At 44.1% G+C, this 144,085-nt stretch overlaps 5 protein-coding genes and 1 long non-coding RNA gene across 6 annotated transcripts in view; 5 read left to right on the forward strand and 1 right to left on the reverse strand.

Moving 5' to 3' along the window:
• Nucleotides 1-7,742, forward strand: part of LOC135366394 (eukaryotic translation initiation factor 4E type 2-like) — a 9,716-nt gene extending 1,974 nt beyond the window's left edge. The window contains exons 3-4 of the mRNA XM_064599078.1: nt 3,986-4,122; nt 7,468-7,742. Of these exons, the coding sequence (XP_064455148.1) occupies nt 3,986-4,122; nt 7,468-7,510 (180 nt within the window). The 3' untranslated portion in view covers nt 7,511-7,742. The remainder of the gene's footprint in view (nt 1-3,985; nt 4,123-7,467) is intronic.
• A 6,194-nt stretch (nt 7,743-13,936) lies between these two features.
• On the forward strand, nt 13,937-44,562 carry LOC135366395 (cullin-4A-like). Its single transcript, XM_064599079.1, has 10 exons — nt 13,937-14,328; nt 15,660-15,879; nt 19,442-19,511; nt 19,635-19,708; nt 27,486-27,648; nt 28,932-29,478; nt 35,407-35,511; nt 36,067-36,518; nt 41,736-42,149; nt 44,258-44,562. The coding sequence occupies exons 1-10, from the start codon at nt 14,052-14,054 to the stop codon at nt 44,351-44,353; spliced, it is 2,418 nt and encodes an 805-aa protein (XP_064455149.1). The 5' UTR covers nt 13,937-14,051; the 3' UTR covers nt 44,354-44,562.
• A 3,164-nt stretch (nt 44,563-47,726) lies between these two features.
• Nucleotides 47,727-99,053, forward strand: LOC135366398 (integrator complex subunit 6-like). The gene is made up of 12 exons (XM_064599081.1): nt 47,727-47,986; nt 48,063-48,140; nt 52,429-52,637; nt 55,965-56,185; nt 63,785-63,910; nt 65,307-65,479; nt 66,472-67,321; nt 69,679-69,812; nt 72,439-72,685; nt 74,007-74,204; nt 78,741-78,928; nt 97,752-99,053. The coding sequence occupies exons 1-11, from the start codon at nt 47,870-47,872 to the stop codon at nt 78,923-78,925; spliced, it is 2,538 nt and encodes an 845-aa protein (XP_064455151.1). The 5' UTR covers nt 47,727-47,869; the 3' UTR covers nt 78,926-78,928; nt 97,752-99,053.
• LOC135366401 (transmembrane protein 256 homolog) lies at nt 97,816-99,154 on the reverse strand. Its single transcript, XM_064599085.1, has 3 exons — nt 98,848-99,154; nt 98,651-98,772; nt 97,816-98,146 (listed from the first exon to the last, which is right to left on the reverse strand). The coding sequence occupies exons 1-3, from the start codon at nt 99,077-99,079 to the stop codon at nt 98,003-98,005; spliced, it is 498 nt and encodes a 165-aa protein (XP_064455155.1). The 5' UTR covers nt 99,080-99,154; the 3' UTR covers nt 97,816-98,002.
• Nucleotides 99,155-99,360: 206 nt separating this feature from the next.
• Nucleotides 99,361-119,557, forward strand: LOC135366399 (leucine carboxyl methyltransferase 1-like). The gene is made up of 7 exons (XM_064599082.1): nt 99,361-99,700; nt 99,754-99,937; nt 101,461-101,523; nt 103,038-103,285; nt 106,479-106,588; nt 110,335-110,418; nt 119,298-119,557. The coding sequence occupies exons 1-7, from the start codon at nt 99,497-99,499 to the stop codon at nt 119,422-119,424; spliced, it is 1,020 nt and encodes a 339-aa protein (XP_064455152.1). The 5' UTR covers nt 99,361-99,496; the 3' UTR covers nt 119,425-119,557.
• Nucleotides 119,558-141,951: 22,394 nt separating this feature from the next.
• Nucleotides 141,952-143,208, forward strand: LOC135365848 (uncharacterized). Its single transcript, XR_010413958.1, has 3 exons — nt 141,952-142,046; nt 142,640-142,700; nt 143,085-143,208. It is a non-coding gene; the product is annotated as an uncharacterized LOC135365848 (long non-coding RNA).
• Nucleotides 143,209-144,085: the final 877 nt, after the last annotated feature.

A 144,085-nucleotide genomic window follows, 5' to 3' on the forward strand; every position in this document is an offset into this window, starting at 1 on the left:
AGCATGTAAGCCTCCGTGGCAGTTGGAAAAAATCAACTTCTGATTTTCCCGGACTGTCCCTTTAAGCGGTTACCGGTTCGCAAAATGGTTCAGACATAATGTGCGTTGTGGGATATCGGAAGTACGGTTTACACAGCGGATTGAGCCGCGTTTCCAAACAAGTACGGCACCGAAACCGAAGAATGCAAAACTGCAAGACAGCTGCAGAAGATATTTCCTCCTCGCAGCAATTGCGTTCATTCAGTTGTGTTAGGTCTTCCTATTTGGCAGTTGTGGGATTCCATCCGTCATCATTATCATCACCACCTTCTACGTGAAGCTTGTCGTCCAGCAACCCCAAGTTTTAATTTTGGGCTGTGAAAATAACAGCCAGTTTCTGAGCAAGTTGTAACAGGGTGTATACGATGAGTGAACATACAGAGTACAGTATGCTCCCGTAACGTTGCACCTGAAATGCAGGTCTCTAACACAGTATTGAGGTGAACCACTGCTGTGTTGTCAACAACATCAACTAAAGTATGTTTGTGTTATTTGAGAATCGTAAGGATGTGCTTGCTTTTAACCCATGGCAATCTGCTAAAAATTCACCATCCTGAACCAGTTACCGGTTTAAATTGATTCGAACCGATATTTTGTGTTGCTGCGGAGCTGATCCCGAACCAAAAAAAAAAAAAAAACGGTTCCGAGCACTTGTTTAAACTGCAGTGTTAGCACTGGTCAAAATACTAGTGGTCAAACTGGTCAAACTGCACTAGTCAAAATACTAGTCAAAGTATATAAAAATGTAAGAAGCAGAAAAGAAGCTTAAAAGAAGCAATTAGAGGCAAGACAAACATCTAATGCTAACGCATTGTCATCGCATTAATTACATCGCCCTAAAATTTCTTTTTTTGTTTCATCGTCAGTACAGGAAGAAAAAGATGCACACACAATGCCATTCCAGAAAATATGTGATCGAAATATAATGAAAAAACTATGCCACCTAGAACCACGCAGTCAATGGCACTTGTTCTTACTCTGTTTTTGCCACCTCCTGATGCGAATATCATCCAACGTAAGTTTTATTTTGCCAATTTTTACAAACTGAACACGAAAATTTCCTGGGTAAAGGTCACTTTCTTATCCCACCAATATGAAGCACGTGCCAAATTTACTTAAGTTCATGATAACTGACACGGATATTGAAGGGCTATCCCATTGTAAAAAATAGCCAAACGTCGTGCTTTTCGGAGCTCTGAGAGCCTAGCGCTCGACGACCTTTTGAGCGCCCTTGTTGTTAGTCCAACGAAAGGAGGTTGCTTAACCCAGCCCATATTGGGATAGTAGAAAAAGTGACAGTTCCTGAAATTGGGAGAGGGGAGGCGTGACCCCAGCGGAAGCCAGATGTGTGCCTTTCTTAAGCCATGCCTGTCTTATCTCCTTCTACTATCTCTGTGTGTGCTGAGTTTAGCAACCTCCTTTCATCAGACTGACAACGAGGGCATGCAAAAAGTCGTCAAGCGCTAGGCTGCTTGCACTCCAAAACGCATGATGTTTGGCTATTTTTTCCGATGGGGTAGCTCCTGAATAATCCTGTCAATTATCATGAACTTGAATAAATTCAGCACACGCTTCACATTGGTCGGGTAAAAAAGTGTCCTTCACAGATTTTCCAGTTCACTAAAAAAAAAAGCATAATAAAACTTAGATGACATTCACATCAGGAGGTGGCAAAAACAAGAACAAACGCCGTTGACCCTCATGTTTCTAGGTGGCATACTTTTTTTAATTATAATTTAATGGCACGTTTTCTGGCACCTTGTAGGCACTTTCGTGCTGCAAGCGTGAAGAGTATGACTGCTTCAGACGGGGATTTGAGCAGGGATTTCACCTTAAGCAGCGCTAGTATTCAGGGGCATTGGAAGGTTGGCCGAAATGAGTGGTTGCCCCCATCAACACTTCATGTTGACGAATGTGGCACAAACATACTCACTTGTACTGCCACAGCACCTCTGACACAGTGCACGTTCTTATCATGAGTGATGTCTGTTCCCGTTATTCACATGGAGGAAGAGTAGCACACTTGGGGGTCATTTAGCACTCCCTCCCCTCGCCATTAAAAAGAAGTCTTGCAAGTCATCCCAGACCCCCCTGTCAACACAACCTAGTTACGGAAAGCCTGCGCGCTCGTCGACGTCACGTAACAATTGAGGGTCAGCCAATCGGGATTGTGTTTTCAACGGCTGTAGCGAATCACGAACGTGCTTTCTGCAGTCGTGGCCATGGAGAAGAATCACTGACGTCTGCGAGTTGCGAATGTCCCCACGTACTAAATGGGAAAACTTGGAAATAAAGTGCATTTTGGTCTCAATCTTTCTCAAAACTGATTTTCTGGAAAGTGTCTCGGTTTAGGTTTAGGTCCAGGTGAGCTGTAATCATTTGCGGGTTCTTGAACTCGCAGAACGGTGAATCGTAGCAGCAGATGAATTCTGACTCTTAATTGAAAGAGGGTGAGAGGCAATGCACCGGCTTTGTCCATCTAGGTGGTGTTGCCCCTGTGCACACGGGTCTTTCAGGGTGTGTACCATCCTGGAAAACCGGCAATCGTCGAGGAATTTTATTGCGACTGGAAAAGTCAGAGGATTGCCAGGAAACTTGCCAAAAAGCAGCTTAAGTCAAGGAAAATTGCAAACAAATGCCGTGATGATGCACAGCGAATCGGGAGTGTAGATCGGTGGTTGAGCGGTCATGCCGTAGCAATGTTGCCGCGAGTAGCAATACGACAAGCTCGGAGGCAGCAAAGTAGGGCAGCCTCACTAATACTCAATAAATAGTCCGTTTTGTGAGGGATCTGTATCAAAACATAGCAGCGGGCAGCAAGTTCCCTTTTGTTTTGGTCAGGGAATTCGCTTGAAATAGTCAGGGAAAACCTGGAAAAGTCAGGGAATTTGAAGGCTACAATTTGGTAGACACTCTGGTCTTACTTTGTTGTATACCCTCTCCTGTGGCGTTTACAGGCTTAGGCATGCAGGTTACGGGCTGTTCGCATATGTTCAGGCTGAAAGAGATATTTTTGATTCTAAGATAGATTTTCATATTTGATATGGGATTAGAATTTCAATTATTTGCTTCTGTATTTAAAAAATCTGACTATTCACACGGCCCTAGGTTCTAGCTTTTATCACGTTTCTTTCTTTATGCCCTCGGCACCTCATCTTCCTAAACTCTACGCAGTAGACATTGTAACATCACAGACCTTTGCTTTCTCAAGAACGTCATGTTGTGTTGAGGAGGAAGGCACGTACAGTTCTGTTACAGGTTTGAACGCTCGCAAAAGCGGAACACTTTTGTTGCCCTCCAAGTGCAGAGTTTTATTATTAAAAATTTCCACGCTATTTTTGTGTTTAAAGGGGCATAGAAAGCCATCCAAAAGATTTTCTGTTTCTGGCTAATTACAAAAGGACGTAATTTGACGTGAAAACTAACCCAAAAAAATTTTCTGTACGCCGTATTTTTCTTAGAATATAACGCCCCCAAACATCGACGCGCGCGTTCCCGCTCGACTCGCTCTACAGGCCGAAACCAGGAGGAGGATTGTGATGTCATCGCGGTTACAAGAGAGGCCGCGCTCCAATCGGGGCCGGCGCTTTTCGCATTTTTTTTTCTTTTTCGTTTCTACTCCCAGTTCTCTCTCTATGTAGCAGACGACGCTTCTCCAAACAAGCAAACCAGTTAGCGGGTTGTACCGCAGTGATGTCAAAGCAGCTCCGGCGGCTAGTTGCGGGCATTGCCACTAGTATTGCGCGCGGTTCCGATTTTCAAAATTGCATTCCGCGATATGTATGCATCTGTCGAGTGAGTCACTTTGCATGGTGCATTTTAGCATTCAAGTTAACGGCTGGGTTTGAAAAAACGGTCGTGACTGAAGTGCTTTCTGTGCTCCTTTAAGAACATTACGAGCAGCATTGTGTGTAAAATTTACAATGTAACGTGAATTTGTTCGCAGGAGGACATAATATCAGTGTGGAACCGCACAGCGAGTGACCACCAGACAACAATTCGCATACGTGATACTTTGAAGAGAGTTCTCAACCTACCTGTCAATACAATAATGGAATATAAGACGCACACAGATAGCCTCAGGTGAGTGCAAGTACAAAGCTAGTGATTCGAGCCAGAGAATGTGTTTGTTTGTTTGTTCACCGGCGTAACGAGATGTAGGGATATTATCAAACTTTATACTTGGCATGTGCATGGTGGATAGAAGCCGCCAAAATAATGCGGGGACGAAGAGAAGGACGACACAGCATCTACTCACAAGTAAAGGGATTTAGGGCCTGTTCTCGCAAACAGTACTTTGCTTCAGAGCGCTGGAAATGAAGCGCTGTTTTCTGCCTTAGTGTTTCTCACTAGCCAAGCAGAGTGCACAGCACTCAAGCGAGAAGCGCTCTTTCTTTTATTTTCCACCCGAAAATTTACCTTTCCACTCGATATCACCTGATCTTACCCTGTTTTACAGCTTCGGAAATAAAACCCGATTTTTACCACTAATTTTCAAAAAGCAAAAAGCATGGCCTTAGCTATGTGAATTAGAGCACTGCACGGGCCCGGGCCCCCGACCCGGCCCGCGGGCCGGGCTGGGCTTGTTATTGGCTGTGTGCTCCGGGCCGGGCCGAGCCCGGGCCGACAAAATACGCCAGCACCACGGGTCGGGCCGGGCCCGGGCCGTTAAAATACGCCACCACCGCGGGCCGGGCCGACAAATATGTTCCCAAGAGTCAGGCCCGGCCGGGCCACACAGCTAATTCCACACATTGGAGATGCATTAGTTCATATCATCATGCGCTTGCGTCATTCCTGTGCATATTTTGCAAAGACAAGCAAAGGGTACTGCATTATGCATATGATTCGACCGTCTAGAACATTCTCCAAGCCACTTTACATTGCTCCTCACTCCTCACATATTTCACAATCACTCTGGCAAAGCTTGGTGAGAGGGATAGAGACTGGGAGAAGCAGTTTGTTGACAGCATGCTCTATCTCCGCAAAATCTTGACAGTGTAACGATAATGCCCCGTGCGTTCTGGATTTAATTTGGTCTCGTGCGGTTACGGTGTTAAACCGCCATCACTTGTATGTTTGTCTTCTCTCCTTATAAATTTACTTATAAATGTGTTTGATAATCGCCAGAAACGCGTACGTCGCGGCTGGAAATACTAGGCCGGGATCTACTCGCCGGGCCGGGCCGGGCCGGGCTCTATTTGCTTAGACGCCGGGCCGGGCTCTAGTCACTGGGTCACCGGGCCGGGCCGCATAAAAATATGAAGGTCCGGGCCCCGGTCGGGCCGGGCCATTTTTCGATGCGCCCGGGCCGGGTCGGGCCCGGAAAAGTCGGCCCATGCAGTGCTCTAATGTGAATGCACAAGCTCAACTAGCTGGACTGGAAATCCGAAGCCATGTTCCGTTCACCACAACACCAACACGGCATCACAAAACCAGGAAGCAAAACAATTTCGCTTCCGCGACATCGTGGGTAAAGCAGCCTCTTGATTGGCCATCACAAACTAGCGCTGCAAGAGAGCATTGAAAAAGTTGAGAGGAACTCAACTCTGTCCAGCGCTTCATAGCAGTGAGAGGGGGAAGAAACAGCGCTGCTTTCTAGTGCTGTGGAGCAAAGTGCTGTATGTGAGAACAGGCCCTTACTTACTAGCACGTACAAGGAGTACTACAAAGAGTCCTGAATGTGTTAGGGGCCCCCTACACAGGCATGTGATAAGTCACACGCTTGACAGATAGTTTAAAAAAAGGGGAGTAGGGGATAAAAGAATGGGGATATCACTGAGGCAGGGGTGCTGACCTACCGGTATAGCATTCGTTACCTTCAATGTGTGCTACTTTTATGACTTTTATCCATCATGAACTATTACCAACTGCCCTCCTTGCATTCGTCGTGCATATCCACAGTACGAACCCAACCTTACGTAGTATTTTGAATTGGTTGCATTCAGGTTAAGGCCAGACAGCAAAAAAAAAAAATTCTGTCTGGTTGCAGGCTTCTGTCATGTTCCTGAGACGAGCTTAATCAATATAGAATTTCTTGTCAGTCTAGTGGTGCTACAGTATATCACGACCGCATTCTTGCACTCGGTATCATGAAATGATTGTTGATCATCAAGTATTTGACACTGGTAAAGGTTCTAATGTTGCCTCAGAAATAAATAAATGAAAAATGTACCCAAAGAAAAGACGAAGAACGTTGTCTGCATCCAAGAGGCCGCATTATATTACTACTTCTTGGAGTTCCTTCGAGTTTTATTTTTGTTTTATTCTTGTTTGTTTTGAAAGATTAACTAGGTAACTGGCTTTAGTGGAACTTGCACAAATTTGTTTTGATGCTGTCAACATGTAGCTCTCCACTTTGTAACGTAAAAGTAACAATTTAATCCACCTTCCGTGCGAGCCAAATTTTTATTGCCCCAACTGTCAGCATGTCTGACACTGTGACTTCTACCAAAGGACAAGAGTCAAGGGACACGGAACATGAGAACAGCATGACAAATTTAGCAAAGACTCATTTGCACAAACCAACACCAAATACCCAGAAAACCCTCCAGGCAAGGGAGAGTTACAAGAGAGGCCTAGAAGCACAGTTCCCTCAGTTGGTTATATGTATCGATTCTTTATTTGGCCTTTTCTACCCTTCTCACTCCCCGGAGAAAAGGAACAGGCTACTTAAAGAACCTGTAAAGATAGCCAACCGAGAGAACTCTGTTAGTAAACCGTCACCCGTGCTGACATTAGAGGCAGAACCGGTTTGAACTGGTATTTTTTGCTTTTGGAGCTCAACCATTTTCTTCAAACTCTCACCAAAAATGGAACGAGAAACCTTTGGTTCGACACCGTGCTTAAAGTAGCACAGTAGTCATTTTTAACACCGTTTTCTTCCTATAAAACTGTTAAGTAGTTTGTACGATATCCTGCGTTGTCTTTTCGTGTTTGAGGTGAAGCTTCTTTGCTTGCTCCCTTTAAGTGCCCGGTTTTTGCAAAATAAACTTCGTCGAGAGTTTGCAGATGCCCCTTTCCTGTGCTTTTAACCCTCTGTCTGTGTTTCCTTGCTGCAACTTATTCGACATGACCGTCTTTCTTGTCTATCTCAACAGATACTACGCTCTGATGGATGAGAGTTTGCATGTGGCATGTTGAATAGTTGAACGTGTGTTCACCTTGATTTATGACGGACACAGTAAGGGACAGTAGCGATGAAGAAGGCAACGAAAGGACACGTGAAGCACGTTGGGATTTGGTTGTTGCTGAAGAGCGTGTTCAGGGTTTTTATGCTGATAAATCAATAAAGTTTGCTTATTTCAACGTGGCATCATGGTCGAATAGGACTCTAGTATGTCTCCAGACTGTCCGTTCAACGTGTTCAATGTTTTCTTCAGTTTTTGCGCCGAGGATTTAATCTTTACCCCCGTCTTCTATCTGCAGGGATAACTCCAGTTTCCGAAACACGGACATCTTCCTGAGGTAACAGCGAGATGTGCGGTGGTGGAGAGGAAAAGATCCTGTGGCAACGAAACAATGTTGCGTACACATATTGTAACATATTCACTCATGGAATGCTCAGTCATAAAAATACATTTTACAACAAAATAGATTAAAGTGTGATAACAGGAAACATGATCATGGAGATATCGTCATTTGCCGTTGATTGGTTGAGGTAAGATGACACAAGCAAAATAAAGACTGCCCGTGCGATCTCATTGTGTTGCTTATTTGTGGTCACTCCGCAGACAAACGAGACACGAATAGAGCCCATAGCTTTCTGCGATTCAGCAAAATTGGCCATGTTTCGTGGAACCTGCCGTTTCCCTCATAACCGTGTTTTTTGTTTTTTTTCGCGGAATATTCAATATATTACAGAATTATGTAAGGATTTCAATCGGCCTGCGACATTTTTCATGGGTTAGACTGAATCAGTCGCGACTGCAATGCCTGAAAAGACCGATACTGCTGGCACATTCCACGGCTGCACATGCCGTGACGCAAAAAAATTTTAACGATGGGAACACCCAGAGGAAAAATCGTCAGGGTTGAGTCTAATTTTCCCTGAAAAGTTACGAAAGGCCACAGAAGCACGCGGAACAAGTCGGTAAGCGATGTTGGGAGGATGCTGCAACATTTTACAGTTATTTTTTTTTCTCTCGTTTTCTCTTGCCGGAGGAATTTGTAAATTTCACACCGTGGAAATGTTGATTTTCCATCACAGGAAGCTAGGGGCTTTAAACATGAAGCCAATAGAAATGCACTGGTGTGCTGAGGTATGCAGTAGTGTAGAAAAAGAGAGAGAGCATGTTTTTACTAACACACACAAACTTTGTACAATTTACAATGAGGTCTGCAAGGTGATCCTGTGATGCAGAGCCAGTTAATACCTTTTAAAATGGATAAAATACCCCAGTGCGAAGGTAAAACAATGGGACAAACACAGACAAAGGGACGACGCACAGCACTGACTGCAACCAAAAGAATTTATTTCCGTCACCATCTCCTTTTTATACCAATACCTTCTCTCCACACTAACTACAGCATCACGTGAGAATACATTCTACGCAAGAAAACATTCTATCTTATCAGACAAGGTTACTGATGGTACACTTATGCACGAATTCCCCCATTTTCTTTATCGTTAAAGCTTCCAAGTATAGTAACGCCCCTTGTTTCTTGTTTTTATACAAAACTTTTGTGCTATTTAAGTCGGGTTCACATCCATTACACTGTGCGAGGTGCCCACCTAATGTCGTTTCCATTCTTTTACTATTTTTGTTATGTTCTCTTAGTCTTGTGTTTAAGCACCGTGTTGTCTGTCCAACATATTTCTTCCCACATTTTAATGGAATACTATACACTACCCCTATAGCACATTTAACGTACGTTGTTTGATGTTCAACTTTACACCCGGTGTTCCGCTCCTTATTTACACTATTTAGTAGGGAATTAAGACCCCATCCCTTTCTAAACACGACATCTATCCCAAACTTCTTCGATAATTTCTTTAACCTATGCGATGCCTTATGCACATACTCAATGACAGCGAACTTATTCTTCTCCCTAGCCCTTTCTTGTTTTGATCCATTTATTAAACGTGTTAGTACACGACTCAATATGTCAGTGATAATTGCTTCCGGATAACCAGCCCTCTCAAGTCTATGTATTTGCGCAACACAACTCGCAAACATTCTGTGCTCACAGGATCTCTCTAGCGCGTTTTTTACAACATTTTGAGCTGTAGCATTTTTTACAGTTTTTGAACAACATGAATCAAAGGGCATCAAAGGTTTCTCTGTTCTTTGCTTATATTCCCAACAAAATTTTTCCTGACAACATGTGATTTCATTTCATAAAAGATGTCATACCAACCCGCCCAAATTTTAACCTTATTTCAGTTAATACCATTATACAAATTGCGTAGGATTAACTAACTGAAGGTCACATCTGACTGTTGACCATCTGAGGTTCAGGGTGTGTAGGGCGAGATTTAGGATTTTCTGGACACCCACACGGACACACGGCTGGCAGCAGTGTTGCTTCCTTGCTTACAAAGTGCTCCAGTGCCTTACTGTAGCATCGATTACGACATTGAATGGGCAGGTTTTGTAACAAACCTGACATAATCACTCCATGCATCGCTAGGGTGCCCCCACAGTCATTCTACTCTCTCCATCCATGTTCTATTCAGGTTTTCTTTCACTTCAGCATTGGCTTTAACCATTTTATTTATTTATTTATTATACGTTAAAGGCCCATACGAGCATTACATAAGGGGGGGGGGGGACAAAATGATAGTATCACAGCATAGCAACAGTAGTGAAACAACAATAGCGAATAACACACACACACAAAGTATCAAAGGCACACAATGCAAACGAAATACACGGGAATGCGACAAACACATGACAGAAGTGTGCCATATGAGTCCTTTTTGAAACTTGTCCTTTTTGAGGTTGAGAAACTTTCCTTTTTGAAACTCAACAAGGTTAGTGATTATAACGAGAGATGAAGGTAAGGTATTCCATTCGGAAATCGCTAATGTGAATGCTAATGAATGACTTCGAAAAATTCAACGGACGAGCTCTGGGGCAGATGATATAACAAAGATGTCGAATTCGACTTAGTCGAAGATGAGGAGTAGACAAATCAATGTCAACGAAAGGAACCTGTGAGCAATATAATCTGTGGAATAAAGACAGCCGCGCTGTCTTTCTGCGAACAACAAGAGGGGGGATGCCAACTTAGGAGAATTCTCAATATTCTGCAGCATGTTTTGCTGTGGTAAGTAGATGGCACATATGCAGTTGACTTCCCGCTTCAATGCTGGCAACGCAGCAACAGCTGGCGAACCAAACAAGGAGCACAATGCACAACAACATGAGCGCAGATTAGCACATTTAATGTGAATGTAATGACATGTAATGTGTGACATAATGATGGTGTCAGTCATTGCACGGTGATGGCATAGGAAAGACACGGAACGCATTCTTTGAGAGAGAGAATTGTGTAAATTTTGTCTGCCCTTGCACATACGTGTGCAAAAAAATGTGTCAAAACTTCCTCAATATGTGAACTGTTTGTCATAATTAATATGTAACAATAATGTTTGTTTCACTGTACCATATGTGCCACTCGTTGAGGTATGCATACTGTTTAAACATGAGGCGAGAAAAAAAAAAGTCTAGTTTGCTCAAGCCAAATTGCTTTCTTTTGCAAATGTCATTACACCCGTTTGCCTACAAACCACTCACATTTCTGTGAAAAAAAGAGAACAACTCCCCAAGGTTACCTTCTTTTTTGCTGTTTGACCTAGTTGTGAGACAGAAATAGCACATTCTCCACTTCCATTCTAGTATGTTGGGAGGATTTTGTGACTTGTCTGAAGAAGAAGTAAAATAAGGAAAACAAGTAGGTACAGTAAGACCTCCTAAGTTGAACACCTCCCCCATGTCCGACAAGATTTCATTGCACCGGCAGGCTCCCACTGAAACTACACGGGGATCGGACACCTCCCTATCCTGGAAGTAGGACAGGGCTTTCCCTACTAAGTTGGACAGAAGCCTGGCAAAATTATCTCAATCTCATCCCACCTTTGCACCGAAAAGACCCAAAATGAGCCAGTGCCCTTGACTTTCACCTTTTTTTTTCCTATACTGGACTCATCATTTTGTTGTAAGGGGTACTGTCAGTCTACATTGTAAATATTCTTTGGTGTGAGCACTTGTCTTCTGTTTGTCTAAAGCCTTTGTACGTGCACTGCACCAAGGCAATCAAAAGTGGGCTGACGGTTCAGAGACAGGTCCTTGAGCTAAATTCAGAGTGGAACTCTCAAGCAAGCAGCACGCTGCTTGAAAGGCTCCAAAGGTAATGCCACTGAGTGGCGTCCGCACGGAGCTGAATCTACCAAAATCAGCAATAATTATCAGTGAAGAGTGGGTAGAGAGGTACCAGGTACCTAATTGAAGAAGGGGGACATTTCTGTCATAACGTAAAAGCGCTAAAAACAGGACGAACATGAGACACACACACAATGTTCTGTGTGTCTTGTGTTCGTCCTGTTTTTATCGCTTTTACGTTATGAAAGTCTATCACCAACAAGCCCAAAGGGATGTTTTAGGGGACATTTCTGGCAACACAGCTATGTTCTTTTCCATTTTTTGATTCCCTCGTATTCTATAACCCTGACACCTCCCTAAGTAGGACACGTTTCGACTGCACCGCGGGTGTCCAAGATAGGGAGGTTTCACTGTATGTACATGGTCAGGCAACATTAAAATGTTTTCGCGCATCTTCTCCCAACAATTTTGTTCCTCCATGGACGAAGCCTTCCCAACCACCTCTCAATGCATTGGTATGGGCGACCCGGTTGGTTACGTGTTCGCCCACTAATCCCAAGGTTGCAGCTCGAACCCAACCGATGGCGCCACCAACTTGGTGCCAGGGCACTAAGTAGTTGCTTAGACACACTATCTTCCGTGAAGGACGTTAAATACAGTCTGTCATATGTCAAGATTTCGGCGCCCATCAAAGAACGCTTGGGTGCAAAATTAACACCACACCCAGTTGTGCAACTTTACGAATTGCAAGGGAGGGGGGAACCCGGTGAATCTTAGTTCTCACAGACCAATCCATAGAAACACAAAAGGGGCTCATGGAGGCCTTATGACACATGCTCGACCAAATATGATAGAAGGTAGTGAATGAAATGCATTGCTTTAGTTGCACGTGTTCGGAGAATATTATCTTGTAAGGTCTGCTACGATTTCCACCAGAAATTGTAGTGAAGTGGTCTGTTCTTTATGGTGAATGTGTAGCACTATTTTCTTTTGCAAGGAGAAACCAAACTAAAAGGTATTTCAGCACCCTAAAAGCACACCCTACCATTCTTTTTTTTTTTCGTGATAGCCCCCAAATTCTACATTTATCATGTTTTTCTGCGTCAAGCAGAATCTTAGTATTTCTGCTCACAAGGTAGAGCCAAGGCATAACAGGAATGCACCATGCAAAGAGCAAAAAAGGGCCAGCTAGAGCACCGAAATCCAGAGCCCGTCCCGCTGCCGAAATCGGGCCTCAAAGTCGTTTTGACAGCGGACTCGGGCCGGGCTCAGGTTCAGTCCGAGAGTTGTCAGGCCCAGTCTGGTCGAGCTTTTGTAAGCTATTCTTTCGCAGTATTTAATCCTTAACACTTAATTACGTTTTGAAAACAAAGCAACCCTGTACCTGGGGCCTCCCTCCATCTCTCTGCTAAAACGCTACTTCTCGACTTCACCATGTTGTGGATCTCGCTCTTGCTGCGGTGTTTACTCTGTACAGGCACGCAAGACTCGATGCCCACGTGTTGCCACAAGTACAAACTGCATCAAAAGCTATGCTTTGCACATTCCAAGTATGTGTGGTTTACTGTGTCCGCCACATTGCAACTGCGGGCCAAGCTTTCGGCAGCCAGGTCGGGCCCTAGTCGGGAAAGCCTCCGTTGATGTCGGGTACGGTCCAGGCTGGGCAGAGTTTCCAGCTGGGTCGGGCCGGGCCTGTGCAGTGCTCTAGTGCAGGGCATCTGGGGCGGTGTCCTCATCCCCCCCATCCTTCTGTCGTCACCCAGTGCTTCATTCGATCTTTGGCATTGTATGCAGCAGTGGCATAGCCAGGAGGGGGGGGGGGGGGTTCAAACCTCCCAACATCGTACCTTTGGTAGTGCATTTGGAAGAGGGAAATCCTCCCGTCAATACGTCTTCCAAATATCTTTCTGGCTACGCCAGCGCTACACAGCGTCCTAGCTCGTTTCTTAGGAACCCTGCATCTGCACCAGCCTCGCGGGCACCACAGGGTCAGACATAATTGTCCTCGGTGGCCACAATCAATGCGATATGAGCAGGGATTCCCCCTCCATATGTTAGTTTCTGGGAAAACTATAGGCATAATGGAAACGTGGTATCCCATGCGTTTAGGGTCGGCGTAGGCCGTCCAACAGGAGTAAAGGGCAGTCCACACGACCATCGCCGAAAAAACTAACATAAACGATAGCAGTGTCATGCAGACTTGCTTGAGATCTCCATCAAAGGCGCACAGTCTATGTTATTATTAGGACACATGGTTTACCAGGGCGGGGGGATTGCTTTCTTATCCGTTGGACAGTTGTCCGTAAATTTCCCACCAGAATAAAGTGGAACCAGTGGAACCGCTACAACTTCCACTGATCTCACTCTCCTTTGAGAAATGATTGGTTTCGCTTTCGATGTTGTAGGTTACGTTTTGAAGTTGAAGGTGTCGTTTGCTTTGTAGCAGTAAATCACATGAAGCTTGCAGGGAATGGTGAAGAATACTGCAAATACTGCACCTCTATTATTTTTTTCTTATAAGAACACTTTGTAGATGGCGCGAGTTTTGGTTTGTTTACGCGCGGTGCCATCGAGAGTGCGACGGCCATACTTTGATTTCTATTTTGATTTGTGAAGTGGAATTTCGCGAAGTGTCCGTAAAATATACCAATTTTTTCGCTTCCATTTGCAAAGAAATGTATTCCTATGTCAGCCATAAGTAGACATCCGAGTAGTGACGAAGCCAGAGCAGACGAAAATCTAGTTTGTCGCAGACGAAAGCTATCAGAAAATCACGCCGTCATAGAGCGTCCGGAGAAGAGGCTCAGAGACGAACACGGCAATCCCGCAATGACGGACACTGGGAATCAGAAAAGGCCCAACTATTCGTCTTTAACGGGTTCCAATGGAGTCACAAGGACAGTGTCGCCGTTGGCGACCAGTAAGCCCAGTTCAGCGAAGAAATTGATCATCAAAAACTTCGGTAAGCCACGGTCACCACAATGCCCGGAGAGGATTGATCCCAGTGCTAGCACTCGCTAATTTACTTATTACATCTGCCCATCACGTCACTTATGGCATCATTAAAAGCTTATAAATGCGTATGTCATCTTTGCGGCTCAATAAATCTTTCATTGTGTCGTAAAACCAACGTGCGCGCATAACGTTGCTACGGCCTTCGTGCTCCGTGAGTTATACACTGCATCAGAGTATGCGTCATTAGAAACGCACTGCCGAATGCATTCACGTTCTCGTTCCCTCGACTGTATCTTGATTGTCATGTTTGCGTCTCGTGGTGTAAGCTGGTAGACACACATATAAGCATACTGTTTACCCGTGGTTATCTCGGGTCCCCCGCTCTCGGTTAATCATCCAAACTTAAACCTCAACGAGACGTAGTTCGTTCATTTTTATGCATTAGCAGTCTTCATCTGTGTTATGGAATGTTGTAATACCGAACCTGTTGTAGCGCACACAGCTGCGACTATTAGGCTTTACTTTGGCACAGCATCGGTCTAAATACGTTTTGTAGTTAGCTAATGACAGCGAACATCTGAAAATAACATCTACATGAGAGTATACCAGGTTGCACTATTTGTACTTGGGCTCGCTCGCAGTAACATGAATCACAGTATGAATGCGGTTGTTGAAGCCCTGACACTTGAATCTCACGCCATGAATTCAGTCTCGTCGTTCTGATGCTATGTATGGAATTGATGGGAACAGCATGCCCTTAATGGAAAGAGGCAGCCATCGTTCAGTCGCTACGTCCGAAAAAGGAACAGATGAATCTTGCAACCGCAATCTTTGTTGCGTACCAGTTTAGTTGCGGCTGAAACTCCACGATGCACCAGTTGCGCACATGTGTGGTATTTGCTTACCCTTGTCACATTACTTGCACGCCTTCGCAACATTTCATGAGAAAATCATCCACCTACGTCTACATATCCAGTAGCCGCAAATACATATTGAAGAAGCGCTACAGTATAGCATTTTAGTTGTTGTCTTGGTGATGTTTCTTACAATCAATGTACCTGATAGGTGCGTTTTATGCGTAAGACTTTATTATATTGCTCTTTGATTTACAATTTCCTGGATTGTGCTCGTGGGGTTGCAACATACTTTTCTAAAAATAAAAAAAAAGGGGAATTTTTCCCACAGCTTCATATTGGCACATTATCGAATCAGCTGTTGGGACATATAGACCAGACTTCCTATGTGCCTGCAGCGTTGTTGAATCGGGGGAAAAATGAAATCTCGTGCTAGATTGGTCACACTTAATGGGCACGCTTACCGAGCTCCGTGTTTTTCCAGAAAAACCCCGTCTGCCAGAAAATTACCAGGAGGAGGCATGGAGCCAACTGAAGGAGGCGGTGGTTGCCATCCAGTGTTCTCGGCCAATCAGCACGTCTCAGGAGGAACTGTACCAGGCGGTGGAAAATTTGTGTTCGCACAAGATGGCCGCGCAGCTGTACGACAACCTCAAGAGTTTGTGCGAACAACACGTGCGTGCTTGTGTCGACCAGTTCTTCCGGTATCCTTTGCACGGTTATCTCGCGAGACACCCAGATGTCTTGTGCCCGCAGATTTCATGCTTGTGCTCTGTGCTTTTTCTTTCAGTTCAATTCACTGTTCAGTTCAATTGATGTAATTGATGCTAACCATGAAGCAGCCGAGGCAGCGCCACCTAGTTGCAGAAGGCCTGCTCATTACCTCCTCTCCCTGCTTCGCTGCGTGGACACGTAAAGTCAGAATTCGTCTGCTACTGCTGCGATTCCCCGTTCCGCGAGTTCGAGAACTCGCAAATGATCGCACCTAACTTTGAACCTGCGGACGTAAATCTGTAGCACGAGTTACTAGATTATAACGACCATGTCATAATCGGCAACCCCTGTGAAGAGCCCGTCCGCACGATCCTCTAGGGGCACTACTCATCCGCCCGCGACATCTACATCATGATTGGACAACGGATGAATTTTGAACGTGCAGAAGCAGACGAACGACTGCCGTGGCAGACGACAGCAACAGCTCGTATAAAAATGTGTAGAATGATGATGATAATCAACTTTAGAAAGAAGCATCTCCCGTGGGACACCCACCGCGTGTACAAAAATACTAAGGAAAGCTGAAGAACAAAGTATTGCAGAAATGGAGGAAGCAGTAACCGGGCGGATGAGTAGTGCCACCGCTAGCTTCTAAATGCGGCGGCATGACATGGTCGTTACAATCTAGTAGGTCGTGATCTGTAGACAAAATGGGCAACATGCTTTTGTGAAAGATATGAGACTGTTTTGCGCTTTATTTTAAAGTTTTCCCCGTTTAGTACGGGGTGACGTTCAATCACCACTCGCAGACGACGGCGGTTCGTCTCCGTGGCTACGACTGCTGAAAGCACGTTCGTGATTGGTTACGGCCATTAAAGACACGATCCTGATTGGCTGACTCTTAGTTGTTACGTCACGTCGAAGAGCGAGCAGGCTTTCCGTATCCAGGTGGTGGTGGCTGAGGGGAAGCGTTCTTAGTGTAGAAGTGGTGTGTCATCAGTTATGCCTTCTTGAAATGCAGCCTGAATACCTCGCGTTAATATTTCTATCTTTCTGCCATTTGGCATGCATGCACACAATATTTTTACCACACAGGTGTATCGACAGTGTGTTGATTACTACTAAATGCAACATGTGACACAGAATTTCGCATAATTTTTTTGCGTTTAAAATACTGGACTACTGTGTATGGTCCTACACAGCCTATATTACCTACACTACATTCTTCTTTACTGCAAGGCCACCCTCACACCACTGACATCTGTTGTGATGTCCCGACCCTGGAGTGTGGGTACCACACCTCACACTTTAGTTTCGAAGCACATATGCAGTCATAAGTTGATCAAAATTTCTTGGGCACTTGTCTGTCATTGTCCTTTCCCAACAGAATCCTGGCAACACTTCTTCAGCATTGTCTTCCCGGTCTGCCCAGAAGCCTTTTGTTTCCCTCGCACTCTGCCAGGGAAGCCACGCATGTTCACCGCAATAAGCATGCTTGATACGGTGGCGATATAACTTATCGGCGCACATTTTAATTAGAGCCTGAAGTTTTCGGGAAATATTTTTTTCTAAATTCGGGGGGCAAAAATCGGGTAAATAAATGTGTGCACTAAATTCATGCGAATTCGGGTGAAAAAACTTCCATTACACTAAAATCGGGGAGAAATCGGGCTCAGTTATTCAAACTAACTGAAGCGGTTTGGTACAAACGGTGATGTAACTGAATTTTTCCGCCAAACAGGCAAGTTGGTGCATTCCTACAGACATCCCAGAGAGGGCAATTTGCCTGGTAAAAATCGGGTTTCACCCTAAAGAGGCAACCTTCAATTCGGGGTGCAAATTCGGGGAAGAATCGGGTAAAACCCTAAAACTTCAGGCTCTAATTTTAATGCATGATGCGACAATTGCCATTTCGAAAAGACTGTCCAGATTTTCTTAGTGCTATCGCGGCGTTGTTGCCAGACTAAAAGACCTCGCACATGCTCTGCTTCTTAACGCCACAGTTAGGGCCGTGCGAATATTTGCAACTTTCAAATACATGAGCAAATATTGTGTATTTTATGCGAATTTTTAATCGCATATGGAATTACATGTTTAACTTTCAGATCAAAGGGATATTTCAGTAATTCCAAAGCTGTATGTGTAATTCCCAAAAATGCCACAAAAAAAGGGTGTGAAACAAAAATGAATGCTGCTTCTCAGAAAGTTCCATGTGCACCTGCCCATATGTAGTATGTGCTATATATCTGTACATATACAGTATATTTATTAGGTTTGGTTATAATATGATTATTCGCTTCATATTTACTTCAGTTTTTGGGGCCTGTTCTCGCATACGGGGCTTTGACCCACAGCGCTGGAAATCGAGCTCTCTTTTCTGCCCTTGTGTTCTCACTTACAAAACAGATCACTCGGCATCTCAAGTCTCGTGAAACTTCATTGACGACGTGACGCAGTGTCATTTCGTCTTGCGTTGATTCGCGATTTCCGTAAGCTACGCCGACGCAAAGCTGAGCTAGCTGAGCAAACGGGAAATTTGATGGCTAGTTCAGTTCACCACGGCTCTAACGCAACAACGCAAAACCAGGAAGCAAAACAGTCACAAAAGCATCATGTCGTCTGTCCACGGCTGCTTTCGCGGACTGTTTTTCTAAATTGTATTTCACAGCTATAATACACTGCAGAGCAGAAAGGTTTTGCATGGTGACCCCTGGTGGACAGCATGACAGATGAGACATGGTTTTTCCGGCCACGTTAAGTGTCACCTCGTTGCTCCTTCAAAGGGGCATTAAACAGCTTCCCGGTCATTCTCCAGTTATCAGCTGGGTTGAAGAACATGACTCCCAACATCTAAATATGTAGTTTTGTTTGGTTCTAGCGAGCGTATTTACCGTGAGACAATGTTATTGGAAATGAGTAACCTGTGCAACTCCCTTTCCCGTTTTTGGAGAGCAGTTTATGTCACAAATCTCGCACGTGTAGCAACTCTGCATTTCAGGCTCTGAAGATCGGCGCGATTAGCCAATGACGGGCCACGTCGAGACAAGCTGCGGAGTGTTCTAGTTGTGGAAGTACCGTGGCGACCTCGCGGAGCAATACAGCGCAGAAAATGCAGCTGAATGGCAAAATTGCCATCTGAATTGGAGGCGTACTCCACTCCCTTCATAATGATAGCGCATGTCTTTAAACGTGAAATTAAATTAGCTTTCTCATAATTTGGTATTGAGAGTTGAAAGATGGGCATGTTTGTACGGGTCCATATTCCAAAAGGGATGAGCACACAAAACAGCAGACGACACGGGCGAGCTCTGGTTGGTAGTTTGAGCTTGTCCGTGTCGTCTGCTGTTTTCTGTGCTCTCCCTTTTTGGCAAGTAGTAATCTTGTAATCTGAAAACTCTTATCATATACATGTATAACGTCATCACTACCTTAGTAACTTACATTTCAGTGATTTCTTTCTTCCTATATGTTGTCCAACACTTTTATGTTAGTTTTCGAACTATTTATCTTTGTCCCCCTCTCGAATTTTTCTTGACCGTTATCATTTACCAGGGAGTCGATGGACAGTGGACTTTTTCTTAAGTTGATGAACGACTGTTGGAAATCACATTGCCAACAAATGGTGAGTATTGTGCTTCTGGCAAGCTCATCGTTAAGTTGTTTCTTTGATGTTTGCTTGATGTGCATCGTTCCAATCGTACTCAGGTACTCACTCACTACTCACATACTCACTTTTTGTGTGCAGATAATGATCCGGAGCATATTCCTCTTTCTCGATCGGACGTACGTCTTGCAAAATGCTGCAGTTGCTTCTATATGGTAAGCTCTAGTATTCAGGTTGTCAGTTATCGTAGGTGGCTTACCCCCAGAAGGATTCTTTTTACAGTATTCATTTATGTGGCGTGACACGAGGTTGGAACTTTCGGCAATGTTTTGCTACTTTTATCATGAGCATTATGACCTCTGTTGTTGATGCACACAAAAAAAACAATGATCATCATCATCATCATGAGCCAGATGCTTCTGGGCTCAACCAAGTTTCTTTCAAAATATATACAATTGGGCAGTGCTCAATAGCATACAGCTTATTTTCCCACGTGTGGGGATATTCCCATAGCAGCAATACATGGGCTGTTCAGCACAAACTACAGTGAGACAAAAGCTATAGACAAGGGCAGTTTATTTATCCATACTACAGCCTGCTTTGGCTGTCCAAATAGGGAGGACATCGTAACAAGCAATCAAGAACGATACATTGCCTCTGCACCAGTACCAACAAGAACAGTTGCAGGTCGTGCGAACATCCATAAGGAATCTTCTGTGGTTTTGCCTTGTAGCACATGTTTGCCCAAAGGTTACATGTTGTTAACGAGAAGGTAGAGAAGTTTAAGATGGTGGATTTTTCTGCGTGTAGACAAGGGTTCTGTGTTACTTGAAGAATACAGTGACGCGACTGACTTTCGAGGATTGTATTAGTTGTAAATAAAACGGAGAGCACACATCTGGACAGATTCAATCTCATTGACATTTGACTGTATGTGGGGATCTCGAACTATGTCCGTTAAAAGCTGAGTGGAAAGGGGATTTGAAAAGGGGAAAGGGGATGTTACCATAGGTCACAAGCCTTTGCATCAAATGGATGTCAGTTGACAAAGGGTCAGTGTGTGCTCATGGTGGGAATCGAACATGCTCCTCCTCCTCCACTACCACTATGCTACACCGATGTCGCGCTCTCGTCAACATACCAAGTCCTCAACAAAGAAGGCACTGACAACCATTCACCCTGCTGACAATTCCTCCTACATTTTTCCTCTATACAATCTCGCATTCACACACAGACAAACGAACAAACCAAGACAGACGGAACTTTTATCAAACGTTCTATGAAGCATGCTCTCATTTGCTCTCATTGGAGTTGCCTCATGTGCTGGGAGATGGAAAGAGTGTTGGTTTGGTAACATGATGAATAAGTGCAACAATGACACGGACTGACAGAGGACAGCCTTGTGTAATATGGCCTCATGCTCCCAACAGTGGTTGCTGTCACAAAAATGCGATGGAAGGCCCTTTTATCTTTTTTTTTTGCGAAATATTGATGCTCATGCAGAACAATGCTGTAATATGACTAGGGTTCCGGGTTTTTGGAGTTTATTTCTGCGCGTTATCGGAGGATGTTTCTCTGAGTTTATTATTTATTTATTTTTTTCACAAAACAGAGTTTTTTGAACTGTATGATTTACAGTTCAGTTAATATCCAAAATTCAGAGAAAACTTGTCGACGCATGCACGGTTGTGCAGCAAAAACGCAGTTGTCCCATTTATTGCTTCAACACTCCTGAGACACAAGCTTAACAGTACATTTCGTACGACGCACACTGAGGTGTTCCACAATTCCAAATGCACCCTTTCTGTGTGTAGTGTTCAGTGTTGTGCGGCATTATTTATGTATGGCAACCTCTGCATCGCGATCGCAGGACGATGTGAACTCCTCGAAATCAGGGTACTCCTTGACGTAGTTGCAGGGCAGCTTTCACTTGTGTCTCACTTTGTCGTCAGCACTGCAACTACAGGTTTTCCCGCTCATTTTAATCCATTGGTCACTCAATTTAATCCAAGCGCTACCCAATTTAATCCAGTGGTGAACCAAATTAATCCAGACACCAACCAATTTAATCCAAGCGCTACCCAATTTAATCCAAGCAACACTTGTAAATGTATTCCGTATGCATTCACTCATGTCATGACTGAGACTTTCATGATTTCGCCAATGTGTCATGAGTTTATGAGTACTGATTCAACAACCCAGGAGATTTTGCAGTGTCATGGGGTGTTTTATGACTTCTTTTTGTCATTATGATATTTCATGACTATTTTCATGTTGTGTGCCATAAATATTTTTATGGGACTGCCACTGCTTCAAACAGTGTCATACAGTGTTTTATGACTACGGAACGGTCATTACGGCATTCAATGACTATTTTCATGACTTGTGCCATGAATAAGTTTTATGGGACTACTGCTGCTTGAAGCAGTGTCATGCAGTGTTTTATGACTACCGACGGTCAGTACGACATTTCATGACTATTTTCATGATCTCTGCCATGAACAGATTTTATGGGACTACTGCTGCTTCAAACAGTATCATACAACGTTTTATAACTACTGATGGTCATTATGACATGCCATGACTATTTTCATATGTGACATGAATGAATTTTCTGGGACTACCGCTGCTTCAAACAGTGTCATGCAGTGTTTTATGACCACCTACGGTCATTATGACATTCCATGACTATTTTCAAGGCATGTGCCATGAATCGATTTCATGGGACTACTGCTGCTTCAAACAGTATCATACAACGTTTTATAACTACCAATGGTCATTATGACATGCCATGACTATTTTCATGATATGTGCCATGAACCGATTTCACGGAACTACTGCTGCTTCAAACAGCATCATACAACGTTTTATAACTACCGATGGTCATTATGACATTCCATGACTATTTTCATGATATGTGACATGAATGAATTTTCTGGGACTACCGCTGCTTCAAACAGTGTCATTCATTGTTTTATGACCACCTACGGTCATGACATACCATGACTATTTTCATGACATGTGCCATGAATCGATTTTATGGGACTACTGCTGCTTCAAACAGTGTCATGCAGTGTTTCATGACTACCGATGGTCATTATGACATGCCATGACTATTTTCATGATATGTGCCATGAATCGATTTTATGGGACTACTGCTGCTTCAAACAGCATCATACGTTTTATAACTACCGATGGTCATTATGACATGCCATGACTATTTCATATGTGCCATGAACCGATTTCACGGGACTACTGCTGCTTCAAACAGCATCATACAACGTTTTATAACTACCGATGGTCATTATGACATTCCATGACTATTTTCGTGATATGTGACATGAATGAATTTTCTGGGACTACCGCTGCTTCAAACAGTGTCATTCATTGTTTTATGACCACCTACGGTCATTATGACATACCATGACTATTTTCATGACATGTGCCATGAATCGATTTTATGGGACTACTGCTGCTTCAAACAGTGCCATGCAGTGTTTCATGACTACCGATGGTCATTATGACATGCCATGACTATTTTCATGATATGTGCCATGAATCGATTTTATGGGACTGCTGCTGCTTCAAACAGCATCATACGTTTTATAACTACCGATGGTCATTATGACATGCCATGACTATTTCATGATATGTGCCATGAACCGATTTCACGGGACTACTGCTGCTTCAAACAGCATCATACAACGTTTTATACGTTTTGACTCGTATATGCAAAGTAGTCATGAAATGTCACAATTACAAGCAGTAGCCACGAATACTGTGTAGAAAATTGCACTAGCAATAGCAGATGGAATGCCATAATGTCATAAAATACCAATGATGAAAATACCATATGATGAATACCACACGTTGCCTGCCTGCGTACTGTTGATGAGGCCCAACAAGGCCGAAACTTCTGTCCAGTACTGGCATGGCGACGTTCAAGTTACAAACATATGCTATACGTGCAGCCGAAGGGCTCCGGCTATTTTTTTTTTTTTCATTTTATACTTCACTGGCTTTGCACTGGGCTTTCAGTGAGTGAGTTATCTCACCCTGACGGGAGGAATCACGTGTTACGTGACCTTCTGACGCCATCCACTCAAACGTTGCCTGCCTGCGTACTGTTGATGAGGCCCAACAAGGCCGAAACAGCTGTCCAGTACTGGCATGGCGACGCTTGAGTTACAAACATATGATGCTGTTTGAAGCAACCTTAGTCAGATAACATCGATTCATAGCACATATCATGAAAATAGTCATGGAATATCGTAACGGCCCTTGGTAGTTATGAGGCATTATATGGCACCCTTTCTAGCAGCATTAATAATGATCATAATAATAATAATAACTGGGGGTTTACGTCGCGTGACAGCTGAGATCATGAGCGACGCCACAGCGGTCGGTCTGTGGATTAGTCGTCTAAAATCGGTTCATGGCACGTAATATAAAAACAGTCGTGGAATGTCATAATGACCGGCGGTCGTCGTAATACATTGTAGGGCACTGTTTCAAGCAGCAGTAGCCCCATAAAATCGGTTCATGTCACATATCATGAGAATACTCATGAAAGGTCATAATGACCATTGGTGGTTATAAAAAATTGCATGACAATGTTTGAAGCAGCAGTAGTTCCATAAAATAGACTAATTGCACATATCATAAAAATAGTCATGGAATGTCATAATGACCGCCGGTAGTCATAAAAGACTGTGTGACACTGTTTGAAGCAGCGGTAGTTCCTTGAAGCTGATTCATGGCACATATCATGAAAATAGTCATGGAATGTCGTTCTGACCGTCTGTGGTCATGAAACACTGCATGACACTGTTTGAAGCAGCAGTAGTCCCATAAAACCGATTTATGGCACATGTCATGAAAATAGTCATGGAATGTCATAATGACCGTAGGTGGTCATAAAACACTGCATGACACTGTTTGAAGCAGCGGTAGTCCCAGAAAATTCACTCATGTCACATATCATGAAAATAGTCATGGCATGTCATAATGACCATCGGTAGTTATAAAACGTTGTATGATACTGTTTGAAGCAGCAGTAGAACCATAAAATCGATTCATGGCACATGTCATGAAACTAGTCATGGAATGTTATAATGACCGTAGGTGGTCATAAAACACTGCATGACACTGTTTCAAGCAGCGGTGGTCCCAGAAAATTCATTCATGTCACATATTATGAAAATAGTCATGGCATGTCATAATGACCATCGGTAGTCATAAAACGTTGTATGATGCTGTTTGAAGCAGCAGTAGTCCCATAAAATCGATTCATGGCACATGTCATGAAAATAGTCATGGAATGTCATAATGACCGTAGGTGGTCATAAAACACTGCATGACACTGTTTGAAGCAGCGGTAGTCCCAGAAAATTCATTCATGTCACATATCATGAAAATAGTCATGGCATGTCATAATGACCATCGGTAGTCATAAAACGTTGTATGATGCTGTTTGAAGCAGCAGTAGTCCCATAAAATCGATTCATGGCACATATCATGAAAATGGTCATGGCATGTCATAATGACCATCAGTAGTTATAAAACGTTGTATGATACTGTTTGTAGCAGCAGTAGTCCCACAAAATCGGTTCATGGCAGAGATCATGAAAACAGTCATGAAATGTCGTACTGACCATCGGTAGTCATAAAACACTGCATGACACTGCTTCAAGCAGCAGTAGTCCCATAAAACTTATTCATGGCACACAACATGAAAATAGTCATGCAATATCATAATGACAAAAAGAAGTCATAAAACACCCCATGACACTGCAAAATCCCCTGGGTTGTTGAATCAGTACTCTAAACTCATGACACATTGGCGAAATCATGAAAGTCTCAGTCATGACATGACTGAATACATACGGAATACATTTACAAGTGTTGCTTGGATTAAATTGGGTAGCGCTTGGATTAAATTTGTTGGTGTCTGGATTAATTTGGTTCACCACTGGATTAAATTGGGTAGCGCTTGGATTAAATTGAGTGACCAATGGATTAAAATGAGCGGGAAAACCTGTAGTTGCCTTTTCAAAAAGACCACTCTGTATGACCTCGGTTCTATGCTTATTTTAGTACTTAGGTCACGTGTAGGACAAGGAAAATCGGGAAACAGACTGGGGGAAAAACCCGGGCGGTGAACCCTCGAGTGGACAAGATGACCGTGAAAGAAAACGCTGGGTCGCAGAAACCATTATTATGTTGCTTTGGAGCCAGTATCCGAGGTCCGAAGAAACCCAGGACACAGAAGGAGGCCAAGAACATTAACCTGGTTATCAGGGAAAGCATCTGCCCAGCGGAGTTTTTCAGATTAATAATCCTAGTTGCTTAAAAATTTACTGTTTTTTCGGATTTTTTGGATAAATCCGAAAACCCGGAACCCCAAAATATCACACAAGAAATGGAATCACGGGTGAGAAAAGGACTGTATGCTATTGACTGTCCACCTGGGGCATCCCCAGTGTGCCATGTGCAGGTTGGAGCATCAAAGGAGCATTGCGATGCCACTCAAAACAAAGTGTGTCTTAGCTTGCGGTAGAACATCTGATCACTGCGAAGTATCCTGCGACATGAGCTTGGCACTGTGCACAGTGGACATTCATCTTGACACGCGTGAAGCGCACTTCCTTAGTTTTGTTCAGCTGATTCCACACCTCATGGGGTTCAAGCACCGATGTGACTAAACCTATGAGCCCCAACCAGAAGAATCGTACTGTGAAGGTCGGCTGCCATTGGTCACCGACCCAGCACGTATCAGTGTGGCGAGGGGGAACATTTCCCGTGCCCTGTCACAGTGGCCCGTCCCTTTCACAGATTTGAGAGCCCATCGCCACACTGCTTATTTAAAATTAGGGTCTGACTTTTTCGAGTTAAATCCGAGCCCACTCGATTGTTCCCTCCTGTATCAGTTTCGGACCAATGCGCGTTAAACCCGATTTCTCCCCAAATTCCAATCATGCATTGCATTGTACCATTCGTATCATGTACTCGATTTAGTAGCAATATGTGCACGCGTCTGATGAAAATGTCATCGCAATGCAATAATTAGCTACGTGCGAAGCACATTTAATGTCACATCATGTGGTGCTCTTGACGATAAATCTCGAAGAATGCATGTTTGTCCAATGATGTCCTACTATGGGCCTCTTGCTGGACAGAAAGAAGAAAGTACCCCAATAACACCCGACCGTAACAATAGCATCCGATTCCCCTGAAGCTGTAACGTATGACAAGCAGCAGGGAGGGCACGAACAAGAGTGGGTAAAACACAGATAAAACACAGACAGGATGGAACAGCTGCTAACTTTCAACAAGGTTTATTGCATCGCATGAAAGTCATTTTATACAAAATGAATCATAGCCCACACATCGAATGCATTGCACGTGCTTTACCTTAATAAAATTTAGGAAACTGTTTAGCAATCAAAACCCACATACTCATAGCCAAGAGCCACACGCCCAGCTACTGTTGTCCTCGAGATAAGCAATCTCATGCTCCGTCAGAGTGATCGATGGGGTGCTGACGCGGGTACTCCTCTATTTATCAATAAAAAATGCCTCCACTATCTCTTTTTTATTTTTTATTTTTATTTATAAATATAGGAATGACGCAAAATGAATTTATAGTAGGCTACAGTACAGGGTATGCAAAAGAGCCATCACCACCAGAAAGATAGCCAGTAAAGAGAAAGCTCCCAATTGACTTTGCTTTGCAAAGCAAGTAAGAGGTTGATGGTATAATTTCTTTGAGATCGAGGTAGTAGTATGGACGCAGGAACACAAAACATTTGTGTTCACTCGTGTTTTGTGTTCCTGTCCCAACCACAAGCTCATGCTCAAGGAAATGATACCAGCTTACTTGCGTTTTAATGCCTTGTTCAGAGTAAGATGTGCCGCTTCAGTTTTTGCATAACGTCTATTCGTCGAACGTGTGTACACATAAGATTCTAATATGCGTAATGTGTCTAACAGGGATGCAGGCTTGGACCTGTTTCGGACACACATAGCCAGTCAAGCCGTGGTGCAGGAACGGACAGTGGAAGGCCTGCTTCTCCTCATTGAAAAGGAACGTGCGGGGGACGCTGTAGATCGCTCTTTATTGAAGTCTCTTCTCCGGATGCTGTCTGACCTACAGGTAAATCAGTACCATAAAAGTGATTCAGTGTTTTGTACTTCCTTGGTGTAATTTCTTGCACAGTTCACTTGCATGTACAATGTCAAATGAATGTCGGTGTCACTGAATTCAGCGTAGAAAATTGGGGTAGTTTATTTGCGTAAATTGGAAACAAAGAGCATAAACAACAGGGCGTGCAACAGGAGCATGTCCTGTTTCTTGTTGTGTGTTCAACACCCACAATATAAAGCGTAACAACAGACATAAAACGAGCAAATTTGGGCACGGTGCTCCGAAGGGTATACACCACACATGCATAGAGGCTTGTGTTCTCAGGCTAAAACCCGGTGGAAACCCATTTCCCCTCCCGATTTGCCTTACCCTCACTTTGGGTAAAACCCGGAGGAGCCCGAGAACCGAACTCACGAAATCGTAGTCTCAGCAAGTTATGCAGGCACGATTCATCTTTGACGCTCGGTTCTTCCTTACACCATCTCGTGTGTTCTTCTTCTCACATCTTTCTTTTGCACCCGCATGTCTGCTCTTTCACACGATATCACCGGATTTAACGCGCTTTACAACTTCTAACATAAAACCCAATCTTTTACCCTCAATGTGGGAAAAGTCACGAAATGCGAAAACGTGGGTGTGTATGCATACACTGTAGGGGCACTTGTGGGATGTTCTAATTCAAAGACTAAAAATACTGTAAAAGTTGACCTCGAGCCCAGTCTAGGCCTGGCAATATACGGGCGCGGGCCCATAACATCAAACCCGAACCTGGCCCAAGCCAACAAAAAAAAGCCATTATGTGGCCCGGCCCGCCCCACCCCTGCGTCAAACTGGGCTCGGGCTACCAGGTAAACCCGAGCCCGTGCAGCGCTCTAGTTGGTGTCCTGTAGTGGGGATGACATTCATATCTGCTGCTTCTGTGCTGTTTTTGGCCTTTCTGGACGGTATTTTGGGAGCGGGGGGGTGTTACAAGATTTGGGGAAGGGTATTAGGGAGTGCTGGGAAAATCTCTGATGTGGAGTACAGCTCTTGCATGGAGGCTACGTGAAACATGACTCGTAAAATACAGCTTCCGGCTGTAGCTGTACAGTGTACATTGAGGTAAACTAGCACTGCAAACGAGGACAGACAAGGGAAATGACAAACACTGTGCTAGTGTCCTCTCCCCTGTCTGTCCTCGTTTGCGGTGCAAGTTTACCTCGATGCATTCGTACCAACTTGCCTGGTTCACCACCGTTGTACAGTGTACAGTGTTCATATTTGTCACACGCTCCGTGTTCTTCCTCTTGTAGATGTACCAAGAGGCATTTGAAGCCCGATTCTTAACAGAAACGGAGCGCCTGTACGATGCAGAAGGTGAGCGCTTGCTCGCCGAGCTCGAAGTCCCCGCCTACCTCGCCCACGTGGAGAGAAGGTTATCGGAGGAGTGGGAACGGCTCCTCCATTACCTCGACCCTTCTACCAAGAAACCCCTGGTGGCGACCGTGGAGAGGCAACTCCTGGGGCAGCACCTGACCGCCATCCTTCAAAAGGGCCTCGACCAGCTGCTGGACGACCACCGTGACCTTGGGCTCATGTATGGCTTGTTTGCACGTGTGCGCGACGGACTACCTCTCCTGTGCGCCCATTTTAACCAGTACGTCAAGAAACGCGGCCGGCTGATAGTGACGAATCCCGAGAGAGATCGGACGATGGTGCAGGATCTGTTGGACTTCAAGGACCAGATGGACTCGGTTGTGGGGCAGTGCTTTCAGCGGAACGAGAAGTTTATCAACTCTCTAAAGGAAGCGTTTGAGTATTTCATCAACCAGAGGCCTAACAAACCTGCAGAGCTCATAGGTGGGTTGTTTCTTTCTTTCCTCGCTATTTGTTGTCTTTTCTGAAAATTTGTGCAAATTGAGAGATGTCATAGATAGAGCCTGCAGCTTTCTTGAAATACGTATTTTTCTTCTAAATTCGGGGAGTAAAAATTGGGTAAATAACCGTGTGCTCTAAATCCAGGCAGATTCAGGTGGAAAAACTTCCAGTACTCTAAATTTTGGAAGAAATCTGGCCCAGTTGCTCAAACCAACCGTACTGGTTTGGTACAAATGGTGACGTAACTTGTTTGCTGCCAGGTATATTAGTGTGCATTCCTACAGACATTTCAGTGAGGGCAATTTACAGGGTAAAAATTGGGTTTCACCCTAAGGAGGCAACCTTCAATTCGGGGTGCAAATTCGGGGAAGAATCGGGTTAATCCCCTAAAACTTCAGGCTCTAATCATAGAAGGTATTGGTTCTGTAGTACGGGTTCTGCTGTGTTCTGTAGCGGCACAACATGCATTACCATGGTGTGGCTGAGAATGTTCAACCTTGTTAATATGTTGTTAACATGTTAGACAGCCGGAAGACCTTGTGCACTGCTTCCCCAATGAGCTTATGTGACCCTTATTTCACGTTCTACTTGTCCATAGATGAATCTGAGTTGATCATCATTCACGCTGTTCCCGTTGAATTAAGTTTTGGGTAAAGAATCAGATGATGTTGAATGAAATCACCTACTCGTTCTGCATGATACCAATGATATCTAGTCTGTAGTAATTTGGGGTCCCGACCCCAAGTTGCGTTGCCGATACGTTTTACATCCCTCAATGTTTTCATTCAGCGGATGTTTTATGACACGTTCAACCAGTGGCATTCATTTTGTGTGAAATAGGCGTAAAATAGGGCTTCATTGTCAATCGGCATATAAAAGTTGGCATATTGGACTTTATTGACACAGCAATTCTATATAGTACTACAATCGGTAACTCTCTCTGCTACAGTGTTCCTCTAAAGAAGCACCATATTTAATTTAAACTCTCATAAATGATAGCTTGAAGTATGAATTTTCACAGTTAACAAATGAATACATGATCTATATGCTTCGAAACCATGACAGCCAATAACTAGGTGGATTTGCATGATGTGACATAGCATTCAAAATAACGGGGGATTTCTTTATTGTGGTGCTCCAAGGTTCTTTTCGGCATTACATGGAGAAAGCATAACTGCAGTGAAAATGATAACAAAACAGTAACAAAAAAAGAAAGAAACAGGAAATGGATTAACAAATGATTGCATAACTGCATTGACATGAACTGACTAACATGCCTGACTGACATAACTGACAAACATTAAAGGGGCACTAAACAGCTCCAGGAATATTCTCCAGTTATTATGCTCTATGAAAGAACGTGGCTCACGATATCCAATTATTACATTCATTTACTTCTAGCGAGCGCCTTTACCACGAAACTATGCCATTCAAAGAGCATAATCCGCGCGAGTCTCTTCTTCCTACTCGGAGAGCACCTACGTCACACGTCTCGCACGTGTAGCAAAGCTGCATTCCAGTCACTGGAGATGGGGGAGATTTCGGACTCCTAGCCAATGACGGGCCTCGTTGACACAAACAGCAGCGTGCGGGGAGAAGCGGTTGTGAGAACACCGCTGTGACCTCGCGGAGCAATACAGCGGTGAAAACATAGTGCGCGCATGAAATGGAATATTGTGGGCTTTTGGTATCTTTTGATCTGGCTACCTTGGGTTTGACAAGTGTAAATATATTTAGAATTGACCTCACTACCCGATATTAAAACAAAATCAGTGTATAGGCTTTCCGCATTTTGAATGGTTGATGGTGCGTGACGTCAAAATGACATGTGGCTATTGTCGTCAGAGCATCGCAGGGCGGGGCATGAGCGCGAAAGAGTGTAGCGAATATTCGGTTGGTTTGGAGCCATTATTTACTTTTTTGCGACAAAAAGTTTTGCTAAGCGTCACTGTAGGAAACGAATTACACTGCAATACAAAAAAGTGCACCTTGCATACCTGTCATTGCCCCTTTAACACTGTATAGCTGCAATGAAAATGATAGCGGAACAGTAACAAAAAAAAAAGAACAGGAAATGGATTAACACAGGAAAAAGTAATACGATGTTAGTTACAACTAGTTGCATAACAAGAGATTGCATAGCATGGATAGGTAGCAGTACCAAGGCGTAAGAAAGAGCAGAGCGGTTTTAAATTATGTATGATTTATACAACTCAGGTGACGGATGAGTGCAAACAGTTCCTAATTCTAATGGCTCATGGTCGAGAGCTGTCTTGAGAGTGATGACGCTAGTGGTGCGGGATAATCAGATAAGATGAAATGAGCAGCGTGATTTTGTATTGATTTGATGGCATTTGAAAGGAAAGATTGATGAGGGTGCCATATACAGCTTGCAAATTCCAACTTGGGCCGGTTGAAAGTGAGGTATACCAATCGTTTAACTTCAGCGGGGGCAAGACGGAGGTGGCGTCGAACTTCAGTGGTGTTTCACGTGTGAGATCACTTCCATTCAGTGAGCAAAGTTTTATGGGGGCTACACGAAGCAACGGGGCAGGATGTCACTGAGTCTTTTTTGTTTTGTTTTTTTAGACTACCATAATTTTACGCGTATAAGCCTCACCGCAGATAAGCTGCAAGACCTATTTCTAGGAATGTTTTGTAAAGTTTCGGGCAGATAAGCCACACTCTGAGATAAGACACGGGAAATAAGATGCAACTGATTTGTGCGACAAAGGAGACAACAAAAGATCGGTTGTAGTGTTCTACCAAGATGAAATTGTGCCCTTGTTGCGTGTTTTTCATGGATCGACGGGTCAGTGGCCTTTCAGAAGACACGAATCACTGTCACCACTTTAGTTAAAGCTGCTTGGGGGAAGGAACCAGGAAGGTTAGTTTACTCGAATGTGGACGCACCCCTGTTACGTATTGTTCGCACAACGGCAGGGCGGTGCTGTTCCAGAGGTACTCTCGGCCCTTTCAGTAAAACCAGTGTATGGGGAAAATGCCAGGAAGAAATAGTGATCAGATAAGTCCAGTGTGGCACTTTAAAGATGCAGGGAGGGACACCACAAAAAGGATTTCCATAGAATGTACAGTAAACTTCCATTGATTTCGATCCTGATGGGAATGCACACGTCAATCGAATTATCCGAAGGTCGAATTAAAGAACAGGCGGAAAAATGAACGAGGTCAGTGTCAACTTTGTGTGATCGTCTGCCGTTGCTCGCGCTTGAAACGCGCATCTGAAAACATGCCACATAGAGCGTTGGTGTGATGGAAAGCCGTTTCGGTGTTGCCAGACAAGGAGAGTTCCAGGGTGTCGAGTCCGGCTTCAACGTCAGCCGCACTTGGTCGCTGACACTGCCCAGCCTTTGCAGAAAGCGGCTTGCGGTTGAGTTCTAGGGCAAACTTATCTGTTTCTCTGTTGCTATGTGCGGTGCAACGTGGGGGACGTGGTGCCTGGTTCACGGACACATCCATCGGTCGAATTATACAATGTGGGCTGCTTTCACGTCTGCAAAGTTAAACTTTTTTATCAATAGAAACATATGGGGATTTGACGGGACCTACGAATTTGGTCGACTTAAGCGAAAGAAAAAAAAAATTATTGGAAGTCATATTAACGGAAGTCCACCGTAACTACATTTTTGCACCAACCCCAACCTGCCATTGTCCCGGTTTCTGTGGCTGGCCTTTGAGTTATGATGCAGAAAAATGCTGTTTTCTTGAAATGAGAAATAAGTTTCTGGCTGCAGCAATGACGTACCTGTGCATGCCTTCTCCCCTGACAGGATCCGTTTCTTGAGCATGCATCTTAGCACATCTCTTCTGAAATATTGGTACATGACAGTTCTCAGCACAAATGAGGGGTCATGACAGTCATTACCTTAGCTCTACGTACGTCTCATTCCGTGCACCCAATCCCTCTGACCTTCCAGTGTCATTCCATAATTCTGTATCATGCTCATAATTTGGGTCTCGGGTACACAATGCACACCTGCCAACTCTCCCGATTCATCCGGGAGACTCCCGGATTCGGGCCGGTTTGTACGACTGTACGGCCGAGAAGCAAATCTCCCGGAAAATGCAGTTTCCCTCTCTATGTCTCAAACGCCTGCTTTTTCTCTGGGCACACAGACGAAAATGTCAATCCAATACCAGCCCAATTGCCGTCGGCATCGCTGCCGCTTCCCGGAGCCTCTGTGTTACAGAGTTTAGGTGTTCTGGTCATGGTTCTAGTTCTAGCACTTCTAGTTTCCGTGCGTTTCCTCCATGTTTTCGGGCGACAAAAGTGCCTTTGCACTAGCTGCTTCGACCTTGCGTACCTCGCAAAGAGAACCTCGACCTCACAAAGAGAACAGAGACATAGTTTTGTGACCTCACGTTCTTTTGAGAAAGTGTCATAACCTTGTCACAGCTTGACACCCAGATACTTTCTTGGAGAGGGCAAAGTCTGTTGCTGCAAAACTTGTGCCCAACGAGCCTACTGGAATGAAGTCTGCTCTTGTTACGTATGCAAATAAAACCCACCCAACATCAGCTTTCTCCTACCCCCCCCCCCCCCCCCCGCAAACTTTTTAAATCTCCCTAATTTAGATGTTCTCAAGTTGGCAGGTATGACAATGTTTAGCATTTTATCACAGTTACACATTGGTGGTTCCGCACAGGCAGTGTATGATGTGTCCTTGCTTTCTTCGTGTAGTGAAGACCAGCTGTATTTCAGTTTAGTGTGTATAGTGCATTCACTATACGAGGTGTTTAACCTAACATGATAAAAAAATCCACTACCCATTAGAGGCCGGCTGTACTACACAAAGTACACCCACTTTAAATTTTCTTTCTGCTAATGGGAAGAAATGTTTTTTTGACTGTCGAAGCATTATATTTGGTTGCATGGGGGTCCACTTTGCAAATTTTGGAGATCAATTAGGAAAATTCAATTTATTGCAAATTAGATTTGGTAAAAGTGCTCAGAAGTGATGGTAAAATCTCCCTCAAGATAAATAGCCCCATAATGTTCAGGCAAATAAGTTCTTTTATATGATTTTTATCATGTTAGATGAAACAGCCTTAGTAGTGACTCTATTATGTAGCACACGTACCCTTGACAGAAAATGCACGTTGGCATAAGAAGAGGAGGACAAACTGTAAACAGCTGCTTTTACAATATCTTTACTTTCTGTACTTTTCTTTTGCTATGTTTTATTATTATTATTATTACTTTTTTTGTGTGTTAGGGGAAATAATGTGGTTTTGGAGTAAAATCATCATCGTCAAGCACACAGGTCAAAGGATAGAGAACAAATTTCCAACGGTATGATGGCATACGACAGAGGCAGCACCAACATGAGCGATACAACCACAGATGCAAACTTGCATAGAAACATGAATATGGCATTGCGCTCCTAACCAGTGTTGATTCCCTTGCCGCAAAGAATTCTATACTAAATTGTTACTGCAAATAACTGTCTAACAAGTATGCTGATGTGCTCTTTATTTAAAAGGAATAATGCCCTGTTTCAGCAGTGACTATGTCAGCTGTTATGCCCTGTTTCAGCAGTGACTATGTCAGCTGTTTCGTATGTGGAATCTTTCCTAGTCCACTCTTCTGCAATTTGACGGAAACATTTTATGGCAGCCATGATAATAATTGTGCTTGTTAATATTGTTGTTGTAACGGAAAGTGATGTTGAGATAAACCGTGAGTGATGGCACCTTGTTGTTTAGGCTTGGCTCACCTATGTGGCATTATACTATTGTGTTTACTTCTTGTATTGTGTTATAAACATAAACTAGTGCCCCAACTTGAAACAAAGAGTATATTTCAGCACATTTAGAATACTAGAAACGAGGAAGTATTAGCTGGTATATACTGCAGAGGTGACTTGTGGCACCCTTTATCTTTTGCAGCCAAATTTGTTGACTCGAAACTTCGAGCGGGAAATAAGGAAGCAACGGAGGAAGAACTAGAAAGGTTACTAGACAAGATTATGGTCCTCTTCAGGTTTATTCACGGTGAGTTACTTCAGATCTGACAGGGATGTTGCGTTTTTGCTTTGCACAGTGCACCTGTGCACTGTGACAGACCATTTTGGGGGCTAAAGGTGATATTGCACACAATGGGATGGGTATATGTAAAAGCTCCCTCCTGTAATTGTCACTATACATACAATGCTCAAAGTGATCTGTATGCATGGGACATCAGAAATGAGAATTTAAAAATATATGTGTGAACTGAAAAGGGTTTTAATGCAAAGTTATATTTATGCCTTGACTATAAGGCATCATCCACCAAGAATGGACAATGAGAATGAAATAAGTGAAAAGTTTTCAAGGAGGAGTACTTTTCTTCTTTTCTTTTTTTTCTCTTTTACTGTTAGACCCAGACTCAACTTTTCCACCCGATCTAACCTGATTTTGCCGTTTTACGGCTCCTGACATAAAGCCTGATTTTACCCCCAATTTTCAAAAGAAACATAACACCACAGGGCTCTACACATTCTTCCTGCGTGTGACTCCCAACTAGGTGTTAACTAGGTGTAAAACCTTGTGGACTTTTCTGCCTCCCAGGGAAGGACGTCTTTGAAGCGTTCTACAAGAAGGACTTGGCCAAGCGTCTGCTGGTTGGCAAGAGTGCCTCTGTCGACGCGGAAAAATCTATGCTCTCCAAATTGAAACAAGAATGTGGTGCTGCTTTCACATCAAAACTGGAAGGCATGTTCAAAGACATGGAGCTCTCCAAAGAACTCATGCTGGGCTTCAGGCAACACCTCGCCGGCCGTCAACGGCAGCTACAGGAGTCCCAATCGTCGGTGGACCTGACGGTCAGCATCCTGACCATGGGTTACTGGCCGACGTACCCCACGGTTGACGTGGCCCTCCCTTCGGCCATGGTGGAGCTGCAAGAAGTGTTTAAGAGATATTACCTCGGAAAACATAGTGGAAGGAAATTGCAGTGGCAGCCAACGCTAGGGCATTGTGTGCTTCGGGCCAGGTTTCCAGGAGGTTCTAAAGAGTTGCAGGTAAGTGTATTGTTCCTTGCACACCTACGCATGTAGTAAATAGATCACTAATAGACCTCTACCCGTGAAACGTCATATTGACGTTGGTAGACAGACTGAAACCGAAACAAATCGGGAGGGGAGGGATGGGTACCACGAATAGGCACATGTTCGCTGCCTCCTATTGAAAGAAAGTGGCATGAAGGTGGCGTCCCTTTCGGGGACCATCGTAACCACCTCAAGTCGGTGCCTTTTGGGTGCGACCTTGTTCGCATCTAGCTTCGAGCGTAGTTCAACTCTACCAAATTGCTGGCGCTGTCGAACACTATGACGTCAGTTGTTTACAAACAAGGAGAGGTCTGTTGTGTCTCCAACATATGTAATAATTTTCCTCTCAATAAGCCTCTCGTTAATGCATTTCCTTCAATGCAAGCACCCTTTCTTCTCGAAAGGTTATCACTGAACACATGTACAGAAAAATGTGATTAAAGTAATATTTATGCGTTGGGCCTTGTGTTCTGGGGTGAACCCTGGTAAAACACGTTTTTACCCCTGATTTTCATCATCGTCACTTGAAGGAAAAATCTTGAAAACTAACTTCGCAAAGTGCCAGTTCAGCCAATTATGGGCATTGGAGACCACTCAGCACTGCACACTCAGCATGGCTGTTCCAAATCTATCCCGATACCACCACCTTTTACGGCTCCCGAAATAAAACCTGATTTTTAGTAGTAGTAGCACGATTTTCAAAAAACATACAGTAAACCCCTGATAACTCAAAGTCGTAAAAACCGGAAAAAATTTCGAGATAAGCGGGGTTTCGAGTTAAACGAACAGCAAAAATTACGTTGCCACAATGTTACCACAATGCACTATGTTATGAAACGTTAAAAAAAGCGTTCCTATAGTAAAAGGGCTCATAAACAATTCCGTATTTATTTTTTAACATCATCTGAGACGGAATAACTCCGTAATAGCAATCTACTTGGCATTCGCGTCTGGGACGCGCATGAGACGCTCCCTCCTGGCACGTCACTACCATGGGCACTCTTGACGATTTCAGTTTCACTCAGTTCACCGCTACTGGAACGTCGCCGTCGTAAAGCGCGTAGTCCTCGATGTTCAAGTCCTCTAAGTCACTCTCCCCACAACATGCGAGGCGCATCACGTCGTTGCACAATTCATCACAGTCACTGAACTAGTCTGCTGGCTCCGGTACGGCGGTGGAAGACCAGAAACCCGTATGAACGAAACAGTTCACGCTAATGGCTTGACGAACTTTGCTGCCAGGCCTTTGATAAGTGCCACCTTCCGCTCCAAAATCAGGGATTTCCATGTGCGTTGTTCAGCCATCACGCCGCGAAGAATGAAACGAAACTGAGACGTTCGGACAAATGCAGAGGAGGAGGAGTGACGTTGGGTGGAAAGGGGAGTGCGGTCTGCCTGCCACAGCTAGCGGCACGTGAGTCAGACTTAAAGGCTTTGACCTTGACCTAGCCCGCGGGACCGAAGAATGCACGTTATCAGCCGTAGGTACGCTGACCTACCGGTGATGGAATTTCGAGATATCCGTACTCGGGCAAAAAAAAGCTTCGACTTAAAAGGGCACAAATACATAGGAAGCATTGGGACAAGGATCGGGACGCAAAAAATATTCGAGATAACCGATATTTCGAGATGAGCGAGTTCGAGTTAACGAGGGTTTACTGTAAAACCCGGAAACACAAGGTCCTATTTATGCACACTGAGTCGGTGCAGTGTTAATTCGTTGCTCATGCACGTAACACGAAGCACAGTTTTTGTTCCACACATGTTGAGCACACACTTTTATACTGCAGCATTCTTTTATTCTGTTAAGTCAAATGAGATGAGTAAAATACACATTTGAATTCAATTGGATTCTCTTCCGAAACACAACAGATAGTGTTGTGTAACAGCTGCATGCATCTTCACAGAATTATGCTGCTCTTTTTATGTACAGCTTGGGACAAAAGTTTACGGAGCACCCGGTGTCACAATTCTGCATTGAAACGACACCCTAGCAACAAACGGGAACAGACACACATACTTGGAGATGAATGGAATAGCTGGTCATCCATTTCTTATACGATCGCTTCCTAATAGCTAGCAGGGGATGAAGACATATACATTAGTGCTGTAATTCCATAAACTTTTGTCCTAAGGTGTACCAAGTCATGCAGTTGTGATATGCACTTACCTTATGTGTTACAGTGCTATGTATATCATTGACGACAGAGAAAATACAGTAAAACCCGCATAACGCTACCTTGTATAACAACATCCCTTGTGAAACGATGGTTTATGCGTTTACCGCGAAAATTTGCATTGTTTCTATGGAGAAATGACCCATGAATATCGATGGCGATCTCAGTTTCAGACGACGTCTGACGCTAACTTTCGCTCGCGTAACTTCTGCCCCACGTGAACTACCGGGCGTTCAACTCTTCCGCGAATACTGGATGACACAAAAAGAATGGGGACATCAGGAGGCTGACCACTTAGTCATCGTATCTTGGAACCCGTTTCACGGAGTGGTTTACTACTGCTTAGCTACTGGTTTAGCACTACTACTAGTACTAGTAGTTACTAACTACTAGTTGGTATGTTGGTGTAAGTAGGGCGTAATTCACCTAAACCATGGTGACCGTCAGTTTTGCTTCGGCAACGTGCAGAGCACCTCTTGCCCAGTTAGGATTAGCACATGATCACACACACATCAACAGCGGCACATTAGCCGAAGAAACGCAAAGCAATTGACCTGGACGCCAAATTGGCGATTATCGACGAGCATCATCGTGGAGTGAAAGTGACGTGCATCGTGCAGTGGTTTCGACTTTCGCAGTCTACAGTTTCTACGATCTCGAAGACCGAAGAAAAGCTGCACAAGCAGGCTACCAGTGACAATGCAACTGTGAAATGCAAGATAATTCGTGAGTGTGCATGCGACAAAGTTGAGGGAGCCTTGTACAAATGGCTTGTTGATGCACGTTCCCGCAAAGTGCCTATCAGCGGCCCGGTGCTTACCGGGAAAGCCAGACAGTTTGCCTTCCTGCTTGATAAAGAAGAGTTCAAGCCCAGCGGAGGAGGGCTGCAGAGATTTGAGGAGCGGTACGGAATCGCGTATCAAAAGATCGCGGATGAAAGTGCTTCAGTGGACAGCGCCGGTACGGAGACATGGCTACAAGAGGACCTGCAGGATATTTTTCAAAGGTACGAAGAGAAAGACACGGTGATGAGACTGAGACGGTGATTACAACGGTGATGAGACTCTTCTATCAGCTCCTACCTATGGGCACTGATCCACTTAAAGAGGAGAATTGTGCAGGGGACAAGCGCAGCGAAGTATGGATGACCGTTTCTTTCTTTCAGTTTTTTTTTTTTTTTTTTTCTGTGTGTGTGTGTGTGCTCTAATATGGATGGCAGCGACCGGAAAAAACCTTTGGTGATTGGCAAGTTGAAAAAGCCGTGTGGATTTATGAATCCTGCCTCAATCCTCGTTCGCAACCACAACAGTTGATAGGCCTGGATGACCTTCGCACTGTCTTGGCGCGAAGGATTGGCTTGAAGAGTTTAATGCTGACATGCACAGGGAGGTCCTGCTGCTTCTTGACAATTGCACTGCCCATCATGTAGACATTCACTTGATGGCAGTGGAACTTCTTTTTCTGCTGCCGACACCACCTCAGGACTCCAGCCGATGAACATGGGCATCATTGCGAACGTGAAAGTTCTGTACGGATGCTGTGCTATTGACTTCGTAATCTTCCACGTACTGTATTTACTCGCATAATTTGCGCACTTTTTCTCATTAAAAAAAAAAAGTCTGAAAAGTTGGGGTGTGCAAATTGTGTGGGAACGTTTGTGACAATATTCAAACGATGCGAGATTTCAAAATTTTAGTATGTCGGTCGTGTAGGCTCTCAGTAAAGATGATATTGACGTTATCACTCTCACCCCCCCCCCCCCCCCCCCCCCCGCCCCCTCACAAAATTGCTTGGTCCCTGGCCAGATCCAGCCCACCAATGCTCTGCTCTCAGAGCTCTCTTCACCTTTCTGGACACCATAGGACTTCGATCCATATTGTGAAGGGGATCATTATTTCATTCCCCACATCACCACCAGCAATGGGGTAGAGTATCGTCCCTGGCGATGGAACTCCCCCCTTCACCATCTCGCAATAAGGTTGTTGTTGTTGTTACCACTGCATTGCGCAACCGTGAAAAAAGTGGTCAAATACCACGCAGTCGTCGATGGTCGGGAGGCAAAGTGCTGGCCCACTTCTGCTCGTATACCGGTGAAATGCATCGAGACGCTCATGAAAGACGCTGCTATTCGCACTTGACAAGCGAAAGTACGCTATGTTCGCCAATTTTGTCATGTTGTGCTGTAAGGTTTGTCGTGGCGTGTTTGTCTAGAGTTTGTTTCCACGTTTTATAGTTCAAGTGACGGTATCGTCTATCGCGTCAGTGGACCATTACTCAAAAGTGCGCGCAAATTAAACAAAAGCACCTCCATAACTTTAGTAGCACTGACAGCATTGTGAAAAGCAATCGCCACAGTCGCTGAGACGTACAGGCCAGATATCTGCGTGAGAAAATGTGGGTGTACGATTGTTTGTTTCCTTGTCATTTTTAGCGCTAAACTAGGGATGCGCAAAACAGTGGCTTATCCAAGATCCCAAGCGTGGGGGGGTGTCGGGAAAAATCGGGGGGGGGGGGGGGGTCATTCTTATAGTTACATCATTACAGCTGCCAACATATCATATATATATTGCAAACATATGTCTAAAGCAGAAATCGCAAGGGCACCCCCTGTAGGGGGTACACAGGTGAAACAGCTAAAGGGGTGTCACTGAACATTTGGGGGGGTTAGAGGTGGGGGGGGGGGGCTGGATAAATCACTGGCGCAAATAGTGCCATGGCGCAAAATATGCGAGCAAATGTTCGCAGCACAGGGTGTTTAATAAGGACTGGCTCCAAATCTGCCATCTCGCATTTCCCAGAAAACATCTAATTAATAAGTTAATTATTGAAATTTAGGTATTTGCAAACGCTGTCATACAGGATGTTCGCCAGGCCAGAGAACCCACCTACTATAACAGCATCTTTTTTTGCTCTGCTAGTTTCTTAAATACAAATTCTGTAACAAATAAAAAAAAACTGCATATTTTTTCCTAAAAGCTCGAGACCTTACTTAATAAGCACTGACTCTCAAAAGGTGTCCCTGTTCCAAGCCCTGGTCCTCCTCCTCTTCAACGACGCTGACACCCTCGGCCTAAGTGAGATTGCCCAAGCATCACGTATCGAAGACTCTGAGCTGCGGCGCATCCTGCAGTCGTTGGCCTGCGGGAAGGCGCGGGTGCTGATGAAAGAGCCACGGGGTCGGGACGTTGAGGATGCGGATCGCTTTCTTTTCAATGGCGAGTTCAAGAACAAATTGTTCCGCATCAAGATCAACCAGATCCAGATGCGGGAGACACAGGAAGAGCAGAGCAGCACCCAGGAGAGGGTCTTCCAGGACAGACAGTACCAAATAGATGCGGCTATAGTGAGAATCATGAAGATGCGCAAGGCCCTGTCACACAACCTCCTGCTCACTGAACTCTATGACCAGCTCAAGTTCCCTGTCAAGGTGAGTCTTTTGTAAAACCGTACTTCTTGTACCGTAAAACTTGTGTTACTTCAAAACCGTAAAACAGGGTAAAATCTTGCAATACCTGGTGGAAAACAAACACGCAAAGAGAAAAAAAAAGAAAGAAAGAAAAGAGTGCTCCGCGCATTTTAGATCAACGGGAGATAGAGCACTGCTCGGGCTTACCCGAAATCCCGAACCCACGGGCTGGGTTAAGCTTTCATTTGTGGGCCTGTGCTGGGCTTGGGTTTGACCGTTATGGGCCCGGGCCGGGCTTGACCCGTACATTGCAGGGCCTAGGTCGCACTCAAGGCTGTGTTATCCCTTTCTTAGTTAGACACAGTCAAATTTTATAGCCTCATACAGGTAGCCTATAAATTTCTCTGCCTTGGGCCGAGAAACTTCGAACCCTTCGGGCTTGGGACGGGCCCGGGCCAGGTATACAGCCGTCGGGCCGGGCTCAGGTGGGTAAATCAAAGGAAGGCTGTGCTCGGGCCAGGTATGGGCCTGAAAATACGACCCATGCAGTGCTCTAACGGGAGATGCGGAATGGCCGTGCTTAAACCCCCACTTTTCCGCAAAGTGAGATTTACAGATCTGCGGGATTCCATGGGCAATGGAAAACAAGCGAGAAAAAAGTGCAGCGTTCCCCAAGGTTGCTTATCGGCCGTGTAAGCGCCAGCAGTATCAGAGCTGCCAGGCATTGGAGTCGCAAATGATTGGCCTTAACCCGCGAAAATATCGCAGATTGGCTGAAATCCTCACGTGATTCTGTAAGATATTGAACATTTAGCAAAAAAAAAAGAATGATTCTGAGGGAAACATCAGGTTCTGCGGGGCATGGCCATTTCTGCAAAAGTTTTGCTTAGAGCTAGGGGCTCTAGTCATGCTGAATGCGCAGTGGTTAGCTTTCCACACTACCCGTACGAGTGACCGAAACAGACGATGTCAAAGAGAAGAGTGTAGAAATGGTGCAGAGAGAAGAAAGATGCCCCTCATCAGAGATGAAGCCCTACAGAAAAATGCCTCGCTCTGACAATGACAGCAGTCCACCTCCCTCTATGCCCAAGGCACCAAGGAATTGCTGCAGCAATGGCAGCAGTGTCTACATGTGCACAGGGAATACTTTGAAACGCTGGCATAGTTTTGGTGTTTCCCAGACTTTCCATTGTGTTTGAAGAAAGAAAAGTCTGTGTCAGCCTTGAACGACCCTCGTATAACGCATTTCAGAAAATCTGTCGTCAACAGTCTGCACAAATGCTTAAACCCGAATTTACCAGTCCTTGTTACAAAATATATGTGCGGAAGGGAATATTTCCCAATCTCTACACTAAGTGTGAGGTAGTCTAATATCTGTAAAGTCGGAGCATAAAAAGCAGACAGACGTGAACCAACTAGCCCATACAGCCATTGTCGTTAAGGTGGTCTAATTTGCAATCATTTGCGGTGCATTGAGCCTGTTTGTGCGGCCCAAAACCTGTTTGACTGTGCGGGTGTATTGTCCTCTTTTTTGAGGAGCTATTTAAAGGGAGACTTCGCGAGGATTCGAAAAAAATTGGGTGAGCATCATACCGAACACGGACTGCTCCCTCGATACCGAATAAAACATTCGCATTCATTTTGTGCGAGTAATTAATTCGTAAATGGTGACAATACCAGACTGAAACCAAAATGCAAAGCGCACAGCAGTTCACCCAGAGGAAGATACAGTGACATCACCCAGCATTGCTGTCTGCTACGAACACTACGAAACTCACATTCTTCCATGCCGGATGACGTCAGCAGTGTTGCTTTCAGCGCCCTCTTGCTTCGCAGAGGCGAAGCGCTCACTTCATAATAATTTGTTCGAATAAAATCTGCGCACTTTGGGAACGCGATATTTAGTACGTACGTTCCTGACACCCCCAGATTACTGCTGTGTCACAATCTTTGTGGTGATTTTGTTGCGGAGTCCCACTTTAAGCTACAACAGTGCTGAAAAGTAAAATGACTGTTAAGTAGGAGCCTCGTGTGTTGTCGTTTATGTTTTTCGCTCCTTTGCCAAACGAAGATGCACCAGCCAGCCCACGTTGCTGTTGTCGTAATTTGTAACCCGTCTTCTTTGACAGCCTACGGATCTGAAGAAGCGCATCGAGAGCCTCATTGACAGAGACTACCTGGAAAGGGACAAGGACAACCCCAATCAGTATCACTACGTGGCCTAGTAATATGCTGTGCCCATTGGATGAAAGAAAGGCTAACTTAAAGAAAAACAAATGAGAAGACAGCTCCCGGCAAATGCGGGGCCAGGCCGTCACAACTGCTCGTGCTTCAGGCCAGCAGTTCCAACCTTGTGGGCCAGCCAGTCAGTCTACAGGCAGGCTAGGCTGGCTTACAACCTGTAATAAAGAATTTTCAGTGCTTCAAAGGAAAATCTCGCAGGAACATTTCTTGACTTAAGTTGTCCTAGCAGCTTTCGTGAAGCTTCGAAAAAGGAGACAGCATTTGAAATGTCACATCTTCAGTTACGTTTGGATGCACTAGGTAACAGTCCACCTTGACAGAGGAGCTATAATTAGAGCCTGAATTTTGGGGGTTTAACGCAATTCTTCCCCGAATTGAAGGCTGCCTCTTTAGGGTGAAACCAGATTTTTACCCGGCAAATTGCCCTCACTGGGACCGTCTCTAGGAATGCACACTAACTTGTTTGGCAGCAAATTCAGTTACATCACCATTTGTACCAAACCAGTCCAGTTTGTTTGAGTAAGTGAGCACGATTTCTCCCCAAATTTAGCATACTGGAAGTTTTTTTTCACCCAGATTCGCATTAATTTAGAGCGCACGTTTATTTACCCGATTTTCAGCCCCCGAATTTAGACAAAAATATTTCCCGAAAACTTCAGGCTCTAGCTATAATGTAGATAATTAAACAATCTTCTACCACGAGAGATGCACGCATGCAGTAAGCATGTATTCACACGGACAACATCCCCACGCAGTATTCTAGTGGAAGAAGAAACGGCAAACCACTCACGGCGCAGAAGTTCTGTCACGTCTTAAGCTGAGCATTCGCACGGCGGTGGAATATCAGGAAGGGCATACCGCGATTGTAGCAGACGACACCATTGGCCCTGTCGTCTGCTATGGAATATGGGTTGTATTTTTCACCAACGCAACGGGAGGGGGGAGAATATCGGATTATATTTTGCTTCAATAATTTGGGTGCAATGGGGACGAACTGAACCTGATTCAACCCAATTCCGGTTGAATCAGATTCAATCTGGTGCAAAGCTTCGGTTTACTCAGCATAATACAGGGTGTTCAAAATTAAGCTCTCACTCACTTTATAAAGAGGCGAACAAAAGAAAACTGGTGCTATTTTTTCTGTTCCTTGAGTAAGAAACAGGTGCTACATAATTAGCAGTACCTGTTTCTTACACAAGTAGCGTAAAGTTATCATCCGGTTTCCTCTCATCGCTGTGTTTGCGTAGCGCTCGTGAAAGCTTAATTTTGAACACCCTGTATACATGGCGGCACCAGTAGAGACAAAGTGTCAAGATTTACACAGTCCATGCATCTCAGAGAAAACGGGGTCTCTATTTTGACAGTGTGTTTGAGCATGCATTTACACGGCAGCTTCCAAAGGTCCGCGTTAGTTGTGACGACTTTGGACCTCCCTGGTCCAGCAGTTTTGGGGGGAATATTGGGTTTCACCCCTTACATGCAGATTTGAACGATGCCAACATTAAATTGCTGTCATTCAATTGAAGTACGGGAGTGAGCTTCTGTGAGGCGCGTGTTTGTTCGTCTTCCCGCGTTTAATTGCCCCATCTACTATTACGTCGCCGATCTTAATCGCTGCTGTCCATCTAAGGGGTTGTGGCACTTTGATGTTGATGGCATGCCAGAGTACTGAGGAATAAACGCTTCTACGTGTCATGGTCCGTGAGGTTCACAGCCATGACCACACTGCAGCGTCGAGGGCTTAGGGTAGTAGAATGAGTGAACTTATAATACAGGTTTTAATTACTGTGTCACAACCCCTTCAGTACCGGTCGAGCTCCTTTGTAACGAATATGACGGGAACGCGAAATGGAATGGTGATATCAGTGCGTCGTTCATTATGAACCTTCGCAAAATTGCCAGCCGGGATCACGCGAGTGAAGTTACAATAGCGGTTCATTTAGAGTGCACCTCAATGTGCATATTTGTTGAGCTGACGGGAGCCAGCAATTTGATCGCAAAATATTTGACTTAGCGTTATGCTGAAAATTGTAATCAACAAGCTCAGCTGTAGTATATTTTAATATGTGCTTGCTCGTGGAACACTTCTGCGAGGGCACAAGGGAACTACTGCTCGACATGGCATTACAGACCTAGTCTGTACTTGACACTTCATGCCCTTCGTTGTTACTGGGCTCTAACCTTTGCCACTCCAGGACAATGTGCACATGAGACTGAGGCTGTCCTTCCAGGTAGCAAAAAAACGAGAGGCCCCCTCATGACGAGTTTTCGGAACGTGCTGACATGTAATGTAATTATAAACGAGTCCAACAACATGCCGGTTTCGCAGAAGGCTGTCGCAGATCATTTTGTCCCGCTAGGAATGCGAGGGACTCGTAATTCTGGACCGTGCCTGTAAATCTCTACGTGTTGAATTGCTACAGCGCTTTGAAGTAACAAAGTGTCACATGTTATGTGCTGAGGAAAGTCATTTTTATATCACCCTGTAAAAGTGGGGAGGGGGTACATCAAAATGAGGAACATGAATGAAATGAAATTGAAAAGTTACACCCAATTGTCAGGTATTAACTTTTGCTTAAGGATTATACTTTGTGGGTGATAATGCCTTCGTAAGACTTCTCGGAACTTTTGCAAAGGTGCATACATCTTTTATAATCGTGACAGAAATCCCGGATGAAAACTGCGCATTGTTGAAATGCATGTTTGTGCGAATTGCATTCGTAATTTGAAAAGGAAAGTCTCGCTTGTCAGTTCGTGTGTGCACATGCCATCGGCGCTGACAATACTCAAAACTCCGTAAGCCAAGACTTGGTGCACACAGCAGGAAAAGCGGCTCGTAAACCGCGATTTTGTGCACATTCGAAGTGTCAAACCCGCAAGCTTAGGACTCGTTTTCCCATAGTTTCCGGCGACCCGAAGGCGTTCCCGTACGTGGCTATTCTTGCAATATGTACTCAATTTTATTTTATTCCGATAACATAAAAGTAATCCTGGGGCAGGCCTTTGAACAGATCAACGCAAAAGCAGCAAAACCAAAACGCGGGCACACGCCACGAGCAAACGTGACAAGTCCCACCAGGAATAATGGCGACTGAAAAGGAAAAAAAAACAAAACACAACAGCAAATAAAAAGAAGCCGAGATATATTGCCCGTCATCTACACGCTACTTGTCATAAATAAGCTACGTTTTGGCAAAATATGAATTAACTACGAGTATCTTTTTGCAGGAAATAACGACGTAACTATTTATAACTTAATAAAAAGATCGCATATTTAGTGCATTGTTCACCAATCACCGACCCAACCAATGAGCAGATTTCGAGGTCACGTGGTACAGTTTTCCTCGCGAGCGCATAGGCGCATCGGTCAGAGTCGGATCGGCTAGGATGGCGGGAGGGTTGTTGCCGGCGTGCGTCCAAACTGAACTTTAGTTTGATGCCAGAAATACTTCACCTACATTTGAACCCCTGTCTTACCACAAGTACATGTCACAAAAATGACTATAATAGTGTTTTTAGTGGATACAAGTGCTTCTATGAACCAACGAACTTACCTGGGCGCCAAGCTAACCGTTTTGGATGTCGCAAAAGACGCCGTGGAGAGGTTCATCAAGGTAAAATGTCTTTTGGACACGATAGCCGGAGTCGGAAGTACCTGTTTCCGCTGACGATTCTTGCACAATGTTTCAGATCAGGCAACGAGACTCAGCCAGCCGGGGAGACAGATACATGTTGCTTACGTTCGAAGACCCCCCAGCAAATATTAAGGTATCAAATGCAGCGGGCACCACTCGAGGCGGTCTGCCTCATATGCTTTCAGTAGATCCTATTTCCCATGGGTTCCCCGCAAGTTGTGGTCGCAGCTACGCTGCCAATTTCCCCAATGTAGAGCAAACGGACTGTTCCGACGCGTTTTGTGATACCAAAAAGAATACCTGTCCGTACTTCGCGTCGATTTGGCGTACTTATTAATCGCCGTAAAAGTTGTGTGTGGAAGCGCGCCCAACGCACCTGTCGCGAAATCATTTAAGGGCAGCGATTAATCCGCTCGCATACGTCGGATGCTTGCTTCCACCCAGAAACGGTACGCGAATTGCAACTTTTAATTGCTAATTGCTTTCAAGCAGCTAATCATATAGCATCGTCTGTCTATTAACACTCCCTGACCTGACTCTTTACGATCGAATAAGTACACTCTTTTACAAAGAGTGTTGTTATTCTGTTCTACATTGACATGTATGTATAACGAAACGAATATTATCTACTTCCTAAAAAATTTGCATTGCCTCTCAAACGGTCTTCACTACAGCACTTCAACAAAGTTCACAAACTGCATCGTGCAAGTAAGTGCAGGGAAGCAATCTCGCTGTGGAGGAGGACCAGTGTACTCCCAAAAAAGTAATTTAATCGTGTTGGTCAGAGCCCACCCAACTTCAAAGTGATGAGCAAACGCTAGCAGACGACCTGCTTTGGAACTTGCGTGCAGAGCTCATTTGAAATTTAAATTTGAGATGATTGGAGCTATTAAGTGATGCATTCCTATTGATTTCGGGTATTAGGCTGTACTTAATTTTTCTTCCATTGCGGCGGATATTGACCAGACCTGAAGCTAGCCGGGAATCGAGAATTTCAATAGATATTTGGGGCCGAACAGGAACATGACACGCAGTTTAGGTTGAATTGCCAAAACGGTATCGTTTTGTTCGAAAACAGAGGTTTGCAAACAGTTCATGCTACACTAAAGCATGTAACTGTTACTTCACGTAGTCACTTCATGAAGAAAAAAAAAATAGAGGCGCAGAAATGTTCATGGTTTTCAAATGTGAAATGTTTCTGTATCCCATGTTTTCAGAAAGGCAGGACTATTTAATATTCCACAAACACCTTTACCACATTGACCTGTGGCACTGTTATCACATTTTTGCATGTTTTTCCACGCTACGAAACACTGCACCATAGTGTGTCCACATCATAATAAAGTCTGCGTAACAATCTCCGTCCTCTCAAAAACAAAACAAAAATTCAAATAAGATTGTGTAAACTGGGGTGAGTATATTGTTCTCGATATGTTAGTGTTTTCTTACAGCTTTGTACAAATGAACAAATATTATTTATCTTGCCGTTTAAACCAAATTTTGTTTTGTGCCCTGTTATTCCATCTCCGCCTGACACTTAAAACGGCATCGCCTTGGCACAGCCCTAGTAAAATGAAAGGACAGTCCTGTATTTAGTTCAGTATTTTAAAACTTGTTTTGTGTGTCTAAAATTGGAACCTATGTGAATAACATGTTAAATACTACCCAAAGAAAAGTATTTGAAAACAAAAAAATTTAAATTATGAGACAAGTAAATAATATAGGGTGAGCTGTGTAATTTCTACCAAGCAAGTAAACAACTTAGGAGTTTCGCATATTTTTCATTCAAGCTTAGTGGTAGAACAGTGTGAAAATGTGATATGAGCACTTACATGACAAGCACATCCTCTCTGTTGTCTCATTCAGTAAAGTTTTGATACGTAAGCTAAGAAAAAAAAATTGCGCATGGCTCCATGTATGGATGCTTTGCTTGTAGCACGGACGTTTTTTGCTAGGTGTGTCGAATCATGTATTAGAAATAAAAGTGTAATAAGTTCACACCTTAATAAATAGTAAGGTGTTAGAGTATAATAGGGCTTGCAGATATCTTTGGATAATATATTCAACGTAAGGTTAATCATAATAGAAATATACTAAGATATGATAATAAATAATGCACAAATAATAAGTCTTACAACAAGATCAGTACGCAACACCGCCTTTTAATGAAAGGTGGAAGCCATTTGGAAGAATAATGCACCAATTAACATTTTCAGTAATTTTTGAATTTGGCTGGCAGATATCTTCAAATAATATATTCATTCATGCACGATTAAGGGTAATCATAATAGAAATATACTAAGATATGCAAATAAGTAAATAATACGCAAATAATAATAAATCGTGCAAAAGGATCAGTACACAACATCGCCTTTTAATGAAAGCAGGAAGGAAGGATTTGGAAAAATAATGAACCAATTAAAGTTTCCAGGAATTTTTTAATTTGTCATTTTCACCTGGCTCACGTGGCACAACTGCTTTTTATTGCATCATGTTGCAACAGATGATGTAATGTAATTTGCAACGATGGAAGGCAACAAAATGTTGCACATCTCGTGCTCAGACCAGTACTCAGAATTGGAGACTCTTTTGAACGTGGAATGTTTCTGTTGTGTCTTTGGTTTAAACGGAAGTAACTCGATGTCTTTTTAGAGGACATATTGATAGAGTAATGTGACGGGTATTCATTTCGTGCAGAAACCAACCCACAGATGGGCTCCTGGTAGAAAAAAATAGCGTTCATTTGCTGCCAAACATGTTTACGAGAGCCACTTACACGAGGGCTTCGACAGCATAATCGAACGTCTGATTTGGCGACCTGTCAGCAGACTTTAATTCTAGGCAGCATTATACTAAAAGGCTTTAATTTTACGACACAAATTTTTCCTCAGTGCCCAGGGCACATATTCGCAGCCACTCAGTTTCGTGAAATCTAGATGCTAAAGTTCGTGGTTTGGTTGCCTCACTTTGGTTGTGATACGCCTTAATTTGGCATTACCATATTTAATTATGTCAATATTGCACACGCTTGCACTATAGAGCAGTTCAAATGCTTACTAGCACCCAAGGCTGAAGGTAAAGTTTCGGATTATATCACTCTTCTGGAAGTGTCAATTTTTGCTGAAAATTTCAGAATTTTGTTAATTTTTCAATTTGGGGTGTATGAACAATAAGGGTTTTACAGTATCTATCCATTATCAGAATGCTAACTGAGAAATTGGTAAAGTGCTAACAGAGTGCTACATTTATAAAGTGTTATTCCACTTCATTGTCCAGCTACGCTTGTTTGTTTATTGTTAAAAAGCAAGCACCTGTGTTCCTGCAAAAGCTGGACTAAACCCCCCAAGCGCAGGTCCGCAGCAAAAAAGAAAAAAGAAGCCATAAACCGCAGATCATGGCAACAAGGAATACAAGCAAATAATAACAATAATAACAAAAACGGCAACGCGGAAGTTAATAACGCAATCATTGCACACAAGCTACCACAGGCTAACCAAATATATCAAAGACAACGGATAAAACGACATAAGAAATCATTTTACAAAAAAAAAATTACGAAACATTACAAAAAGAAATCGTTGCATAAAAAATTGTTGCACAAAATTTGTGCAACGTGGTGATTTAACAGTCTTGACCTAGAACCGTAACAACACACAGTTACGCGCCAGTGCCCTCGGTAATGACTTAATAATAGGAATAATTTATGGAAGGTACGTTTTCTGCCTTAGGCTGGTTGGAAAGAGAACCATGCCACCTTCATGACAGAGCTGAAGAACAATAATAATTTTAAGAAAAACGGCAACGAGGAAGTTAATAATGCAATCATTGCACACAAGCTACCACAGGCTAACCAAATAGATCAAAGACAAGAGATAAAACGACACAAGAAATCGTTTTACAAAAAAAATACGAAAAAATTACAAAAATAAATTGTACAAAAAATTGTTGCACAAAATTTGTGCAACGTGGTGATTTAACAGTCTTGACCTAGAATTGTAACATCACAGAGTTACCCGCCAGTGCCCTCAGTAATGATTTAATAAGAGGAATAATTTACGTAAGGTACGTTTTCTGCCTTAGGCTGTTTGGAAGGAGAACCATGCCACCTTCATGACAGAGCTGAAGGATAATAATAATTTTAAGAAAAACGGCAACGAGGAAGTTAATAACGCAATCATTGCACATAAGCTACCACAGGCTAACCAAATAGACAAAGACAACAGATAAAACGACACAAGAAATCGTTTTACAAAAAAAATTACAAAAAAAAATTGTACAAAAAATTGTTGCACAAAATTTGTGCAACGTGGTGATTTAACAGTCTTGACCTAGAATTGTAACATCACACAGTTACACGCCAGTGCCCTCAGTAATGATTTAATTATAGGAATAATTTATGTAAGGTACGTTTTCTGCCTTAGGCTGGTTGGAAGGAGAACCATGCCACCTTCATGACTGAGCTGAAGAACTTGCAGGCGTCCGGTTTGACAACAATGGGCTCTGCCTTGAAGAACGCCTTTGACCTTCTCAACATGAACCGCATGCAGACGGGAATTGATACGTACGGACAGGGACGCTGTCCGTTCTACCTGGAGCCTTCCATCATCGTTGTCCTGACAGATGGCCAGAGGTTTGACATGCTTTCTCATATGTGATGATACCAGTGCCCGGAATTTTGGGCATTTGCCTGTAAATGCCTGTAAAAGCCTAAATGCGACAGTTTGGTGATGCCTGCCGTATTATGGACCCTATTGAATTGCAGCCTTTTGGAACATTTTTAAATGCCATAATTTTTTTTTTTTTTTTATATAGAGGTGCAAGGGTGCCTTTCAGGCTCATGCTCGGTGCTGCCTTTTCATTTGTGCGTGTTTGCACCTTTCGTTCTTTTTTCTTTTTTTGTGTGTGTGTGTGTGATTTGCTTCAGTACCTTGGTGTGCCAGAAGGAGTTACATGTATACTTGATCAAACGATTTGGCCTTTCTTGGCCTTTCGAGATCTTCGAGGCCGGTGAAATAAAGTAGTATTCTATATCGCGTGGCACTAGGCCACTTCAGCATCCGTGTACAAGGAAGTCAACAGCGCAACAGCCACCCATACTACATCTAAAGCGACTAGGAAGCCAATTTTAAACACGCAGTGATCACAAAGCACCATGCCTATCGAACCTGTGAGGCACGTGACACGGAAGCGAGGACACTGACGTCATTTCCACACGAAATTACCGGTGACCTATTGCCGCGAATTTCGCGGTCAAACTTTTTTCGCAAAATTAGCATTCCGCGAAATATGGGTAGCGGAGATAAAAAGTATAGGAACTGGAATTTGCGACGATATGACCTCCGCAAAGACTCTACAGACAAATCGACTTACTTGATGACCTTTATCGTTACACTTTGTTCTTGTCAAACATTTCTATTAGTTTATTTATTAGTTTTCTATTAGTTTATTTGCATAGTGTATGACTAGGGAGTGAATTTTTTGGGTTAAATGCGTTTCTGAGATTCGGGGGGTAAAAATTGGCGCCATTTTTAAATCTGTAATTCGGGGAGAAATCGGGCGATAATTGTGCCTTCGGGTGTTATCAGGTGTTTTTATTTTATCCCCGAAGGCGTAGACAGTGTTGACACACATGGGTGTATTGCTAGGAACGTAAGTGACCCATGTGTGTGTTACACGTGGCGACCTTTGTTCGTCTTCAGTGGAAACGTCGCTTGAGGATTTCATAGTGACTGGAATTCGGGGAGAAATCGGGTTTAACCTGAATTGGCCGGAGCTCAGTTCGGGAGGGAATAACCGGGCGGAATTGGGTTTAGCCCGAAAAAGTCACTCCCTATGTATGACTTGGCATTGCAGACACCTGCTTTCACAAAACCAGCACGTATGTCGTCGTTACGGGATTTTAGTTCTCGGTAGGCCTCTATAGGCCAGCAGGCATGTAGATATAGTCGCCATGATGTAGAGGCCGGCTAATTCAAGTTGTTTACTGTCGGCAGTGTCATGCTCCCCCGATCCCGCGATTTCCACTTCCGTTCGCTTCCACACGAATTTGCGAAATTAAGGTCCCCCCAAATATTCCCAAAACACGCTCCCACACAAATTTGCGAATTATTAAGACTGCGAAATTATACACTTTTACAGTAGATTGGGGTATAGCATACAATCGGAGGGTAATGAATTCCATTCCTCGATGTTACACACACAGAACGAATGGTTTTATACACTTGGGATTATTTATCTGGCGGAGTGGTGTGAAAGAGGTAAAAGATACTGGTCTCTATCTACTTGTAAATACCCGTTGTATGAAGAGAACAGGAATTTCGGTCGAGCTATTTTACACCGGAAGTGCAGAGGTTCTAGTTCTAGTTAACTAATCATTTGTGCGACCATGTTGCCACAACGCCATCTAGACAGACAAAGCCTGCTTATTCATCAACGTGACCTAACAACTAAGAGTCAGCCAATCAGGATCCTCCTTTTAACGGTGGTAGCCAATCACGAACACACTTTCAGCGGTCGTAGCCACGGAGATGAAGCACCGTCGTCTGCAAGTAGTTATTGAACATCCCTGCGTACTTAATTGGAAATCTTTAAAATGAATTGTAAAACGGTCCAATATGTTTCGCAAGACTGATTTTCTGGAAAGCGTGTTGCACTTTTTGTGTACAGATTCAGGTTTTAGAGGCTTGAAGTTAGCTGCAATCATTTGTGAGTTACTGAATTTGCAGAGCGGCAAATCGCAGTAGCAGGTGAATTCTGACTTTATATGTTCACGAAGTGAAGGAGGGAGAGGAAGCAATACGAGGCTTTCTGTACCTAGGTGTGGCGTTGACTGCCCTCACTGTCATCATTACGTGGACACTTGCGTTCTTCACATGTAGTATGCACTAGCAAGCCTGTCATGCATGTAGACTCAGTTAGGCTAAACCAATTCTCGTCTTGTATTCTGCAGCACGTAGTAGCCAAGATTCAGAGATTTACGATAAATCTTGTAGCTAACTTGAGGTGGCATTCTTTTAGGGTATGAAGCTGCAGGTTACGGGTAGAGCCTCTTGTTTTAGGGTAAAACCCGTTTTTACTCCTAATTTGCGAGTCCATCATTCAGAGTAAAACCTGGGAGCTGAAACTCACTGAAACTCAGCCACTAGGACACTAGTGTTCAGGACAGTTAGTGTTAGGAATGCTGAACACTACATACTTTGTACTTGCATCACTGCATCACTCAGTACATCACTCACTGCATCTTATGCACTCCCCTGTTAACTTTTCCAGCTGAAAATCTGCTCTTTCACAGGATATCACAAGATTTTACACTGCTTTTACCTGATTCGAAAAATGTGTGCAACCCGAAAATATGATGGTCTAATTATAAGTCTCTCATAACACCCGGGGAACTGAATCCCATTCTGAGAAAACCATCTCCATACTCTCAGGCATTCGGTCATTGGTGATTTCACAGGTCCCGTGTCATTTGTGTGTGTGTGTGTGTGTGTGTCTAAACCTGAAAGTTACCATAATCTTTGGAGCCGGGGAAAAAATGGATCCATTAATGGATCCGGGGTTTCGTGTCACTGTATTGCCGGCTACAACTTTCATATTGACGTTTTGGCTCTAATCCTTATGATTAAAAAAACTGACTAATTAATTTCACTTAATTAATTACAAAACAAAAAATAGTTTGAGTATCCTCATACCACTGTTAACACTATGCAGTCAGTCTATTTGGTGTGCGATGAACCATTTAAAAAAAAAAACTTTGGCTTCTTTTTCGTGAAGCACCTGGTATATGGTGACATTGTAAATGTAACTCAGTGGCTGAAACTGGCGAGAGCTCCTTCTCTAGAGTCGTGCCTATCTTCTACCCAATTTCAACGGACGTTCTTTTCTCGCTAGCCTGCACATGCACTCATTGCCCTCTCTGTTTCACATTAGATCTCATACGAGCGAATCATTTCTTCAGGCTTTCATCCCCTGCTGGCATACATGAGGAGCTCATGTTGCCTATGCACTCCTCAGTGTCTGGATCTGAATTGACGAAGGAGCCTTTTCGCTGGGACCAGAGGATCTTTGCCCTGGTTCTGCGGCTTGCCGGTACTCAGCCGCCACCGGTTACCGTGGGGGACTCTGCGCTAGCACCACCTGACATATCGCCCGTCGATGTCATGTGCGAGGTCACTGGAGGTAAGTGGATGGGTGCCTCACAGTAGTCATTGGTAAGGCCCTCACTTTTCGCGGAATTCTGAATTAATTGCGGAATCCTTCGTTTTGCACAGAATTCCACGGAATCCGTTGTTTTCAGTGGTGTGCGGATATTCGAGTTCTCAAATTCACATCGTATATCAATCACTCAAAGTGTTCAACTCGCGAAGTGAATACTCAATATTCGGGTTTTCGATATTCGACTATCAGCCGAATACAAACAACACCTCCCGAAAGCGGGCTTTACCTGACGCTTTCCTGCATGAGGTGAAGCCTGCCGTATCATTAAGGACCCTGGTTTTCTGCCGCGGCAAATTCAAAATTCTGCGGCACCGACTTGTAAATTCCACGATTTTCTGAGGCAAACAACCAACGGGTGCTTGAAAGGCGAATACTTTATTTTCTTGAATAATGTGGGAACAAAAATATTTTATAAAATTACAGATTGAAAGCGCTGTTGTTACTCAGCATTACATACATAATATCTTGTGTTCTGCTGTGACAAAGGCAAAGGTCTGTCACCTGCAATCATTTTATGCTTGCTGAAAGTTCTTTCAGCATCTACAGAGTTTATAGGAACTTTATAGGAAGAATATTGGAAGGAGCTTACAATACATCTGTGATTGATACTTGATTCAAATTCGAGAACTCGCACATCCGCACACACCTCAAAATAAGGGATTACGTGAAATTCCGTGCCGAACGAAGGATTCCGCCATGAATTCCGGATTCCGCAATATCTTGCGGAATCACGGAAAACCCAGGGCCTTAACTATCGTATATCTAATGCTGAGCCTCAACAGTGCTTTGAATCTGTAATTTTATAAATTATTTTTTGTTCCCACATTATTCAATAAAATAAAGTGTTTCCCATTTCAAGCAGCTGTTGACTGCTCGCTGTGGAAAATCGCGGAATTGACAAGTCGGTGCTGCGAAATTTTGTATTTGCGGCAGCAGAAAACCGAGGGCCTTAGTCATTCTGTGCTCACATTACACATGTTCAGACAAGTGATGGGGATTCGAGGAAACAAATGGGATTTAAATCAAATTGATTTTGCGGAAGACTGTAAATCAAATCCAAATGAAGTCCGGATTTAAATTTATTCGAGTAAATGAAATCCCTTTTTAAATCAGGATTTTTCAAATCCTTCACAAATCCAGAAGAGGAACTAACACAGCTGTGGAATGGTTTTCAGAACTCAGATTTTTGCACGGAATAACGAATTCCTAACAGTTGCGTAACTAAGAAACAGAGGCAAAACATGGAAGGCGTCTGCTTCAGTAGAGCCCTACGAGCATATACTGCGGCAAAAAGAAATGGGAACGTGATGCAGGTCAAATATTGTGCTTCGGGAAACACTGTGCTTATTACTTCCTCGTTGCTGGTGTTGGTACAGTACACATGTTACGTGGTACATTTCTTGCTGTGCAGTATGTATGAAGGAATGCAAAGGACTATGTGAAATAATGAGATGGGAGAGCAATATAATAATTTGAGCCTGAAGTTTTTGGGAAATATTTTTTTCTAAATTCGGGGGGGGGGGGTAAAAATGGGGTAAATAAACATGTGCTCTAAATTCATGCGAATTCGGGAGAAAAAAAACTTCCAGTATGCTAAATTTGGGGAGAATTCTGGCTCAGTTACTCAAATTAACTGTACTGGTTTGGTACAAATGGTTATGTAACTGCATTTGCTGCCAAGCAAGTTAGTGTGTGTGGATTCCTAGAGACGTCCCAGTGAGGGCAATTTGCTGGGTGAAAAATCGGGTTTCACCCTAAACAGGCAACCCGTCAATTTGGGGTGCAAATTCAGGGAAGAATCGGGTTAAACCCTAAAACTTCAGGCTCTAATAATTATACAGCACCGCAGAAATTGGTGGGGAGTTGGAAGGATAAGATGGGGCCTAGCGCTTCTTTTTTTTTTCACACATTAAGTGTAGTCCGTAAACTTGACGTAAGCAACATGCAAAACCGTTGTTGCAATGTTTGGGCGAAAATGTGATTCAATCCAAATCCCTAAGCAAGAATGTGATTCAATCCAAAATCAAATCTGCCAACCTCTTTTGTGGATTTAAATCAAATTTGAGATTTGAAATCCCCAACACTGGTTCAGACACACTTGTTGTACGACTTTAGCCCTGGAAGGTGAGTAAAACGATTTAAATGAAATTTGTAAGAAAAGTCACAGCAATAGAATGTGAGAGGTCACTACCAAAAAACTGGTTTTATCTTTCGTACTATCTTTGAGTAAAGAATGTAACTACATTAAATGGATAGGAACTTGTTAGCCGTCCACCTAGGTTATTCTTTGTGACATGGCAAATGTATTCTCATCTCAGGGAAAATCTTGAGAGTCCTAGTGCCTGGAATTGACAGTTTTATTTGTTTATTTTATTTCATTTTTAATTTTATTTATTTATTTCTCCCCTCTGCCTCCATTTTTATGGTCAGCAACTCAAGGAGGCATAAAATTGTAGTTGTGGAATTGGACCTTATGAGCAGAGGCAAAAAAGAAAACGAATCCCCAAAACCTATTTTGGAAATAGTGTTAGCCTTGGAAACTTTCAGCGTATCTTGGCTCAACCGTGAGAGAAAATGTTAATAAAAATGTTTGAGAGTGTAGCTCCATAGAGACACAGCGATAGGCACAATTACAAAGGCAACAGTCGCCGTTGTTGACAGGAGAGCTCCTTGTGGCATCGACGCGCTTCTGTTTACTTTTTACTGTTGACGTGGTCCAACCTACGGCTGTATAACACAGTCAAACCCTGTTACAGTGGAATGCTACATACAGTGGAATTTGCGATATCACGAAGCACAGGAAACCTCTTTTACTTCGAAGTTCTAAGAATGATGAAACAGTTTGAGATAAGTGTAATTCCGAAATTTTCAGTGTAGTGACCGTTCATTGTAAAAATTATACATTGCAGCAAACTTACTTTTGCAATGGAACTGAAAATTACACCGAATGACTCAGAGAACAAGGAACAGTCAAAAACAGGGACAACGACACAAGAAGACACACAAACAGAGGCTCCAGAGGAAGGACCACTTCAAAACAATAAAATCACGAAAAGCCGAAATCACTCGACAATGAAAAATGCCGTGATGATGCTCGGTCAGTGCTTTGCACTTCTTTAGCAGTGCCATCTTCGTAATGATTCGGGCAGAAGTCGGGCACTGTCCGAAGTCGCCTAAGAATCAAAATGATAGAAATGTAACGACTCTTGGCACTCGCTTACGTGGCACCGTGGGGCAAGCGAGAGCGACCGAACGAAATAACGAATGTGTAACACCCTCGAGACTAGTTCCTAGCTGGTCGTTATTCCAGCTGCTCTGGGCAAACACCCGAATAATACAAATACCGGCAACACCAGCATACGGGCAAATACCCAACCATCTCCTCTCAATGAGAGGGAGATTCCAGCTTCTCAACAATGAGAAGGTGGGACAACTTTGCTCTGCGTAGAACTGTGACAACAGCAGAACTTTGTCTTTTGCAGCTCCAGATGTAGTAGTAGGGTTTAATACTAGAGCTGTGCGAATATTCGAAATTTCAAGTAAGAATCGCATATCTGATGCTTGTTCACAACCTATTTTCAGTATTCGAAATTTTCAAATAATTTTTCGAATTGTACTGAAGCGAGGTGTCGCTATTGCCATTCTTGCAAGTGGGCTTCGCCTCATTGCATCTAAGAGTTAGGTGAAGTCCACTTCACGTTACCGCCATTGTTTGTTTGTTTGTTTTTTCGCTCTGTTTCACAAGTCGGCTTCACATCATTGCACTCAGCGTTAGGTGAAGCCTGCTTTACACTGCTTACAGTATTCTGTCACTAAAGTCTACAACTTGTGTGACCTCATGATCAACACTGTAACTCTGGGCACTGCACGTTCCAGTAAACGTACTCCCAACTTTCAGAGTTATGTTCAGTAACAGATGGAAATATGTGCGGTTTCTAAAAAAAAGTACAGGAAATTCACGATGTACAAACGTAGAAATGAGGAGATGCCCACAAAGCAGGCTGCACGGATCACGTTGACTAACTCTCAATGTAGTTCATCCCACTAATGCAGTCTACCATACACGACACAGAAGGAACCTGCTCTCACGATATGTTATGCTGCATGAAAAGGCTCACAACACACACTTTGGAACAGAACATCATCGAATCAGTACAACACCACAAAATATTTCATCATGAGGTATTCGAAATTATTCGAATATGGCCATTTCTGATTATTAGAATTAGATTTGTCTTCTGAATAAATTATTTGGATTCAGTTCTAAATGGAAATTTTGCTATTCGCACAGCTCTATTTAATACGCATCAGTGCAAGGCTGCCATGCAATGGTTACTCACTGCTGATGACACACAATTTTTTCTGATGAGGGTACCTGAATTCAGTGATGAGTAAAATACCAGGAAAGTATTTACAAAAATATGTACTTTTAAATATTATACCCATTGCTCCCATTATTGCTGTAACTCCCTCATGTAATGTCCCTCAAGAGGTATTTTGAGGTGTATTGGAGGTATATTGAAAAAAATAAATAAATAAAGAAAGAAATAATTCCACGACACAAGAAACCTTCGACTTAACTGCTGTTTCAAGACGTCAGAGATCGAGTTGACAAGGTTGTACTGTAATTGGCATTCCGCGGTGATGGAAGTGCTGCGTCATCCTACGCCGTAGAGGGTGTTTTTGCTACATCTGCGCCAAAGTTGTGCCAAGACGCATAGTAGTCGACTACTTCGCGGTCCACGGAGATCGCGTGCATCATGAAACCCAAAGTAAAAGAGGCGTACCAGCGTTCGACCGAATTTAAACGTGAGAGGGAGCTGTCGCAGCGACTTACTAGCCTGCTAGTCGGTCGAAGCTGACGCTAGCTAGGCATAGCCTAGCCCTAGCCAAGCAGTCTCGCGAAGCAAATGTCCACTGTCACTTAGACACTCCAACCATTCTGCTGTTCGTTTTGTGTTATGTTATGTTCATGTCTTCCCCAAGCTCAAGGACCTATTGCCAATGTCAAGTACACACTAACTAGCTTTCATTTTGCTTCTGTGTTCATCGCTATCCAAGCTGAGAGGCACTAGGTGATCTCCGCACTAGGACCGCTCTTCGATTCCTAAGGGTAGCTCGGTGTGCCTCTAAAGATATCATTCATGCCTATTGTTGACTGCTACTGTAACTTGCTGCCTTTGTGGATCGCTAGGCTTTTCGACAATGAAACGCATTGCCCCAGTCAATCTTTGCACGTTTTACCAGCAGCCGAGGGAGTTCTGATTGCTATATGCAAGTCAAGCGTTTTCATGCCGATGTCTGGAGGTGAGCGTGTATGCAATTGACGGTAATCTATAACATCTGTAACATACAATCTGTAACATATGGGTAACATATTTGTGTAACGTATGGGTTGCATATGGGATCACATTTGCGTTGAAATACTAGGTGCATCTGCACACCTGCGGTTACTGCAGTTGCAGGAAAAAAATCTCCACAAAAATGTTATGGTACAACATTTTTACTTCTCAACATATACAACCTTTCTCAAGAACGTTACGTCAGCCACAGTCGTCCAGTAGTTAAAAGGCGCAACAGCCAATAAACAAATAATAGTAGTTAATGGCACATCAATGCAAGCGACGGCACACTTGGACACAAATTTTTATTAACTGCATTCTGTGATTTATCGTTTCTCTGGGGGACGTTGGCAAAGACACTATTGCTTATTTGCGGAAAAAATGCGGATTTCAAATGTTATTTTTCTATCGGCAACGCGGCCCCAAAAACAGAAAAGTAACATACCTTATGGACAGTTTTTGTGCTTAAAACGTATATGCTCAGACTAGGAAGACTTTTCTAAACATGCCCCCAACATGACTACAGACTTATTCCTTCCCCTCTAGACAGTGATGCCCTCGACAAATCAAACTTAAAGGACAGAGATACCCTACTAGCACCTAGAACTAGAACAGAAAACCCAAATTTAGTTTTTACCACTCAGTTTCATAACTCTCTCAATAACTGTAAAACAATCTTGAACCACCATTTGAATATCCTTCACGCTGACAGGAAATTGAAGGAAGTTTTCCTGCAGGTACCCACGGTTGCTTTCAAACGACAGACTAACTAACGTAACCTAGTTGTATCGTCAAAGATTCACCAGCAACCCCAAACTGTGCTCCACGTGGCAAAGCATGATACCAGACCTGTAAATTTATTGTTTCGTGTACACAGATTGATAGCTGCAAAAACAACTTCACCTTTAAAATAAAACACTCTCTTAACTGTAACTCATATAATGTATGCTACATAATCTTCTGCACCAAATATCACGTACAGTATGTCGGAGAAACGTCTAATTCCATGCGTGAACGGTTTTACGGACACAAAGGATACATTGTTCATCAGCGACCAACCCCTGTTTCCTTGCATTTTAATCTTCCTGAGCACGGCATCAACACGCACTTAAAAATCGTCATCTTAGAATCAGGCTCTCCTGACAACAACAAACGCAGAAACCGAGAGTCATTTTTAATTGCTAAATTCCGGTCCTTGACTCCCCATGGTGTCAATGTTTTTTCTGGCCCACTTTATCATCTTGTTTCCCCGATTTCCCTGAAGGTCCCAAAACATTGCCAGTCTGCTAGATATAAAAGCTCTTGACCTGTTTTTCACCCGCTGCGAGAGACGACGTGTGTATTGGTCACTTGACCACCTGAAGCGAAACCTTTAGTATTGTATAATATCCCCCTTTTTTCATCCAACTCCTTGGCCCTCTCTCTTTAAACTGTGGTACATAATATACCTTGTGTTTTCAATAGACATGTCACAGTTCCTCTAGTTTTAATTTTCTTTGCTGATTACTTTTACTTTTCTTTTATTTATTTGTTACCCATTTTAAGAATTTACCTCTATTGCAAAACTCCTAATAACTGATAGCCTTTATTCGGCTTCATTATATTAGGATGCAAGCTAAACATGAGTGGTGCCATTGTTTATCTTTTCTCAAACCCAGGAGTGTAATATTTCTTCCAGCGGTCTTACCTGCTTGTGTTCTCTCACCTGAGATCTCTCAACGGTTTTTGTCTCGGGTAACACTCCTACTGTACATCACCTTCTTTTGTATTTTTATTTTTTTTGCACCCTCAATCCTCTCTAACAAGAATTTGTATTTCCTCCTCACGACCTTCTTTGTCCCCTTTCTCTGGTGTACATCAGTATAAATATCTGTAGCAATTGTTAAATGTATCGCACCTGATGAAGGACGAACTCCGTCCGAAAGCTTGTTTTTTTAGTAAAATAAATTATTTGAATGTTTCAATCTCCTTAAATACTTATTTTATCGGAGATGTTTATATTGACCGTATTATCTATATCACCGTATATATCTAAAGTGGGACAGTTTAGATAAAATGTGGCTGTTTGGTATTCTCATGCTCAGTTTAGAAACAAACAATCAGATTTTTTTATCATTTCCTTAGAATAGGTCTTTTGCAATTTACTAGCACTTTACCTTTTTATGTAGGACCTCGCATGTGTTTGCCAGAAAATTGTAATGAAATGATTTTGCTTCAGGGCGTTCATTCTGCGTCACCTCTCATCGAATTCTCATGCAATGTCTGGAAGCTCTGGTACAGAAAGTACAGGGAGGCGTAGTCATCAACTTTGAGAAAATTGGAGCTGACCCGCCTCCTATTGAAGGTAATGTGTGTTTTGGGTGCGCTGTGAAAGTTGGGTGAACTTGTCAGAATTTAAAATATTCCACATGGCTCTGTGGCCGAAATATTTAATTTTTACTGCAGGAATTTGTCTTGTTGTGGTAATGAGTCTTTTTTTTTTTTTTCAGTCTTTTTTTCTAATTTTTTTAAATGAATCTTACAGCTAGCAGTTTTGCTACTGTGACGTCACCATGAGGAACTTTCGGTTTCGCCTCTGCTAAGCCGTCTAGCCACAATCCCCAGATAATGCGGGCTTGCCCTTTCAGTCCCAATGTAACTGCGAAAAAAAAAAAAAAGTATAATGAGTTAAATTTATCGTATCTTATTAAATCTTGATGATTACGTTTACCAAATCTCTATTCAGTCACCATTACCTCAGTCACCAAGACGCGATAGCTCACACTTATATTGCTGTTAACCTGCCGTTCATTTATCATGTTCATCTATGTGCACATGTTATGTGCACTTTAAATAAAGCATCTAGCCATCTAAAAAATGCTGATGCTTTCTTGGGTGAAATTCTGCATGTGGCACCAGTACGTACGGAATGCAAGTTCCGTATCAAAATCAGTCTGAGGTCCCCGGCTGACCCTTTAAATTTCACGAGGAAAACTGGTATTTGCTCTCTGCTACGGTGGCTGTACGACAGTGCTGGTGGTGCAGTTAATGTCAGGGTGCATGAAGTACAGGGGGAAGGTATCAGCATTTGGGGGCCCAGTAACAGACATAGCGTGAAGAGCCAGGGCAAATGGACAAGCACGGTACAAACGCTTGCTCGTCCGTTTGTCCTGGTTCTTCACGCTATGTTTGTTCCACGACCCACTAGATTATAACGACCACGTCATAATTGGCAACCCCTACGAGGAGCCCGTCCGCACGATCCGCTGAGGGCGCTACTCATCGGCCCGCGGGATCTACGTCATGATTGGATAATGGAAATCTGAATTTCCAACGCGCAGAAGCGGACGTACGACTACTGTAGCAGACGACAGCAACAGTTCCTATGAAAACACTTAAATGATGATGATAGTCAATGTTAGAAAGAAGCATCTTCCGTGGGACATCCGCCGCTTGTACAAAAATACCAAGGTAAGCTGAAGTACATAGTATTCTAGAAATTGAGGAAGCAATAATCGGGCCGATGAGTAGCGCCACCGCTAGCTTCCAGATGCAGCGCAGGGAAAGGGTGCCTATGACATGGTCGCTATAATCTAGTAGGTCGTGGTCTGTTCTTGATCCTATCCAACTAGCTCTCACCAGGGGGCTCTTGGGGAGGGGACCAAGTTGGGAGTGCATTAATCGTGCGAGTACGCGTAAAATAGTTTTGATACTGATGTAGCCCTCGTAGAACGGTAAATAGAATGCCGTGTTACCTACAGGGGAGGAGGGAGCAACAACTCCGGCACCAGCACCGACCCCCGACGGCCAGCCTCCACCGTGGCACAGCGTTCGGAAGCTTATCTACGTGCAGAGGTCTGCTCAAAAGGGCTACTCTGTGGGGCATTGGCCCATCCCGGAGGCATTTTGGCCGGACACCAACTCTCCATCGCTGGTCAGTTTGCCCGTACTGTCTTCTGCCCTCTGTTTCTGTGCATAAGAATTTTATCGTGTTTCTTTTAATGCTCTAGCATTAGAACCCCAAGTTAGAAAATCGTTACCGTCTGTCTGATGGACGTGTGAAGCCTCGAGTTGAGACATAGGGTTAGATATGAGAAGAGATACAGATAGTAGATTTATACTACGTAGTAGGTACAGTAGTAGAAAGTTTGTAGATAGTAGTAATGTAGTGGTGATAGTGATAAGTGGCGATTAGTGCTGTGACTCTCTCTCTGGCTCCTCTTCATGTTTATAATATTAACACTGTAAAAACCTGAATAAACTTGAACTTGACTAGTTGCAATTAGTGCTAGTCAGTGATTAGTTAGTGACAGTTAGTGGTATAGTTAGTAACAGTTTGTGATACTTAGTGGCAGTTAGGGGTGGATAGAGGTTGTGTAGCTACGTAGAGAATACGTCTAACGCCAAGACATTTTTGCCGCATTAATTACATTAATTGTCCTTCAAATGTTTTTCCTGTTAGTATTATTATTGTTATTATTATTATTATTATTATTATTATTATAAAAGGGGCTGTGACACTTCACCCAGATTGTTGTCGGGTAAATGTAAAAGATGGTTATATGGATCGGTGTGAACCCACAATTCAAACTTTTATAAAGTTTGTATTTGGCGCGCAGAAAATCAGTACCACAAATAGTGCAAAAACTCATCTGGATGTGAGGCAACACTGTCACGTGAGAGGTCACATGTTTACGAGAACCAACATGAATAGCCGAGACACTAGCTTCTCTGACGACAGACCTGGACACCAAACGGCGTGCGAGCGTTTGGGTCTTATACAATGCGATACGTACAAATATCATTTTTTCCCGTAACGTGCACAACAATGAGTGGACGTTGCAATGAACCGCGTGAATTAAAGTGTCACAACCCCTTTAATGTCGACTGAGAACGCGTCATCTCTAATAGAGAATGTTGTCTCAGCCCCCACGCAGTGCTCATCCAAACGTAAAGTTCACCTGCACGCAAAGCGAGCCCATGGTTATCGACAACCTCCCATTCGACAAGTACGAACTGGAATCTTCTCCCCTCACCCAGTTCATCCTCTCTCGCAAACAACCCACGGTGGCCTGGCAGGTGTTTGTCACGGGAAGCCACAAGAGCTGCGACCAGGGCCATGCCTTTGGATACCTCAAGGCCAGCACCACCCTGGCATGTGTCAACCTCTTTGTTCTCCCTTACAACTATCCCGTCTTATTACCCCTGTTGGACGACCTGTTCAAAGTGTATAGGTGCAAGCCGCCTCGGGACTGGAAGCATCAGTTTGACGCTTACCTCAAAAACATGCCCCTCTACTATGCGGGGCCCCTGAAGAGGGCGCTGCAGCGCATGGGTGCGCCCAACCTAGTGCCCGAAACGATGGAGAACTGTCTTAGCTACAGCGTCTTGAACTATTTGAAGCGTCTGAAGAACCAGGCCAAGGCGGAGTTTGAGAAGTTGGTCGCGGCAGTGGGGGCGGCTCGGGCGGGGTCGACCGGCGGATCGGACGGCCTGCGTGCCGGGCCGGGAGTGCCGCGTCCCACGTCGGGAGACGTGCCCAAGTTGTCGGAAATGCCGTTGAGTTGGAATCCTGCCCTCAGGGAGAGGCTGGCGGGTCTGAGGGCGGACCTGTCAGACTTTGTGGGATTTGTGGTGGCGAGAGAAGCGAGGCCTCCCCCTGATGCGCCCAGGAATCCTTTTGATGTCGCAAGGGGAGCGCTGTTGGATCAGGTGTCGAGATTGAGGGCGTTGTTCTTGCACGGTGGAGGATCTGGGCCACGATGCGCGGATCACGGTAAGTTCCAGGGCAAAACTTTCAATGGTTGGATTGTAGGATCTACCGTAATTTTGAGCTTTGTAAGATGTGTGGTACAAATGGTGGTACAGTAGAATCTCGTTAATTTGAAGATGTCTGGACGGCGTAAAAATTTCGAATGAAGTGAACCTCGGCACGCGAAGATATATTAAAGAACATATCAAGAACATATATTTATTTGCCGAAAAAATTGCTTATCTTCGTCTGCTGCTTTCCAAAATTGACATCATACATCGCCGTTCAAGATGGGCTACGAAGTCTATCGTATCGCTGCATGCGCCGTTGGCTTATACAAAGATGCGTACAACATTCTGATTCTCAGCTTGCACACAGTTGGTGCACTAAGAAAGGACTTCCAAAAATGACTGCGCGCATGCACGTTCATCGCCGTCGTTGTACTCTGTTCATTTGCGTGAGCCGTATTCAGAATGATATCCCCCATGACAGTTGCGGCCCAGGTCTGTTCTGTGTCTTCTATCCTGGCATACTGCTCCAAAGACGCGAAGCCCCCCTCGGAGCTTTCATCACCGCCAAGAGCTTAGCACGTTGCAGATCTTGCGGCTGTAAGGATCGCCACTTTTTCTTTCATCGTCAGCGTCTCGCACTTTGCCCGCGGGCTGACTCCACTACCCTCAGATAAGAAGTGGACTTCGAATTGGGATCAACAAAAGCACGAAACCAAAGCAAGCCAAAACGCAGCCCTCGTAATCGGTAGTGGCACAGCACAGCTGGGACACTGGGTGCTCTGTAGTAGGGAAGAGTGAAGGGCGAGGAGGTTTCACCTTGTGATTGGTGGCCGGGAAGGGGAAGGAAGTCAGCAATTGGAGCAAGCACGCGGTTTTTATAGCAGGTCGTGGCAGGATGGGCGATAGTAGATGATGAAGTGCAGCAGGAAACTTACGAACTACCGTATTTTCACGCGTATTAGCCGCACCGCAGATAAGCCGCAGGACTCGTTTTTAGATACATTTGAAAATGTTTTTGCAGATAAGCCGCGGGTAATACGACACGACTGCTTTGTGCGCTAAACCAGTGATGCACATACAAAATCAATAGAGACTTTATCGCTATGAAAACGGGTATCATTTATTCGACAGAAAAGAGGCTAACATCAGAAATATTACAGAGCGGCTCACTAAGACATGTTCCAGGAGACATGATTCACTGTCACCCCTTTTGTTAAAGCTGCGTGGGGGAATGTATCCGGAAGGTCAGTCCACTCGAATGTGGACCCGTCCCTGTTCGGTATTGTTTGTGCACTGGCAGGGCGGTCCTGTTCCGAAAAACATGACGCACTGTCTGCCCTTTCGTTTCATCCAGGGTATTGGGGAAATACTAGGGAAAAATAGTCATCAGATAAGATTGTTTGTTCACAGAGAGAGTTTGTTCGTTCGAAAGAGGCCGCGAACGGAAGGAGCGCAGGCGCAGCAGAGAAGTAGAAAGAGCCTCCATCGAACAGCGGCCAGCGCTGGGTTACTTCGCAAAAAACACTGTTAACAGGGGTTTCAGAATGCATAGGTAAACAGGAAAACTAATAATATGGTTACTAAAATAACGAAGTTCCGGTGTAATAGTGTGTAATACCAATTTTCAGTGTTGCCCGCTCTACCGGGGGTTGTTTGATACCAGGTGTCGCACCGCTCCGCTACGCCGCATCTTTCATGGCAAATTAAAAATATTTATAGCGCGTTGTTGGTCGTATGGTTCCGCATATGGTATTTAGAAGCAACAAAGTCTCTAGTCACATCACCGGCATATCATGCTTGTCTACTGCTTTACAGTACCTTTAAGGCCGTAAGTGCGCCCGTCTGACGGTGGTATTAGGTGTAAAGATGCCTGAAAAGGCTATGCCACCCTACAAATACAGTATAAATACAATGGAGATTACAGTGTACACAGGTTACAAACACATTACGGTGCATCTGTCTTCGATACACATAAAAATATAATGAAAGCAGCTATGCAAATTACAAACCACTACAAATAAAATTTAATCGCAAGCCCATAGGATGAGCAGGTGAAAGTGATTTATCTCTGCTCAGCATATTCGTGTCGTTACAAAATATGAACACATGAAGTTGTCAGTGCATATTTATGTAATTTATAGAAAAATAGTAATGTTTTGCTTCAACTCCTGTTTACCATTGCTGCCATTAGTCTTGCAAGTTCATTTGCCATCATATTTACATTACTAACAGATTTTCGTAATTTATAAAGTGAAAGTTCCAAAATAAATGGATATTCAATTAAATAGTCCCAGCTTAAGTTTTCAGAGTTCAAATTTTCCCCATAGCCCCAATAAGCAGTCCTTATTTTTGTATCCGATTGCCTTATAGAACTTCACAGCTTGCCCGTAAGCCAGATGGGGAATTATCAAGAGTACCTGAAGCGAATGCCGACGCCTCTTCGAGAGATAGAATCAACGCCTGTGAGGCAACACATGTTTGGCAACCCCTTCAAGATCGAGAAGGTAAGGTTAATATGTGTAATTGATACACAGGGTGTCCTAGAAATTGTGTCATTGAATTATATAATAAAAAAACTAAGTCACCTAGAATCACGGGGTCAACAGCATTTGTTCTTTGTTGTTGCCACCTCCTGATGTGAGTGTCACGTAACCCAAGTTTTGTTACGTAAATTTTTGCAAACTAAACTCGGCAAATTTGACAAGTAAAGGCCACTTTTTTACCACACCAATGTGAAGAGCGTGCAGAGTTTACTCACATGATACTTGACAGGGATACGCAGAGCTATCCCATCGGAAAAATATTGCCGTACATCATGCTTTTCAGGGCAGCCAGAGCATAGCACTAGAAGATTTTTTAGTGCAATCGTTGCCAGCCTGACCAAAGGAGGTCGCAAACCCAGCCCACAGAGCGATAGTAGAAAGAGTGACAGTTCTTGAAACTGGGAGGAGGGAAGGCATGATCCCAGTGGAAGCTGGATACAATACGCCATGCCTGCGTTATCTCTTTCTACTATCACGCTGTGGGCTGGGTTTGCAACCTCCTTTTGTTGGGCTGAAAACTTTGTAAAGCATCGTGTTCAGATATTTTTTCCCTGTACTCGCCATTGTACGAAATTCGTCGACTGCAAAAAATACAGCATCTATAAGATTACCCTCACGCGTGGACGTATACATACAATAGGTCACACATACCTCATACCTGAGGTTAATGATAGAATAAGAGAACATGCAAACTAAGTCAAAAACAGCTCCAACCAGGGTGTCGAACCGCAAAAAATGCGGGTTCAGTTTGGGTTCACGGTGGTTGGATTTCGTTTCAGTTCAGTTCCTGCTCAGCCATGCCAAAAATCGAACCGGTTTGCAAACCGGTTCACTGCCCCGAATCAGTTCGCGAACCGGTTCTACGCTTCCATTTTGTATCTCCCATAAAACTGCTTTTATCAGGAAATGCCTGGCTAATAGCTTACTGCTGCTGTCTGCATCGACATTTTTAATAACCAGGTACTCCCTTTAGTGACAGAAAGGAGAAATGTACGAACACTTGCAAATAGCGTCCACTCTGATGAAGCGGTGTAGTCCTGCTACTATCTTCCCGAAATCTCATTTTTCACACCACAATGGCGACAAGGTACTAATAAGAGGGACAGCATTTAGACAACGGTAGTTGCCGGCACTGCATTCACAGCGTGGATCGATCTGAAACCGTACTGAAGCATGTCGAAAATAAGTCTGCCAGGCTTGCCCTGTTCGAGCTCACAGCAGCGTACCAGTTAATCCACAACACAAAGGCAAAGTGTCACGACACAACTGCCATTTACTACATTACTAGCGGAACAAAATTTGCTGTTCTAACCACAACCAATCAAACAGGCACCGTTTTCCTTCTCCACTTCTCATGTTTCTGACTCGTTTAATTTCTACTGCTTACGTGTACGGGGAAATGTTGGGCGCTTGCTTAATCACATATTCGTCCTATAGAGCTACACAACCGGCCTACTCCATTCCCGCTTCATTCGTCCGTGTCCGCGGCTTTCACATGGACAACTGCGCTTCAACGTGTTAAAAGCGATGCTTAAGGCATATTTACTATATAGCCACGTTTGACTGCTAGGTGAAAATTTGCAAAATCCACCGGTGGATTTTGGAGACCAGTGTGTACTCGTTCGGGGGTTGGGAGAATAACTCTTATCCCGACGTTGATGTCCGAACAGTTTCGTTGCGAACCGGTTACCGCTATTTTTTTTTTTTTTTTTTTTGTTCTGCTCCTGTTCGGGTTCAACAGTGTCACGAAAATTTTGGTTCAGGTTCGTGTTCGGTTCCGGCAAAAATAACGGTTAGGGAATGGTTTTCGGTTCAGGTTCGGGTTCAGTTCCACACCTTCGCTCCAACACCTCCAAACACTTAATGCCTCGCCTTAATTGTCTCCCAGCCTTTGGAAATACACAAACACTTTTCTCGAGCAAGAACCACCAGACACGCAAATTTCTCGAAAGCTTCCCAAATAGCGACCACGAAAGGCTGCGTTAGTCAGCCATCTCTCAACGTCCCCCAATGGTCTCCTTGCCCTTCTTCTCCACGGTAGACCCGGGTAGCCTCCTTTTACCCTCTTCGCTAACCTCGATTCCCATCCTATCCACGTGTTTGTAAGTCAATGAAGCTGTCATTGCTGGTTCATTGCAAGTCTGCCCGCTTGTATCTTTCCCGTTTTGTCCCCCATCCCCGTGTTGTAAGTTGCTCCTCAAACCCTAGGAGATGTTGCCAACTAAGGGTGACCCTTTTCATGCTATTTCCCAGCTGTTACCATTGCACCGGGAATAGTATTGTGGTGCATTGGGTAAGGTTATCGTGCCCATCACAGTTCTGTCAAAGACAGGAAAGTGAACAGACCTTGAACCACAAAATGGAATTTCGTCTAATCAAGATTTTATGAAACCACCGTTACATTGTGCCAATGATCCCATATTTTTCACGAAGGACTTTCTTTTTTCTTTTTGTAGGATTCCTTTGTCACATTTGGTGAAATCTCCTGTGTATACACATCGTTGTATAATATTTATTTATCTTTTGCACAATGTACGTGAAAGACACATACTTTAAAGATGCCTCTTTCTTTCTTTCTTTTTTGTAGCGCATGATGGTGGACGAAGCGGATATCGACCTAGTTGGGGGAGCCGCCTCTGCAGGTGGAGGGCAAGTGCGGGGACTGAAGCGACCAGCTCCAGCCGAAGTGGGTCTTCTGGGACCTCGTCAGGCCAAGCGAAAGCCCGGTCCCTTGCCCAGGGATTTTCCCCTCAGGCGAAGTCCCTCGCCAGCTGTTGCAGCCCTCGACCAAAGTCCAGGGGGACAGGAACTCAAGAGACCAACGCCTGTGCTTGGTAAGTAAAATTTCCGTAAATGCCTAATTAAGGCCAGCAGTCTTATACCTCTGTCAGACGGGCACACATACAGCCTTTAAGGCAACGGCACTAAGAAAAGGCCGTAGCTGAAATATGGCCTTAAATCCTGGGAGGCTGCCAGACGGTATCCGTGAAGCCGTTTTGCCGGTGATGTCTGCACCTATAAACACATCGGGGAACGTTGAATGAAATGTAGTTAAATCACATTTGTTCTCGCTGTGAGTACTCGGAAACGCCCCTTTCTCTTTCCTTTTTGTTAAGCACCGTAAGCAACTCTGCGGCATACACATTGGGGAGTTCCGCTGAGATGCACTGAGACTAGAAAAGTGGTTGTAGTCGAGGCCAACAAAACTACGACGGGCGAACGCAACAATTGGGCCCTGCAACGCCTAGTATGTAGCATACTTTGATTAAAGTACAGGCACACAGTCCTTGACACAGCTGTGGGCCATTTGTGAAAGCTCATTAATAAACTGAAAATGTCCTGCATACAGGAGAGAAACTTCAACGTGCTGCTCAGTGGTTTTCCCCGCGACTCTAATTTTGGGGGTGCCGGCAGAATGTAGGGGGGTGTGCCACCAATCATCAGCAGCATCATCATATTTCAATCATCGTCATTCAATCAGCACTGTACTGCATATATGTACTAGACAGTGAAAGATGGCAATAGAAGCCCTTCTGAAGGCAGGTTCATAAAAATGTTTAAAATGACACGTGCTGAGACTAATATGCCAGCCTGTGACGGCGACCTCATGGTGTGTACTCGGCACTTTCCAGAGTCTGATCAAGCATGCAGGCGTACACTTTCACGGTTCTATTTCTGTAGCACACCAGTCTCTCTTTGTTCCACCTTTCTCTCCCTCATTTTCTTTCTGCTTCGCCACACCGTGTCAATACGACTTGATTCCGCAAAATGCAGTCCCCCATAATCGTCAATCTCTTATCAACGGGCTCGATTGCGCAGTTTGTTGTATCTTGAATATGAGGCTAGTGACACGTTGACTAGTTCACTCTATGGATCTCGAAAGTTCGATAAATATGTCCTAGATGAACTTAAGAGACAGGTGAGGAAACCTATAACTTGTAAACGCAAAAGGAGGTGACGTGTGTGCTGCATAATCATTGGATCAACCACAGGAAAAAACAAGAAGAAGGGCACATTTCAGAGAGCTAAAAGGGACATCATATCCACCGCCCCCTGGGGGGCCTTCGACAAGAAATTTCTGGTGGGGGGTGCTGAGGAAATCCCTGAATTCACCACTCCAGTCGTGACACTTACTCATGATGTTTGTGCTTGCAGGAAGCGTGGTTAGCGGAGAAATGGGTGTGTTGGAAGAGGCTCCTTGCTGGGGAGACAGCAATAACGTTCCCTGGGATGACGGGGTGGCCTCAATGCCCATCCACAACGGCATCTCTCCACCAGATACACCAGCGGTGCCAGTCGAGAATGGACGTCTTCGGGCTCTACTTCTCAAGCTGGTCAGGCGGCCTGGGCAAAGTATGTTTGCACCACCAAAATGACAGTTGTAACAGGGATTTTTTTTTTTAGCATTGCTCATTTCATATTTTGGGACAGTTGTTTTTAGAAGGAAAATTACAGTGGGGACTGCTTATAGCGTATGTTGCGGGGCCGCCGAGAATCCGCACTATGAGCGGTACCGCACTAACCAAATATCATATTTTTAGGCCAAAACATGCCCGAGATACAGCACCCACCTTTCTGTTATACCACGTTGTGAACCGGACTGAACAGCGCGGAGATTCCTTGCAGAGAAAACAATTCAACATTCTCGGGGAGCCTGGAAAAACGCCGTGATTTTTATCTGGCATAGTTGCCTGACCGTGCCTTGCACTCTTGCGTCCTCAACAACGGCGCGGCAACTGGACGTGGGTACAAAAGTCCCTCAGTTTGTGCGCGCACTCTGCCGCAAAGTCCCGACCATCATCTGAGTTGTTTTCTGGCACGCACGCCTCACCGTCCCGGACGGCTTGCACTATCGCTTCATCAGTGTCTATTCGCTCGCAGATGCAGACATTGGTGTCCGTCAAGAGTGTCCGCTGAAGAAACAAGGTCGTCCTCTAAGAGATCGTTCCACAAGTCTTGCGCATTGATCGTGTCACAGGTGGCATCAGGCAGGTGACGTAACGCAAAGAGAAGTCGGAAGCCGTAGGAAGTTCTCCCGGCCAGCCAACCTCCTCGCACGACACCCTCACCCGCCTAGTCACAAGGAGCTAACAGAAGCGTTCTTCGCGATGGGTGATTCACCCCTCGGAATTCGCTGACAAATGCGCATGGTCCTTCACCTACTTCGACGTAACTGCACTACAGTCGAACTCGCATATTTCGAATTATTGCGTATATCGAACAAAGAAAAAATCACCTCGAAAATTACATGTAAAGGTATAGCACGGGTGTACGGCTTTATCGAACTTCGGTACCGCGGTTACCCGACATATCAAACGTCAAGATCCTGGAAAGGCCACATCTTCTGGGCACTCGATCTCGCACCCTCGGAGAGGTGGAAAGAGTGAAAGAGGAGAGAGCACGTGGGCAGAAAGGGTGAAAACACGGACGAGGAGGCGCCAGGGGCGCTGTATGCACTAACGTGATGTTGCTTGCGCATGGCACACTGTGGTGTTGGGGTGGAGAGCAGAAGCACGTGAGAGTGTTTGGGTGCGGCACTTCATGAACTCTCTGTGTTTCCGGACGTCGCTCTCCCATGCGTGAGCGCTACGGACTATGTGGATGTAGACGATGCCGCGGAAGCTGTTGTGGAACGGACAGACGCGGACATCGTTGCGGACATAGCCGGTGCCGATGAAGTGGATAGCACCGACGACGATGAAGAACCACAGCCATTGCCAACAGCCACTGAGCTCATCTCAGCGTTTCAAGTCATTCGCCGCTGCTGCGTAGATATGGAAAGCTCCGGACTTACAAACTTGGAGCATCTTGACAAGATGGAGGCGCGTGTGTTCAACTTCTTGGCCCACAACAAGACGCGAGCTAAGGTCACTGATTTTTTTTGTTCTGTAAAATAAAGTGTTTTTGCTACTTTCGACATCTGTCATGACTGAGGTTGGGATTAGTGTTAAGCGCAGGTGCTTCGGTCGCCGCTAATGTAGCACAGATGATACATCGAATTATGGATATATTGAACTATTTTGCGATCCCCTTCGAGTTCGATATATGCGAGTTCGACTGTATAACCGGAATCCCGCGTTGGGATGGACAATTATAGGCGGTATTCCTGTACGTTTATGTTCTAAGGGAAGAATATTGGGGGTGAGAAAAAGGCGCACTGTAAGCGGTTACGTTATAAGTGGTCTCCACTGTATTTAGATGCATACCCCAAATGCACTGTCAGGCATAACGTTGATCGCGCACGCATACTTGCCAGACCCTTGCTGTCCGCATTTAACATTAGGGTTCCAGGGCAGGGTTTGCAGCCACCTGGCGAAAGCTGAAGCCACAGAATTGGTAAACTAACAGGAAATATCACGTTCACACAATGTTCCACTAAAAGAAAGACTACATGTTTAAGTGGAACACATGTTGACAAAGTTTGTAGCAAGAGTGCGCCTGTAGTCGGTGTGGCGATCGGTACTGTGGTTAGCAATAGCAATCTGCGTGGCATTCGCATCTGGGAACAATAAAGCATCTTCAAGCATTTCAAAGCAATGATGAGATGCTCCTCCCGGCACGTCACCGCCGTAGGCACTCTCGACGATTTCAGTATCACTCAGTTCACCGCTACTGGAACATCGCAGTCATAAAGCGCATAGTCCTCAATGTTCAAGTCCTCTATGTCACTCTCCCCACAACATGTGAGGTGCATCACGTCGTTGCACAATTCATCACAGCCACAGAACTAGTCTGCTGGCTCCGGTACGGCGGTGGAAGACCAGAAACCCGCCTGAAGGAAACAATTCACGATAATGTCTTGATGAACTTGCTGCCAGGCCTTTGATAAGTGCCACCTTCCGCTCCAAAGTCAGGGACTCCCATGTGCGTTGTTCAGCCATCACGCCGCGAAGAACGAAACGAAACTGAGATGCTCGGACGAATGCAGAGGAGGAGGAGGAGGAGGAGGAGTGATGATGTTGGGTGGAAAGTGGAGTGCTGTCCGCCTGCCACAGCTAGTGGCGCGTGAGTTACTAGGACTGAAAGGCTTTGACCTTGACCTAGCCTGGGGGACCGAAGAATGCACGTTATCGGCTTTAGGTACGTTGACCTACCGGTGATGGAATTTCGAGATGTCCGTACACTGGCAAAAAAAAGCTTCGACTTAAAAGGGCCCAAATACGTAGGAAGCATTGGGACAAGGATCGGGACACAAAAAACATTCGAGATAACTGATATTTCGAGATAAGCAAGTTCGAGTTAACGAGGGTTTACTGTATTTGGATAATTTGCGACATCACAAAATTTGCGCGCTCCTAGCTTGGCACAAAAAATGCTGAGGAAAGAAAAAGTCTACCGCTCTCTGTGTGTACCTGCTTCACAATTAATGCGAACACTATGCTGTTAGTGCTATACTTTTGTACAGTTTGCGCCCTGTATTTGGTTGTCCACCGACACGAAGGACGAAACTGTGACTAAAGCTACAAAACACGCACGGGAAGAAATGCTCTACAAACACGCTGTGGACTCGCAATACAATGTGACAAAGTTAGCGAACATAGCACACTTTCTATTGTCAGTGCGCCTACTGGTGACATCCCGTCGGCTTGACAGTATCTAGCCGTATTTCACCCGATGGATGAGTGGCAGTGGGCAGAGTATTTTGCTTCCCAACTGCGCGACCATCGGCTGTTACTCGGTAATCAGTAGGAGACATTACTCCGCCTACTCAATTGGTATGCGAGTACCGCTTTTGCGCTTTAGTATCAACATGCATCAGTATCAGTGACATAAAAGAAATCAATCTGACTAACCATTTCTGAATTAATGGAGGTTCTACTTTAGAACAAAGAAGCAAGTGCAAGAGCCTGGGATTTCAATTTAAATCCCTAATTTACCAATATTAACCTCGCTGTATTGTGAGTTGCTATCAGAAAACAATAGAGGTGCAGTAGAAGTGGACTTGTTTCTTTATTTTAGTATATTTCTAATGGCTTAGCTTTTATTGAGTACAACAGTTGCATTATTGGAGCCTAAAGTTTTAGGGTTTAACACGAAGGTTGTCTCTTTAGGGTTAAACCCGATTTCTACCTGGCAAATTGCCCTCACTGAGACGTCTGTAGGAATGCACACTAACCTGTTTGGCAACAAACGCAGTTACGTCACCATTTGTACTGAACCAGTTTGCATAACTGAGCCCGATTTCTCCCCACTGGAAGTTTTTCCACCCGAATTTGCGTGAATTTAGAGCACATGTTTATTTACCCGATTTTTACAACCCGAATTTAGAAAAAATATTTCCCGAAAACTTCAGCCTCTGCGCATTATCCAGGAAAATCTCCCACTCGGTTTTTGGGTAGAACTGATAATTATCAAGATTAACTCGATTTTTTTTTTTAAAGTGGAGAATTATTGTGATACGTATGACATTGGTGTGACTGAAGACTGACCAAACGCCGGGAACACACACGTTTATAAAAGCGATAAAAATACGCACGACGTACACAACGAATTAAAATTTAACAGCAGACATTGACGTTTCTGAGCCTTGGGGAGTGCGCAAACAACTTGAATCCTGGTTCATCGAACGAACAAATAATGCTTTGAACAAGCACCCAGGACCACTACCCAACTGCTACGCCCCCTTGCTACATAAATAGTACCGGGTAACCGTCTCCTGCTTCGTTCCGATGAGGGTGTCTGCATAGGCTCCGAAACGTCAATGTCTGCTGTTAAATTTTAATTTGTTGTGTACGTCGTGTGGATTTTTATCGCTTTTATAGACATTGGTGTGAGGAACACTACTGTTCCTACAGGCACAATGATGCACACATTGTAAAATGGTGAGAGAAAAAGGGAAGGTTGCAACACTTGCTATAGAGTGTGCATGTTGCTTCTGTTATGTTTCAGATTTTGAGCAACTGTTTGAGCTACTGGGGCTCGTGCGAGGTGGCACAGAAGCCCGCGTAGGTCTGGCTCGCCAGGTACGACTGGAGGCTGGGCGCTTCAAACGCAGACGGCTGGTACGCCTATTGGAGGACTGGGAACAGAGCCTTCTGGAAGCAACAGCGGCTGCATTTCCTGCCGCATGCTGACCTGTGAGTAGTTGCTCTTCCTTAAGATATTAGTAGGGGTGTGCGAATCCGAATATTTGGGATTGAACGGGGGCAAAAATGCACATTACCAAATCGAATTTCTGTGCAAGTTTTACAATATGTGCCTTTTGCACAAAAAGTTCGCAATTTGTAGCCCATGCCTTTAATGTACCGTATTCACTCGTGTAAGGCTCACGCTGTTTTTCTTAATTTTGAGGCGGCTCTTACACGAAGCAGGCTTGCCAGAACTGCAGCTTCACCGCGGTTGCAACCCAGAGTAACACTGCGGCTAATAACTCGTGAACAAAACATTTATTTACTAATAATCGTGCCTCTTAATAATTGTCTTCGTCGCTTCCACTTGCGGTATCAGTCGCGCTTTCATCGTTGCTGTCAGCCCAAAGGTGATCATCTTCGATGCCGTCTATGTTGTTGGAGATTCCTGTCACTTTGAAGCTCTTTACGATGATGTCGAATGACATGGAATGCCACGCGTTCAAGATCCAGCTATGCTTCAAGTCTTGGAAACTTGCACTGTTTTCCATGGAACGCTTTTCGGTTGCAGTTTCTCCCGGCAAGGTGTTATTTCTGACGTATCCAGGAACACACACACTTCTCGTCGGCAATAAATTCCCGTCCAGCTGCTCGCTTGCTGTGCTCTTCAGTGCACTGGACGACCCAGTGCTTGAACGCTGCACTGTACCAACACCACCTAGATACAGAAAGCCTGCGCGCTCGTCGACATGACGTAAGAATTAAGTCAGCCAATGAGGATCGTGTTTTCAGTGGCTGTAACCAATCACGAACGTGCTTTCAGCGGTCCTGGACACGGAGAAGAACCACCGTCGTCTGCGAGATGTGATTGAACGTCCTCGCGTACTAAACGGCAAAACTTGGAAATGAAGCACAAAACGGTCGTCATCTTTCTCAAAACCGATTTTCTGGAAAGCGTCTTGCACTTTTTGTCTAAATATATTTAGGTCTGCCGGTTCCAGGTGAGCTGCAGTCATTTGCGGGCTCCTGGATTCGCAGAGCGGTGAATCGCAGTAGCGGACGAATTCTGACTCTTAATTGAAAGAGGGAGAGGAGGCAGTGTGCAGGCTTTCTCTATCTCAGTGGTGTTGACTGTACACATACACTATGAAAGTAGGTCAGCCTTTCGTGCAGTCCCTCAACTTTTCCCTTTCACCTCGTGCACATAGAACCGTCTCATCGGATCGTTCTCAAATAAGGTACAGCAACAACTACATGTGAGGTCCACGTTGCATCACCAGCTCGCGTGGCTCAGTGGTTAGCGTGCTGGCCATGTCACGTCGAGACTGGGACGTACCCGGGTTCGAATCCCGGTGCCGGCTGTGCTGTGTGGGGTTTTTTCTGGGTTTTCCTCAGACGCTTTCAGACATATGTCGGCACAGTTCCCTTAGAAGTCGGCCCAAGACACACATTCCTCCAGGGCATCAGTCGTGACGTTGCCCACCTCTGTGAGGCCGACAACGGCGAGCCCTTTCACCATCACCACCACCACCACCCACGTTGCATCACCATTGTTTTGTGCGAATACTCCCTTATTGCTGCTTTCTGAGTGGACAGACGCTGTGTCACGTGCTTTCTCCAACCTCTTATATCCCTCATGCGCAGAGACGTACTGTCGTAGCGTGTGTATACACTTACCCATGACCGCCAATCGACAATCCAAAGCAGCGGGAAGTTGACGTGCAACGGAGCTCACGTGGGAACGGCGGGGACTTGCACCTGCAGTGGCCGTGGCGCCCTGTTTCACACCTATTTCTTTTTTTTCAAGATTTTTTAGTTCGAAAGTGGGGTGTGCAGACCTTACACGAGGGTGGGTCTTGCGCGAGAAAATACGGTAAGTCTCGAATAATAAAGAATAAAGTTTCCTGTCATTAACTGTCACAAGCAAGACTTGTAAATTTTCAATTTTACATGATAGTGTTTCTGGCTTTTCAGCTGAGTCTACACTTACTGGGGCAATTATCTTGATTTCAAAATTCGATGCCATGCAGTGGATGTTAAACAGATGAGGCTGTAAGAGTGTCCAAACATCCACAGATCACTTGTGAATCAAATGGGTGTCCTGCCTTAGCTTTGCCATGAACATCCTTTAGCTTCTTTGTAGGGATGTGCGAATCCGAATATTTTAAGTCGAATGGAATATCAAATCGAATGGGGGTAAGAAATTCCGAGTGCAAAATTTATGTGACTTTCGCAATAAAAGTTTCCATTTTGTAACCCATGGCTAAGGCCCTTCCTTTTCTGCGATTCCGCGATTCTGCAAAAATTCGCAGAATTGTGTGTCTGCCGCGGAATATGAGGTTTTGCGCAGAATTTTGCAGAAACCGCGTGCTTAACTCAGTTTATGCACGAGATGAACGGACTTTGCTCGCACCGGGTCGGCTTGCGTTACAGCGTAGATGTGGCAGCCGGAAAAAGCCGTGGTATGGCCCCATCTGCATGCTAGAACACCCCTCTAACACATTGAGATTCTGGAGTGGAATGCAAACGCTGACCCCTGCTTTGGTGTCTATAGCTGTCAAGTACCTCTGAATGTGACAGTAAACTCTGTACATGCAGAGAGGTCACTTAGCAAGCACAACTTGACAGTCAGTGACAAACGTCACTCCCTTTCAGAAGAAAGTACAATGTATCTTGTTATGCTAAGTCACAACAGTTTTTGGAGTTGTAACTGCGTTCCTCCACGCTAAGAGCTAACAGAGAGTATTTTCTGTCTGAACTAGGGCAATCTGCCTTTTACCACGGAAAAATGCAGAAACCATAGTTCCTTGCCGCGGAATTCAGGATTTGCCGCAGCAGAAAAAGAAGGGCCTTACCCATGGCTTTAGTATAATTTTTCTGGCATTAACTGTCACGAGAGAGACATGCACTTCTTCTCTTTAAAGCCCCTACTATTTAATCTTACATGAGAGTGCTTCCTGCTTTTCAGGTGAGCCTACACTTACTGGAGTACTGAAGTGGTTACCTTCATTTCAAAATTTTATGTCAGGCAGTAGTACGTTATACGGATGAGGCTGTAATTGTTTCAGACAACCACAGGCCATTCGTGAAACAAACGAATTGGCATCCTGCCTCAGCTTTGCCATGAACACCCTTTAGTTTCTTTGCACTTGCCCTAGGAAGTTGCACTGCTGAAATTTTAGACGTAAAGGACATCTTTAAGACATGCCTCTTGTTCGTGGGCTGTAGTCATTATTCGAGAGTCCCAACTTTTTAAAGGTAACCTCACAGACATCAAATAGTCCCTCGTCGGCACCGCTATACTCCATGTGGGAGGGGCACCACCACTTCCACAGACGATGTCTACAAAACAAACCTTGAATAGCATTATCTTACTCTAAACACCATCCCGCCTGTGTTGGTCCTGCAGCAAGGGCAATTTCGTAAAGCAGGCTTCACCTCATGCACGGAAGCATCAGGTGAAGCCCACTTTCGGTTTGTGTCGTTCATATTCGTGGAATAGTCGAATATTCGAAAAATCGAATATTGGATATTCGATTCGCGAATCGAATAGTTCGAGCGTTTGATATTCGATTCGAATTCGAGAACTCGAATATTCGCACACCCCTACTTCTTTGTTTTAATGTATATGTATCACCTGGGGATGTTGCATTTATGAAATTTTGAATGTAAGGGATGTCCTTAAGGCACCCTTTTGTTCCTGGGCTGCAGGCATTATCCAGTAGTCTTTGAAGGTAACCTCCCAGACATCATATCAAAATTCCCCAGCCGGCATCACTAAAGTGCATGTGGGAGGAATGTCGCCTCTTCCTCAGGCCAAGTATACACAGTTAACTTGGGCTAACATTATCTCATGCTAAACAACAACAGACTTTTTCTCCCTTCTTTTACATAATAATTGTATAATAATGAATTTACAGCAAATTCATTTTCAACAAATTTACCGGAATAGCGAAGCAATTTTTTGGCCCGCTCCATCATGTTTTGAACCCTTTGAACGAAGCTGTGCAGTGCTCTGTGACGCACCCCACACCGTGTCCCATCCTTCTAGGATGCTGGACCTGATAAGGTTTCCCCCTGTCGAGGTCAACGTGCACTTGTTCCAACCGGAAGTAGTGAACGCAGGGCCCCCGTTTTTCAGGGTGCACTTACACAACCACAAAGAGCAACTTGTAAGAAGCCACGTGTGACTAGGGCTGGCCACACCTAACGTGACGTCACGTACGTTCCGTACGAAAGACAGAGAAACGTGCTGCTGACAGTTGTAAGTCATCAGCTGAGAATGTCAAGGCTATTGGCAACACGCCACGATGCCATGGCTGCGAAATCGACCGCGAAAGCAGTTTACGCTCGAAGGAAAAAATCGGAAGTGCCATGAAGTCACTTATTCAAAGAAAGCGGACAGATTTTGTCATGTCAAAATAAGTGTGCTTGCCCAGTACGACAGCGTATGCCTGATTCCTCGAAGTTCTTTATGATTCCAAGTCACACTGAAACTACGAGGTGAGATGATGGTGACACTAGACACCGCTTTTGGTAAGCACGATAGTAAACAGACTGATCCCTCGCGACCGTCTACGCTGACCTCGACTCGCGAGCATGTGCAATACAAGCTTTATTGTAGCATTTACTGATAAAATGTAGAGGAAACGTAACTAACGATTTTTGTTAAAAGTACAAGTACTTTTGAAAGTGGACAGACACGAAGTTGTCTGAGCAGAGAACAGTTTCGCTTAGAAATTATAGGTTGGAATTTAGGTTAATTTCATGTTTGCGGGCAAACGGGGAGGGTCTTTCAACAGTACTTTTTACAATGCTTTTGCGAACTGGTTTAGTCATTTCATAATGCGGTGATCTCGTACTGCTCCAATAAGATGCGCATCCACTTTAACAAATTTACCTTTAGAACATTTTTTTTTTTCTGTAGTCCCCTGAACGTTGTTGTAAAGTAGTTTGACTGTATCTTAGGGTCATGTCAACGAAATAGAACGGTACAAGTAAAATAATGCTGGACATGCACGTTGGTTGAAAGCATGAAAGCAGTTATGTGGCCCCAGATTGATGCAGCTTCGTGTCACATGCAAGAAAACTTTTACAACAAAAACACAATCACCAATACTGTGCGGGGGTCCACACCTCTTAAGATCAATATGGCCTTGTGCATTGCTCGTCATCCAGTGTCGTAGTCACTATCATCGTCATTATCACAACCGCATTGCCCACGACAACGTGCCTCGCCTACGGGTAATTCGTGAACACATGTTTGAGTGGTGATGCACAACTAGAGTCACACCTCATTACAGCAAAACATGATACAACGAAATACTTGACATTCCCAATCAGGCTGCCATAGGGAGCAATGCATTTTAACTATAACTGTGAATATTCTAAATTTTGATGCAACGAATATCTGATGTTATTCTAATTCTATTTGCAACCTATTTTCAGTATTTGAAATTTTCAAATATTTTTCTAGTAGTACTGGGGCCCTATTCTCGTCAAAGTAGTCGACCTCGATTACTTTGTGTCTCGCCTGTCGTTGGTCGTTATGCGAGGAAGGAGTGAAGAAGAGAGATGAATGTCACGAGCCCTCAACCAATAGTTGAGCACTTGATCCTGCACTCACAAGCAACGTTCTAGTAGTGCGCATTCTACCATGTCCTGCACTCTTCACGCTTTATCTACCTTATCACGAAGACTGCAGGATCAAGAGCTCGACTAACGGTTGAGGGCGCGTGACATCCATTTCTGTTCTTCACGCCTTCATCACGTAATGACCAATGACAAGCGAGACACAAAAGTAATCGAGGTTGATTACTTTGACAAGAATAGGGCTCCTGAAGCGAGGTATCGCTGTCGTCATTCTGCAAGTGTGCTTTGCCTCATTACATCCAAGAGTTAGGTGAAGCCCACTTCACGTTACCACCATTGTTCTTTTAATGTGCGGCGCCATTCTGCAAGTCGGCTACACCTCGTTATATTGGAGTGTTAGGTGAAGCCCACTTTATACTTTACAATATTCTGTCAGATAAACATTTAAAGAGATTGAAACATTCAAATAACTAATTTTACACAAAAAAAACTTTCGGACGGAGTCAGTCTTTCATCAGGTGCGATGACTGTCACTCAAGTGTACAGCTTGTGTGACCTCATGGTCAACACTGTACATTGGGCATTGCATGTTCCAGTAAATGTACTTCCAACTTTCAGAGTTACGTTCAGTAACAGGTTGAAATATGTGCAGTTTCTATAAAAAAGTTTAGGAAATTCACAATGTAAACGTGGAAATGAGGAGATTCACACAAAGCAGGCTGCATGGATCATGTTGACTAACACTCAATCCAGTTCATCCCACTAATGCAGTCTACCATACACAACACGGAGTGACCCTTCTCTCACGATATGTTATGCTGGGTGAAAAGGCTCACAAGTTTGGAGCAGAACATCATCGAACGAGCACAACCCCACAAAGTATTTCACCGTGAGGTACTCGAATTGGGCCTTTTCTGATTATTCGAATTCGATTCGCCATCTGAAGAAGTTATTCGGATTCGATTCGCAACGCGAGTGAAATATTCGTAACCTATTCGCAATGGAAATTTTGCTATTCACACAGCTCTACATTTTAACTCCCGTTAGAACGAAAGAGAGTTAAGCCATCATCTCAATGCAACGAAAGCAATACATGCATTTACTCAATCTCTGAAATGTGCACAAAGGTTAAAAAAAAGAGACACTCAAAGGGCTCAAGCCCGTGCCACTGAGGCGCAACGACAAGCATGTGCTCCTCCTCGCGGTACTGCTATTCTGTCCGTATCCTCAAGATAGAATCCTCATCCTCATCGTATAGAATACACGCAGGCAAGGAGGTGGACAAGATCCATGATGACGAAGCCCGAGTTTGGGCACAATAACAGGGATGTAACGTAACAGTCAACGTGTTGTGTTGTCATGGGTACTCAACCATCCTTTGTAGGCGAGGCAAAACATTGTCGCGTACTGTGATCGCAGCTGGTCGGGCTTACATTGCCCGCGCCGCGTGTCGTTGGCTAGCTGGCCACGGAGTACCCAGAGGAGGTGCCGGCGGGAGAGGGATGCGGGTGACAGCCGAGTGCTGTTTCCGAGTGCTTTCATGGAGTGTTTCTGGTACAGGTACTAGTCATGCGCATGGCCAGTACGGCAGCTTGCCTGTTCGTATCATTTATAGCAACCTGGAAAAATGTTTGTGCTATATCCTGAAACGTGACATGTAAAAGTAGCCGACCGATTTTCCTTACTTGATAGTGACCAGAGACCAGTCCAAGTAACACAGCAGTCTGAAAAATCCGACGATTGCTAAATTAAACTTCATTTTTACTAGGGTTGTGCGAATATTCGAGTTATCGAACTCGAATCCAATATCAAACGCTCGAACTATTCGATTCGCGAATCGAATATCCAGTATTCGATTTTTCGAATATTCGAGTATTACACGAATACGAACGACGCAACCCGAAAGTGGGCTTCACCTGATGCTTCCATGTATGAGGTGAAGCCTGCTTTACGAAATTGCCCTTGCTCCAGGACCAAGACAGGCGGGACGGTGTTTAGTTTAAGATAACGTTGTCTAAAGTTAGTTTCGTAGACATCGTCTGTGGAAGGGGCGGCGCCCCACCCACATGCAGTTTAGCGGTGCCGACGGGGGACCTTGATTTGATGTCTGTCAGGTTGCCTCTAGAAAGTTAGAACTCTCGAATAATGCTGCAGCCCACGAGCAAAAAGGGTGTCTCAAAGATGTCCCTTCCGTTTAAAATTTCAGCAGTGCAGCTTCCTCGGGCAAGAGCAAAGAAATTAAAGGGTGTTCATGGCAAAGCTGAGGCAGGATGCCAATTCGTTTGTTTCACAAATGGCCTGTGGTTGTCCGAAAAAATTACAGCCTCATCCGTGTAACATGCCACTGCCTGACATAAAATTTTGAAATGAAGATAACCACTCCAGTAAGTGTAGGCTCACCTGAAAAGCAGGAAGCACACTCATGTAAAATTAAAGAGTAGGGGCTTTTACTCTCTTGTGACAGTTAATGCCAGAAAAATTACACTAAAGGCATGGGCTACCAAATGGAAACTTTTAGTGCGAAAGTCACTTATTGTACATTTTGCACAAATATTCTGTATTCTGAATTTTTCCCCCGTACAATATTCGACTTTAAGTATTTGGATTCACACACCCCTAATTTTTACCGAACCAACCAATTTACAATTTACTGAACAGACTTGACCATAGCATTGAAAGCTAGTGAACAGCAAAAGTGCACCCAAACAGAAACTCAACTAGCGTCCCGGCTCCCAAAAGTGCCGGAGCACGCTTGCAGTCGCTGTGGCGTGTGGCGTCACCTAGAGGTACAGTTCGGACGTTTTGGAGCAGCTTCGCCTAGGATTCCGATTACCAATACAATCCAAGAGCACAGTCCAAAATGGTGGTTTCAAAAGGTTTCGTCATATTGCCAAAAATAGTCTTATTGGTGCTTGTCTACAAGCGTAGTAGTCCGGAAAATTGGACCTTCAAAGTTCGAGCTGACCGAAAAAAAATTGTACTAAAAATATGTTAATCCTATGGTGAAGGTTACAGTTCCCTATGGGAATCCAAAGTATCAAACGAGTCTGAATAATCAGTCAGGTACTGTATATGAGGGACAGTCAAAAAGTAACTTTAAAATGGCGATAAAAAAAAAGAGATTGCGTAGTACGTGGTTGATCTTTAGATACGTTCACACGTCACACTAGACGGAGGAGCACGTGGAAGCCAGTTGGCATGACGCAAAGTGTGACGTCACAAAGTCATGTCCAAGGTGTCCGCCCTCTCTGAGGTTTGCACCTGAGAAGGGAAACATATGGTTATCGTTTTTCTGACTAGCGAAGGCAAAAGACCTGAAAACATTTATTGGAGGATGAAGACACTGTGTGGGGACACTTGCATGTCGCTTCAGCAGGTTTATGGATGTTGCAGAAAGTTTAAATCTGGCTTCTGAACTTTCTGCTGCACGTCACTCCAGACAACCAGGTGCTACAGACATTATCGCCGCAGTCGAGGTGATCGTGCTCGAAAACCAATGGGGAACAGGCGAAATCCGACAGGTTGCTACTGACTAAGTTGTTCGAGGGATGTGCCTTTCCTCAAGAATTAAATATTAGTTACGCATAGGCCCAACAGAAGGTTCACAATGAGCTGCACTGCTGCAAGGTATCTGTAGGGTTCTTCATTTTCGGGTATTATGATGTTTCAAATTTGGGAGGGAAAAACTGGGTGCTATTTACGCACGAGAATTCAGGGAGAAATCGGGCGCATACAATCTCTGTTTGATATGTTGTCGGGGAATTTTCGGTGAAACGAAAGGCATATGAAACAAGCCACTGCTGTGACACTGGGACGAGAAACAATAACCTTTATATTTCCGCTCAGAACTGGGGCAGTGAATGACCGCGGTATTCAAATATACTTACCCAAGCTCCACAAAAGCTCGTGTTTGACTTAAACAACGTAGCGTGGACATCAGTGAGGCTGTAATATGGCGCTATGAAGCTGAAGGGGATGGCCTCCTGTGTCGTATATTCACTGGTGACAAGCACTGCGTCCATTATTTTCATACAGAGAAGAAGCGAGCAGGAAAATGTAGCACACCTCACTGTCGCTGAAACGTACATGCGTTGCATACGGCGGTGAAGCATAACCGATTGCACTGAAGTTCACAGGAATGTTTCTTTCTCTCATAATTTGTGCGTTAGTTAAGCAATGGCCAACGTGCAGTGAACGTGGGGGGGGACTAATATATTGAAAAGTGATTGAATTATTTTTATCAAATTTTGTGTTTTCTGTAAATAAAAAAAACATGAACATTACTCTTCGACTGTCCCTAATATGTAGGGCGTTCCGGCACGGAGCACCAAAAGTTCTGTGATCGGATAATCACGATTCTGCACATACACATACACATGGATCCCGGCTTTTGGAACATTTTCACACATTTATGTTGCTTGCCTCTTCGCAATTTGCGGCATAAATCTTTTCAAGTATGTACCGTCACTTTCAATACAACAAAAGAAATTGCATTCCCCGTGAATTTCGTTATATCGAGGTTCAGTTGTAAATTCCAACTCGCGTTTTGGAAGGCACCATACTTCGCGACGAGGTTTTGCACCAGAGCAAAATCAGTCGAGCGCATGCAACCTCAGTTCGAGGGATGTGCTTTTCCTCATGAAAACACCTTGAGCCGCAGACACCATCGTAGCACGCATCAACTTAAAAATTTCTCATCACCACCTTCGAGGTAGTGTGCTCGCATCGCACATCTTTAGCACATCTAAGCATTACAAACACAGCTAATTCCCAGTCAAATGTACCACACTCTAACTCTTAGGCTCTTGAAGGTACATCTTTTCCTTGTTTCTACCATCCTTTTTGTAATTTGTGTTGCTTTGGAATATCATTCCATTCTTTACAAGCACGCACGTTCCTTTGTGCAGTTATTGACGCTACCATCGACTGTTAAGAAGTTTGTATTACGCGCATCATATTCACTTATGCCCAAGTGTACACCTTTTTACCCCGTCTCTCTTGCACTTTGTGTATTAAAGCTTCATTGCTGGGTCGTGAGTCTATGTGTTCGTCTCGTCCTGTGTTCGCCCTGCGTTTTCCCTCAAGCTCAAGGCAATGTTCACATCAAGTCAACACCAGCTAGCTTGCCTGCTCCTTCTATGTTCATCAATATTTCCTCTTACATCGTTGCCAGTGACTCCCAGGTTCACACAGACGAACACACTCGTGATGGGCGGCGACATCTTCGCTGCCATCATGCCACAGTGCCATCTTTTAATTGAACTATGCAACTGGGCGTTGTCGAGTGTGTTGTGAGGATTGTGCTGGGTTTGTCCTTTGTTTAATTGCCTCATCCACTACAGCGTTGCAGTAGTATGCATGATGTAACGAGCCATAAAAATCGAGGTGTCCCTTTATAGGAAACTGTCACCACAGGCAGGCCACCGCACCTAATTGCTGACCTCTAATCTTTAGAGGGGCACTTCTCTCCTATAAGAATATGCGTGGTGTGACACGGAGCCACACAGCCTGTTTGAGCACAGTTGCATACAATTTAGCAGAGAGTCAACCAGCATGTGCTACAGGACGGAAAGAAACGAGATCTTGTTTTCTTTCATTTAATCGCTGGTCCTTGTTGAAGCGGAAGATTCCACTCGTGAAGAAATTTCATTCAGTCAACAGAAATCCATGATGATCTGCAACACGACGAGCAATTGGGCTAGTTGGTGCGATTGGATAATGAAGTAAACACGACGCGAAAGACAAAGGGACAGAGGAACAGACAGGACGAGCGTCACTTCCAACTTTACTGACACAAAAGGTAGGCCAAAAGGTAGGAAAACACAAACTGCGCCACAGATCTCACAGGTTCAAGAACCTGCGAAGAACCTGTGTTCTTGAACCTGTGAGATCTGTGGCACTGTTTGTGTTTTTCTTTCTTTTTGGCTTACCTTTCGTGTCAGTAAAGTCATGTTTACTTCATTATCCATAATGATCAGCACAAAACACCCTTCCTGGTGATTGATTGAGTAGATTGATTGCTTGTGAAAACTGGAGGCAGAGTGACTGTGCGCATATGTGTGCACCATTTTTTGCTTTTTTTTTTTTTTTTTTCATTGCGCATCTCGCGGCAACAGAACAAAACTACCACTACTACTTCTGACCCTTTTCTTCTTTTTTTGCTTGTGGATCAGTTTGAAGTCGAAAAGTAGGTGTAGAAGAAGAGGGGACATGAAGAAGGAAACGAGGAAACCGTAAGGCCGCCACGTGGGCATTGGAAAAATCAAGGTTTATAGGATAAATCCGATTTTTTGTAAAAAAACATCGGAGGAAGTTTATCGGAGTTTGTCGGATAAATCCAGGAAGTCAGAAGCCTAGTTATAGGTGGTCTCCGCCAGAGTTCGAGGTAACTCGTTACAAGTAACCCGTTACTGAAACTAAGTTCTTTTTTTTGGTAACTTGTAACTTAGCTCAGTACTTTTGTACCGTGGTAACTTTCAGAGGAACTCGTTTCTTTTTCAGGTAACTTTGCCAAACTAACTTAATCTAAGTTCCTTTTAATTCGCTTTTCACTCACCTCCACTTATTATCTTGCTTTCTCTCTGGTTCTTTAATGGCATTTTATGCCACAAAACGTGATATTCAATCAATGACAGTATTCTATTCAGGAAGTAAGAACCGCTGCCATTGTAATGAAGCTGAACCATTGTGTGCCCACAGGGAGTAAGATGCAAAGCGTTCGAATTGTTGGACATAAACAAAAACGATCTAAGCGTGTTGCACTCCTCCGCAGGCAACTCAAGGTCTAACTCAACTGCTCATGCACGCTGCACCTGTGTAGTGCAATGTTGTCTCTGAAGTAACTTTGTAACTGCGAGTTAGATTTCATCTGAAAAACTTTGTTACTATTAACTTAGTTACATTTTTTGCACGATAACTAATGCCTAACGAGTTCTTTTTGACGGGTAACTTATCGATCTATGGTTTCTGCTGTATCAAACATATTAGACACAAAGCAGAACAAATTAAATATGAAAACAAATCAATCATGGGAAACAATGCGAAAAGGGGAGATGACATAAACTATACATTAAGAATAGATTTGATAGCATTAGTAACATTAGAACACTCAGTGAATATGTCGACATGATGTTTCACGTACAGCCCATTCCAGCATGTTAGTAGACGAGTAATCAGACTTAGTTTGTATATATGCATTCGAATGAAAAAAATCTAATTCTAAATCTAAATCTAATTCGATCTAAGCGAACTAGAAGGTGCATGGAGGTTAATTAAGCCTTGCAGATCAGGAGCCAGTTTATGCAGGAAAATAAACCTTTAAAAGTTATACGATGTGATAAGGGTAGCCGGGATGTGCTCATAATTGTAGTACACTCTAACACCGATAAATGGGTCATAAAGAATAGAAATGAGGTGACATCGAACATGCTCGATATTGTCAGCAAGTGTTTTGCTTGTACAGTTACAAGCAATGAAGGCAAATTGGGATACATGCAGTTCTCGCAAAATGGCATAGATTCAGGCTAGCTGGTGGATGCACTCCATAATTTAAAGGCCCGACTCTGGGCACACAGTGGGACGAGTACCGTAATTTCAGGTGTATTAGCCGCGGCTTATGCGCAATCTTTTTTTTCTCACGGGCGCTCTGCTGCTTATCTACCGATGTGGCTTATCTGATGACTATTTTTTCCTGGTATTTTCCCCATACGCCGGTTTTAACGAAAGGGCCTACAGTGTCTCTGGAACAGCACTGCCCTGCCGATGCACGAACGGTGCGTAACAGGGACGGGTCCACATTCGAGTAGATTGATCATCCTGGTGCATTCCCCCAAGTAGCTTTAACGAAAGTGGTGACAGTGATTCACGTCCTCTGGAAGACCACTGACCCACCAATCCATGAAAAATGCCCAACAAGGGCACAATCCGATTTTGGTAGAACTCTATAGAGCTGACCTCCTTTGTTGTACACCATGCCGACCCTGGAGTATGGACCACAGGGTTTATGGCCTTCTCTATGGTCTCCTTTGTCGAACAAATCGCTCGTCTCGTATTGCCCGCGGCTTATCTGCCAGAAAATTTTCAAAATGTTCCGAAAAACGCCTCCTGTGGCTTATCTGTGGTGCGGCTTATACGCGTGAAATTACGGTAGTTGCATTGAGTCATGTGTACTTGTCATCCATCTGTGTGCCCAGACTGAGGCCCTTACATTATGGAGATGCAGTTTCTTGTTCCAAAACTTCTTTTGTTCCAAAACAACATCATAGATTGTGGCCCCTTTGACATCAATGACCAGTGTCTTCTTTGGCCCCTGTTTGAGGGTTAAAAATGCCTTCACGAAATATGGATTGCAAATGCTCGTACAGGAAACTTTTTGTGTCCTGTACAAATGGGGAACGCTCCTGTACTTCTCAGGAGTCATCACTGCGGCGTTGCCCACACCAGACCCCAGTGACTGACACCTGCCCAAAAGGTGTTCACACGAGCGACACCCTCGAGGAATATTCTAGTGGAAGAAAAAGCGAAAACACTGCTCACAAAGCCGAAGTTCTGTCCCGTGTTATGTTGAGCATTCACACGGTGCGGAATATCGGGAGTGGCGTATTGCGCGGTTAGCAGACGACACCGTGTTTTCCTGTCGTCTGCTACGGAATATCTTGTGGGTGTGTAGCAGGATATTCCCCACGGTTAGCAGAGCACGTGAAGACACGACGTTGAGCGCTCGCGCTCACGTGACAACAGAAAGCTATGACGCTCTTCACATCTTCCGCTTCTGGGGGAATGTCGCTCGTGTGAATACACGGAAAGAGTAGAATGGAACGCTGGATGCGACGTTCCTTGGCAACAATGCCAACGCTAGCAAATGTCAGGAATGAAGGCCATTGACTTGTTTCTGTATTAGCGAATCAGAATGACACTCGTTGTGGAATGTTGTCTCCGGCACTTTATCTGCGGATACGGATAATAAAATTCCAGATAGCCAGATAAAAGAAACAATGGTAGCCAGTTCATTCCTGACCATAGTGTCCAGATAACAAGCCAGACATGATGGTATTAAATCGGGGCAACTAGCACTGCAGCACGAGAACAGACAGGGCAGAAGATAATGAGCCTTCTGCTTAACTGGCTTTCTGATGGTGGGGATAGCATACGCTTGCGCATCAGCTTTTTTTTGTGTCCTTACATCTCCACTGTGGATCTGCGCAAGTTGGCAGTGACTGACCTCAGTTTGGCAGTAACTGGATAAAAGGGTTGCTGAGCAAAAAGGGATCAAGGGGAGCAAGAAGAGTGAGACAGCTTCGTTCTTCTGGGACGATGCAAAACCCAGCAGATATCAAAGGTGGGCACGTTCTTCGGACAAGCGAGTTAGAATAACACTAGCTACGAAAAATTGTTTCCAGTACTTCACATCCGGATAAGGATAATAGGCTCCAGATAGCTGAATAAATAAACTAATAGCAGCGGGTTCAATCCCAGTAATCCAGAGACATGACTGTACTCCAAACCGGGGCAAACCCATGACTGAGAAATGTGCCAGCTTCCCAGTCCCTGGTCGTGGCTTCCGTTGACCTTCATCCGTTATGGACTCCAGTCCTGGTCCACAGCCGTGTGACCGCGCAGCAACCCTTTGTAGACAAGGGCCACCAGACAAGGGTTGTTGCCCTCGTCTGCCGAGACATACTGACAAGGCCCTCGTTGATCTGGCTCATTGCTCCTTATCATTGAGTATCCTTTGCATTTGTCAGTCCCAACAACTGGGTATACATAGTACAGCCATAGCTTCAGTTGCCCGGACGTCAGCATCGTTGGAAGGAAATTTGGTTCTCAACAGTCAGGCACTTTGGCTGTTGCCCAGGCCTCCATTCAGGCTCATCCCTCCGATCTTGTTGGTGCCTCGCTGGCTCTAACTCTCCAGACCACCAACAACTACAACACAAACTCCTCCGCAGTCTTCAACCACACCCCCTTAGCTTTGTAAAAGGGTTTATACTGTGCCATATCACAGTCAGGGCCAGTCACATATGCCAACCCAGTTAAATAAAATGGATGTGTGCGACGGACTTCTCTCCGAGAACACTTTTAATAACAGCTCCTGTTGATGGTGGGACTGTAGAAAATGCTCTGTCCACCAACATCTCGAGTCGCCCTCCTTGGGTCCACCGTGACAGCAGCTTGACACACAGACACCTTTGCGGTTTTAAGATTGCTCTGTGCCACAGCCAGTACAGATGCCCGTCATCCCACGCAGCAGAGGGGCTTGCACAATGGGGGAGTTCCCTATTGCCTGAGGGGCCAACACAGGCTCTAATGACTGTTTGTAAAGAATGGTGCCCATTTGCTGTCTTACCACAGAGCAACAACAAATGGAAAATCTGATTATGATGTCTTATTCTAAGATGTTAGGACAACCTAAAATTTAGGACAAAGTAACAGGATGCAAGCAAGCTGGTGAATAGTCGAAGAAGGCAACATATCCTTGAGCCTGAGGAGGACGGCACTCCTTTTCTCAAGTTGCACCCTCGTTGGTTATGAGTAGGGCCCGGAAATTTAGGCACTGAAAACGATGGAAATGGGCAGGCATTTAGGCCCTCAAAAATGCCAAAATAGGCAATAAAATGCAAAAATAAGCACGTTAATCTGGTACGCTCTTTGGCTTTGCTGGTGTTTCAGAATGCCCCATCAAGGAAAACTCGCTCGTTTAGAGGCTACGGTACCATACAAGCCTTGACATCTGGTACACGAATGCTGAGGCGACCTGGAACCACGCTATATCGAATAATACTGTAAGAAAGAGGAAGAAAGGACATACCTGCATGTGACATGCGCGTATCGTTAGTTGATTGTTCGACGACATTGCAGCTCTTCTGCATTAAAGCTTTGCTGGGAAACCCGGTCCTTTTCCTACAAATACTTTTAGTTCTCTGCCCTGGGAGATCTTGAAAGGCTCAGAGAAGTCACATCTTTTGATCAAACGTACATGAACCCCTTCGAGCAAACCAAGGTACTGAAGGAAACCAAACTCAAAAAAGAAACAAAGGGCGCAAACATGCAGCACTCGGCACGAGCCCAAAAGGCGCACTTGCACTTACACCGCTATAAAAAAAGGCAGTAATGGCGTCTAAAAATGTTTAAAAGACTACAGTTCAACAGAGTCGATAAAAAGGCAGGAAACCCAGAAAATGTCGCACTTAGCCGTTTATAGGCATTTCTAGGCAAGTGCCTAGAATTCCGGGCCCTAGTTATGAGGGAGTGACATTTTCTCCTTTTTCCAGAGGGGGGAATTCCGGAATATTAACTCTCAACATCACAGCGTCTGCTCTTGTCACGTATTTAGGGTTTGTGGTTTTCGGCATTTATTTTCAACCCAATTCGGGGGGTGTTTATCGGCATTTATATGGGGGACAATAAATCGGATTTTTTCGGCATCTATATTCCGCCCAAAAAATAAATGCCCGAATACGGGCATCTATTTATTTTGCATGAAGGAAAGCCTATTTTGCGCGTGAAGTGAATCGATTCATGGCTTCATTAACAATATCTTTTATTGCCTGTGCCAAACAAGCAAACAAGGAGACTACCTCTTGTTGTGATGGATGCAAGCGCACATCATCATGCTCGCATCTGTCATAGCGGCTCGCTCCTTGCGATTAATAACACGCAGTTTAGAGAACGTGCACTCAACATTAGCGCTAGAAACAGGAATAGCCAGTGTGCTTAAGGCGCACTTCGATAACAAAGGCCATGTGCTGGAACGGGTCGTCCAAAACTGAATAGGAGATATATCCACCTGAGGGGCAGGGCATACAGCATATTCGAAAAACTCGCGCTTTATATCATCCATACGAGATTCATCTCGTAGAACAAATAAGAATATGTCCTCATACAGTGAAGTGCCTTGAAGTGCCTCAGGAACGGAAACAGGGGTCACTCCAAGTAGCAACTGGAGGGGAGTAGATAGAGGAATACAAAAAACACAAAAATGAACTAGAAGGCTAGGGCAGGGGATGAGCGATCGGCTTTTGAAACCGTTTGGGAGCTCCGTACACTCATGATCTCTTTTTAACCCGACAACAACACACCACAAAGGTTCTGAATAGTAAATTTACTAAAGGTAGGTGTGTCACTAAGTACGTGTGCTGCCAAAAGGCGGTCACCGGCCGACACACACAAACACAAACCGAAACAAGAACACAGCCCGAAGATAATGCTACGCTCGAGAAATAGTCGACAAAAGGAGATTCCAAGGGGATTTCTCTTTGCCGTTCCAGGAATGGCAGCTGTCAGGATACGAGAAATTTGGATTTTTTCGGAATATTCCGAATCTGAAAAAAATCATTCGGGGGGTGTTTTCCGGCATTTTTCGGAAAATGCCGAAAACCACGAACCCTACACGTATTCCATCGAATAATAAACTACGCCAGTATTATGCGCAGGATTTTCGATACCGTGGTCACTCTTCCAGGAGGAATAAAATGACACTATAGTTCCGAAATTCGCTGGAACGGAGGTTACTGTCCCTTTAAGTGTCGCTTACTTTTTATGCGCTCCTATTATATCGAGAATGAGTGTGACCTTGTTTGCCTATTCTCTTCTTCTTCTTCCTCACTCTCTTGCATCTACAGTATTGCAGCCAATCGCTTCTTGGGCTTGTGTGCCACAAAAGGGCCTCACAAGTTATTTGTACAACTTGGAATGTGCATAAAAGGTTGCTTTGTCAGTGGCATGTGTACGTATTTTAGTGATTCAAAACTATCGATAGCACTATCGATAGTATACTGTTGGAAGACTATCGGGGAGCAGATAAAAAAAGAAAAAGAACACGCCTCACTCCTATACACGTTATGCAGTACAATATTATGATGAGCATCATCTTTCGCTGATTGCAGTGCATCATTCATACATTAAGCTAAATTTACGGAAAGAACGTGATTCTGTTTTCGTTGTCCTGTGCCAGTGCGAAAACGAAGACGGGAACGAAAGCATCGATAGTGAGAACCAAATCTAGCCATCGATAGTAAAGGAAAACAAATGAGCTGTACTATCGGTAGTCCATTATCGTAAAACTATCTATAGCTTTTCAACACTAGCGATAGTACTATCGGTAGTGAACAATCTATAGTTTTTCGACACTATTGATAGTCAATTCATCGCTAGTTTTGCATCACTAACGTATCTGTGATCCTGTGACCGTCTCACGTTGTTCGCGCCCTTCCCTAAAGTGTTCCTCTCTTACTGATTTCAGAAATAGTTGTTGCTCAGGAATCGCATCCTTCGGAAACAACGGCCAAGAAGCAGACAAATTGTGGCAGGTGGTTGCTAAGTGCTTTATTAAAAAAAAAAAAGTTCTCCCAACACCGGCCAGAGCATCATGAAGTGTGTCATCACTGGCCGTGGGAGACCTCACAAGGACTTTGCCATCATCATCCAGCAGACATGGAACAGTGTGCAGTGCATTCATTTGCAGAGCACGCAGAGACAATGGTGGGGGGCCGTTCAGAGCAGCATTGAGAGCCAGGCGAGAATCAGTACGCTTCCGCCGTAGGGGGCGACGTTCTTGACTGCAGGGTAACCAGTGAGCCCGTACGCGTAGCACGAGCCACAAAACAGTGCCATTCCAGTTGTCAGAAGAGCTCCAACCTGTTCCCCAAGAGAGTGGTAGTTAGCAGACGGCATCGTGTGTGTGTACAAAATGTCCCCCCCCCCCCCCTTTATGGAGTTTACTCAGTGTGGCAAAAAATTTGACTATTGTGCAATGCTGCTTTCTATTTTTGTGTTAACTGTATTATTATTATTGACTATAGACTGTAGTCTATTTATGTTTTAAGGGCAACAACTACCTTTAATTCATTATCATATAACATTACATCACCAAATGTACAAATATCAAGTTTCTTCCAGAGAGCTACCCTCAGGATACCAGTCACGTTGTTAGATGACCTGAAGAAAGAATGGATTTGAAGATAGCTTTTCCAGTTTATATTGATTACAGCCTCAGACAACATTACAAGCTTTTGTCTTATAGCGATAACGGCGGCTGCTTACAGAAGCAAATTCAGCTTATTGTAGCACAGTGCCGAGTGTCCTGTAATTCAGATCATTACAGTGTGTGTGATACAAATAATTCTCATTAAGAATACTTACAACTTTGGGCCTTCTCGTTAGAGGAACGCAAAGTAACGCTAGTGTATGAAGCAAATGGTAGTGGTTGGCTATGTCATAAGCTTCCTTTCGCTCTTCCGGTATGTCATCCCTCTTAAATAGCACTGAAATTTTCGAGAAGTTGGTTCATCCTCAGTGTCATGTTTACACACAACATATCGTCTGCTACCACCACCTACCGTGCGCTCCATAGGCTCCCAGTGCAACTGCTGCGGCACCCGAAAACCCAGCTATCCGCACGAACGCCCCTCCGCATCGCACCAACCTTTTCACCACAGGCTCGGGAAGAGCGCCCGGGACCGGTGCAGACGCTGCCGTGTGCTTGCCGTTGCTGCCACGAAAAGTCCCAACAATACCTTTCGTAATAAAATTGTCTGTCACTGCACCTGAGACGTATCCAAGAATATTCATTGTGCAAAACTACTGACGCGGTACTGTCCTAGTTGGTGCGCTACGATAACTGACTCGTATCAGTTTGGCTTAGAGTTTAGATACGCTCCGATATTGGCTAAGGGACGTCTGTGATGATTATCCTGGATTATTCACGTCGTGATCTACACAGATGAGTCATTTTTAAGATAATAATTGGAAGTAAGACATAATTATGTTATCCCTGCTTGTAGTCTTTTTTTTTATCAATTTTTAATTCAAAGAATAGGTTTATTACAAGCTGCTCCGTTCGATCCAATGCAATCCAATCCAACCCAAGACATTGCGAGGGTGTTGGTATGCCGGCGTTCGTCTCCTAAGATAATTTGCGTACTTCCATTTTTGCGCTGCGGGTGAAGAACAATTCATGACTTGACAGAATCAATAAAGCGTTTCCCCATGAAAATGACCGAGGAGGATCCCGTCATCCAGACAAACGTTGACGCATCCGCTAGTAAGAGAGATGCGGTCACTAAGGGCTACTGGAGCGACCCATACATTCAACATTTTATTAAGTCATCGGAGAGGAAAGCACCAGAAATAAGTCGCGGTTATTTCGCTCGTGTCCAGGGCGTGCGGACTCTGTTGGACAAGTTTCTTAAGGTAAGTGTCATTCGAACAAGAGGACAGCGGGTGTAATGCTCAGAGGCACGCAGGCAGTTGGACCCGAATGTCAGATAGTCAACCTGGGAGCTGGCTTCGACACGCTGTTCTGGCGGCTGACAGACGACAAAGCAGAGTTCAAGACGATGGTTGAAGTGGATCTCCCGGCAGTGACCACAAGAAAGTGTTATTATATTCGAGTGCGAAAGCCGCTGCTTAGAGTTGTGGCAACTGAAGGTAAGGCCCATAGAATGCTAAAATCACAAAAAGTAAGCAAAGGGAAGCGGGTACACAAATAAACGAACGGTAAAGATATCACCTCCGCTCCACGGCAAATTACAAGCATAAGTATTGCATACATGGAACCTGCAGACACGATTAGTGTAGTGTACTACAGTGGGCTACGTAATGTGACACACAATGTAACACATATACATAGATCGCTCAGTACCCACCATACGATGCACGATATACAGGGTTAGTCTAGCAAACATTTAGATTGCATTGTAAAAATAGAAGACTGGGTTTAACCTACCCCAAACTTTGCAGACTGACAGCCATTTGTCTGAAGTTTTATTGGAATTTGTAGTAATCACTATGGTCATCGAGAAAGAAAATTAAAAATCGAGCGAAATCTCATCCCATGCATTTTCAATGGCCTATCCCACACAAACACTGCCATATATTCCTGCCTCTGCTTCACATTCACTTCGCTTTGCTTCGTACACAGGCACCACTGCCTACAATGATGTGACGTGTCCATTTTCGTGTTGTGCACCAATGCTCTTGTTCTGTACGTTGGCACCACCTGTGTGCGGTGAAATGAAAACGAAGCGCACACGGGAGGAAATGACGGCTTTTGAGTGAGATGAGCCATAGAAAATGCAAAGGTTGAGGTTTTTGCTTCATTTTTAAATTTTCTTCTGCAGGAGCATAATGCTTACAAAAAATTCCAACACAACGTAAGGCAAATGGCTACCAGTCTGCAATGTTTGGAGTTGGCTAAACCCAATCTTCTATTTTTACGACGCGATCAAAATGCGTAACGTTTGCTAGACTGCCCCTGTTGTAAGTCAGCATACAAAAGAAGGCATCGTCTACCTGTATGCTGAAGGTTTGAAGAGTGCAATCGGTTTCTTTTCCAGTCTCTTCGCTTGCGAAAAAGAAAAAAAAGACATTCTATATACAGGGTGGTCCACCAACCATGATAGAAATTCATAGTAAAAAACGTAGGCCCCGGATAGACATGCGGTCAAGGGATCATTTTCTGCTAATAACTTTTGCCACATATTGGTAACTATATTTTAACTATTCTTGAATTGAATGGAAGGAACTATATGCCCATTTCAAAATTGGAGACCAAAGTTCATCCTGGTCTGTGCGACAGAAAGATGAATTGTACTTCATGGGAAATAAACTATCAGGCAAAAATGGGAAAAGTCTAGCACTCGCAAGTGAATAAGATAAGTATTTAAAGAGATTCAAACATTTAAAAAAGTTTATTTTACTAAAGAATAAGCTTTCGGACAAAGTCCGTCCTTCATCGGGTGCGATACATTGAACACTTGATATAGATATATGTATACTAATGTGCATCAAAGAAAGGGGGCAGAGAAGGTGGTGAGGAGGAAACACAAATTCTAATTAGAGAGGACTGAGGCCGAAAAAAAAAAGGGTTGATTGCGTATTGATGCTGTACAAAAATTGAGTTGTTTGTGTGTAATGCTGTATGTTAGTAATTGTTTGCTTTTATTTTTCAGATACAATGAATGAACTTTTACTCCAACAACATCAGCGGTCGGGGATCAGCACTCCTTCCTTTGGTAATTTTTTTTCTTATTCATTGTACATGTGCACATTGTGGCATTAATCAATTCGTAAGATTTGAAGTGATAACTGCTTCAAATTAAGAACCATGACTGCAGCCTTCGCGTAGTGTAGCCGAGTATCTGACCTTTGCAAAGGCCAAAGAACCTTTTCTTTTTCTTTTTTTGTTGAGACTGTGGTGTTGCAATTCTCTGGGAATGATAGACACGAAGCTCTGTATGGAGAGGAGCTCCGGGTTTATTGAAGAACGAGAATTGAGCTGAACTAGTGGCTGATGATGAAGGCTGATTGGTTCTGACTCGGGAATGGGCAGCCAGAGAATGGTCGGCCTCCACCCTTCTTAACCGTGAACCAGCATCAGGACACGCGTCTTGAATGACAAAGCTAGAACCAGGGAAGGGTAACTGATGTATTTTCGTTACTGTTTCCATTTTCGTTACTGCTATATTTTCATTTTCGTTATCCGTTTCTGATACCAGCCTTTCAGTTTATTTTTCGTTACGTTTCCATTACTGCTTTTTCCAGTAATGGAACGGCTGTTACAGAGCTGCGGGAGGACAGCCCGTCCGGCTCTGTCAGCACCCTGTTTTGCCCCAGTGCTGCTTCGGTGTCACACGTACACGCTACACAAGTAATTTTGCGTCGTTTGGATGCGCACCTCTTGCGAGATAAAAACAAATGTAGGAACATGTCTTCAGTTAGTCTTCTTTCTTCAGTCACTCTGAGTCGAGCAACTCAAGGTGGGCGTGACTATCCAATGTTGCGTTCATAGGCTGACGCTCAGTAGTAAACAATACTGCCATAGCCGCGCTGAAATGAAAAAAAGTTAAAAAAAATAAAAATCATAGGCTTCCATCCTCATGCTATGGTGGAGTGGAGTGCGTGGAGTCTATGTTGTGTACGTCTCATGTGTTGATGTCATGTAATTATGAGGCCCGGGACAAGTAGGAAAGCGAGGGATGCACCCTCGAGATCCAGTGTTGCACTTTGTTTCCATGCTCTAGTGTAGTGACTTTTTCGGGTTATATTTTCCAGCAAAATCGGGGTGTAAATATCAGGTTATATTTTTATTTTATTTTATCGGGTTATTCGGGCTTCAATAATTTAGGTGTAATCGGGTTGAACTGAACCTGATTCAACCTAATTCTGGTTGAATTGGATGGGATCAGGCATAAATCTTTGGTTTACTCAGCATAACGCATATGACACACCAGTAGACACAGAGTATCAATATTTAGTCTATGCATGTAAGAGGCAGCAGGGTCTCTGTTTTCGCAGTTTGTATCAGCATATTTATGCATTTACAACAGTTTCCAAAGTTGTGTGTTAGGTGTGATGACTTCGGATTCCCCTGGTCTAGCAGTTTTCGGGGAAATACCGGGTTAAACCGTTTTTCTTGATTTGAATCGGGAGGTAAATATCGGATATAACCCTAAAAAGTCAGGCCCTAAGGATTTCCTACAAATTTTTGCATGTCTTTAACAAAATGGTGTTTCACCTTCCTTTGCAGCTGATGATGACGTGAAGCTAAGCAGTTCGGACTTCCACACGCAACGCTACCACCTGGTGGGGTGCGACTTGAGAGAGCTGGATGTCTTTGAAGCCAAGGTGGTCCACGAGAGCGGACTTGACCTAAAGCTTCCCACGGTATTCCTTGCAGAGTGTGTCCTCGTTTACATGAGCATCGAGGAGTCCAGTGCCCTGCTCTCGTGGATAACTCGCAACTTTACGCACGCTGTCCTCATCAACTATGATCCCGTGAGTGATTTTTACGTCCTTGCTAGGAACTGGTCGCATCTCATCAGGTTTCGGAAAAGACGCAACACATTATGTGGGGCTCTGTCACTGTGCAAAATATTTTGGTAAAATTGAATGCTTATTTATAAACTATTTATAAACCCTCTACGGCTTAGGCGAGCCTTATAACATGTAATATGTGGGTAAAAATCAATAAAGAAAACAAATAAACAAATTTTACAGCAAGCACCTTTGTTGCTATGACGTCCCTGTGAGCACCTCTCAGTTCTTGCTCTGCATGTCTCCGAAAGGCCCATTATCACTAGAGTCACTAAATAAGCTACGCTTCAGAGTATCGACACTGAGCCGCCATGTTGTTTCGGATGACCTCCAGCGCCATCCATTTAGCGCTCTTCGAAGTGTTGTCTTCTTCCACTGCTGAACTTCATCTTCATCTATTTCTACTGCCAAAATAGAGGTGGGGCTGGAGGTCATCCGAAACAATATGGTGGCTGTTTTTGCCTCAGTGTCGTTACTCTGAAGCGTAGCTTATTTAGTGACTCTACATTATCACCTCTACCCCTGTTGCACAAGTGTGTGACATTGGCGTAGGTTCGTCTGGTGATACTTGCGCCATTATAGCATATGAATCACATGTGCACTATTTACACCATCTATCACCAATTCACAAATCAAAATGTGATGTCAAAGCCAGCCTAGGGCTCAAAACTGTCCCTGAAGCATTTAGTGGAAGAACTTGTTTTCTTATACCCCTGTCAGCCGGGCAGAATTACAGCCTTAACAGTGATGGAACTGCTGCGCCATTTGCGCCAAGGTGCGCCATTTGGGATTGCCTGCGCAACCCCGCGCCGAAAAAGCAATTTTCCCTAATTCTGCGCCACAGCTGCGCCGAACAAAGATGCCCCGGTTCGAACGCATGAACACGAAAGAAAAACCGCGAGCGATGCTCCCGCGCCCTCTCTATTCTCGTCATGCCTCTGAACAACGAAGCCGAGTCACGCCAAGTCGACGCCAAGTCACAGGCCTCAAGAAAAAACGCAACAATAAGTGAGAAGTATACTCGCTCCGAATACTGTGTCGTCGATCCTTGTACAAAGGAATGTACAGGACTACCGATATTCCCCCAGTAGCTCACTACACAGGGTGTTCAAAATTAAGCTTTCACTAGCACTTTATAAATAGGCGAACAAAAGAAAACTGGTGCTACTTTTTCTGTTCCTTGAGTAAGAAACAGGTGCTGCTAATTATGTAGCACCTGTTTCTTACACAAGCAGCGTAAAGTTATCATCCGGTTTCCTGTCATTTCTGTGTTTGCGCAGCGCTCGTGAAACTTCGCTGTTTGTTCGTTCCTCTTTTTCCCGTTCTCCGCAGTGTGTCGCCACCCCTAACGTGGAATCGTGCAATATGTTTTCTATGTTAACTTAATACAAGAATCGTACGTTGTTGTACTTCAAAGTTGTCAACAATAAAGCGCACTGTCAGTGCATCAAGTGTGTGCGTACTGGACGAAAGGTGGTGGTGGTGCAAATTTACCGAGCATTGGACACGTCACGTGCCTGCGATAGAATATTGGCTCGTTTGCATGGGAGTTGTTTTTAAACAACTGCGTTTTAACTAATTGTGGATAGGCATAACTGACGACGCTGATTCCGGAGTTGCCGGCGCCTGTACTATGGATCACTCCAGGCTTTCCGCTACTGCGTAACATCGCGCGTGCTCGCAGGGTGTAGGCGCGTAAGGACAGCGCGAGCAATTGAGCATTCAGGACTTGAACCGTACATGCCGATACCTGAACCCCAATATTCACTAGAAAGTGGAGAGTATGTATTGCAAACACGATGTATTGCGCGGGACGCAGTGGAATACATACGGCGGAGGTGCGCCATTCTGTGAAATTCTGCACCAAATGCGTTTTTTTTGTGCGCCAGAGCCAGCGCCCGCGGGCTTGGAGGCAGTTCCGTCACTGCCTTAACGGTTATGGTGTTAAGTGCATATGGTCATTAAATTCTCTCCAGATGGTCAGTCATACGGCCTTTGTGACAAAACTGAGGTGCAAGGGCAATGGAGCTTCCGCAAGGCAGTTCACGGTGTTCCTCCGAAACTGTCAAAGTCTTGTCACCAAAAGATGGCACGTATTTCCTTGAATTCAAAATAAAATGTTTTTATGAGACGTAATGTCCTGCTAACTTTTTTCGTGCTCAACGCCGGGAGTTTTTCTGGTGAATATTTGCACTTTGCTTCTTATTATATCTCGTCAATTCGTAGTGATGCCCTCGAACCACTGCTCTCCGTGTCGTCTGCATCCAAAACTGTGTGCGTACAACAAAGCATCGAAATTGCGTTCAAAACCAATATTGTTTGCTGTTTCTCAAATTGGCTAAGTGCAAACCAAACATTGTTTCCGAGTACACAGAGTGAGAACAAATGCGATTTAACTACATTTTCCATTCAACGGTCGCACATATGCTTATTGGTGTAGACATCACCGGCAAAACGCCTTCACGGATACCGTCTTGCAGCCTCCCAGGGTTTAAGGCCATATATCAGCTACGGCCTTTTCTTAATGCTGTTGCCTCAAAAGCCATATATGTGCCCCTCTGACAGAGGTCTATTATCTCCTTATCTTTTCAGATAAGGAGTTTGATGCATCAGCAGATGCACCAAGCAGCAGCAACTGTGTGATTTACTTCTTGTTTGTATAGGCTCCCTCTAACACAGGGCTGTAACAGAAAGGAGGAAAAAAGAGGCGTCACATTTTTCACGGAAGGTAGTGGCCTCTGATTGGATGAAATTATGTCTAAGAATGCATAACATAAGGACTTAAAGAGATGACACTGACTGCAAAGAGCTGTCGCAATTTCAGACTGCCACGTAACTCATTTGATGTGTAATTCAAAGGGAAAAACCAGTTGTTTTGTGAAACTTTGTGTCCCAATGGAACTGAAAATCACCGACAGCTATTTGGGAGATATTTCTGTATCACCTTCCACAATGTCTGTGTAGTACAGGGTAGCGTCAAGCTAGCGCATATGGGCAGGTTAATGCGTTTCTCATTTCCTTTGCTTCTGTTTGTCTGTAGGCATAATTTCACACCTGTAGATACCCGAGTTCTAGATCATCAGAGCAGATGAAAGGGGGAACACATCTGAGTGCATTGTCTCCTGGTTTGAATATTGAAAACATTTGTTTTCAGGTAAACATGGGTGACAAATTTGCGGAAGTCATGGTGGAAAACTTGAAGCGTCGCAATTGCCTTCTGGCTGGTCTTCAAGCCTGCAGCTCTCTAAAATCTCAGGAAGAGAGGTAATGTGCATATACACGGTAACGGGCAAGCCAGCTTATAGTGATTGTTACATGAGGGTATCCACGAAATCGTGAATCAAGAACAGCAGAAATGTGCATAGCAAGCACGTTTATTAAAGAACAAAGATACTTTGCCTTGTCCTTGTAGCTTGTCACGTTAATTTCGAAGCTGTCAAACTACAAGGTTGCCTGGACTGTGTGTGGCTACATACCATACGAAAACAGATAAATTGTGCACTGGGTTGTTGTTGGCCCCTCTACCACTGCCGCATCGTCTACTGATGTGCACCTTGTCCACCTGTATTTAGTAGAGCTGTGCAAATATTCGAAATATCGAATATGAAACAAATATCTGATGCTATTCGAATGCTATTTGCACTCTATTTTCAGTATTCAAAATTCGCGAATATTTTTCGAATAGTACTGAAGCGAGATCGTATCGCTATCGCCATTCTGCAAGTGGGCTTCGCCTTGTTACCTCCACGACTTAGGTGAAGCCCACTTCATGTTACCACCATTCTTTTAGCAAGTCTGCTTCACCTCATAACAGTCGAGCGTTAGGTGAAGCCTGCTTTATACTGTTTACAATGTTCTGTCAGATGCGTATACGAAAAGGGGAGTCAAGTCCTGTAGATCACATAAACAAAATGCAGAAGCCGACACTGAAGATTTTTGTTTAAGTTTAATTTGTACAAGCTTTCGTGTGGAGGTCCACGCTTCCTCAGGTACAATGTGAAGTGGTGACACACATAAGTCACTAAAGTGAACAAATTTTGTGAGCTCATGGCAAACACTGTACTCTGGGCATTGCAGGTTCCACTAAACGTACTCCCAACTTTCAGAATTATTTGTAGAGCCTGTAGTTTTAGGGTTTAACATGATTCCTCCCCAAATTTGTACCTTGAATTGAAGGTTACCTCTTTTGGGTAAAACCCAATTTTCACCTGGAAAATTGCTGTTACTGAGATGTCTGTAGGAATGCAGACTGACTTGTTGGGCACCAAACGCAGTTACATCATCGTTTGCACCAAGTCAGTACAGTTAGTTTGAGTAACTGAGCCCGATTTCTCCTTTAGCATACTGGAAGTTTTTTTAGTTAGTTAAGTACAGAAAATTCACAATGCAAACACAGAAATGAGATGCACACAAAGCAGGCTGCATGGAGCATGTTGACTAACTCTCAGTACAGTACATCCCACTAATGCAGCCCACCATACACAACACGATATGTTATGCTGGATAAAAGGCTCACATTGTTTGGAGCAGGAATTCATAATGTAGTAGAAAAAAATATCATCTAATGAGCGTGACACCACAAAATATTTCACCATGAGGTATTCAGAATTATTCGAATTGTGCCTTTATTGATTATTCAAATTCGATTCACCATCTGAAGAAATTATTCGGATTCGATTCGCAGCGTAGGTGAAACATTCGTAAACTATTCGCAATGGAAATTTTGCTATTCGCACAGCTCTAGTATTTAGTCCAGCATCTCTTCATGAGATGTCTAAAAAGTCCTAGTTTATGCTGTCAGGAACATTTAATCGCTTCCACGCTGCCTGCCAGTGGAAGCAATGTCAGTGAACGTACTTGAACATTCTTCCAAAACAAGTCTCTCTGCCTTCACAAAGCCATTCTGCCATTTCACTAGTAACTTCCTTAAATTCCTGGACACCTTTTCTAGTGTTGTAGTCATTGGCACTATTGAAACCTTTGTGGCCCATGATTAATATTTTTGCATTAACAGTTATGTTGAAGATTGTAATAATTGTGCTTGACTGTACATTTTTTGTGCGTACTGCTGCAGTCCCATTGGGCCCTATGCCCTCTTATACAGCATGCAGCAAATACTCTGCCACACACACAGACCTGAGAGCATGCCTGCTTAATATAAACTATACTGTCTAGTTGTGCCACGCGAATATTCGAATTTTTCGAATATCGAAGCGAATACTTATACGTATGTTCAATACCACCTCCATACTGAATATATTCGAGTAGCTGCTGGGAAAAAGACCACACGAGAACAAACAATGAATCTACAGCAAAACTGCAAGATACGCTGTTTAAGTGCTATTAAGACTGCCATTTAATTTAAGACTCACCCTATCAGTTTCCTTAAGTCAAAACGAGATGGCGCAGCACTCTCTTTCGTCCTCGAATGCACCACCTTCTGAATGCATGCTGACAGAGATTTGGCACTCGTGTACTGCTGCAAATTAAAATATGTACCTGCTAATGTTTCCTGTATGTTTTCACTTTATTTCCACTCCACATGTGCGTGCAAACCATTCCATTTTGGAACTGTTTGCTTCGATTCTAGAGTTATTCGCTTGAATATCCAAATCAGCTATTCGCTTCGTATTTGCTTCGGTTTTCAAACCACTATTTGCGAGGGTACACTATCTAGACCTGCAAGGATATAAACATTTGAAGCAACACAACAAGGGAGAAATTAAGGACACACAGGCGAGCTGGTGTACCGTAAAGAGATGCAACGGTTTATGGAGTCTGATGAACGCAAACAAAAAAGGAAGGGTGATACAAGTGCTGTGTTATTCACATCGTTTTCTATCCATGTCTGTTATACTTCAGCAAATACTGTAGAAGTAGTAATTTTCGCGAGGTCCTATTTTTCGCGAAATTCGTGGACGCCCTTTTTTTAGCGAATTCAAGGTCCCGCGAAGTATTCGAACTAATGACAGAAAAATACGTGAACGAAATATGTAAGAAATTTTACGCAGGACGTGGAGGCAACTTATGTACACGGGGCATCTTACGCTTTTGCACTGCATTGCCTCGCAAAGTGTTCAGTTCGCCGCTGCAACTGGAGACAGTAGTCCTGCCTTCATCTACGAATCTCGCGCGGATGTAGGTGTCCCGTGATTCCAGTTCCTCGTAAGCCTGGACCGTCCAGTAAGCGTGTATGCACTCTGCCACGTGTAGAGTAATTGTATTTGTAATTTTATTTGCAAAAGTTGTCGCATCGCTATCGAGTGCCAATCGCACCTGCTCAATGCGATGACAAGAATGACGGGACACAGGGCAGCTCGGCAATGTCACAGGTACAAGCCGAGTAGGACTGCCCCTAATTGCAGCCCTTTCAGTCAGAGCTGCTCAAAAGGAAGACAAAATCGAACGAGTTACCCAGTTGTGATACTTTTTATTAGCTTCTTCCAGGAAGTTCAAGGTGGAGGGCCCCGGTCGACGCACCGCGGTAACACGAATTTAAGGTTCCGCGAATGATTGCCTGATCCTGGCTTCTCACAAATTCGCGAATTATTGAGCCCACGAATTTAACAACTTATACAATATTCCTGCAGTCTATGCAACAGCGATCCTGATACATGTACTATGTAAACTGATGCTGACCCACATGCAGTAGAAATCATAATGCATACTTCTCATCACACACATATAGAGTAACCTTTCTTTCATTTTATCTGCCATTTTGTACCCTTTATGGGGATTTAAAAGGATTTTTGAGGTGCTCCCGATATAATAAATCTTTGGCTTGGTCCTGACCAGATTACTGTAAAGGGGTTTGAATTAAGGCAAGCTTACTGCACAAGAAGGCAACAGAATGACGATGAGAGACGCAACGTTAGAGATGACAGCTATGGAGCTGAGAACTAGACACCTATCTGTTTACTCGTTCGTGAGAAATGTTGGTGTCCCTCGATTGCACGGTCCTGTGTCCACCCGTGGAAGAATTCGCTTCTTATCCAGTTCCGCTATTTCAGGATTTTGGCAACAGGCTGGAACCGGTGCCAAATTTGGAACATGACTCAAGTGTACCATTCCCTCCCACAGTCCGAATTGCAAAGGTGAGTATGTAGTACACTCGCGTGAATTGTGGGTCAAATTGCACCGATGACACGACACCAAATACCCTTTTACTGAACTCACAGTAGAACTGTATAAATTTAATATATTTACATTAAATCCAGGAGTCGTCATAGTCGCATATATCAATGTAAGAGGCACATACCTAGCATATACATAGGGAGTGACTTTTTCGGGTTAAATGTCTTTCTCAGATTCGGCGGCAGCAGTGAGGGAGGAATTGAGTGCTATATTGAGATCTGTAATTAGGGGAGATATCGGGCGATAATTGTGCCTTCGGGTGTTATCGGGTGTTTTTGTTTCTCCTCTTGTCTAGTAAGTTCTTTCCTAATCTTTATTTTCTTCTTTTCTTTCTTTCTTTTACTTTTTTGTGATGACCTTTGTTTGTCTTCAGTGGAAACGTCACTTGAGGATTTCATAGTGACTGGAATTCGGGAAGAAATCAGGTTTAACCCGAACTGGTCAGAGGTCAGCTTGGGAGTGGGGGAGGGGCTAACCAGGCGGAATCGGGTTTAACCCGAAAAAGTCACTCCCTACATATACAATATAAAAAGTTCCCACTGCATATGGCCATATTTCCTTGCATAGTGCTTTTTCCAAAAATGTGCTACATAAAGGATGTGCCCCCTTCAAGTGCTTGTGATATTGCTGCATTGGTAACACATTCATGGTATTACCAACGCAAGACTGAAACACTGACACATTTACTTTTCCTTCCCCCTTCGCTCAGTATCCTTCTTGTGGCAAATTCCATTGAGAGAGCAAATTTTGCCAAGTGGTGGGTGATGGTCAAGCGCCTACTCCGAGTTGGTGTTGTACGGGTTTGCATCACCAATGGAATGCCATCAGCCTTCCACTGGGGCAAAAGACCATCCGTACTCTTGTGCATTGCGAGTCTCTTTTCTCGATTGAATTGACCAAGCGGTTTAGAGAGTGACGTAGCCACGCTAGGAATTTTTTATTTTACCCTTTAATCAGGATTTATTCCACACTGCCCAATGGCATACAGCATGGGGATTTCAACAAACGAACAAAAAAGTACAATAAATGAGCACAGTTGCTCTTCAGACAGCACGTTCCACTGTAAAATGGCCATAACAAAAGCTTACTTGCAAATATGCTCACCAGAGCCATGACTACTCTAGATAGCAGTGGGACCCTGTTTATCCAGCACTTGCATCTCTTAACAAAAAATGTCCGGATAGCAGACGAACTGGATAAATGAAATTGAAGAACAGATGAGCCGTTGGTTGTCAACCAAGTGCGCATTTATTTCAGAAGACACAATGTACTGCGAATCAAAATTGCGAGAGATTCAGCTCGTTAGTGCTTTAAATTCATGATGTACACATGCAAACGAAGAAACGAGGGCACAAACAACAGATGCGGACACACACTACTTCCAACAAAGCTTTTCCTTCCTCGTCGCCCACTTTTTTAATACTTCTGGCACCGGTGACACACTCACACACACCTGACTTGAAGGACACCCGACACTGGCACAAATTCCTTGATGAAAGATGAAAGTCACTGAAAAGGTTTCTTTTCATCTTTCATCGTTGACTTCTAGGCAATTTGAGGCTTTGTGTGTATCTGTCCCCTCTATGTTGTTCCAGCCTCAGAACATCAGTTTATCTCTTGCACAAATTCCTTATCCATACAGATTCGTGACTGATACACCCGTGCGCGGTTCTGATAGGCACCACCCAGAGGTGTGCGAATGCAGTCTCCGACCGATTTTTCAGACTTGAAGAAGCCACAAAGTCAGTCCGAATTAGCGTGCAGTCAGAATTTTTAGAGACAGTCTAAAATCAGTGCTTAAAAAAAAACTACTTGAACACTCACACTGGCTTGAAGTAACTCTCAACGTGAGTTACTTCCGCCGTTTCACTTCGTGGACACCGGATAACGCATCATGGCGAATTTCTGCTAAAATGCACAGTAGTAAGTCTGTTTTGGCCCCTGGAAGAAAAAACTTTTAGAAATATATAAGAATAGGCATCCTCTGAGTGGGATGCGTCCGCGAAATATTGGAAGAGTAAATACACACATTGGCTCTGTGGAGTGTTTGACGGTGCCAAGAGTTTAGTCCAAAAAATTGGGAAGATCAAATTTTTGTAGTCCGAAATATTGGTGAGCGACAGTATCCAGAATCTTGATACATGAGATCTCTTCTTTCATATATTCTCCGGCTGCATGGTCAAAGACATCGTGAAAAGCTGCAGGATCACCTTGCCTAATGGCCGCATATGACACAGCGGGTGAATGTGTGGGGTACATGGTGCGGTAGGAAAGGGAAAAGTTCCTCGATGTTGTTGCCCCTCACTTGATAAACTATAGGTTGCGCATTGTCTCTGACTCAACACTGGACACAACAGTGCCACACTTTCTGCTGAGCCTTAGTTACAATGATCCCAGCCAGTGTTCCCCTAATCCGTCCGTCCATCATACAGCACCCAACCAGTAGCACGGATACACAAAGGCAAATTGCATGGAGTAACGTCTGTCCCCATGTTTATTAAAAATCCTGGTATATGAGGGTCTGCACCTTTAGTGACAGCGAGAGAGGGATATTAAAAAGCAGCCGCAAAACACACGCAACGCTAGAAAACTATTTTTGGATATTTTTTTACTAGGATCCAGCAAAATGCAGTGGTTTTGATTCCAGTTGACTAGACTGCTCAGAGTTGTGCTCTACAACTTTGCAGTTGTGTGATAAACCCATTTTCACTAATTCTGAAGAATAATTATGAAAGTTAATTAATGGCTGCACTAATTACTGATACACCACCATTTTTGTGTAGGCCCCATCAGGAATAGATATATTCGACGACTTTTCCGAAAGAAAGACTAATGCCGTATTTAAGGAAAATTCTGGTCAGTCCTACGTGACACACCCTATAGGTTGAAGTTTTCGGGAAATATTTTTTCCTACATTCGGGGGGTAAAAATCGGGTAAATAAACATGTGCACTAAATTCATGCAAATTTGGGTGAAAAAACTTCCAGTATGCTAAATTCAAGGAGAAATCGGGCTCAGTTATTCAAACTAACTGTAGCGGTTTGGTACAAACGGGGATGTAACTGCATTTTTCTGCCAAACAAGTAAGTTAATGCGTTCCTACAGACACCCCAGTGAGGGGAATTTGCCAGGTAAAAATCGGGTTTCACCCTAAAGAGTCAACCTTCAATTCGGGGTGCAAATTCGGGGAAGAATCGGGTAAAGCCCTAAAACTTCAGGCTCTACCTATATATTTCTGCACTGCAACGAATGTATTTCGTTCATTCTTGATGGAAGGGAAGACGATTTCGTGTGGAAGAATCGTGACGATGAGGCACAGTTGCGATGTTTGATACCGGAGGGATTGCCGTGGATATCTCTGAATAAATCACGACAATGAGGCAGAATCGCGACATTCGATTCCGGAGAGATTGCTGCAGATATCTTGGAACGAATCGTGACGTTTGATTACGGGGAGATTGCTGTGGATATATCAGACTACAATGCGAGTACTGTCGAACCTCGATGCAGTGAAACTCATGGGGACTGCAATTTCTTTCATTGTATTGAACATTTCGTCATATGTATCGAGTCGGAGGTCGCAAAGGCGTGCGCTGTACACAGCTGTACATAGCTTTATACATAGTGCACGCTGTATATTTCTGTACCAGCAACTTCAGGTTGCTTGAATTGCTTTCAGTTTGCACCAACATGGTCACAAATTTGTCGCCCATCACCAGTGTGTGTTGTTTCTGCATAGGAGCAGGTAATGCCTGTTCACAAAGAATAAGTTTGCTTCATTTTTCTTTATTAAAAATGAAATGTTAGTGTTTTTTGTCTACTGGATTATTCTATCTGTATTCGTATTCAATTCGAAATTATTTGTCTTAAGTTTGGTAGCTCTCAATATTCTATTTGTATGGGATTCGAGCTTGAAAATCACTATTTGCACATCCCTAGCCGATACCCTATCTCGACACATGCAGTGCCAAATAAGTTTCCGGTAGGGGTGGAGGTACAGAAGGCTGCGTCCTTACATGATTCGATGAAGTTGTTGGAAGTTAGTTCTCTGTTCGGCTTGTCTACCTCCTTGTCCTTGTTAAGTTGCGCTTGTAGTATGATGATCCGAAATATGCTTCAGCTGCTCCTATCATCTTTGAGTCCTCTGAGAATCTCTTTCCTTCCAAACTTTTTCGTAGGTTTGGAAGCAAAGACTAGTCTGATAGGTCAAAATCCCACAAATGTGGTGGATGGTCAATGCATTTGAATCCCAAGTCCTTCAGAACCTGCACGTCTGGCCTGCTTTGTGAGCCGGTGCATTGTCCTGAAGAAGAATTCCTTTCTTCCGTAGCTTCCCGCACCTTTTCCCTTTCAAGGCCTCCTACTTGTAGAGCAAGGTATAGTAGTATGCTGCATTAACTGTTGCACCCTTCTGGAGAGAGTCAGTCATCGAAACACCTTCCTTGTCCCTGAAAACCACGACTTTTTCTGCGGATCATTGTGTCCTGAATTTCTTGGGCCTCGGAGAATCTGAGTGCTGCAATTCCATGGAGCGTTGTTTTGTTTCAGGGTTATAGTGATGCAGCCATGTTTCATCAGCTATAACAAGTCACTCAAGAAAAGTGTCACTACAATGCCCAAAATGCTGCAAAATTGACTTGGAGGCATCCATTCAGCATTGTTTCTAATTGGCATTCAAACATTTCGGCACCCGATTGGCTGATGGCCTCTTCATTGCCCGACACTTCATCAAACCCATTCACATACAACACATACAACATTACCACACATACATAGAGTCGGACTTTTTCGGGTAAAACCCCATATCACCCAAATTTACCCCCCGAATGACTCACTAGGCAATTGGGTTTAACCCGAAAACCGGTCAGGACCCACCATCGCGCGGCTGTCCTCGGAAACACTGGCAGAAGCAAGCGCCGTCTTGGCGCCGAAAACGCCTTCATTGCGCATGTGCGTCGTAGCGCGGGCTCTGTTGCCGAAGGATGTGAGAACCACTGTCAAGGCAGCTTGCCATACATTTTGCAACCACATCCTGAACAAGTGGAAAGATACCACAAGCAGGAACCTATCGGGCACTGCAGAAATGCCATCCCAGTTGGAAATGTGGCGAAAGGCTGCCGTGTTAGACAAGAGCTTCACAGCATCTATGACGAGGGACTTTGATTCCTACAAAGAACTGTTTTGCCTGGTCACAGATTGTGGCGATCAGCTCAAGTCTGAGTTTGAACAATATATGCTGGAAGACCCTCCAACAAATGATGACTTCGTAGTGCTCAACTATTGGAAGTCTGCATCATCTAGGTATCCAACCCTTGCATCTGCAGCTCTGTCGTTACTTTGCATCCCAAATGGAAGCTGTGATGTGGAACGAAGCTTCAGCAGGATGCGGTACATGCAGACGCCACAAAGAACTCTGATGGATGACGAACATCTGAAGGCCCAGCTGATATTACTGGTCAACAGCTGCTGAATACTTTATCAGTGGTTTTGTTATCACTACAAGTTGCAAAAAGTTAATGTGCAAAAGGAACATGTGCAATAGTGGACTTGCAGTGGAGCATTATTACTGTAAAAGGATTTTGTCTTTCACAACTTTTTTTTGCATACTGCATTGAGCCTTTCATTTGTAACCACCCACACAACAGCAGCATTACAAAAATTTGTAATAAATAAAGATTCTTGCACGCAGCTGTTTGGGTGTTACCCATTTACTCTGACATTTTTTAGTTTTGGCAATTTGTAAAGATGTTTTTTTTTTTTTTTTTTCACACGAAAAGTACCCGAATAAACATATTTCACCCGATTTCACCATGTTTCCTTGTTCACAAAAAAACACCCGATTTCCCCCCCCCCCCCGAATTTTGACAAAAATAAAACCCGAAAAAGTCCGACCCTACACATACACTACACATACACCATACATATACCATACATATACAACAAACCCACATACAACATCCTCTGGATATGCTTAAGATCTCCACAGTTATTTTAGCAGAGATTTGCTGATGTGCCAAAATGAGGTCATGGACACAATTAACAATTTTGTTTGTTGACACCGTTGGAGGCCCCCTGATCCTCTGGCATCTTCGATCTCAGAATCCCCACACTGCACATTGGCACACCACTTCTTCACAGTTGAGTATCTCGGGCACTCGTGACTTAAAGTAGCACAGAAGTCACTTTTAACACCCTGTTTTCTTCCTATAAAACTGTTAAGTAGGACGGTAAGATGCGTCATGCGAAGTAATTCACACCACAGAGTCATAATTATGGCAGAAATTGAATTTAAAGTACGCCGCAGAAAGTGACCGTGCACAACGGCAGTGGAGATGAGTTCCAGCCTGTGATCTGCCTGGAACCTCGCGCTGACGCTACAAGGATTACACTAGCTGATTGGTTCAGATTGTCTGCTACTGCTCTGTCGTCTGCTACTCGGCTGTTCGGGGTTCTGAAAAAGCATTGTTCCTGGCTCAGTCATGATTCGGCTGCTCCTTCTATCCCCAATTCTCCGGAAGAACTGGCAAAACTGGTTTACGGCGGCAGAGGGACAAGGCGCTGACCCCCAGTGACCGGCGAACCAGAACGAGTTCTCATTGTAACGTCATCGGTGACGTGGCTTCATACCTTCTCCTCGTTACACCCGGAATGGCGAGTTAAGGGTGAACGCGCGGAGCCATATTTATTGTGAGCTTTTTTTCTGGGAAACAAATTGCACACATCAAAACCTTTCGCATTATTCGGTAAAATGACACACACACTTTCATCAGACGTCTTAATCTGAAATTTTTTTGGATGGCCCTCTGTACTCCTTTAATGTACTTAATGTTTGCATCATGCACTCATAGATTTCCCTTGGAGTTTTCTTCTGCATGGACAGTAACATCATGACAGCCTGAAATTCAACCTTCGAAAATTTCACGCTTGTAGTACACGTGGTTCTCTTGATAGCCTGAACTAAAACGAACGCTTCGCGTTGCAAACCTGCAATTTTGCTGCCTTTTCTTCGTCTCACTCTTTGTGTCTACGATGAGGAGATTGCATTCGTACAGGGTGTTTATTTTGATTTGTTACAGAATTTTTATGAAAAACTAGAAGAGCAAAATAAATGCCGGTTTTGCAATTGAGTTCTACGGCCAGGCCGACATCCCCTCGAAGACTCTTTAATTAGGAGATTTCAGGCAAAAGCGGGAAATCAAAATGAGAGACCATCCTGGCTGAAATCCAGTCCACGTTTAAAAAATCCAGAAACACGCACGTGCGTGAAGATACCTAGCCCCGAATTTTGATATGCAAATGAGCCAAAAGTGAAGAAACGCACCTGAGAAGCGCATCATCTTTGCCGACAGAGGCTTATCTGGGTGGGGGGGGGGGCGATCTGCGGGTTCGCATCTACTCCAGTCATCTCCATCATTCCAAATCATGTGGCCCCCTGATGTGAGAAATGAAGGCAGCACCCCCCGCGTTCCAGGTCACCGCGGTTTTGGTTTTGGCTGATTTGCATATCAAAATTCGGGGTTGGATTTCTTCACGCACATGCATGTTTCAGGATTTTCTAAACACGGAATGGCTTTCAACTAGGATGGTCTCTCATTCTGATCTCTTGATTTCGCTCAAAATCCCCTAATTAAAGAATTAATTAATTAATTTTAGGTAATTAGTAGGGTTCCGAGTTTTCGGGGTTTTCATATTGAAAAATTTGGAGGGTGTTTATCGGAGTTTTCAACTTTTCCGAAATTCGGAGTCTCTCGGAGGATTAAAAAGTAAAAAATGAACGGCGCCGATTTCGGAGTATTTCGGAGCAGTCATCGCAGAGACAATGAAAGGAAAGAAGTGCAAAAGTAACTGGAAGCGCACGACATAGCGCACTGATGTTTTACTACACAGAGCTATTGAAGTACAAACGAGCGTATTTGCACAAATTGTGAATGGTGCCTTGGCTCAAAATGAGTAGCAGCTGCGACGAACACAGAACTGTTCTGTTCCAAGCTAGCCCAGTGTCCAGGGCCAAGTTGAATCACTAGGATTGAGGATGCATAGAACAGACGGGACAAGTGTGTGTAGTTAATACCCTCCTTTTGGGCCATTCATGCGTCCAGCAACCCTGAAGGAGGCTACCACTTGTGACCCTTTTTTTTGTTGTTGTAGACTAGTTTGAAGTTGAAAAGCAGGCATGGAAGAAGGGGGGCAAAGGAAGAAGGAAACAGGAAAAACCTTAACGCCGCAACGTGGCCGTTGGAAAAATTGGAGTTCATCTAATAAATCCGATTTTTTGCAAAAAACATCGGAGGGAGTTTATCGGATAAATCCGAAAAGTCGGAAGCCTAGTAATTAGTCATCTTGTAGTTGCATACTATCTTTCAGGGGATGTCAGCCTTGCCCTAGAACTCAACTGCAAAACACTGCATCTATTTTGCTCTGCTAGTTTTTTAATGAAAATTCTGTAACAAATAAAAATTATCACCTAGGCAGCTGCTGTTCGTGGGCACCATAAAAATACCAATAAATAAATAAATAAATACAAATAAATACACTCTATATGTGGTACTAGTGGGTCGGGCTGAGAACCTTTCAACACTCTTTCATCTTGAGGTGAGCGGGGAGACATTTCCTTTCCTGCTGTATTGTATCTGCTGCACAGCGATTTTATTGACACCCTGTACTTCCAATATAAACCTCACTGATAGCATCTACCTGGCAGCACAGGTAAAATGTGCATGGTGTATTTGATGATTTTCCCTCGAGACGTTAAGATTTTAACACCTGTCATATGCTGCACGCAGAATGAGTCGACTGCAGACAAGATGTATTGACTACATTTTGCTTCTTTCTCGTCTAGGGTGGAACGACTGGAACCTCTAGATGAGCAAGAACTTCTGGAACAGCTCCTGGCTCACTACTGCCTCTGCATGGCATACAAGGGAGGAGGAACACCTTCAAAGTTTGCAAATATCTTGATCGCCTAGTCTCGGTTAACCACTGGTTCAGAGCCCTCCCTGTTTTGTGCGTGATTGTGCTCACCGCAATGTACATTGTTGCCACCATTGTCGTCTGTAATGTCCACCACTTTTGTGTGTCAAATACACAGTCCCATGCCTATGTCAGATTCCTTTCATTGCCTTTTGCAGTTTCATCTACTGTAGTTTTTGAGTCCTTCAACAATAGTGGATAGAATTCTGATGTCAACGACCCAGCAGTGCTGATCCAATTATGGCATCCCTGTGTGTGTTCACAAGCAGGACTGGTATTGCTTGGACTTATTGTTTGTGAGAAATGCACTCACTGGCTAATTTTTTTTATTTCTCGCAGCCATGAAAGCGCTCCGAGTTATTGGGCAGCCAGGATGTTTATTCTGAGACAACTGTTTGATATGTTTTCCAGCTTCTATTTTAAATAAGTAAACAGATCAGCTTTACAATGCTGGCAGTGTGAGAGAGCATTTGTGGAAAATTTATGCGATGTTAGCAGCACATACTTTGACACCCCTTTGTGGGGCAAGGGATCTCTGCTGTCGATGGTGGACTTCTCAACATCAAACTTATTTTTGGCAACTGCTTGCCCCACCAACTTCTGCTTGGAGGGGGGGGCATGCTGCACATGCATTGTGTGAGTGAGGAACATTCCGATACTATATTACTATCTGAGGTGCTCTGCTTTTTGTGTCTCTGGGGTGCACAGTTGTGCAAGGTGGAGTCAAATGTACACAGAAAGTCAATCTGAAAAAAAAAAAAAAAATCTTCTGAGATATCTGATCTAGGAATGTGTCGGTTCTGTGGAGTGTGTGCAGGAAGTGCAGTCCCCTTAATTTGAACTCAAACAGGACTAAAGTTTTGTTCGAATAAAGTAGATAATATGAACTAAAGGGAGCCTCTTGGGGCGAGGGCCTGATGTGAGACACGCCATGGCTCGCCGGACCTTGCCGCACGTTTCCGGTCACGCGATGCCTGAAAGAGGCTCATTCATGTTGCAAAATATTTACTTACAAGCAAGCATCAAAACATCCCAGGGCTGAAAATAACCTGTTACGCGTGTTTGTATTCGTTTCCTCAGCCGTGGCTCCATCATCGTGCACAAGCTCGAGCGTGGTGCAGAGCGCTTCACAGGAAAAAGTAGCGCACTCTCATGTCCAGTGCCAATGTAGGGAAACAGCGAGGCTTACTTGCTTTGATGATAACAGATTAGCAGCATATTTCTGTGCTGGTCGAGTTGGAGCACACCATTAAAGTGACTCGTTTTCTTTTCTTTCCCCTTGCGCAAGTACTGCCTCGTACAAGTATAGCCTGAACTTTTAGGGTTTAACCCGTTTCTTCTCCAAATTTGCCCCCGAATTGGAAGCTGCCATCTTTAGGGTGAAACCCACATCATTACCAGGCAAATTACCACCACTGAAACGTCTGTAAGAATGCACACTAGCTTGTTTGGCAACAAACACAATTACATCACCGTTTGTACCAAAGCGGTACACTTCTTTTGAGTAATAGAGCCCGATTTATCCCCGAATTCAGCATACTGAAAGGTTTTCCACCTGAATTCGCATGAATTTAGAGCACATGTTGAGTTCCCTGATTTTTACCCCCGAATTGGAAAAAAATATTTCTCGAAAACTTCAGGCTCTATTTATAAGTAACGGTCTTGTTGTTTGGATGCCAATGAGCGACCGTCGTTGATCCGGACTCTGTGTTCAAAGACCGGAAGTAAACCGTTGCACATGTTCCTGTGTTCACAATACTGGAAGTTTTTTCTTCCCATTCATATTTTCGATTTCAAATTAAGGAGGTTGCACTGCAGCAGGGTAAGTGTATCAATGGTGTCGTTCAAAGAATAATATACAACAATAAAAAATATAAATGAGGTAGAAATTAATACTTGTAGCTGCTGGAAACTCAAGTCTTATTCAGTATACCAACTATACAAAGTGCATATGCATATTACACCTGCATGTTTTTGCTGATGAACAGTGTCTCTGGAGATAACTTCACCTTACGACCCTTCAACATGGAAAGGTAAAATCGTTTACGTGAAAACACTGAAACACTTGCCATGGAAAAGTGAGAGATTGGTACAAAGGGTCATATTTGTGCAAGCTGTTGCAGCAGCCCGTGGAAGACGACGAAGAGGTGCCTCTGCTGCCACGCGCTACGGCGCTGGCATGACAGTTCTACCGGCACCGTCCTAGCGTGAGGCCACGTCCATCTGCCCGCTGGGACATTCCATCATTGCCGGTCAGGACTCACGTAGCAGAACACCGCCGCGTCTACATTTGGTGACCCGAACAACGAACACCATGTTCGGCACAATTCGGCCCAATACCATCCCAAATTTCTGCAAGCCCGCCTCACGGAGACTGTGCAAGCCCAATTTGTGCGAGCCCACCTCATGAGCCATCTCCGAAGTTACAGTGCATCGTTCTACCGAGGAACCTCTAGGCGACGACGTCAATCCACCGCGGCTCCACTCATCGCAACACCATGGTTCTACCCACCTTACCCATCTACCCAGCTCACGTCGCCATGGTCGCGCACGTCCCATCGCCACACGCTTCATGATGGCGCTCCTCAGGTTTCCACCAGCGCCAGCTTCCCGAGCATCGGGCTCCTGCACCGGTCACGGTACGTCGACCTCACGTGCACATGATCGACATGCGTGTCGATCGTTACCTGCACATGAGCGTCAGTGCGCGTGACGAATAAATCATCTCGGGGCCAATTGGAATCTGGTTACCGATCACCACGAACCTAGTTGTCTTCCTCTCCGTAGATTCCTACACTGTCAAGAACAGTGTCGACAAGAAAGAAGAAATGTGTGTATTAAATCAAATCTCGGAATTTGAAAATTGCGAAACACAGAAGTGCAGAAATAAACTAGCGAAAATAAACTCGTGGTCGCAAAATGTTTATTGTGGGACGAGGAGCTCCATTTGAAATGTACACTGAGCTCACCGTGAAACTGCAAGGAAAATCGTTACGTTGGTGCGACATGCATATTTATGGAAACTTATATTCTGAGAAAAGTACACGCGATCCTGCAGAGCCCATTTTGTGAGCGACATACCACGCACTGAAATGGTTATTAAATGGTTGCTGATAGAGGCGGAAATTCATGGGGAAGGAGACATGATCCTGAAGAACACTTATTGAGGAAAATGCGAAAAGAAGTGAAAAAGTATAAATGATTATTCACGACACCTGTAATAGAGAAAGACACTAGTGTGGAAAAAGTTATGTCCCCACGAAATGGTTTGTGAAAAGCGGAAAGAATGAAAAAGTATAAAGTATCGCTGAGAATGATTATTCGTGACACCTGTAGTAGAGAAGACACTACGATGAAATAAAGTGATGTCTCCGAAGTGGTTTCTGATACAGGCAGGCTCCTGCGGAATACTTGACAAAAGTGAAAAAGTATAAAATCTCGCTGACAATGATTATTCATGACACATGTATTGAAGAAAAAATACGCAAGGGTTCAAAGGTGATGTCCCTGCGAAATGGTTGCTCATAGCCCCAAGAACACACTGACCTCCCCAGGCTATCTCAGGGATGTCACTCAGGGATAGGAATGGTATCCCTAGGACGTTAGAATGAGACTCCTCATATCATCCTCAGAACTTCCCCAGCAAATCCCCCAAGGACACTGCTAGTATCCATGCAGGGTTGTCTCGTTTCCGCTAACGTAAAGAATAACGTAACTGCTGCTATAATATTCTAGTTTTTCATTCCGTACATGACTGCGGCGCCGCCACAATCAACCCACTATTCGACACGTTTCGGCTCACGTGTTTTCTCTCTAGGCATGAAGTACGCAGGTTTCGTTATGCACGTGGTTTTGGAAGGCGCTGTAGGACAAATGTCTCCATGCAGGATTGTCGCTTTTCAGCTGACGTAAAAAATAACATAACTGCTGCTATTATATTTAATTTTTTCATTCCGTATATGACTGCGGCGGCGCCACAATCAACCCATTATTCGACACGTTTCGGCTCACGTGTTTTTCCCTCTAGGTCTGAAGTAAGAGGTTTCGTTATGTACGTGGTTTTGGAAGGCGCTGTAGGACAAATGTCTCCATGCAGGATTGTCGCTTTTCAGCTGACGTAAAAAACAACATAACTGCTGCTATCATATTTAATTTTTTCATTCCGTATATGACTGCGGCGGCGCCACAATCAGCCCATTATTCGACACGTTTCGGCTCACGTGTTTTCTCTCTAGGCATGAAGTACGCAGGTTTCGTTATGCACGTGGTTTTGGAAGCCGCTGTAGGACAAATGTTTCCATGCAGGATTGTCGCTTTTCAGCTGACGTAAAAAATAACGTAACTGCTGCTATCATATTTTAGTTTTTCATTCCGTACATGCCTGCGGCGGCGCCACAATCAACCCATTATTCGACACGTTTCGGCTCACGTGTTTTCTCTCTAGGCCTGAAGTAAGAGGGTTTCGTTATGCACGTGGTTTTTGGAAGGCGCTGTAGGACAAATGTTTCCATGCAGGTTGTCGCTTTTCAGCTGACATAAAAAATTACATAACTGCTGCTATCATATTTTACTTTTTCATGCCGTACATGCCTGTGGCGGCGCCACATTCAGTCCATTATTTGACAGGTTTCGGCTCACGTGTTTTTCCTCTAGGCCTGAAGTAAGAGGGTTTCGTTATGCACGTGGTTTTGGAAGCCGCTGTAGGACAAACGTTTACATGCAGGATTGTCGCTTTTCAGCTGACGTAAAAAATAACATAACTGCTGCTATCATATTTTCGTTTTTCATTTCGTACGTGACTGCGGCGGCGCCACAATCAACTCATTATTCGACACGTTTTGGCTCACGTGTTTTCTCTCTAGGCATGAAGTACGCAGGTTTCGTTATGCACGTGGTTTTGGAAGCCGCTGTAGGACAAATGTCTCCATGCAGGATTGTCGCTTTTCAGCTGACGTAAAAAATAACATATCTGCTGCTATCATATTTAATTTTTTCATTCCGTACATGCCTGCGGCGGCGCCACAATCAATCCATTATTCGACAGGTTTCGGCTCACGTGTTTTCCCTCTAGGCCTCAAGTAAGAGGGTTCCTTTATGCACGTGGTTTTTGGAAGGCGCTGTGGGACAAATGTTTCCATGCAGGATTGTCGCTTTTCAGCTGACGTAAAAAATGACATAACTGCTGCTATCATATTTTAGTTTTTCATTTCGTACGTGACTGCGGCGGCGCCACAATCAACTCATTATTCGACACGTTTCGGCTCAGTGTTTTCTCTCTAGGCATGAAGTACGCAGGTTTCGTAATGCACGTGGTTTTGGAAGGCGCTGTAGCACAAATGTCTCCATGCAGGATTGTCGCTTTTCAGCTGACGTAAAAAATAACATAACTGCTGCTATCATATTTAATTTTTTCATTCCGTACATGCCTGCGGCGGCGCCACAATCAATCCATTATTCGACAGGTTTCGGCTCACGTGTTTTCCCTCTAGGCCTCAAGTAAGAGGGTTCCTTTATGCACGTGGTTTTTGGAAGGCGCTGTGGGACAAATGTTTCCATGCAGGATTGTCGCTTTTCAGCTGACGTAAAAAATGACATAACTGCTGCTATCATATTTTAGTTTTTCATTTCGTACGTGACTGCGGCGGCGCCACAATCAACTCATTATTCGACACGTTTCGGCTCACGTGTTTTCTCTCTAGGCATGAAGTACGCAGGTTTCGTAATGCACGTGGTTTTGGAAGGCGCTGTAGCACAAATGTCTCCATGCAGGATTGTCGCTTTTCAGCTGACATAAAAAATAACATAACTGCTGCTATCATATTTAATTTTTTCATTCCGTATATGACTGCGGCGGCGCCACAATCAACCCATTATTCGACACGTTTCGGCTCACGTGTTTTCTCTCTTGGCATGAAGTACGCAGGTTTCGTTATGCACGTGGTTTTGGAAGCCGCTGTAGGACAAATGTTTCCATGCAGGATTGTCGCTTTTCAGCTGGCGTAAAAAATAACAACTGCTGCTATCATATTTTAGTTTTTCATTCCGTACATGCCTGCGGCGGCGCCACAATCAATCCATTATTCGACAGGTTTCGGCTCACGTGTTTTCCCTCTAGGCCTCAAGTAAGAGGGTTCCCTTATGCACGTGGTTTTTGGAAGCCGCTGTAGGACAAACGTTTACATGCAGGATTGTCGCTTTTCAGCTGACGTAAAAAATAACATAACTGCTGCTATCATATTTTCGTTTTTCATTTCGTACGTGACTGCGGCGGCGCCACAATCAACTCATTATTCGACACGTTTTGGCTCACGTGTTTTCTCTCTAGGCATGAAGTACGCAGGTTTCGTTATGCACGTGGTTTTGGAAGCCGCTGTAGGACAAATGTCTCCATGCAGGATTGTCGCTTTTCAGCTGACGTAAAAAATAACATATCTGCTGCTATCATATTTAATTTTTTCATTCCGTACATGCCTGCGGCGGCGCCACAATCAATCCATTATTCGACAGGTTTCGGCTCACGTGTTTTCCCTCTAGGCCTCAAGTAAGAGGGTTCCTTTATGCACGTGGTTTTTGGAAGGCGCTGTGGGACAAATGTTTCCATGCAGGATTGTCGCTTTTCAGCTGACGTAAAAAATGACATAACTGCTGCTATCATATTTTAGTTTTTCATTTCGTACGTGACTGCGGCGGCGCCACAATCAACTCATTATTCGACACGTTTCGGCTCACGTGTTTTCTCTCTAGGCATGAAGTACGCAGGTTTCGTTATGCACGTGGTTTTGGAAGGCGCTGTAGGACAAATGTCTCCATGCAGGATTGTCGCTTTTCAGCTGACGTAAAAAATAACATAACTGCTGCTATTATATTTAATTTTTTCATTCCGTATATGACTGCGGCGGCGCCACAATCAACCCATTATTCGACACGTTTCGGCTCACGTGTTTTTCCCTCTAGGTCTGAAGTAAGAGGTTTCGTTATGCACGTGGTTTTGGAAGGCGCTGTAGGACAAATGTCTCCATGCAGGATTGTCGCTTTTCAGCTGACGTAAAAAACAACATAACTGCTGCTATCATATTTAATTTTTTCATTCCGTATATGACTGCGGCGGCGCCACAATCAGCCCATTATTCGACACGTTTCGGCTCACGTGTTTTCTCTCTAGGCATGAAGTACGCAGGTTTCGTTATGCACGTGGTTTTGGAAGCCGCTGTAGGACAAATGTTTCCATGCAGGATTGTCGCTTTTCAGCTGACGTAAAAAATAACGTAACTGCTGCTATCATATTTTAGTTTTTCATTCCGTACATGCCTGCGGCGGCGCCACAATCAACCCATTATTCGACACGTTTCGGCTCACGTGTTTTCTCTCTAGGCCTGAAGTAAGAGGGTTTCGTTATGCACGTGGTTTTTGGAAGGCGCTGTAGGACAAATGTTTCCATGCAGGTTGTCGCTTTTCAGCTGACATAAAAAATTACATAACTGCTGCTATCATATTTTACTTTTTCATGCCGTACATGCCTGTGGCGGCGCCACATTCAGTCCATTATTTGACAGGTTTCGGCTCACGTGTTTTTCCTCTAGGCCTGAAGTAAGAGGGTTTCGTTATGCACGTGGTTTTGGAAGCCGCTGTAGGACAAACGTTTACATGCAGGATTGTCGCTTTTCAGCTGACGTAAAAAATAACATAACTGCTGCTATCATATTTTCGTTTTTCATTTCGTACGTGACTGCGGCGGCGCCACAATCAACTCATTATTCGACACGTTTTGGCTCACGTGTTTTCTCTCTAGGCATGAAGTACGCAGGTTTCGTTATGCACGTGGTTTTGGAAGCCGCTGTAGGACAAATGTCTCCATGCAGGATTGTCGCTTTTCAGCTGACGTAAAAAATAACATATCTGCTGCTATCATATTTAATTTTTTCATTCCGTACATGCCTGCGGCGGCGCCACAATCAATCCATTATTCGACAGGTTTCGGCTCACGTGTTTTCCCTCTAGGCCTCAAGTAAGAGGGTTCCTTTATGCACGTGGTTTTTGGAAGGCGCTGTGGGACAAATGTTTCCATGCAGGATTGTCGCTTTTCAGCTGACGTAAAAAATGACATAACTGCTGCTATCATATTTTAGTTTTTCATTTCGTACGTGACTGCGGCGGCGCCACAATCAACTCATTATTCGACACGTTTCGGCTCACGTGTTTTCTCTCTAGGCATGAAGTACGCAGGTTTCGTAATGCACGTGGTTTTGGAAGGCGCTGTAGCACAAATGTCTCCATGCAGGATTGTCGCTTTTCAGCTGACGTAAAAAATAACATAACTGCTGCTATCATATTTATTTTTTTCATTCCGTACATGCCTGCGGCGGCGCCACAATCAATCCATTATTCGACAGGTTTCGGCTCACGTGTTTTCCCTCTAGGCCTCAAGTAAGAGGGTTCCTTTATGCACGTGGTTTTTGGAAGGCGCTGTGGGACAAATGTTTCCATGCAGGATTGTCGCTTTTCAGCTGACGTAAAAAATGACATAACTGCTGCTATCATATTTTAGTTTTTCATTTCGTACGTGACTGCGGCGGCGCCACAATCAACTCATTATTCGACACGTTTCGGCTCACGTGTTTTCTCTCTAGGCATGAAGTACGCAGGTTTCGTAATGCACGTGGTTTTGGAAGGCGCTGTAGCACAAATGTCTCCATGCAGGATTGTCGCTTTTCAGCTGACATAAAAAATAACATAACTGCTGCTATCATATTTAATTTTTTCATTCCGTATATGACTGCGGCGGCGCCACAATCAACCCATTATTCGACACGTTTCGGCTCACGTGTTTTCTCTCTTGGCATGAAGTACGCAGGTTTCGTTATGCACGTGGTTTTGGAAGCCGCTGTAGGACAAATGTTTCCATGCAGGATTGTCGCTTTTCAGCTGGCGTAAAAAATAACAACTGCTGCTATCATATTTTAGTTTTTCATTCCGTACATGCCTGCGGCGGCGCCACAATCAATCCATTATTCGACAGGTTTCGGCTCACGTGTTTTCCCTCTAGGCCTCAAGTAAGAGGGTTCCCTTATGCACGAGGTTTTTGGAAGCCGCTGTAGGACAAACGTTTACATGCAGGATTGTCGCTTTTCAGCTGACGTAAAAAATAACATAACTGCTGCTCTCATATTTTCGTTTTTCATTTCGTACGTGACTGCGGCGGCGCCACAATCAACTCATTATTCGACACGTTTTGGCTCACGTGTTTTCTCTCTAGGCATGAAGTACGCAGGTTTCGTTATGCACGTGGTTTTGGAAGCCGCTGTAGGACAAATGTCTCCATGCAGGATTGTCGCTTTTCAGCTGACGTAAAAAATAACATATCTGCTGCTATCATATTTAATTTTTTCATTCCGTACATGCCTGCGGCGGCGCCACAATCAATCCATTATTCGACAGGTTTCGGCTCACGTGTTTTCCCTCTAGGCCTCAAGTAAGAGGGTTCCTTTATGCACGTGGTTTTTGGAAGGCGCTGTGGGACAAATGTTTCCATGCAGGATTGTCGCTTTTCAGCTGACGTAAAAAATGACATAACTGCTGCTATCATATTTTAGTTTTTCATTTCGTACGTGACTGCGGCGGCGCCACAATCAACTCATTATTCGACACGTTTCGGCTCACGTGTTTTCTCTCTAGGCATGAAGTACGCAGGTTTCGTTATGCACGTGGTTTTGGAAGGCGCTGTAGGACAAATGTCTCCATGCAGGATTGTCGCTTTTCAGCTGACGTAAAAAATAACATAACTGCTGCTATTATATTTAATTTTTTCATTCCGTATATGACTGCGGCGGCGCCACAATCAACCCATTATTCGACACGTTTCGGCTCACGTGTTTTTCCCTCTAGGTCTGAAGTAAGAGGTTTCGTTATGCACGTGGTTTTGGAAGGCGCTGTAGGACAAATGTCTCCATGCAGGATTGTCGCTTTTCAGCTGACGTAAAAAACAACATAACTGCTGCTATCATATTTAATTTTTTCATTCCGTATATGACTGCGGCGGCGCCACAATCAGCCCATTATTCGACACGTTTCGGCTCACGTGTTTTCTCTCTAGGCATGAAGTACGCAGGTTTCGTTATGCACGTGGTTTTGGAAGCCGCTGTAGGACAAATGTTTCCATGCAGGATTGTCGCTTTTCAGCTGACGTAAAAAATAACGTAACTGCTGCTATCATATTTTAGTTTTTCATTCCGTACATGCCTGCGGCGGCGCCACAATCAACCCATTATTCGACACGTTTCGGCTCACGTGTTTTCTCTCTAGGCCTGAAGTAAGAGGGTTTCGTTATGCACGTGGTTTTTGGAAGGCGCTGTAGGACAAATGTTTCCATGCAGGTTGTCGCTTTTCAGCTGACATAAAAAATTACATAACTGCTGCTATCATATTTTACTTTTTCATGCCGTACATGCCTGTGGCGGCGCCACATTCAGTCCATTATTTGACAGGTTTCGGCTCACGTGTTTTTCCTCTAGGCCTGAAGTAAGAGGGTTTCGTTATGCACGTGGTTTTGGAAGCCGCTGTAGGACAAACGTTTACATGCAGGATTGTCGCTTTTCAGCTGACGTAAAAAATAACATAACTGCTGCTATCATATTTTCGTTTTTCATTTCGTACGTGACTGCGGCGGCGCCACAATCAACTCATTATTCGACACGTTTTGGCTCACGTGTTTTCTCTCTAGGCATGAAGTACGCAGGTTTCGTTATGCACGTGGTTTTGGAAGCCGCTGTAGGACAAATGTCTCCATGCAGGATTGTCGCTTTTCAGCTGACGTAAAAAATAACATATCTGCTGCTATCATATTTAATTTTTTCATTCCGTACATGCCTGCGGCGGCGCCACAATCAATCCATTATTCGACAGGTTTCGGCTCACGTGTTTTCCCTCTAGGCCTCAAGTAAGAGGGTTCCTTTATGCACGTGGTTTTTGGAAGGCGCTGTGGGACAAATGTTTCCATGCAGGATTGTCGCTTTTCAGCTGACGTAAAAAATGACATAACTGCTGCTATCATATTTTAGTTTTTCATTTCGTACGTGACTGCGGCGGCGCCACAATCAACTCATTATTCGACACGTTTCGGCTCACGTGTTTTCTCTCTAGGCATGAAGTACGCAGGTTTCGTAATGCACGTGGTTTTGGAAGGCGCTGTAGCACAAATGTCTCCATGCAGGATTGTCGCTTTTCAGCTGACGTAAAAAATAACATAACTGCTGCTATCATATTTAATTTTTTCATTCCGTACATGCCTGCGGCGGCGCCACAATCAATCCATTATTCGACAGGTTTCGGCTCACGTGTTTTCCCTCTAGGCCTCAAGTAAGAGGGTTCCTTTATGCACGTGGTTTTTGGAAGGCGCTGTGGGACAAATGTTTCCATGCAGGATTGTCGCTTTTCAGCTGACGTAAAAAATGACATAACTGCTGCTATCATATTTTAGTTTTTCATTTCGTACGTGACTGCGGCGGCGCCACAATCAACTCATTATTCGACACGTTTCGGCTCACGTGTTTTCTCTCTAGGCATGAAGTACGCAGGTTTCGTAATGCACGTGGTTTTGGAAGGCGCTGTAGCACAAATGTCTCCATGCAGGATTGTCGCTTTTCAGCTGACATAAAAAATAACATAACTGCTGCTATCATATTTAATTTTTTCATTCCGTATATGACTGCGGCGGCGCCACAATCAACCCATTATTCGACACGTTTCGGCTCACGTGTTTTCTCTCTTGGCATGAAGTACGCAGGTTTCGTTATGCACGTGGTTTTGGAAGCCGCTGTAGGACAAATGTTTCCATGCAGGATTGTCGCTTTTCAGCTGGCGTAAAAAATAACAACTGCTGCTATCATATTTTAGTTTTTCATTCCGTACATGCCTGCGGCGGCGCCACAATCAATCCATTATTCGACAGGTTTCGGCTCACGTGTTTTCCCTCTAGGCCTCAAGTAAGAGGGTTCCCTTATGCACGTGGTTTTTGGAAGCCGCTGTAGGACAAACGTTTACATGCAGGATTGTCGCTTTTCAGCTGACGTAAAAAATAACATAACTGCTGCTATCATATTTTCGTTTTTCATTTCGTACGTGACTGCGGCGCCGCCACAATCAACTCATTATTCGACACGTTTTGGCTCACGTGTTTTCTCTCTAGGCATGAAGTACGCAGGTTTCGTTATGCACGTGGTTTTGGAAGCCGCTGTAGGACAAATGTCTCCATGCAGGATTGTCGCTTTTCAGCTGACGTAAAAAATAACATATCTGCTGCTATCATATTTAATTTTTTCATTCCGTACATGCCTGCGGCGGCGCCACAATCAATCCATTATTCGACAGGTTTCGGCTCACGTGTTTTCCCTCTAGGCCTCAAGTAAGAGGGTTCCTTTATGCACGTGGTTTTTGGAAGGCGCTGTGGGACAAATGTTTCCATGCAGGATTGTCGCTTTTCAGCTGACGTAAAAAATGACATAACTGCTGCTATCATATTTTAGTTTTTCATTTCGTACGTGACTGCGGCGGCGCCACAATCAACTCATTATTCGACACGTTTCGGCTCACGTGTTTTCTCTCTAGGCATGAAGTACGCAGGTTTCGTAATGCACGTGGTTTTGCAAGGCGCTGTAGCACAAATGTCTCCATGCAGGATTGTCGCTTTTCAGCTGACGTAAAAAATAACATAACTGCTGCTATCATATTTAATTTTTTCATTCCGTACATGCCTGCGGCGGCGCCACAATCAATCCATTATTCGACAGGTTTCGGCTCACGTGTTTTCCCTCTAGGCCTCAAGTAAGAGGGTTCCTTTATGCACGTGGTTTTTGGAAGGCGCTGTGGGACAAATGTTTCCATGCAGGATTGTCGCTTTTCAGCTGACGTAAAAAATGACATAACTGCTGCTATCATATTTTAGTTTTTCATTTCGTACGTGACTGCGGCGGCGCCACAATCAACTCATTATTCGACACGTTTCGGCTCACGTGTTTTCTCTCTAGGCATGAAGTACGCAGGTTTCGTAATGCACGTGGTTTTGGAAGGCGCTGTAGCACAAATGTCTCCATGCAGGATTGTCGCTTTTCAGCTGACATAAAAAATAACATAACTGCTGCTATCATATTTAATTTTTTCATTCCGTATATGACTGCGGCGGCGCCACAATCAACCCATTATTCGACACGTTTCGGCTCACGTGTTTTCTCTCTTGGCATGAAGTACGCAGGTTTCGTTATGCACGTGGTTTTGGAAGCCGCTGTAGGACAAATGTTTCCATGCAGGATTGTCGCTTTTCAGCTGGCGTAAAAAATAACAACTGCTGCTATCATATTTTAGTTTTTCATTCCGTACATGCCTGCGGCGGCGCCACAATCAATCCATTATTCGACAGGTTTCGGCTCACGTGTTTTCCCTCTAGGCCTCAAGTAAGAGGGTTCCCTTATGCACGTGGTTTTTGGAAGGCGCTGTGGGACAAATGTTTCCATGCAGGATTGTCGCTTTTCAGCTGACGTAAAAAATGACATAACTGCTGCTATCATATTTTAGTTTTTCATTTCGTACGTGATGCGGCGGCGCCACAATCAACTCATTATTCGACACGTTTCGGCTCACGTGTTTTATCTCTAGGCATGAAGTACGCAGGTTTCGTTATGCACGTGGTTTTGGAAGGCGCTGTAGGACAAATGTCTCCATGCAGGATTGTCGCTTTTCAGCTGACGTAAAAAATAACATAACTGCTGCTATCATATTTAATTTTTTCATTCCGTATATGACTGCGGCGGCACCACAATCAACCCATTATTCGACACGTTTCGGCTCACGTGTTTTCTCTCTTGGCATGAAGTACGCAGGTTTCGTTATGCACGTGGTTTTGGAAGGCGCTGTAGCACAAATGTCTCCATGCAGGATTGTCGCTTTTCAGCTGACGTAAAAAATAACATAACTGCTGCTATCATATTTAATTTTTTCATTCCGTATATGACTGCGGCGGCGCCACAATCAACCCATTATTCGACAGGTTTCGGCTCACGTGTTTTCTCTCTTGGCATGAAGTACGCAGGTTTCGTTATGCACGTGGTTTTGGAAGCCGCTGTAGGACAAATGTTTCCATGCAGGATTGTCGCTTTTCAGCTGACGTAAAAAATGACATAACTGCTGCTATCATATTTTAGTTTTTCATTTCGTACGTGACTGCGGCGGCGCCACAATCAACTCATTATTCGACACGTTTCGGCTCACGTGTTTTCTCTCTAGGCATGAAGTACGCAGGTTTCGTTATGCACGTGGTTTTGGAAGGCGCTGTAGGACAAATGTCTCCATGCAGGATTGTCGCTTTTCAGCTGACGTAAAAAATGACATAACTGCTGCTATCATATTTTAGTTTTTCATTTCGTACGTGACTGCGGCGGCGCCACAATCAACTCATTATTCGACACGTTTCGGCTCACGTGTTTTCTCTCTAGGCATGAAGTACGCAGGTTTCGTTATGCACGTGGTTTTGGAAGGCGCTGTAGGACAAATGTCTCCATGCAGGATTGTCGCTTTTCAGCTGACGTAAAAAATGACATAACTGCTGCTATCATATTTAATTTTTTCATTCCGTATATGACTGCGGCGGAGCCACAATCAACCCATTATTCGACACGTTTCGGCTCACGTGTTTTCTCTCTTGGCATGAAGTACGCAGGTTTCGTTATGCACGTGGTTTTGGAAGGCGCTGTAGCACAAATGTTTCCATGCAGGATTGTCGCTTTTCAGCTGGCGTAAAAAATAACATAACTGCTGCTATCATATTTTAGTTTTTCATTCCGTACATGCCTGCGGCGGCGCCACAATCAATCCATTATTCGACAGGTTTCGGCTCACGTGTTTTCCCTCTAGGCCTCAAGTAAGAGGGTTCCCTTATGCACGTGGTTTTTGGAAGGCGCTGTGGGACAAATGTTTCCATGCAGGATTGTCGCTTTTCAGCTGACGTAAAAAATGACATAACTGCTGCTATCATATTTTAGTTTTTCATTTCGTACGTGACTGCGGCGGCGCCACAATCAACTCATTATTCGACACGTTTCGGCTCACGTGTTTTCTCTCTAGGCATGAAGTACGCAGGTTTCGTTATGCACGTGGTTTTGGAAGGCGCTGTAGGACAAATGTCTCCATGCAGGATTGTCGCTTTTCAGCTGACGTAAAAAATAACATAACTGCTGCTATCATATTTAATTTTTTCATTCCGTATATGACTGCGGCGGCGCCACAATCAACCCATTATTCGACACGTTTCGGCTCACGTGTTTTTTCCTCTAGGTCTGAAGTAAGAGGGTTCCTTTATGCACGTGGTTTTTGGAAGGCGCTGTGGGACAAATGTTTCCATGCAGGATTGTCGCTTTTCAGCTGACGTAAAAAATGACATAACTGCTGCTATCATATTTTAGTTTTTCATTTCGTACGTGACTGCGGCGGCGCCACAATCAACTCATTATTCGACACGTTTCGGCTCACGTGTTTTCTCTCTAGGCATGAAGTACGCAGGTTTCGTTATGCACGTGGTTTTGGAAGGCGCTGTAGGACAAATGTCTCCATGCAGGATTGTCGCTTTTCAGCTGACGTAAAAAATAACATAACTGCTGCTATCATATTTAATTTTTTCATTCCGTACATGCCTGCGGCGGCGCCACAATCAATCCATTATTCGACAGGTTTCGGCTCACGTGTTTTCCCTCTAGGCCTCAAGTAAGAGGGTTCCCTTATGCACGCGGTTTTTGGAAGGCGCTGTGGGACAAATGTTTCCATGCAGGATTGTCGCTTTTCAGCTGACGTAAAAAATGACATAACTGCTGCTATCATATTTTAGTTTTTCATTTCGTACGTGACTGCGGCGGCGCCACAATCAACTCATTATTCGACACGTTTCGGCTCACGTGTTTTCTCTCTAGGCATGAAGTACGCAGGTTTCGTTATGCACGTGGTTTTGGAAGGCGCTGTAGGACAAATGTCTTCATGCAGGATTGTCGCTTTTCAGCTGACGTAAAAAATAACATAACTGCTGCTATCATATTTTAGTTTTTCATTCCGTACGTGACTGCGGCGGCGCCACAATCAACCCATTATTCGACACATTTCGGCTCACGTGTTTTTCCTCTAGGCCTCAAGTAAGAGGGCTCCCTTATGCACGTGGTTTTTGGAAGGCGCTATGGGACAAATGTTTCCATGCAGGATTTTCGCTTTTCAGCTGACGTAAAAAATGACATAACTGCTGCTATCATATTTTAGTTTTTCATTTCGTACGTGACTGCGGCGGCGCCACAATCAACTCATTATTCGACACTTTTCGGCTCACGTGTTTTCTCTCTAGGCATGAAGTACGCAGGTTTCGTTATGCACGTGGTTTTGGAAGGCGCTGTAGGACAAATGTCTCCATGCAGGATTGTCGCTTTTCAGCTGACGTAAAAAATAACGTAACTGCTGCTATCATATTTTAGTTTTTCATTCCGTACATGCCTGCGGCGGCGCCACAATCAACCCATTATTCGACACGTTTCGGCTCACGTGTTTTCTCTCTAGGCCTGAAGTAAGAGGGTTTCGTTATGCACGTGGTTTTTGGAAGGCGCTGTAGGACAAATGTTTCCATGCAGGTTGTCGCTTTTCAGCTGACATAAAAAATTACATAACTGCTGCTATCATATTTTACTTTTTCATGCCGTACATGCCTGTGGCGGCGCCACATTCAGTCCATTATTTGACAGGTTTCGGCTCACGTGTTTTCCCTCTAGGCCTTAAGTAAGAGGGTTCCTTTATGCACGTGGTTTTTGGAAGGCGCTGTGGGACAAATGTTTCCATGCAGGATTGTCGCTTTTCAGCTGACGTAAAAAATGACATAACTGCTGCTATCATATTTAATTTTTTCATTCCGTACATGCCTGCGGCGGCGCCACAATCAATCCATTATTCGACACGTTTCGGCTCACGTGTTTTCTCTCTAGGCATGAAGTACGCAGGTTTCGTAATGCACGTGGTTTTGGAAGGCGCTGTAGCACAAATGTCTCCATGCAGGATAGTCGCTTTTCAGCTGACGTAAAAAATAACATAACTGCTGCTATCATATTTAATTTTTTCATTCCGTACATGCCTGCGGCGGCGCCACAATCAATCCATTATTCGACAGGTTTCGGCTCACGTGTTTTCCCTCTAGGCCTCAAGTAAGAGGGTTCCTTTATGCACGTGGTTTTTGGAAGGCGCTGTGGGACAAATGTTTCCATGCAGGATTGTCGCTTTTCAGCTGACGTAAAAAATGACATAACTGCTGCTATCATATTTTAGTTTTTCATTTCGTACGTGACTGCGGCGGCGCCACAATCAACTCATTATTCGACACGTTTCGGCTCACGTGTTTTCTCTCTAGGCATGAAGTACGCAGGTTTCGTAATGCACGTGGTTTTTGGAAGGCGCTGTGGGACAAATGTTTCCATGCAGGATTGTCGCTTTTCAGCTGACGTAAAAAATAACATAACTGCTGCTATCATATTTAATTTTTTCATTCCGTATATGACTGCGGCGGCGCCACAATCAACTCATTATTCGACACGTTTCGGCTCACGTGTTTTCTCTCTAGGCATGAAGTACGCAGGTTTCGTTATGCACGTGGTTTTGGAAGGCGCTGTAGGACAAATGTCTCCATGCAGGATTGTCGCTTTTCAGCTGACGTAAAAAATAACATAACTGCTGCTATCATATTTAATTTTTTCATTCCGTATATGACTGCGGCGGCGCCACAATCAACCCATTATTCGACACGTTTCGGCTCACGTGTTTTTTCCTCTAGGTCTGAAGTAAGAGGGTTTCGTTATGCACGTGGTTTTTGGAAGGCGCTGTAGGACAAATGTTTCCATGCAGGTTGTCGCTTTTCAGCTGACATAAAAAATAACGTAACTGCTGCTATCATATTTAATTTTTTCATTCCGTATATGACTGCGGCGGCGCCACAATCAAACCATTATTCGACACGTTTCGACTCACGTGTTTTTTCCTCTAGGTCTGAAGTAAGAGGGTTCCGTTATGCACGTGGTTTTTGGAAGGCGCTGTAGGACAAATGTTTCCATGCAGGTTGTCGCTTTTCAGCTGACATAAAAAATTACATAACTGCTGCTATCATATTTTACTTTTTCATGCCGTACATGCCTGCGGCGGCGCCACAATCAATCCATTATTCGACAGGTTTCGGCTCACGTGTTTTTCCTCTAGGCCTGAAGTAAGAGGGTTTCGTTATGCACGTGGTTTTTGGAAGCCGCTGTAGGACAAATGTTTCCATGCAGGATTGTCGCTTTTCAGCTGGCGTAAAAAATAACATAACTGCTGCTATCATATTTTAGTTTTTCATTCCGTACATGCCTGCGGCGGCGCCACAATCAATCCATTATTCGACAGGTTTCGGCTCACGTGTTTTCCCTCTAGGCCTCAAGTAAGAGGGTTCCCTTATGCACGTGGTTTTTGGAAGGCGCTGTGGGACAAATGTTTCCATGCAGGATTGTCGCTTTTCAGCTGACGTAAAAAATGACATAACTGCTGCTATCATATTTTAGTTTTTCATTTCGTACGTGACTGCGGCGGCGCCACAATCAACTCATTATTCGACACGTTTCGGCTCACGTGTTTTCTCTCTAGGCATGAAGTACGCAGGTTTCGTTATGCACGTGGTTTTGGAAGGCGCTGTAGGACAAATGTCTCCATGCAGGATTGTCGCTTTTCAGCTGACGTAAAAAATAACATAACTGCTGCTATCATATTTAATTTTTTCATTCCGTATATGACTGCGGCGGCGCCACAATCAACCCATTATTCGACACGTTTCGGCTCACGTGTTTTTTCCTCTAGGTCTGAAGTAAGAGGGTTTCGTTATGCACGTGGTTTTTGGAAGGCGCTGTAGGACAAATGTTTCCATGCAGGATTGTCGCTTTTCAGCTGACGTAAAAAATGACATAACTGCTGCTATCATATTTTAGTTTTTCATTTCGTACGTGACTGCGGCGGCGCCACAATCAACTCATTATTCGACACGTTTCGGCTCACGTGTTTTCTCTCTAGGCATGAAGTACGCAGGTTTCGTTATGCACGTGGTTTTGGAAGGCGCTGTAGGACAAATGTCTCCATGCAGGATTGTCGCTTTTCAGCTGACGTAAAAAATAACATAACTGCTGCTATCATATTTAATTTTTTCATTCCGTATATGACTGCGGCGGCGCCGCAATCAACCCATTATTCGACACGTTTCGGCTCACGTGTTTTCTCTCTTGGCATGAAGTACGCAGGTTTCGTTATGCACGTGGTTTTGGAAGCCGCTGTAGGACAAATGTTTCCATGCAGGATTGTCGCTTTTCAGCTGGCGTAAAAAATAACATAACTGCTGCTATCATATTTTAGTTTTTCATTCCGTACATGCCTGCGGAGGCGCCACAATCAATCCATTATTCGACAGGTTTCGGCTCACGTGTTTTCCCTCTAGGCCTCAAGTAAGAGGGTTCCCTTATGCACGCGGTTTTTGGAAGGCGCTGTGGGACAAATGTTTCCATGCAGGATTGTCGCTTTTCAGCTGACGTAAAAAATGACATAACTGCTGCTATCATATTTTAGTTTTTCATTTCGTACGTGACTGCGGCGGCGCCACAATCAACTCATTATTCGACACGTTTCGGCTCACGTGTTTTCTCTCTAGGCATGAAGTACGCAGGTTTCGTTATGCACGTGGTTTTGGAAGGCGCTGTAGGACAAATGTCTTCATGCAGGATTGTCGCTTTTCAGCTGACGTAAAAAATAACATAACTGCTGCTATCATATTTTAGTTTTTCATTCCGTACGTGACTGCGGCGGCGCCACAATCAACCCATTATTCGACACATTTCGGCTCACGTGTTTTTCCTCTAGGCCTCAAGTAAGAGGGCTCCCTTATGCACGTGGTTTTTGGAAGGCGCTATGGGACAAATGTTTCCATGCAGGATTTTCGCTTTTCAGCTGACGTAAAAAATGACATAACTGCTGCTATCATATTTTAGTTTTTCATTTCGTACGTGACTGCGGCGGCGCCACAATCAACTCATTATTCGACACTTTTCGGCTCACGTGTTTTCTCTCTAGGCATGAAGTACGCAGGTTTCGTTATGCACGTGGTTTTGGAAGGCGCTGTAGGACAAATGTCTCCATGCAGGATTGTCGCTTTTCAGCTGACGTAAAAAATAACATAACTGCTGCTATTATATTTAATTTTTTCATTCCGTATATGACTGCGGCGGCGCCACAATCAACCCATTATTCGACACGTTTCGGCTCACGTGTTTTTCCCTCTAGGTCTGAAGTAAGAGGTTTCGTTATGCACGTGGTTTTGGAAGGCGCTGTAGGACAAATGTCTCCATGCAGGATTGTCGCTTTTCAGCTGACGTAAAAAACAACATAACTGCTGCTATCATATTTAATGTTTTCATTCCGTATATGACTGCGGCGGCGCCACAATCAGCCCATTATTCGACACGTTTCGGCTCACGTGTTTTCTCTCTAGGCATGAAGTACGCAGGTTTCGTTATGCACGTGGTTTTGGAAGCCGCTGTAGGACAAATGTTTCCATGCAGGATTGTCGCTTTTCAGCTGACGTAAAAAATAACGTAACTGCTGCTATCATATTTTAGTTTTTCATTCCGTACATGCCTGCGGCGGCGCCACAATCAACCCATTATTCGACACGTTTCGGCTCACGTGTTTTCTCTCTAGGCCTGAAGTAAGAGGGTTTCGTTATGCACGTGGTTTTTGGAAGGCGCTGTAGGACAAATGTTTCCATGCAGGTTGTCGCTTTTCAGCTGACGTAAAAAATAACATAACTGCTGCTATCATATTTAATTTTTTCATTCCGTACATGCCTGCGGCGGCGCCACAATCAATCCATTATTCGACAGGTTTCGGCTCACGTGTTTTCCCTCTAGGCCTCAAGTAAGAGGGTTCCTTTATGCACGTGGTTTTTGGAAGGCGCTGTGGGACAAATGTTTCCATGCAGGATTGTCGCTTTTCAGCTGACGTAAAAAATGACATAACTGCTGCTATCATATTTTAGTTTTTCATTTCGTACGTGACTGCGGCGGCGCCACAATCAACTCATTATTCGACACGTTTCGGCTCACGTGTTTTCTCTCTAGGCATGAAGTACGCAGGTTTCGTAATGCACGTGGTTTTGGAAGGCGCTGTAGCACAAATGTCTCCATGCAGGATTGTCGCTTTTCAGCTGACGTAAAAAATAACATAACTGCTGCTATCATATTTAATTTTTTCATTCCGTATATGACTGCGGCGGCGCCCCAATCAACCCATTATTCGACACGTTTCGGCTCACGTGTTTTCTCTCTTGGCATGAAATACGCAGGTTTCGTTATGCACGTGATTTTGGAAGCCGCTGTAGGACAAATGTTTCCACGCAGGATTGTCGCTTTTCAGCTGGCGTAAAAAATAACAACTGCTGCTATCATATTTTAGTTTTTCATTCCGTACATGCCTGCGGCGGCGCCACAATCAATCCATTATTCGACAGGTTTCGGCTCACGTGTTTTCCCTCTAGGCCTCAAGTAAGAGGGTTCCCTTATGCACGTGGTTTTTGGAAGGCGCTGTGGGACAAATGTTTCCATGCAGGATTGTCGCTTTTCAGCTGACGTAAAAAATGACATAACTGCTGCTATCATATTTTAGTTTTTCATTTCGTACGTGACTGCGGCGGCGCCACAATCAACTCATTATTCGACACGTTTCGGCTCACGTGTTTTCTCTCTAGGCATGAAGTACGCAGGTTTCGTTATGCACGTGGTTTTGGAAGGCGCTGTAGGACAAATGTCTCCATGCAGGATTGTCGCTTTTCAGCTGACGTAAAAAATAACATAACTGCTGCTATCATATTTAATTTTTTCATTCCGTACATGCCTACGGCGGCGCCACAATCAACCCATTATTCGACACGTTTCGGCTCACGTGTTTTTTCCTCTAGGTCTGAAGTAAGAGGGTTTCGTTATGCACGTGGTTTTGGAAGGCGCTGTAGGACAAATGTTTCCATGCAGGATTGTCGGTTTTCAGCTGGCGTAAAAAATACCGTAACTGCTGCTATCATATTTTTGGTTTTTCATTCCGTACATGCGTACGGCGGCGCCACAATCAACCCATTATTCGACACGTTTCGGCTCACGTGTTTTTCCTCTAGGCCTGAAGTAAGAGGGTTTCGTTATGCACGTGGTTTTGGAAGCCGCTGTAGGACAAATGTTTCCATGCAGGATTGTCGGTTTTCAGCTGGCGTAAAAAATACCGTAACTGCTGCTATCATATTTTTGGTTTTTCATTCCGTACATGCGTACGGCGGCGCCACAATCAACCCATTATTCGACACGTTTCGGCTCACGTGTTTTTCCTCTAGGCCTGAACACTGATCTCGATTGTAAAAGGCTGGATGGCGGATAGGGAGCGCAAGCGTGAAGAAACCGGCCGCCATCTTACTGTACCCACAACAGTCGCCGCAGCGATCATGGCAACTTCTTGCAATTACGGTCGTACCAACCGTACTGGCAAGGTTACAGGGCCTAAATTTATACAGGTGAGTCACTCTTTATCGAGGAATAAATAGGCGTCCATTCTGTATATTTAGTTGACCATTATGAAGTGTTTTTTTTTCCCAAAACGAGCACTGGATGCAGGTTGCTTGATCGCTCTTCCGACGTTCAATCGAGCACACTTGCATTATACCCGGCGGCAAATACAGTTTGAGTGCATAATATGCTTGAAAGAACACGTTACACTACACAGGTAGTGTTGTCATCAATATATGTGCGAGCACTCGAGCGCTTTTTTGCATGCATTGCTAGCATGGTACACGGTGTTCTCTGCGGAAGCAAGTGGCCAAGTGCCACATTCATTTCTTTGAATTACCTTCACGCACAAGTTCGGTATTACGTCATAATAAGATCACAATTGTCACCTTTTTTCATGTATTGGTATTGTTTTGTGCCTTGGTTTGATTTGTGACAAAGAATCCTACGTAACGGTGGTGTGGCGCGACTTGAATAACGCCTTTGTGTCTGAGCTGTATCGTCAGCTTTGACTGTAGTCAGCTTGTTACGATAGTAATAATTTGTAGCGTGTCGTGCTATTTGTAGCAGTTTTTAAGGCAAAAGTGGTCTCTCAATACAGGTTTTGTCATGAGGGCTACCCAGTGAATTATCTGTGCAGTGTGATACGGCTGGGTGTACAGGTAAGTATCACGTTCCTCATCCACTGGTTTCTACTTTACAGGAAGGAACAACCTCAGTGCACGCACTGTGGTTAGCCTCTCTCAGTTCTGCATATTTTCTTACATGTTCACATCAGAAACACACCTTAGACTTTAGGCTCCTTCACCCAGCAATAAAATAATTAGACATTGTACTTCTTCTTAGAATAGTTTTTAATCTTTTTAATTTTTAGAAGGTACAGGGATTGTAAACCATGTTTTAAACTGATGTTTTAACATTTGTCCAATGCATTTATTAAACAACATATTCATTTTTAACTGGTTGCACCCAAACCAATGTTCTGATGTATTATTTCTTTTGTTGTCGATGCACCATAAAAATTGGAATAATCATCATCAATGCAGGTTACTTCACAGCTGCCTCAACATACTCAAGAAATGGGTGCAGAACCTGCGTAATGCCCACAAACTTTGACTACCACAGCACCTCCATAAAGTAAAGGCATATGTGTCACATGGGATTTTTAAAGGCATTCACAGTGTATAATACCTTGTATGAACTGTTGTTGATCTAAGCAGCCTCTACAGTACACTCTCAGAAATTAAAACTTGTGAGGGAACTGTGATAATTGTTCCAGTTAATAGGCATGCATATGTACGCTATAAGAAGAAAATTATTTATTGAGAATGCACTACTGTTGATCACACTCGTGCAGCTGTAGGTTTACCTTCGGCCTCTTGGAACTCTTTTTTTTAGTTGCCTTAGCTGCAGGAGGAGTGTCATCCAGCATGTCAACTACTTGCAGAAATATTGACGTATTTAAGATTATGACACAGTTTGAAGGGTTTCAATTCAGGAAATTTGCAGTGGCAGGGCCTGCCAGAGTGAAACCTACTGAATATTTTATGGTGTCGAAGTGTCAGTTCCTCCAGGATAGGAATATCTTAGATGGGAGCAAAAAGCTTGAAATTAACAAAGTGTTGTTTGCATTAAGCAATTTGTAATACACTGAACACATAGGCAGCAAAACAAAAATTTAAAATTCAGCATGTATGAAAATTGGGTGCAACAAATTTGCATAGTGTACGTGTACATTGTCATTCCTGAGATATATATTGTCATTGCAGGGAGGTCACAAAACAATAAATGTATTGTTTTGTCACTTCCCTGCACATTCATTGTATCTTGAAATGCGTATATGCCAGAATAAATGTTGGACTTGAAAAATGTATATTCTCTTCATTCATAGAGCATAACATCACTTATCTTCTTTACAAAAGCATATCGTGTTACATCTTTGTCACGCAGAACGCACAACCAAGAAAGCCATCTTCCATTAAACATCACGTTTCAGACATGATTCAGTTGGTATCATTTCATAGACAGGGTACACCAGGGCTCGAGT

This window comes from Ornithodoros turicata, chromosome 8 (genome assembly GCF_037126465.1).
Source record: "Ornithodoros turicata isolate Travis chromosome 8, ASM3712646v1, whole genome shotgun sequence".
Lineage (NCBI taxonomy): Eukaryota > Metazoa > Arthropoda > Arachnida > Ixodida > Argasidae > Ornithodoros > Ornithodoros turicata.

Excerpts from the sequence above, each read along its gene's own strand:
- LOC135366395 (XM_064599079.1), top strand. The coding sequence starts at position 14,052 with ATGTCAGCCATAAGTAGACATCCGAGTAGTGACGAAGCCAGAGCAGAC. Across the intron at positions 19,512-19,634 it reads AATCACATTGCCAACAAATG|ATAATGATCCGGAGCATATT; the intron begins GTGAGTATTGTG and ends TTTTGTGTGCAG. Across the intron at positions 42,150-44,257 it reads AGCTCAAGTTCCCTGTCAAG|CCTACGGATCTGAAGAAGCG; the intron begins GTGAGTCTTTTG and ends CTTCTTTGACAG.
- LOC135366398 (XM_064599081.1), top strand. The coding sequence starts at position 47,870 with ATGACTATAATAGTGTTTTTAGTGGATACAAGTGCTTCTATGAACCAA. Across the intron at positions 67,322-69,678 it reads GCCACGATGCGCGGATCACG|AACTTCACAGCTTGCCCGTA; the intron begins GTAAGTTCCAGG and ends ATTGCCTTATAG. Across the intron at positions 74,205-78,740 it reads GGTCAGGCGGCCTGGGCAAA|ATTTTGAGCAACTGTTTGAG; the intron begins GTATGTTTGCAC and ends GTTATGTTTCAG.
- LOC135366401 (XM_064599085.1), bottom strand. The coding sequence starts at position 99,079 with ATGAATATTCTTGGATACGTCTCAGGTGCAGTGACAGACAATTTTATT. Across the intron at positions 98,773-98,847 it reads GGGAGCCTATGGAGCGCACG|TGCTATTTAAGAGGGATGAC; the intron begins GTAGGTGGTGGT and ends CGAAAATTTCAG. Across the intron at positions 98,147-98,650 it reads TAACGAGAAGGCCCAAAGTT|GTTGGAGCTCTTCTGACAAC; the intron begins GTAAGTATTCTT and ends CTTGGGGAACAG.
- LOC135366399 (XM_064599082.1), top strand. The coding sequence starts at position 99,497 with ATGAAAATGACCGAGGAGGATCCCGTCATCCAGACAAACGTTGACGCA. Across the intron at positions 103,286-106,478 it reads TCCTCATCAACTATGATCCC|GTAAACATGGGTGACAAATT; the intron begins GTGAGTGATTTT and ends ATTTGTTTTCAG. Across the intron at positions 106,589-110,334 it reads CTAAAATCTCAGGAAGAGAG|GATTTTGGCAACAGGCTGGA; the intron begins GTAATGTGCATA and ends CCGCTATTTCAG.